The sequence below is a fragment of the Eptesicus fuscus genome, chromosome 12 (genome assembly GCF_027574615.1).
Source record: "Eptesicus fuscus isolate TK198812 chromosome 12, DD_ASM_mEF_20220401, whole genome shotgun sequence".
Lineage (NCBI taxonomy): Eukaryota > Metazoa > Chordata > Mammalia > Chiroptera > Vespertilionidae > Eptesicus > Eptesicus fuscus.
The window spans coordinates 10695662-10823859 of record NC_072484.1 but is presented as its reverse complement, the minus strand read 5'-3'; the positions used below and the strand labels follow the sequence as shown (position 1 = coordinate 10823859).

Below are 128198 nucleotides of genomic sequence, written 5' to 3'. Positions count from 1 at the left end.
AGGTACATGCCCTTGACCGGAATAGAACCTGGGACCCTTCAGTCCGCAGGCCGATGCTCTATCCACTGAGCCAAACCTGTTAGGGCAGTACAAGGCTTCTTTTAAGGATGATAAAAATGTTCTACAATTGATGGTGGAGATGGCTGCACGACTGTGAACATATATGAAAAGCCACTGAACTGAATATTTTAAATGGGTGAATTATATGGTATATGAATTTTATATCTCAATAAAGCTGTTAAAGAAAGTAAAAAGAAAAGAAAGAGAAAAACAAAGGGGGGGAAAAGAAAAGTAAGGAGATGGGCTATGACCGTGACCTAAACTATAACCAATGTTTGAACATCTATTGCTAGTATGTGCCTAACTAGTCTGAGCCAAAAAAGGGCAGGTGGTTGCGGGGAGAGAGAGAATATATTAGTTCATGTAGTGGAAAAGTCTATGGGTGTTTCAGGAATGGCTGGATCCAGGAGCTCGGTCGTACTCGGTCTCTTAGCTCAAATTTACCTCTATTGCCTTCCTTCTCAAGTAAATGACAAAGAAGGACTTGGCAGTTCTTACCATCCCAGTCATCCTAAGGAGTACTTTCTTCTGCATGATTTTTTAAAAATATATATATTTTTATTGATTTCAGAGAGGAAGGGAGAGGGGAGAGAGAGAGAGAAGCATCAATGATGAAAGAGAATCATTGATTGGCTGTCTCCTGCGTGCCCCCTACTGGGGATCGAGCCCACAACCTGGGCATGTGCCCTTGAACGGAATCGAACCCGGGACCCTTCAGTCTGCACGCCGACACTCTATCCACTGAGCCAAACTGGCTAGAGCGCTTCTGCATGAATTAAGTAAAGGATTGAGGGAGGTTTCTCACTCATCTGGCCGAGGTCACTATTGAATTAATCACTATGGCCAGCACAATTTGTGGCTCTGGTGGGCCAAGACTGGGTGACATGATTCACCTGGGAGTGTGGTCAGCTCTACCCAAATCATATGATCTGTTGGGGGGCAAGTGCATCCCCAAAGGAAAACTGGGTTCTGGGTAGATGTGAGCCACAGAGGCCCATAGTATTGGGGGATCGTGGACCCACTGCCCAGGTTTGACTCCTGCTTCCTCCACCGCCAGTTCTGTGACCTTGGCAAAGTACTGAATCTTTCCATGCCTCAGTGCCTTCGTCTGTAAAATGGAGAGAGTGATAGTATGTCCCTTACAGGGTTGCTCTGTCTAGGACTTACATGAGATGCCTTCAGTAAAGGACTTAGGAGGGTGTCCAGCACATATTTATTACCTAGTATTACCACACACGTGCTATAGAGCCATTGGCAGTTACCCAGGCCACCTTTAGGACAGCAGGAAAGCAGGCAATGAAAATATCAACGGTAGGTCAAAAAGGAGTTTTGGGGGCAACTGTTAGGAAAGGGGAAGAGGAGCCCTGGGACTTCTTGAGTGACTGGATCAGGCTGTCCACGGTGCCTCTACTTCCCCAGCACAGCATCCGTACTGTGTTGTGACTGCTCAGCCCCATCAGACTTGGAGCTTCCTCTTGACTCTTAGTGGTTATGGACTCGGAAGTTCATGCAATTTTAGGAGAAGAATACATAACTCCAAACATGAAATAGGAAGAAAGTGGGTATTTACTGACAATGCAAACAGTAACTCATCTCAAATTTTTGGACACTTGGAGCATCGGGACCATTTCTTTTGAGATTTCTTTGGGCCATTTACGCAGTGATGCTTCCTGTTTGTATCTTGGCTGCCCCTCAGTCACCCCGGAACACTCTAGAACTCCTAACACCTCCCAGTACTGGTAAATCTGCCTTTGGGTCCAATAAAGATTTTCAATAAATGTCTGTTGGATGACTAATTGGTCAAGTAGCTACACCCCAGATTAATGTTCACAATGGACAACCCACACCTACATAGTTAAGAGCGTACTGCTTTTTTTCCCTTTAAATAATGAAGACGGTTTTGAGAAATCTCCTCTACTTAAAGGCAAAGATCCTGCCCAACTGATTCTGGGTTAGTTTTTGAGACTGACCTGGGTTAGTTTTTGGTTCTGGGCTCTGCCCTTCTCTGAGCCTCGGTTTCCCCCTCCATGCAATGGGAATACTTGAGCGAAATACATGAGAATCATCTCAAACACGTAAGTGGGTTCACACAATGCCTAGAATGTGTGTCTAAAACACGAAATTCTGTTATTTTTCACTTTTACTTACCCCAGAAGCAGCCACAATCAAAGGTTGTGAAATAGTTTAAAATTTATAGAAATGTTGCAAGAATAATCCAGAGAATTCCAGTATGCCCTTTACCCAGATTCACCAATTTTTAATATTTTACTATGTATTATCATCCTCTCTTTATGTGAATATATATTCATTATTATTATTATTATTTATTTTTCTGAACAGCAGAATTAGGGAATTGTGATTGCACACACCATGCCCCATTTGTCCCTTAATATTTCAGCATATATTTCCTAAGAACAGGATATTATTTTATGTAACTACACCACAGTTGCCAAATACAGGAAATTTGCCTTGATACAACGCTTTAATCTACCATCCACATTCTAATTTTGTCAATTGTTGCAACAATATCCTTTAGAGCACTTTTCCCTTCTAGTACAGGATCCAGTTCAAGGTCATGTTTTGCATCTAGTTACTATGTCTCTTTAGTTTTCTTTCATCTGGAATGATTCCTCGCTTTTCTTTGTTTTTATGACATTAACATTGCAGGGATCTATTCCCTGCAACTTCTCCAACAACTCAATTCCCTACTCTCCTCTGGCTGGAATGTTCTTTCCTCACATCCTCACGTGGCCCACTCCCTCTTCTTCTTCAAGTCTTTACTTAAAAGTCACCTTCTCAGGGAGGCGTTCCCTGAACACGCTGCTAAAATGTGCAAACTCCTAACATGTCTTACACTCCATATCCCCATCTCTGCTTAATTTTTTTCCATGGCATTCATCACCATCTAATACTAGTATGCTGTATATTTACTTGTGTATTTATTGTCCATCTCTCTTCACTAAGAAGTCAGCTCTAGGAGACCTGCCTATTTTCTGCACAGAGGCATCTCCAGTACCATGCCTGGTAGGTGCTCAATTATTTATTGAATGAATGAATGAATGAATGAATGAAGTATCTTTGAACCAACCATGACCCTCACCTAGAGCTACATACATAGTGAGTGCCCAAGAGTGTTTGACTTAATGAAATAAAGATAAACAACACCACCCCCACTTGTGTTGATCAAGAATATGAGTCTACTGTTCATGGTGAGTTATTGGCATTTCCTGTCCAGGAACTGGTTACGTGGTCAGTCAGGCTGATTGCGCCAGACTGGGCCCAGATGTGGTTATCAGTCCATATCACAGGGGGCAGGGAGCTCTGTGGACACAAGACTGAAACCGGATGTGGTGATCAGGCTGCATCACAGGGGGAAGGGGAGGGGAATTTTGTGGGTGCCAATTTGGAGCAGAAGCTGATGCCTGTACCTTGAGAGGAAACAGAAACTGTGGTGGCTGGCAAGGGAAGAGGCCCATTTGTACCCCTCAGCCCTTCAGCCGCTGCTGGCTGCCAATAGACCACAGATACTTTTGGAGGAAACTTTCTATTGAAGTGTAACATACATACAGAGAAGTACACCGCTCAATAAATGACAGCTCAATAAATTTTCACAAAGGCTGCACACCAGGGTAACCAGCCCCCAGACCAAAGAACAGAATGATACCAGTCACCTAGCAGCCCCCTTCCAGTCTCTACCACCACCCTCCATGGTCACCGTTACCCTGACTCCCAGCACCAAAGGTTATTTTCCTGTTTGTGAACTTCGTGTACTCACACGGCACTAATTCTTTCATGTATGACTTCTCTGCACAACATTGTTTGCGGCAACAGCCTTTTGACCCTGCCTCTTCCTCCACAAGCTCAAAGTGGGAACAGGAACCTAACAATAACTCACTTTGCTTGGCTGGTTTCCATGTGCCAGCCATTCTTTAGAGCCTCAAAACCACCTTGTGGGCTGGGCCTGTTATTGCTCCCATTTCACAGATGCGGGGACTGAGGTGCAGAGAGGTTAAACAATTTGCCCCGCTAGGAAGCAGAAGATTGTATATTTGACCCCAAATCTGTCTGATCTCTGAGCTCATTTTCTTACCCACCATACACATTTCTTAATAATACAATAACCATTTATTGGTTATCCATTTGGGCTGGACATTACGCTTGAGCTTTATGTTCATTGTCTTATTTGATTTTCCCAGTCCTTGTATGAGCAATATACCTTTATCCATGCTTGACAGATGACTCAGAGAGGTTAAGTAATTTATCCAAGGTCACACAACCTAGGAGGCATGAAAATAAAGATTTAAACTGTACTACATTGACTCCAAAGTCCAATGTAGGGTGGAATCAGCATTTAAGTGCATCTTTCAAATATACCTACAGGGCTTTTCAAAGAAGAGGTGACAACAATAGCAGGTATCTTTTATAGAGCTACTTTGAGTCAGAAGCTTTGGCCAAAGATTACAAATGATTCCCCCCCAATATCTGTCCCTGCCTCCTCTCTCCTAGTAAGAGAACACCTGAGTTTTATTTTATTTTTTTAAATATATTTTATTAATTTTTACAGAGAAGAAGGGAGAGGGATAGAGTTAGAAACATTGATGAGAGAGAAACATTGATCAGCTGCCTCCTGTACATCCCCTACTGGGGATGTGCCACAACCAAGGTACATGCCCTTGACCGGAATTGAACCCGGGACCCTTGAGTCCGAAGGCCGACGCTCTATCCACTGAGCCAAACCGGGCGAGAACACCTGAGCTTTAGCTGGACAGATGGCTTCCCACAGCTTTACCACATTTCCCAGTCTTCTTTGCAACCAGCTGGAGTCACGTGACTATTATAGCTCTTCCCCCACATATCCACAGGCCTGCCCTTCACAAGGAATGGGCTCTGCTCTTCCTTTCACTGTTCCCTTCCTGTGGCTGAAATAACAGACACGGTATTGGGGAGCCATCCTGGACCATGTGGACAGGGATGTCTCTGTAGCGATGGAGAAGCCAGGATGGCATGGCTCCATAGGGTGAGGTCCCAGGCTCCTTCCATATAATTACTCCTCCTACTCTAGAGAATGCTGAGGAAGGAGGGTTCGCCTTCCCCTGTGAAGAGTCCTTAACCAATGACTGACAGGAGTTGGTAGATAAATACCCCTACTCCTTTGCTTCGGGTGGACAATTCTGAGGTATGTTTTATTTTGTGTCCTGGAGCTCCAGGGTGGGGTTGAGCTTCAGTTGCCCAGAGTGATAACCTACTCAGTAACTCACCTTATATTGGCTTCTTTCCCTTCCCTGTCTCACTTCCAGATCCTCCCACCAGTACTTCCCGGCAAGCATTCTTTGAAAATATTTGCTTCATAATTATATTTTCCTTAACCTACTTTCAGCTGGTAAACAGGGCAAGCGGTGACCTACTGGTATGCACAACAAAAAGGGTCCCAATGAGAGAAACCCCGTTGGCTGGCCCTGGAACAGCTCAGGGATCCACCCTGCCTGCCCAATTTTCATCAATTTTCCCCTGAACCCATTCATTCCAAAGCTCCAGCCAGCTCCCCTGCCCACGGCAGGAGTTAGTCCTGTTCCTTCCTCGGGGTGTGTTTCATCTGTAAGGCCTCCAATTCTGTCCTGCCAGTGATAAGATATTCCACGTCATCTTTCTGTCCCTGACCTTTATAAGAACAGTACTTATCCAGGGCCTCTGACGTTGCTCCTTGGAGATAAAAGCAGTGGGAACAGGAAGATAGAGAAATGAAAGGAAAAAAAAGAGAGAGAGAGAGATGGAGGCACAGAGAGGTGAAGTAACTAGCCTCTTGTCACTCGGGAGTGGCAGAGCGCAGTAGGAACTCAGAAAGCCTGCTTCCAGAGCCTGAGCTATGAACCACTCCTCCACTCTTTAATATTTTCTGATTTTCAAACTGTTGTCAGTCCATGGTTGTGAAACATCTCTAAGTGTTCAAACTTGAATTGCCTGCTTTGGAGGGGCCTTGAGGATGTTTGCGTCCATTTGTTGGCCAGTCATGTGTCCTCTTTGGAAAAATGCCTCTTTACAGCCTTGGCTACCCCTGAGTTTCTGATCTTCAAAGCAAACAATCTGGAGGCCAGAACTCCGGTCAGCACCTGGCACGGAGTGAGTGCTTGGTGAAAATATACCAGACTAAACAGGCAGTGTCTCTCACCTTGTCTTCCTTCCAGAAGCCTGATGCTGATTAATAAACCTGCTTGTATTACTGGCCCATCACCTGTGGGCCGGGCACATGAGTAGCTCCCTGGCCTTGATCCCATTTCCCGCTCTGTGATTGGACTCAAGTCTGTCTCCCGGACCTCATCTCCTTCAACTCCCCACTCTTTTGTTTCTCATGAACCCCACTGGCCATTCTCCTGTCCCTTTACTCTGCCAACTTCACTTCCACCTCAGGGTCTTTGCATGTGCTGTTCCCTCTGCCTGGAACTCTCTTCCCACGACAGCTCCATCTCAGCTCAAACGCCACTTCCTCAGAGAGGCTTCCCTGACCACCTTATTTAGAGGAAGCGGCAGCACAAAAACATTGAGCATAATTGCTAACAATTACACAGCTGTAGTACTGGTGAGATTGCTGAATTATGTTACCTTATTACATGCCTATATTTCCAACCTTTTTCTACAATGGTGATGAATTCCCCCCATGAATTTTTTTCCTTACTCGAATTTAAAATTAATTAAGAGTAAATCCTTAGAGAGGACAAATCAGTGTCTGGGGCTCTATTTGCCAATCTTCCTGGCTCAACACTTCAACAGGATTGAAACAGGATCCTGGCCTTTTGTAACCTCCAGGAATTCCTTTCTCCCCACCCCCTTGTCTGCCCTTGGCAATGTTTGAATCATAAATCTGTAAGCAATCCTCAGATCCCAAAGCCTCTCTGCTAAACAGCTTCCCCTCCCCTGTGGATGTCTGTGGTCTACAAACCAGGGACAGGAAAAGCACTTGCTTCGCAGGGTAGTTATAAGGATCTAACTTCATGGTGCTTAAAAAGCATCTAGCAGAAGGAAGGTTACTACTGTGTGGGAACTGTACTGCGTGACGAGTTTGGAATCAGACAAACCCTGGATCAAAGCTTTGCTCACTATGTGACCTTAGGCAACTCGCTTGATCTCTCTGAGCCTCAGTTTCCCCACCTGTGCATGAAGATTTAAAAAATCCATACTGAGTTCATCAAATGCCTTTCGCTAGAAAGAAGAAGCTAATAAAACCCAAACTGGCTTAACTGGAATAGGCAATCCTGCCTCCCCTCTGGACAGTGGTAGATCTACCAGCCTTATGACATCAAGGCCCCAGGTTCTTTCCATCTCTGTTCTGCTGTCCACTGTGTTGGTTTCATCCTGAGGCTGGTTCTCCTCGTGATCATAGGATGACTGCCAAGAGCTATCAGGGCTACAGGCATCCTCTTTCATGTCCAGTAGGCAAATAAAATCACTTCCAGACTCCCTCCTGGAAGAATGAGGAAGAACTTTCCTGGTAACTATTTATGGTACTCACTTCTCATTGGCTAGATTTGGGTCACCTGCCCATTCCTGAACCAATCTCTGGCAAGAGGATACAATTCCTATGATTGGCTTAGACCAGTGGTCGGCAAACTGCGGCTCGCGAGCCACATGCGGCTCGCGAGCCGTGGTTTGCCGCTCTGTTGACTAATGAGTTTGCCAACCACTGGCTTGGGTCCCAGGCCTGTGGCTGGGCTGGAATGGATATCAAGGAGTCAACTACACTGTCCACTGCACCTGCCTCAAGGGTTGCAGGGAGAATGAAATGAGGTCGTGCTTACAAAGCTTAGCACACAGTAGGTGCTCAACAAATAGTAGTTCTTATTATAATTGTCAACATTATCATCATCATCATCATTTGGGAGTTTTGGCATCAGACAGACTTCCATTAACAGTTTCTCCACTTAGCTGTCTGGCCTTACAAAAGCTGCTGACCTTCACTTCTACTCTGTAACATGGAAATAAGTGTTCCCATCCCGTGTCATTATTGTGTGACAAATCATTAATGTTAAATCTGTGCTGATCATGCTCTTTTCTTTGGCCTTCCTGTAGGATTGATGGCCTCTCCCCCGCCTCAGTAGACGTGGTTCAAGTGAGGGGGACTCCCTTCCGGCACCAGGAGCAGGTGCCTTATCTTCCCCTGAAGTCCCCCATCCCTCAGGCCAATGTGATTGGTTCAGGGAAAGCATGTGATCCAAACTGGCCCGAGGACTGGCAGCTCTAGCGCTGTGCTGGTCTTCCCAGGGAAAGGGGTGCTCTCTTCTCTCTAGGATTGCTGAGCTGGAAGGTCAGAAGCTGGGAGCTGCTAGAGACCATCTTGGTGACCACATGGAAAGAGCCTGCCTGAGAGTGAAGCCAACAGAAGGGAGAAGTGGGAGATGAAGAGGGGCAGAGGCCTGTTGACACTGTTGAGCTCCTGGATCCAGCCATACCTGAATGAGTTGTACCACTGCACTTTTCCTCACGTGACCCGATTTTCCTTTAGACTACTTTGAGTTTCTGTTACTTGCAATGAGGAGTCCAGAGTCCCACCTAGTCTGACAGAGAAGGAGGTAGTCCTCTGAGGGTAGGACCATGCCTACCCAAATCTGCTTGGTATCCTAAAATTTTGCCCAGGCCAATGCATGAACTAGAATTCCAGAAGTATTGAGTTAAAAGCGAAGTCTGGTGAGGATACCTTTTCTCTAGTTTATAATAAACAGACATACACACACAGAGAAAACTGGAATCACACTCTACACCTTCCAACGCCACCTCCTCGAGAGGCCTTCTATAACCACCCAACTATGTAGCTCTGCCTCCATCCCCTCTCTTGCACCATAGCATTTTTCTTTTCTTTTTTTAAAAATATATTTTATTGATTTTTTACAGAGAGGAAGAGAGAGGGATAAAGAGTTAGAAACATCGATGAGAGAGAATCATCGATCAGCTGCCTCTTGCACAACCCCTACTGGGGATGTGCCCGCAACCAAGGTACATGCCCTTGACCGGAATCGAACCTGGGACCCTTGAATCTGCAGGCCGACACTCTATCCGCTGAGCCAAACCGGCCTCGGCGCATTTTTCATTATCTAAATTAACTTATTTTGTTTTCTTGTGCACTGTCTCTACGTAAGCTCTACGAGAGCAGGGGTTTTTCTCTGCTTATATTGCCGTGTCCCCAAGGCCTTGAACAGAATGGTTAAAGTACTCAATACCTATTTTTTTAAAATAAATATCGTTATGTATGTAGTTTGTTTTAACTGAGTGTTGTGATCAAAAACATCTTTCCAGGGTCATGGATATGAATCTGCCTCTACCTTTGAGATGAATGCACGGATTTCTACTGGCTGGATGGGTTGTTTGTTTCCCAAACCTTGCTGAATGACTGTGTGTGAAATAAACAGCCAGATGAACCAGGGTATGGGTGGGTCAGTACCTCCTTTCATGCAACAGAGTAGAGCAGGGAGAAGGAGAACCCACCCGGCCTTTGACAGGCTCGCCCTGATTCACAGGGAGAGGACTTGAGCAAACACAGACGACTTCATGCTCCAGCAAGAATTTCCCAGGCAAAAACAGTCCTCAAACAACAAAGGTGAGGACAGGAAACAATTCATTGAGGATGGAGTTGCTTATTAAGCTCCTACCCACAAATGGAATTAACTTAATTTTTCTTTCTAATTACAAAAGTAGTATCAGCTTACTATTATAAAAAAAATTCTCAGACAATACAGAAAATCATGAAGAGCGAAAAGCAGTCATAGTTTTAGAGCATTTTATAAACTATCTCATAGATTTTTTTCATTGCATAAACATATATTTAAACCCTAAAGCATATTTGTGCTATTTTTTAATGCAACAGTAATAGCTAAGGTTTATTAAGTACTTGAATGATATGCTAGGTGCTCTCCAGTTATTAATTTTATCCTAACAATAGTTCTGTGTGATAAGTTATATTATTAACCCCATTTTACATATAGGGAAACTGAGACACAGAGAGGTTAAGTGATTTAGCCCAGGTCACACCACTATAGGTAGCTAAGCTGGGATTCAGACACAGGTAGTCTGGCTTCAAAGCCCATGACCTTAACCACAGCCCATTGCCAAGGCAGAGCATAGGCCCTTTCCTAAGACAATATCCAGAGATAAGCTATCATTGTTAGGGCCTGTGTTTATTCTTCTACTAACGAATAACTGGGAATGTTGTAATTTTCCCCTATTTGGAAACAGAAGTGAATTTCCCTTTTGGTCTTTAAATGAGGTAAGAAAACTGGTTAGAGGCCACCCCAGCCAGTATTTCTAACCCAGGAGAATCATTAAAGGGGCTCAGCACCACTTGGAACCAACCAGTCAATCCATTATGCACACATACATTGTCCGGGGGAGTTACTTTTAATTTGAGAAACAGCCATAAAGTATTTATGTGCCTGTCATGCTTCTAAGACTTTGTGAATATTAGTTCACTCAATACAAAAATAATATTCTGAAATACTTACTGGGGAATGAGGCATGGGAGGATAACTTGCTCAAGGTGACAGAGGTAGTAAGTGGCAGTGCTGGCATTCAAACCCTGGCTAATTTGGCTGCAGTGCCTGATTTCTTAACTCTTATTCCGTCTGCCCCTTGGCCCAATTAAGCCAGACAGCGCTCCAGACCTCAAAGCAAGCCTGCTTTCAGCTGAGAACGGAAAGCAGCAAACTGAATATATTATCCTTCTTCTTCTTCCTCCTCTTCCTCTTCTTCTCTTCCTTCTCCTTCTTCTCCTTCTCCTCCTTCTCCTTCTCCTTCTCCTTCTCCTTCTCCTTCTTCTTCTTCCTCCTCTTCCTCTTCCTCCTCTTCTTTTAAACTACTTCCAGCTCAGAGTTCGTAGGTTCTAAGTCCATGCAGGCTCTGCCGTGGTCTATGCTCAGGGTCTCCCAGGCTGAAGATGCAGCCTGTCTGAGTCCTCCTCTGGAGGCAGAGGGAAGAGTCCACTTCCAGGCTCATTCAGGCTGTCGGCAACATTCAGTTGCCTGCAGTGGTAGAACTGAGACCCCAATCTCCTTGCTTGGTGGTGGTAGAGGCTATTCTCTCTGTCACTAGAGGCCTCCTATATTCCTTGACCCGTGGCCCCTTCCACTTTTTATTTAAGGCAATTATTTGAATTGTCCCACAAATTTGTCTCGGATAAGAACCAAAGGAAATGGGAAGCCCCTTAGAAACAGGTGCTCATCAGGACTTTTCTTTTATTTCCGTTTGTTTGGGGGCCCTGTGCTGGTGTGAGGTGTCCCTTTGTAGAAAGAGCTGGATCATGTCTGCTGGGCCAGGAAAGGGGAGACTCCCCCAACCAGACCACTAACCCTTAGCCCATCACCACCTTAGGGGTGTACAAGGGGAGCCTTGGAGATCACTGAGGAGAAAATGGAGGTTAGAGTTTCTTTGGAGGGGAGGGTTTTTGTGTTACTGCGTACATAGTACATAATAAGTGTTTAATCCATATTTCATGACTTACGGTGGATACTATTATAGGTATTAGAGCCCCTGAGAGTATAAAAGGGATGACAGATAATAAGGAGGTAAATTTTAAAAAGAAACAGAATATTCTGCTACATAAAAGAAGCCAGACACAAAATGCCACATATATGATTCCGTTTATATGAAATGTTCAGAATTGGCAAATCCATTGAGACAGAAAGTAGATTAGTGATTGACAGGAGATGGGTGAGGAGAGATTGACTGCTAACAGGTACAGAGTCTTATTGAGGTGATGGAAATGTTTGGAACTCAGATAGTGGTGATGGTTAGACAACATAATAAAAGCCATTGAATTGGACACTTTTAAATGGTTAAGTTTGTGTTACATGAATTACATCTCCATAATAATTTTTATTTTATTTTATTTTTGTTAGAACAACTGAGCAAAAAAAAAATTCCAGCTTATTGTGGACAATATTGTTTCATACATACATCAAACAGACCAAAAAAAATAAAATAAAATAAATAGCAATTTCATAGACAAAAAAAGGGGAAAAAGAAATTTTTATCTTTGGCCTTTTTAACCATCTCATACAAACCAACTACTTATAGTGCAGCTAAGTAGATACACAAAAAGTTACTGGAATGCTCAGAATAAGATTTTTTGTTTTTGTTTTTGCTTCTTAAAAAATATATATCTTTATTGATTTCAGAGAGGAAGGGAGAGGGAGAGAGAGAGAGAAACATCAATGATGAGAGAGAATCATTGATCGGCTGCCTCCTGCACGTCCCCTATTGGGGATTGAGCCCACAACCCAGGCATGTGCCCTTGGCGGGAATCGAACCTGTGACCCTTCAGTCTGCAGGCTGACGCTCTATCCACTGAGCCAAACCGGCTAGGGCTGTTTTTGCTTTTTTTACAAGGTTTGTTTGTTTTTCTCCTTTGAGATTATAATGACCATGGTCACACCATAAGTAAAGTCAGAAGTAGGACAGAGAATACGCCAAAAGCTGGTTTGGTCATCCCAAGATCTTGAAAAATGGCTGACCCCTAACGATATATACAAAAACAAAAATGTAAATAAAAAATACAAACAAATTTTCCTTTCTAAAGTACTTTTAAGAAAAAAAGCAGGGCCTTGGAAGTTTTGGTTCTTTTTTTTCTCCCCCGTGGCAAATTCAGGCTGTGGTTTTGGTTGGGTGGTAAAGAGTGCGTGTCATCTGCAGGTGGCGCTGCCCGGGGTGGGGGGTGGGCAGGCGGGCGGGAGTCTCTACTCGAAGGTGACCACGTTTAGATTCTGAGACGGGAAGTGGAGGGTGAATAGGCCACGGATGCCTTTAACTTTTCCTTTTTTTTGCTGTCTAGTCATCCTCATCCTCATCAGTCTTCTGCTTCTTGGTATCAACATTGTCATCCTTGGTGGTGATCTCGGAGCTGGTGTCCACGGCCGTGTCTGACATGGTGGGGTACGCCGCTGATCCTATGCAGTGGGGTTTTTTTAAAATATATTTTATTGATTATAGAGAGGAAGGAAGAGGAAGAGAGATAGAAACATCAATAATGAGAATCATTGATTGGCTGCCTCCTGCACACCCCCTACTGAGGATCAAGCCCACAACCCGGGCATGTGCCCTTGGCCGAAATCGAACCTGGGACCCCTCAGTCCGCAGGCTGACGCTCTATCCATTGAGCTAGGGCACAGTGGATTTATTTTTTTTAAGCGAGAGTTGGAGGACTCTGGGGAAGAAGCTGCCGGAGTCCGCAGCGGTGGAGGTGGTTGCAGCCAGCGGAGAGGGAGCCACAGGAACAATGCAAACATGGCTTTTCAGAGCAGCCAGTCACCATAATAATTTTTAAAACATCTTAAAAAAGAGAAAGAAATGGGATAATTTCACTTGATGGTATGTGTAGCAAGGATAAGAAAGGGAAATGTTGGACGAGTTAGTAGCTCTTGGGGCAAGTGAACCGGATAGTTCCTTCAGGCCCCACTGAGGAAGTGACTTTTGTAATGAGGCAGCTATGTAAATATCTAGAAGGCAGATGAAAGATCAGTATGTGCAAAGGTCCTGAGGTGAGGCCTTTTTTGGAGAGCTTCCACAATGGGGAGCCAGAATGCTTCTATGTGTCCACCATGCTGCAACCCAAGCTCCATGAGGACAGAGCTCCTTTGTTTGGGACTTCGCCCTTAGGTATCTCTTCATTGGGCTGTTGATTCGAAAGAGTGATAATGCTAGTAATTCAGATATACCAGAGAGAAGCCATAAAGTACTTCCTTTAAATGAAAAGAGAATTGAAATTACACCTGTGGCTTACTTTGTATTTTTTTTTCCAAAACATTACCACTTTATTCCCCATTTTACTGAGTTTCCAGAGCAGACACACTTATTCTTGGTTGCAAATACATCACCTTCAGCACATGCAATAGTTACGCCTCCTGACGACGAGCTGCCACACGCCTCGCCCTCAGTGCTTACTTTGTATTTTTATAGGACAGCCCTGCTAGGGCCTCTGAAGGCTTGTGTCCAGGAAGAACTTATTTATGAAAAACAAAAGACACGCCCAAATACCGATGTCAGTGTGCTTTAGCCGGTTCCTCGTGCAGCCTGGTGCATGGTGCTTCCCTGGACACCTGACATGCGATGTGATGTCTATTTACTGTCCAAGGGACAGTGCTGGGAGGTCAAGGGTGCAATGCACATACCTGCCTATGACTTTTAAGCACCCACAGATCCAGGTAAGGATCTGTTCAGTGAAATTATTGATTAAAATGTGAAAACAACAACAACAAAAGCACAAAGGTCCCGAGGTAAAGACAAGCTTGGCATGTTCAAGGAGCAGATAAGGGAGCAGAGCCTGGGGTCCAGTGAGTTGGGGTACAGTGAAAAAGGTGCACGAGTAGGTCAGAGACCTGCAGGGCAGAAAGCAGACCAAAGAGGGCCTTCAGGGTACTCAGAGGAGTTTGGTTTTTGTTCCCAATAAGATGAGGGTGTCCTAGCCGACTTGGCTCAGTGGATAGAGCGTCAACCTGCGGACTGAAGGGTAGCAGGTTCGATTCCAGTCAAGGGCATACGCCTGGATTGCGGGCTCAATCCCCAGTAGGGGGCATGCAGGAGGCAGCCGATCAATGATTCTCTGTCATCATTGATGTTTCTATCTCTCTCTCCCTCTCCCTTCCTCTCTGAAATCAATAAAAATATAAATAAAAAAAAGATGGGGAGCCATGGGATGCTTCTGAGCAAGAGAATAACATGATGAATGCTTAAAAGACAAGGAAGGATAGAAGAAGCAGACAATGTAAATAAAGCCCATTGATACTCTGCCTGCCATGAGGAACAGTCCTAACTGCCAGTCATCTGTCATAAACAAGAAATATGCCACCTTATCATACAGGGCGTCAAGGCCATGGCTATTTGTTACTTTCATCTTTGACACGGCCTCACCTTCCTATCCCATGAGTCACCAAGCTCTGTCAGTTCTTCCGCCCCCGACCCACACCCCTTCACCTTTGTATCGTTCCCACTGTCCCATCTTGAGGCCTGGTGACAGACGGAAGCACTAGTTTCCAGGCTGCCCCTAGGCTTATCTTTCTCCTTTCTCCCCTTAAAAATACCGTATTTTTTCTCATTTCTTGCTGCATATCACTTACAGGAAAAAATTTAAATAACACTAAAAAGAAAAAGAATACCCATGACCCACAATTCAGAGACAACCATTATCAAAACAACATTTTCACATATGTTATTCATGTCCTTTTTTATTTTCTTTAGGTTGTATTTGTTATGCATACACAGAAATTGAAGAGTCCAATTTCCTAAAACCAGAAATGTCTACTTCATTCCCTCCTCCCATTCCCCCTTCCCAAAGAAAACCACTTTTGCCCTCTTTTAACGGATTTTTGTCATTTAATCCCATGTCTCTAAATAACACGCTTCTATTTCTGTCTCTAAATTTTTCAGTTTTCAGTATAATCTTCTTTCCTGCTATAGGATATGAGGGTTCTGCTCTCTTTCCTTCCCTATATTTGACCCCAGCACATATACACACCCTCCCCCATTCCTCTCAAGATAGTTATATTTTAGTGAATCAATATTTAATATTTACATAATTGTGACTATGTAAATGCCATTCTCCATGGTAAACTATGGTGTCCTTTGCTTTCCTGCACAGCTTTATAGTTTTCCTTAAGTTAATAATTGTCTGGCTCCCTTCCCCCACCCCAAGGAGACCTAATTTTCTCAGTACATGTTTTCAGTTCAACTTCAAAGTTTTGCCAGTGGTCCAAGTAACCTCTCAGCATCTTCCAATGCATCAGAAATGGGATTCATCCACCTTTTTGAAGGGATCTCCCTGGAGCCTTCAGACCCGCTAGAATCTTGACTGGTTACCCCCTCTGGTCCACAGCTGTCAAAGATCCCCCTGGGATCTTCCTTCACCATCATCTGGGATTTCCATTTGCTTCCATCTTGTGTTGGGTTTCTGTTTCCTATATGTGCTGTCAAGTGGGTCACCACTGGAACTCTGGGAAACTGTTTGGAACATGCACCTCAGAGTTGTCCCACCCAAGTGGAGGTACTTGTCCTTCAACTCCTGTCCGTCGTTGGTTGAGGGCTGTTCTGGGAGCATCAACTCCCTAGCACAGCTGGCTTGTCCTGTGCTGAGAGGAAGCACTTAGGCAGCAGTAGGACCCTCCAAGGGGTTATGAGCAGTCACCAGCAGAGTTTGCCATGGGAGTGGAGAGCCCAAAAGAAATTCAGATTCCCAGGTCCCGTGCTGGAGATGCAGTAGATCTGTGATAGTGCGGAGGATGGGCCAGGTACCAGGTCACCAGGGCTGAAAACCCCAGGTGTCTAATAATGAACAATCAAACGTAGGGTGGGACCTCACCCCCAAGGTGACCTTTCCTCCCCTAGCATATTGGCTGGTCATGCAGTTTGGACCCCCAGACCTTTCCTCCCTAGAGATAACATCTAGGCCTGTTGTGTTTCAGCTCCAGGTCTAGGAAAACAGCAAAACCAGAGGAGCGACCCCACGGCTGCATTGAATAATGACTCCTGTCCTCGTGCAGACCAACCCGTCAGTGGAGATCACAATCCTGAAAGGACACTCCTGGAAAACTGCTGAATAGTCTATTGAGATTTTCCCCTGGGACCTCCCCTAAAATCTCCACCCTTAACCTTTTGCACTCGGATGTCGAGTGTGACTCAACACGGTTAGCATCGGTAGCAGCTCGATGAAAAAAGCAAGCGAGTGCAAAGGGTTAAAACCCTTAGGATGGAAGACCCAGTGGCTCTCCGTTCCTGGAGTCCCCCCTGGCCTTCCCCTTTTCCTTCCCCCTCTCTCTCCCTGCCCCAGGCACTTTACCATTAGCTTCCTCCTCCCAAGCTTCAAGAGCCCTTATTTTACCACTATGACTTGTTTCCTAAGCCCATTTCTTCTAGGAATTACTTCTTCTACCTCTGTGATTGACCCAATAAATGTTCTCCTTCAGTTTGGGTCTTGGCTCTGAATTCTTTCCTAGCCAGAACCCAAGTACCAAGGTTGCTGAACCAGGTTTGGAATGACCCCACCGGTCAGACACCTGGTACCATTCCAGCCACCTTCAACAATAGGATTGGAGTCTGTATTTTTTAACAAACTCTCTCAGGTGTATCTTTGCACCTGACTCCACTGAATTTTACAAGTCCAGATTTTCCATTTCTGCCCAGTAATTTTAATGCCTGTTACCTGCCAAATGGCCAGTACCATATTAAAACATTAAAGTCCACAGGCATTTAAAAAATTATGCCAAACTCTCCCCAATATGTAAATCCATATGAAACAGTACTAAATGGTAAAAATAAATGAAGGGAAGGCCAACACAGAACTTATTTTTCCCATGGTATGGTAGGCAGAGAAATGGCCCCTCAAAGACGTGCACGTGGCCCTGGCCAGTGTTGCTAAACAGAGCACCAGCCCATGCACCAAAGGGTCTTGGGTTCAATTCCTAATTCCCAGTCAAGGGCATGTACCTAGGTTGTAGGTTCTCTTCCCATTCCTGGTCAGGGCTCATGCTGGAGGCAACCAGTTGATGTGTCTCACATCAATGTTTCTCTCTTTTTCTCCCCTTTTCTTCCCCCCTCACTCCCTCCATCCACTCTATCTGAATAGAAATAGAGAAAATATACTCTGGTGAGGATTATTAAAAATAAAGGGATCACATGCTAATCCCTAAACCCTGGTACATGACAAGGGGAAATTAAGGTTGCTAATCAGTTGACCTTGAGATGGGGAGATCCTTCAAAAACATGAGATGGGCTCAATGTAATCACAAGGCTCCTTATAAAGGAAAAAGAAGGCAGGAAAGTCAGAGTCAGAGAAGATGTGATGACCAAAGCAGAAGTTGAAGTAATGCCATTGCTGGCTTTGAAGAGAGGAGATAGGGCCAACGAGCCATGAAATGTGGGCACCTCTAGAAGTTGGAAAAGGCAAGAAAAGATTCTTCCCTAGAGCTTCCAGGATAAACACGTGCAGCCCTACTGACACCTTGATTTTAACTCCATGACTCTTCTAACCTCTAAAACTGTAAGGTAATAATTTGCATTGTTTTAGGCCAGTTCCTTGCAATTAATCTCTTTTTTTTTTTTTTTTAAATTTCTTTATTGATTAAGGTGTCACATATTTGTCCTCATCCCCCCATTCCCATCCCACCCCACTCCCCACGCATGCCCCAATCCACTGTTGAACTTAACCGTTGGATAGGCTTATATGCATGCATACAGGTCCTTTGGTTGAACTCTCCCCCTCCCCCCACCCTCCCCCTACCCTCCCCTATCCTCCCTCTGAGGCCCGATAGTCCGATCGATGCCTCCTTGCTTCTGGTTCTGTTCTTGTTCCTCAGTCTATGTTGTTCATCATTTCCTCTAGATGAACGAGATCAAATGTCACTAGATATATACTAATAAGAACTGAATGTGAGACGAGCAATAATATTTATGCTGACAGGCAAATGAATCAATCTGTAGCGAGCTTCCCCCTGGACCAACAGTTCTTTTGAGACCCAATTTCGATGTCCAGTAGTTCCTTATGTGTACATGTCAGCACTGACCCCTCAGCTCTGGATGGTGGACAAATGGTGGTAATGGAGGTCCGACTCCCTCTGGTTTGGTCTCGGCCGAACCCAGGGGCACGGCGTCACCTGGACTAAGGGGCACGTGGCCTCACCCATACCCAAGGGGCGCGTGGTCTCACCCGGGCCTGGGACCCAGCCTCACCCGGATGGATCCAGGGGCGCACAGCCTCACCCGGACCCAGGATCTGGCTTCACCCGTACCCAGGGACGCTTGGCCTCTCCCAGACCCAGGGGCACGTGGCCTCACCCGGGCTTAGTTGCACAAGGCCTCACCTGGATCCAGGGACATATGGTCTCTCCCGGATCCAGGGATGCTTGGCCTCTCCCAGCCCCAGGGCCACTTGGGCTCACCCAGGCCTAGGTGCACGAGGCCTCATCCGGATCCAGGGACGCATGGTCTCACCCGGACCCAGGGACGCTTGGCCTCTCCCAGACCCAGGGGCACGTGGCCTCACCCGGGCCTAGGTGCACGAGGCCTCACCCGGATCCAGGGACACATGGTCTCACCCAGACCCAGGAACGTTTGGCCACTCCCAGACCCAGGGCCACTTGGGCTCACCCGGGCCTAGGTGCACGAGGCCTCATCCGGATCCTGGGACACATAGTCTCACCCGGACCCAGGGACGCTTGGCCTCTCCCAGACCCAGGGCCACTTGGGCTCACCCGGGCCTAGGTGCACGAGGCCTCACCCGGATCCTGGGACACATGGTCTCACCCGGACCCAGGAACGTTTGGCCACTCCCAGACCCAGGGCCACTTGGGCTCACCCGGGCCTAGGTGCACGAGGCCTCACCCAGATCCAGGGACACATGGTCTCACCCGGACCCAGGGACGCTTGGCCTCTCCCAGACCCAGGTCCACTTGGGCTCACCCGGGCCTAGGTGCACGAGGCCTCACCCGGATCCTGGGACACATGGTCTCACCCGGACCCAGGAACGTTTGGCCACTCCCAGACCCAGGGCCACTTGGGCTCACCCGGGCCTAGGTGCACGAGGCCTCACCCAGATCCAGGGACACATGGTCTCACCCGGACCCAGGGACGCTTGGCCTCTCCCAGACCCAGGGCCACTTGGGCTCACCCGGGCCTAGGTGCACGAGGCCTCACCCGGATCCTGGGACACATGGTCTCACCCGGACCCAGGGACGCTTGGCCTCTCCCAGACCCAGGGCCACTTGGGCTCACCCGGGCCTAGGTGCACGAGGCCTCACCCGGATCCAGGGACACATGGTCTCACCCAGACCCAGGGACGCTTGGCCTCTCCCAGACCCAGGGCCACTTGGGCTCACCCGGGCCTAGGTGCACGAGGCCTCACCCGGATCCTGGGACACATGGTCTCACCCGGACCCAGGGATGCTTGGCCTCTCCCAGACCCAGGGCCACTTGGGCTCACCTGGGCCTAGGTGCACGAGGCCTCATCCGGATCCAGGGACGCATGGTCTCACCCGGACCCAGGGACGCTTGGCCTCTCCCAGACCCAGTGGCACGTGGCCTCACCCGGGCCTAGGTTCACGAGGCCTCACCCGGATCCAGGGACACATGGTCTCACCAAGACCCAGGAACGTTTGGCCACTCCCAGACCCAGGGCCACTTGGGCTCACCCGGGCCTAGGTGCACGAGGCCTCACCCGGATCCTGGGACATATGGTCTCACCCGGACCCAGGGACGCTTGGCCTCTCCCAGACCCAGGGCCACTTGGGCTCACCCGGGCCTAGGTGCACGAGGCCTCATCCGGATCCAGGGACGCATGGTCTCACCCGGACCCAGGGACGCTTGGCCTCTCCCCGACCCAGGGCCACTTGGGCTCACCCGGGCCTAGGTGCACGAGGCCTCACCCGGATCCTGGGACACATGGTCTCACCCGGACCCAGGGAGGCTTGGCCTCTCCCAGACCCAGGGCCACTTGGGCTCACCCGGGCCTAGGTGCACGAGGCCTCACCCGGATCCAGGGACACATGGTCTCACCCGGACCCAGGGACGCTTGGCCTCTCCCAGACCCAGGGCCACTTGGGCTCACCCGGGCCTAGGTGCACGAGGCCTCACCCGGATCCAGGGACACATGGTCTCACCCGGACCCAGGGACGCTTGGCCTCTCCCAGACCCAGGGCCACTTGGGCTCACCCGGGCCTAGGTGCTCGAGGCCTCACCCGGATCCAGGGACACATGGTCTCACCCAGACCCAGGAACGTTTGGCCACTCCCAGACCCAGGGCCACTTGGGCTCACCCGGGCCTAGGTGCACGAGGCCTCACCCAGATCCAGGGACACATGGTCTCACCCGGACCCAGGGACGCTTGGCCTCTCCCAGACCCAGGTCCACTTGGGCTCACCCGGGCCTAGGTGCACGAGGCCTCACCCGGATCCTGGGACACATGGTCTCACCTGGACCCAGGGATGTTTGGTCTCTCCCAGACCCAGGGCCACTTGGGCTCACCCAGGCCTAGGTGCACGAGGCCTCACCCGGATCCAGGGACACATGGTCTCACCCGGACCCAGGGACGCTTGGCCTCTCCCCGACCCAGGGCCACTTGGGCTCACCCGGGCCTAGGTGCACGAGGCCTCACCCGGATCCAGGGACACATGGTCTCACCCGGACCCAGGGATGCTTGGCCTCTCCCAGACCCAGGGCCACTTGGGCTCACCCGGGCCTAGGTGCACGAGGCCTCACCCGGATCCTGGGACACATGGTCTCACCCGGACCCAGGGATGCTTGGCCTCTCCCAGACCCAGGGCCACTTGGGCTCACCCGGGCCTAGGTGCATGAGGCCTCACCTGGATCCAGGGACACATGGTCTCCCCCGGACCCAGGGACGCTTGGCCTCTCCCCGACCCTGGGCCACTTGGGCTCACCCGGGCCTAGGTGCACGAGGCCTCACCCAGACCCAGGGACACATGGTCTCCCCCGGACCCAGGGACGCTTGGCCTCTCCCCGACCCTGGGCCACTTGGGCTCACCCGGGCCTAGGTGCACGAGGCCTCACCCAGACCCAGGGACACATGGTCTCACCCGGACCCAGGGACGCTTGGCCTCTCCCAGACCCAGGGCCACTTGGGCTCACACGGGCCTAGGTGCACGCGGCCTCACCCGGATCCAGGGACACATGGTCTCGCCTGGACCCAGGGGTCTGTGGGCTCTCCCAGACCCAGTGGCGCTTGGCCTCGCCCGGGCACGGGATCCAGCGTCATCCGGGTCCAGGGGCACTTGGCCTCACCCGGACCCGGAGTCCGGCCTCACCTGGACCCAGGGGCATGTGGCCTCACCTAGACCCAGGGACGTGAGGCCTCACTTATACCCAGAGGCGTGTGACCACACCCGAGCCCAGAGGCGCGCAACCCCGCCCGCACCCGGGTCTCAGCGGGGCCCCGTCTTCCCGATCCCAATTCCTGCCGGTCAATCCCCCCTCAGCAATTCCCCTGGCCATCATCCAGAGCTCCAGTATGGCTGCTGCAGAACTCGTCGGGCGGCGGCTCGGCGAAGCTCCGGTGCACCCGGTGCATGGCGGTGGGCCAGTCTGGCGTCGCTGCGTCGGCCCTTGGGTCTGCATCGGTGGCCGGTCGCCGAGCATGCGCACCTGGCCGCTTCCGGGGCGTTGAGATTCTTGACGGACTCAGAGGTCAGCAAGCGCGGAGTCTCCCACCCCATGTCTCATAGGGGCTCGTCTGTCCGTGCTTGGCTGCCAGTGGAGCCGTCCCCTCAGCCGGAGACCGCCGGGGGAACTGCGCCGAGCACGTTCCAGGCCGCTGTTGTATCGCCTGAGCCTTAGTTCTTTTGTGTCGCCTGAGCTGTAGTTCTTAAAGTGTGGTCTTTGGGTCACCGGCATCAGCATCATCCCACATACCCCTCTTTTATTCTAGTTGTAGAGCATCTACTCAGCCAGCCCTATGGTGGTCTTGGATGGTGTCTGCTCTGCTCTCTTGTCGAAGTCTCAAAGTTGTTGTGGTAGGCAACAATCAGGCTTCCGCCCTATGCCTCCATCTTGGTCCTCCTTTGTATAGTTAAGTCTTGATTGTTGTTGGTGTCACTGGGGGGGCTCTCTTTGTCTATAAAGGAAGAGTTGCTGTGCAGGAGACACGTTTATGGGCCGGGTCTTGGTGCAGCAAAGCTTTGGCGCTCACTGAATATTCCCGTTGAATGTGTCCCTTATGCACGTGGTTGAAATCTGGTGTCATCTCCCACAGACCACTAGATGCCCTCGTTTCTGGGTCTCCAATGGGGTGTAGATCAGCTACTGCCTTAGGCATTCAGCAAGGATTACAGCAAAAACTGTAGTTTCTTCCTCCTGTCTGAGTGGCCCTGGAGCAGTCCGACTAGAACAGCAGATCATCTGGTCCGCTGCCAGAGGGCAGGCCACCCACATGCATAAGCCGTTGCTTGGGGCGCAGGTGTGCCTGCAAGACTTGCGGGGCAGGTCTTCAAAATGTGCGGGGCGGGTCCCTGGGCGGGGCGGGGTCTCAGGGCGCCAACAGGCCATGGTGCGGCGAGCCTCGATGGCTGTGAGTCTGGTCCTTCTGCCTTCCATGTATCTAAGTCCCCTCGTTCCGCACTCCAGCGCAGCAAACACTGATTGTTGGGCGCACCTCTGCAAGAGTCCCGCCTCTCCCCGCAGGCATCTGGGTCTCCCGGGGTTCGCCAGAAGATGGGTTTCAGGGTGATGGAGAGCTAATCTCCCTTAGGTTTGGAACAAAAGCCCCTTTCCCCCGCCACCAGCCAGACCCACGCACCTCCACACCTCATCCCCTCCGATTTCGCTGGGTGCGAGGCAACAGAACAGCCTTTAACCTCCGCCGCCATCTTTTTCAAACTTCTCAATTTGTACTTCTTAATCCCTTCATTTCAGTCAACTCTACTGAAGTCTAGCGCCGCCGGGAGGTGCATGGAAAGGGCGCCCGGGCCTCCGTCCGGTGCGCGGTGCGCGCGTCCCGCGGAACCAGGCGCGCGAGGGCCGCGCGGCTGGGACGGGCGCTGGGCGGCCGCCGAGCTCCAGGCACCGCCATCGCCGTGTTCCGGACGTCGCCGCCGCAGCGTCCCCCCAATTTATACTTCTTAATCCCTTGAATTCAGTCAACTCTACTGAAGTCTAGCGCCGCCGGGAGGTGCACGGAGAGGGCGCCCGGGCCTCCGTCCAGTGTGCGGGGCGCGCGGCCCGCGGCACCAGGCGCGCGGGGGGCTGCGCGGCGGGGACGGGTGCTGGGAGGCCGCCGGGCTCCGGGCGCCGCCGCTGCGGCGGCGTCCCCAGCGTCCCGGGCCGGGCGGCCTGCGGGGGCGGCGGAGTTGCGAAAGTGAGTTAGTTTCCCAGGGTTTCGCCCGGAATGGTGTTCAGTGCAATCGGAGCCGGCGCTCAGCGCACTCCGGAGCCTTTATCTCCTTCCTGCCAGTGAACTCCGGCCAGGTCATCAGCCGCCCCCTCCTCTCCGGCTCCATCCTCCCCGCAGGCGCGTGTGCTCGTGTCTCCGCCCGTTTCTCCATACCTCAGGCTTTTACGGCTTCCCCGACTGTCCCCGTGGCCTTCTCCTTCCCCCCAGCTGTGGGCATTTCAGTCCACCAACTTTCCTGTGGTTCTGGACGATGTCCGTTCTGACCTCTAGTTGTATTTTTGAAATTGTTGTGCCCGGCTGCAGGTTAGGTGTTTAACCTATGCCGCCATCTTGGTTCTCCTGCAATTAATCTCTTAATATATTTCTCCTACTGGCTCTGCTTCTCTGATAGAACCCTGACCGGTACACATGATAACTACTTTGATTCCCTTTCAAAACATATTTGAAATATCAAATTATTAAAAAGTTTTTGTTGGTGCCCCTATTTTGCTGACAGCTTCAGCATTTTCTTTAATAAAAATTAAATAAATTACTGAGCATCATGTGCTTGGAGTAATGTCTGGTACAGAGTAAGTGTTCAAGAAATGTTAAAAAAAAAAAAAAAAAAAGAACAAAATAAAGACAGGAGTGTGATAAGCCCTCTGCTTTCAGGAACTTACATCCTAGCGGGGAAAATGGATGATAAACTTAGGGAATAAGGAAAGGCGAGAACCAGAGGGATGGGGGAGTCTGATAATGATAAGTATATCAGAAACACTTATTTTAATATGTTTTTACTGATTTTTAGAGAGAGGGGAAGGGCGAGGGATAGAGAGATAGAAATATCAATGAGAAACAGCATTATTGATCAGCTGCCTCTGCACGCCCCCTCCCGGGGATCAGGTCTGCAACCTGGCCATGGGCCCTGAACAGGAATCGAACCAGCGAGCTCTTGGTTCAATGCTCAACCACTGAACCACACTGACCAGGCAGAAACACTTCTTTTAAGACTAGACTAAGGGTCAGCTGCCCATGGTGGGCCAATCCAGCCGGCCATCTGCTTTCATATGGACCCTAGCTAAGAATGGTTTCCATATTTTTAAATAGTTGGGGAAAAATCAAAAGAGTATTTCATGCTTGGCTGGTGTGGCTTTGTGGTTGAGTCTCAACCTATGAAACAGGAGGTCATGGTTGATTCCTGGTCTGGGCACATGCCCGAGTTACCAGCTTGATCCTCAGTGGGGGGCATGCAGGAGGCAGCTGATCAATGATTCTCTATCATCATTGATGTTTCTATCTCTCTCTCCCTCTCCGTTCCTCTCTGAAATAAGTAAAAATATATTTTTAAAAAAGAATATTTCATAACATGTCAAAATGATAAATTCAAATTTTAATACCCATAAAGTTTTATTGGAACACAGTCATGCCTATTTAAATCATCTATGATGTCATTCCCACTGTAACAGCAGAGTGGATTTGTTGTAACAGAGATCACACTAAAATACTTCCTGTCTGGCTTTTTATAGAAAAATTCTGCCAATCCCTCCTTTAGACTGAATGGTCAGGGAGGGTCTCCTGAGGAGGTGACATTTAAGCTGAGATCTGAATGACAAGATTGGAGGTAGAGGGCAGAGAGAACAGAAAACAAAGGTAGAGCTTTCTCTCTAATCCTGTAACAGCCTTCTAAAGGCTTCTGGCACAGTAATGGGGCCTTGAGGTTCTGCAGGTGCTGAGGGGGTCCCAGGGTCACAGAGCCCACAGGTACCGAGTTCGGGTAAAGAGGCAGAACTGCCTGGCACCAAAGCCTGCCATGTCCTCTGCCACCCCCTTTTTAGCCTGACAGGGCACAAGAGCCCAGGAACTGCATGTCAAATGGCTTTATTTGCCTTCCTGGGGACTTTAGATTCCTTCTCAGGAATAGGTGACAAGAGTCTGGGATTTTCCCATAGGCCTGAGAGCAGGTGTTCTTCCGCCTCCTGGTTGGCAGCAGGTACATGATTGCCACAAAGCCCGGAACTAGACCTGATAGCAGGATCTGTGGCAAGGGCAGTGGGTGGCATAGCAGATAAAAAGGGGCATCCATCAATGAATTCGGGGCCCTGCTTTCATCCTGACTGACCCACAGCCTTCAGTCTGATGCAAGGGGCCTACCCCCGCCCATGGGGGGGGGGGGAGCTCAACTTCAGCTGGGTTTTTCTGGGGCTGGAAGGAAAGTGACAACCTCAAGCTCTCAGTCAGTAAGTGTGGCTCAGAGAGAACCTGGCTCTCAATCCCTAAGGGCCAGTTCATTTTTGCCAGCTCTGTCTGTGATAAGGGAGGAGAAGAGCCCCATGTTAGAACCAGAGAAATTAAGGTAGTGGAGAGCACCAAGGAGTACCAGTTATAAGCACAGACTCTGCCAGAATCACAGCCTCAGCATTTGCCAGCTAGCTGCGTGACTTCGGGCAAATGGTTGACTTCTTTAGTTTGTGGATTATGATAGTATCTGCCTCAAAGAAGTATAAGGAATTAAGGAAACAATAGCTCAGCACCACACCCACAGGAAGGACTCAATAAACCTTGGCTGATCCTAAGCACATTCTCTGTTAGCTTTAATAACAGTCCTAAAAGGTCTTTGAGAGGCAGCAGGCTCTGGGTTTGGACCCCTGCCCAGGGCCAAAAGTTTTGTCATCCTTGACTTCTTTCTTTTACATGCCACAGTTCATCAGCAAATCTTGCCTTCAGTATGCACCCGGAGTCCAATCATTCCTACTATCTCCACGGTATCACCTCAATCCAAACTACGACCAGCTCTTGCCCAGATTATTGCAAAGGCCTCCCAGCAGATCTGAGGGCTTTCATCCTTACCCCCCACACACTCCTCACCCTACCCAACTCTCTATAGTCAAAGGGGTCCTAATAAAAGTCAGGTTGTAGCACTCCTCTTTTTGAAACCCTTCTGTTTCCTAACACATGTAGAGTTAACTAATGTCTTTATTTATTCAGTGATCATTTATTATTGAGTACCTACTATGTGCCAGGTACTGTTTTAGGCACTGGAGATAAAGCAGAGAACAAAACAGATAAAAACCTGAATTCTGGAAGTTTACATGCTCATAGAGGAAGGACAATCCAATATAATAAAGAGGTAATATGCAAATTGACCCTCATGCCCTCACACAAGATGGCCGCCCCCATGTAGTCAAAAATGGCTGCCACAAGATGGCCAACAGGGGAGGGCAGTTGGGGGTGAGCAGGCCTGCAGGGGAGGGCAGTTAGGGGCGACCAGGCCTGCAGGGGAGAGCAGTTGGGGGTGATCGGGCTGGCAGAGGAGAGCAATTGGGGGGACCAGGCCTGCAGGGGAGGGCAGTTGGGGGCAATTGGGCCGGCAGGGGAGCAGTTAGGTGTCGATCAGTCTGACAGGGGAGTGGTTAGGGGCAATCAGGCAGGCAGACAGGCGAGTGGTTGGGAGCCAGCAGTCCCGGATAGTGAGAGGGATGTCCAACTGCCAGTTTAGGCCCGATCCCACAGGGTCATCCCTCGAGGGGTCCCAGATTGGAGAGGGTGCAGGCTGGGCTCAGGGACACCCTCCCCCTCCCCCCCCCCCAGTGCATGAATTTCGTGCACCAGGCCTCTAGTAAACAAATAAAACAATATGTTTTGGTGTTCTGGAGAAAAATAACTCAGGGAAGGGGAGGGGCCTTGGATTTTAAACAGGATGGTCAGGGAAGAGAGAATGGACAAAGTACAAATTAAACAAAAAGCCCAAAATTGAAAAAGGTGGGAACCAAGGGGCAAAGGAGTACAGCCATGCGCCCCTTAACAACAGCGATGCGTTCTAAGAAATGCATCTTTAGGCAATTTCATCATTGTACAAACATCACAGAGTACACTTACACAAACCTAGATGCTATAGCCTACTGCACACCTAGCCGACCACCCTCACATGTGAGGTCTGTTGTTGGCCAAAATGTCATTATGCAGCCCATGATTGCATTCTAGACAAAAAGATCAGCCAGTGCAGAGGTGCAGTGTTCCCTGTATATTCCAGGCACACTGGGAAAGCCACTGTGACCATAGTGGAAAGTGTGCTTAAGGGGGAGAGGGACCCACCTCAGAGGGGGGAAAGGGGCAAGGTTGAGTGAGTCCTGTAAGTATGCCAAGTTTTTTTTTTTTTCTCTGATCAAAATTGGAAGCCAGTGGAGGTTTTGAGCAGAGGAGTGACCAGAGTTTTAAAAGGTCACTGGGGCCACTGTGTGGAAGACCCTGGGAACAAAGGCAGGGTCAGGGAGAAGGTTTAGGCAGCTTTGCAGATGTTGAGATAAGATGGCTTGGACCAGGAAGGAGGTAGCAGCAGAGGTGGTGTCAAATCCAAAAGCCTTACAAGCCCTAGCTGGTTTGTCTCTGTGGATAGAGCATCAGTCTGTGGACTGACGGGTCTGGGTTTGATTCCAATCAAGGGCACATGCCTGGGTTGCAGGCTCCATCCCCTGGGGCGTGTAGGAGGAAGCCAATCAATGATTCTCTCTCATCATTGTTTTTCTCTCTCCCTTCCTCTCTGAAATCAATAAAAATATACTTTAAAAAAAAAAAAGCCTTACAATATAGTGTAGCCCTCCTGATAGGGTCCCTCTTATTCCTCCAAGCTCACCTTGTTCCTTCCTGTATCCCCAACCTCACAGACCACTGCTAGGCACATATAGGCGTCAGTGATCAAATTAATCAATGATTCATCCTTAGATCATCATCACCTATTTTAATGATAGGCATATAGTCAGAACTCAAATGTTTACAGATAAAATGCTGCACAGTTCTGCAAAGCCAGGTGGCTAGTCCTCTTTGCAGCTGAGGAAAACTGAGGCTCAGACTGGGGAAGTGTGCCCCTGGGGTCCCTCCGCCCAGCCGAGGCTAGAAGCTTCCTTCCCAACACTCAGCTAGGGTAACTGACAGTGACCTCACAGGAGCTTCCCTCAAAACGTCCCCGCCCAGTGGTGGGGAAAAGCCAAAACCACGCCGGGCCAGAAGGTCACGAAGTCCGGGAAGCCCCGGGGACTGTCCTCTCATAGGCCACCTCCCACCCCCGGGCTATAGAGACAGAGGGACAGAAGGGCCGCCCTTGCGCTGCCGAGGCCCCGCCCCCGGCACTTCGCCGGCCCGCGCCTGCAGCGGAAGCCGGAAGCAGAGGCGGGCCCTGCTAGCCCCGCGGCTCCGAACTCGGTGGTCTTGGAGGCTCCGCAGGATGGGGCAGAAGATGGCGGAAGAGGAGTGAGTGGGCTTTTCCGGGGCGGCGGAGGCGATGGGGCTGGGCCCCAGCGGGTGACAGCTAGCGCCTCAGGCCGCCCCCCGTCCCCAGAAGGAGGAGCTCCTTGTGCTGGTTGGCCAGGACTGATCTTGCCGGCCCCTGCGAGGAGGGCGGGAGGGACGGGCCTGGGCCCGACACGGCCTCCTTGAGGTCGGAACCTCAGGCTGGGGATCGGCCGCCCAGTGCAGGCCTCGAAAGCCGTCTAGCGGCACCCGCAACCCAAACTTCCCTTTCCCAGTTTTCCGGTCTTCTGATGGTTACGGAGCGCTCCGCCTGCTCCAGGAAGTCCCCCTTTTACCCCCTAGTTAGCCAGTCGCCTCTTCCACCGTAGAGATCATTTTCTGCATCTGTCTCCATTGAGTTTCATTCATTCATTCATTCATTCATTCATTCATTAACTGTCGGCCATCTATATGTTTCAGGCCCTGGGCACATAGTAGTGAAGGAGGCAAACCAGGAGCCTCCCTCTGGGAACTTCCTTTCTTGTAGCAAAAGACCATAAATAGACAAGACGATTTCAGTGCTCTGAAGGAAGTGGAATAGTGTTAGGGTGGGGGAGTCTACTCAGGAAGGAGTGCCAGTGCCAGGAGGAGGGATAGGAGAGGGTACAGCGAGTGCAAGAGACCAGAGGAGAGACAGGCTTTAGTGCCTTTGAGGGACAGAAAGGCAGGCTGGGTGCCTGGAGAGTAGAGAGCAAGGGGGCTGCCATACAAGATGAAATGGGGGCGGCAGGGGTTCCTGTCCTCCAGGTGTTTCTGGGGAGGGACCACTCTTAGTCCATCTCCATGCCTGCTGGGCACAGTGTATTGCATGTTATAGATGCCTTATCTATGTGTGTGGAATGAGTATGTAAAAATTCACAGGGAACCCCGTGAATTTGAAATTTGGCTCCCTCACCTGTCAACTTTTCCCATATGTCTCTTGGCTGATGGTCATTTCATTTAGTCACCTTATTTGTTAAGCATCCGCTCTGTCCCAGACACTAAACTGTGCCTCAGCAGCACAAAGCAAAAGAGGTGGCATGAACCAGTGATTTCATGTTTGTCGCAAAGCTTAGTTCTGCCACTGACCAACTGAGGCATTGTCCAAATTATGCAGCCTCTCTGAGTCTCTGTTGTTCATGGGTATAAAAGGGAAAGTAAGAGGATCCACCTCAGACATGTTATGCCTATTAAACGAGAGTTTGTATGTTACCTAGCCCCTGGAATGAAGCGAGCCTCAATACACATTAGCTGTTATAATCACAATTGCAATGACTATAGTATCAATAGTGCGCTAGTGGACAATCCCCACACGTGAGGAGAGAGCTGTGGGGGACATAAGCGGTGGCACGGAGCGGGGTATTACAGAGGGGGTTACACTGAGCCTTTTGAAATCTGAGAAGGATCTTATAAAGTAGGGTAGGGCATTCCAACCAGATCACCAATTGCGCAAATTCAGGTGGCTTCTTCAACTTGTGGATATAATCCAAGGAAAAGAATGTAACGAGAAATAAAGGCACCAAGTAAATAATGTTGGACCTTGGAAGTGATGAGATTCCAGTTTGCCTCTGATTAAATCCCCCATTATGGCCAAAGAGCAGGTGGCATGTGGTGTCTACGCAGGCCCCGAACGCCCCTTGTTCCTGTCCTCTAAATGGCTGCGTTCAGAAGCACCTGAGGGCACCGGTACCATCCTGTGGCAGCAGGCAGGACATTTTGTAATCAGTTTCTCTCTTAAGGCCTGCCTGTTGGCTGCAAGACTTATGACTCCTATGAAGCTCTGTGCCAAGTTTTATCTGGCTTTGTGTGTGGATACTTTGGAGCCCTTTTTCCTTGATCTAATTCTGCTTTTTGTGTCCTCCAACAGGTTCCCCAACACAACTCACGAAGCTTTCAATGTCACCCTTCACACTAGCCTGCTTGTCACTACAAAACTGGTGCTCCCGACCCCTGCCAAGCCCATCCTCCCTGTGCAGACCGGGGAGCAGGCTCAGCAGGAGGAACAGTCAAGTGGCATGACTATTTTCTTCAGCCTCCTTGTCCTAGGTGAATGCAGTCGCCATCATCTACCACCTTGCGTGTCTGTGTGTGTTGTGTGGTTAACCCCCTTTAAGCCACTGCTTACTTTGGCAAATCCTCCATTTGGTTTTCACTTCAGACTGAGGGACTATGATAGTGCATAACATTGTAGCAGAGTACTTCTTTTTCTTTATAAAAACATAGAGCTTAACAATTCTGAAGAGCCCTTTTTTTAAATACCTTAGATGTCCTTTGGAAGAGGGAATTAAAGATTTTTGACCTAGAAAGAACCTTGAACATCTAGTGTAGTGGATTTCAAACTCTGCTCATGGAAGTCTGTGTGTGTATGGTAGCAGGAAGTAGAGGCAGTCAAATGGGAGGGCATCTGACTTTGACCAGAGCAGCATTTTGTCTCACCTCTATTAAGCTTCTGTGTAAAATTTTATGTAAAGGTTTTGCTGCTGAGGAAAAGATCAGGTGCCCTTGCCCTAGCACACTGCTATCCTTAATCTCTGTCATTTCATTAACCAGAGTCATGGTTTTCACCATATCTGTATAGCACTTATGCTGTTATTTACTTATGTAATATTTTTCTTTCAACTTTTTCACTGTGTCAAACTTAAAATCTCATTTTGTTCAACCTCCTCCTCTAACGGGTGAGGAAATTTAGGCCCAGAGAGTTTAAGCAGTCGACATACCTAAGATCTGGGAACTAGAAGCTAGTAGCCAGATTACCAAACTTCAGTCAAGAACTTTAGATAAAAGGCATTAACTTCAGTGCCTTCCAGACACTATAGAGAGTAGACAACTGTGTTAAACAAACCTAAAAATATCCAAATGAAACTGCACAACCACTTTGGATTAGCTGACTACAGAAGAAATAGCTTAGAACTTGACCTAAGTCCAAACTCTCATTTGAAAAGTGAAGCTGGCATGTTTACATTTCCCACTCTTCTTTAATGATAGTTAGTCATATTTCCAATTAGATCTTTTTAGAAAAGTGAAAGGCGCAACGGGATTTAAAGGTGCAGAGTATTTCTCTGATGTCCATTAGTGTTTTTTGAGGGAAAGTGTCACTTCTTTCACACTTTAGTCAGATTCTTTTAAAGTCAATTTTAATAATACAGTAATTTTTTCTTGTTGTTAATCCTCACCCGAGTATATTTTTTTCCATTGATTTTTTTTTTTTTTTTTTTTTTTTAGAGAGAATGGAAGGAAGTGGGAGAGATCGAGAGAAACATCAATGTGAGAGAGACATCAATTGGCTGCCTCCATGGGGCCGGGGATCAAGCCTACAACCAAGGTATGTCCTCTTGACTGGAATTGAACCTGAGACCCTTCAGTCCGTTTTTTTAAAAAATATGTTTTTATTGCCTGGCTGATGTTCTCAGTGGTTAGAGCATCAGCTGCCCATGGGGGGCTCTTGGGTTTGATTCCCGGTCAAGGGCATGTACCTCAGTTGCAGGTTCGCCCCTCTCCCCAGTCAAGGCGCATGTGGAAGGCAACCAGCCAATGTGTCTCTCTCACATCGGTGTTTCTCTCTCTCTCTCTCTCTTTCTCTCTCCTCTTCTCCTCTCTCCCTCCATCCCTCCCTGCTACTCACTCTGAAAAGCAATGGAAAAAACATCCTCAAGTGAGGATTTCAACTTATATATATATATATATATATATACTAGAGGCCTGGTGCGTGATATTTGTGCATGGGTAGGGTCCCTAGGCCTGGCCAGTGATCAGGGCTGATCTGCGGGGAGATGGGGCGGGGAGCGCTGGCACCTACCTTGGCTGGCCTGGGTCCTGTGGGCTGGGGGCAACTCCTGCATTGAGTATCTGCCCCCTGGTGGTCAGTGAGCATCATAGCGACTGGTTGTTCCACTGTTCAGTTGATTTGCATATTAGGTTTTTATTATATAGGAGATATATATGTGTATATATATGTTTTATTGATTTTAAAGAGAGACAGAGAGAGAGAGAAGCATTGATGATAGAGAAACATCAAGAATTGAACCAGCAACTTTTTGGTGCAATAATACAGTAATTTTATTTAAAGTCCTAGGGTTCATCCTTGTCTCTCATCAATTAAAAACAAAACAAAACACAGAAAGAACTATTATATCTGGCTTCTTTCACTTAGCGTCATGTCTTCAAGATTCACCCAAGTTGGAGCTTATGTTAGAATTGTATTCCTTTGTATGGCTGAATAATATTTCATTGTAAGGGCATCACATTATGTTTACCCATTCATCAATTGATGGGCATTTGTGTTGTTTCCACCTGTTTTTTTTTTTTTTTTTAAGTATATTTTATTGATTTTTTACAGAGAGGAAGAGAGAGGGATAGAGAGTTAGAAACATTGATGAGAGAGAAACATCAATCAGCTGCCTCCTGCACACCTCCTACTGGGGATGTGCCCGCAACCAAGGTACACGCCCTTGACAAGAATCGAACCTGGGACCTTTCAGTCCGCAGGCCGACGCTCTATCCACTGAGCCAAACCGGTTTCGGCTCCACCTGTTGATTATTGTAAATAGTTCTGCATTGAACATTTGTGTACACATTTTTTTTGTTTTGTTTTGTTAAATATATTTTTATTGACTTCAGAGAAGAAGGGAGGGGGAAAGAGAGAGAGAAACATCAATGATGAGAGAGGCTCATTGATTGGCTGCCTCCTGCACACCCCCCACTGGGGATTGAGCCCGCAACCCCAGGCATGTGCCCTTGACCGAAATCAAACCCGGGACCCTTCAGTCTATAGGCCAATGCTCTATCCACTGAGCCAAACCGGCTAGGGCTGTGTACACATTTTTGTGTGTGCATATATTTTTCTTTCTCTTGGATAAACAGTATAAACCTAGGAGTGGAATTGCTGGGTGAATGGTTACTCGGAATAACTTTCTCAGGAACTGCCAAACTTTTCCACAGAGGCTGCACCATTTTACATTCCCACCAACAATGCTCAAGTGTACAATGTCTCATATAGATTTTCTATCCTAGGTAATCTTTTATCCTGTAAATGTAATTAAATTCTGTTTCTAGGGGATTACTTCAACAATCAAGGATTCTTGTTTAGTTTTCTTTTTCTTTTAATATAGTAGCTGAATACAAAGAAGAAAAGCAGTTCTTTTCTTGATCAAGAAATCTTTAGTTCTTTAAATCCTGAAGTATTATTAATCTACTTACATTGTTGTCAGCTTGATATATTAGAGAATATAAAAGGATTGCCTGGAAAAAAAAAAAAGCTTTTGTTTTGTAATCACTTTTTTTCACAGGAGGGTGAAAAGCATAAGTAAGATTTTCAAAGTAATTTTCAGGATGTGTAGCATTTAAGATTATTTTGTGCCAAAGACCACAAAACAGGTTTTTTAATGTGCTTTTTCATCCAGGCAAAATTCTGCCCAGTGTTAATGCATGTTTGGGGCCAGAAAGGACTGAACTATATTTAAAGTGCTGTATATTTATCTTGGATTATCTTCTCTTCAAACAGTTCATAAACCTAGACTCTAGAGTCCCACTAATGTCACGCAGGTTCCATTTTCACCTAATCAGATTCTTGGCAGTTTATGAGTTGGAATCTCTACTTTTTATGTGCAGGTCAACATTTCTTTAGCAGAAAGGAATGCTTTTTAAGTAATTTTGAAGACATTTTTCCTCTGCTCTTGTATATTATCAAGATAACACAATTATTGTATATTCCTGATTAAATATGTCTGATAGAGTACAAAAAAAAATACTGTTAATAGATAACTTGCTAACTCACTACGTGAACTCTGGTGAGTTGAGGGAAATCATCAGTCCATAGTTCATTCTTCAGGAACTACTAACCTGGAACACATTTGCCACTTTGTTTACAATGTTAGTCATTCAAATGAAATTGTAACATTTGTGTCCCAAAAGGGTGGGAAAGGATTATTACATTGTTTTCCTCTTTGTTGAGAAGGGATGCCAAAACTCTTGACTTTTAGAAGCTTGGAATCTGTTGACTTATATATCCTTAACCCTTGCTGAACTTTGACTCTGCAGAAACAATGGTGAGTCACTGTTCTTGACTTGCACTAGAGTTAGCAATTAGCATCATTTGACACATCCATTTTATGAGCCATTAAATTTATTAGCGTTATTAAAATGGGCACGTCTGTGTTTTAATATAGCTTACATAATTATTGCTTCAAGCATGAAAAGTTGGAAGCACTTTAACTTGTGGTATGCATACTCTTCATGCCACATAGAAGTTTTTGTTCCTATTGCTTTTTCAGCCCCCCAAGCGAACTTGGAAACATGTATTGTGTATATACTTTTGTGTATTCAGAAGCACATATACACATACAGGCACATGTAGTTTGGAGTTTGTTTATTTTAATATAAATGGGGTCCTATAGCTTGCTTTTTCATCTCACAGGATGTCTTGGAGATCTTTCCAAGTTAGTGTTTTTTATATACCTCATCCTCTTTTTTCTTTTTAAAGGATATATATGTGCTAAAAATAAACATAACATAAAATTTACCACTTTAAAGTGTACAATTCAGTGGCATTTACTACATCACCACCATTTAGTTCATTTTTATCACCCCAAAAGGAAACCCGATACCCATTAAAAGCATTCACTCCCCATTTACCCTTCCCCCCAGTCTCTGGTAAACATAAAATTCTGCTTTCAATCTCTAAGAATTTACATACTCAAAATATTTTATACAAATAGAATCATATAATATATGATCTTTTATGTTTGTCTTCTTTCTCTTAGCGTCATGTCTTCAAGGTCCACCCATGTTATATCAAGTGTTACACTTGTATTCCTTTGTATGGCTGAATAGTAGTCCATTATAAGGATACATTATGTTTATCCATTCCTCAGTTGATGGGCATTTGTGTTGTTTCCTCCTGTTGACTATTGTAAATAGTTCTGCTATGAACATTTGTGTACATGTTTTTGTATGGACATAAGTTTTTGTTTCTCTTGGATATATACAGTACTTAGGAGTGGAATCGCTAGGTTAAATGGTTATTCTCTATGTAACTTTCTCAGGAATTGCCAGACTTTTCCACAGAGGCTAGCTGGCTGCACCGTTTTACATTCCTACAAGCAAGACCCAAGGGTTCCAATTTCCTTACATCCTAACACTTATTTTCCAGTTTGTTTTGTTTTTTTAATTATAGCCATCCGAGTGGGTATGAAGTTGTATCTCACTGTGGCTTTGATTCGCATTTTGCTAATGACTAATGATGTTAAGCATCTTTTCATGTGTTTATTGGTCGTTTATATATCTTTGGAGAAATGTCTATTCGGGTCCTTTGTTCATTTTTAAATAGTGTTGTTTTCATTTTGTTGTAAGAGCTCTTTATATATTATGGATACTAGACCCTTATCAGATATCTGATTTATAAATATTTTCTCCCATCCTGTGGGTTGTTTTTCAGACCTCATTCTCTTTAATGGCTGATGACCTTCCTTGAGCCCTATATTTAGCTCTTTCTGTTAATAGTTTCCCCCTTTGCTCTGAAAGATGCAGATGGTTTGATTTATGGGAATACATGTTTTAAATTATTTTTTTCATCCAGCTTGGTGCAAAAAAGGATCAGAAACTGATTCAGCTCCCTAATTTATTATCTATCTACTTATGTGCTCACACGCCTGTCTTTTTAGACAACAGGCATCCTTTGGTCACATGTTATGATTATGCACTGGAACTTTTTTCTTGCTCTTAGTATTTAATGTAGGATTTTTCTAAATAGGTTAAATATTTATAATAACACCACAGATTGATAGTGTAGAGTATCGGTCGCCAACCTTTCGGACCTCACGGACCACCAGTGGTCCGCGGACCACCAGTTGGCGACTGCTGGTTTAGAGCACAGAATGAAAAGAGGACAAAATTTCTATATTTACAACTATTTCCTTTCTCTGGCCACCTGGTGCTTTTGGTGGAACTAAAGATATCTAATTTGTCAATGTGGCTCTGAGGGTGGCCATGCAGATTGTTTAAAGACTTCTTTTTACACACACACACACAAAAAAAATTTTTAGTATTACTAAGATGATACTTTGATTGAGGAGGTAGTATACCACCTAGATGCCTAACAAAAAGAGACATGCACATTAACACTTGGACCATGAAATTACATTTAGGAATTATTTATGTAAAAGTATACTTTGGCGGGGGGGAATCCAGAAATACTTATTCCTTTTAAATAGTTTTATATTCTTTTCTTTCATGACAACACCTCCGTGAGGAAAGTCAGACATTATTTGTATTTTGGTAACTGAGGCATGAAGGCAGCCAGGAGGAAGGTGGGGGTGCCCGAAGTTAAGGGCACAAGTTTGGAATCTGGCTCCACCCTGCAGCACCTCCCAGTGAAGTGACCTCTGAGCCCCAGTTTTCTAATCTAGAGTCAAAGGAGAGAATGGTAATAATAGTTAAGAGGGGTGTTGGGGGTCAAATGAGACAGCGTTTGGAAGTGCTCAGAACAGTGCCTGGCAAATGGGAAGCCCTCAACCAGTGGGAGCCCCAGTACCCAGCTGGAGAGCAAGTACCCCATCTTTAGGTTTCTGGCATTCTTATCACCAAACCAAAGCATTTACTTCGTTCTGTTTATAAAACACCCTCACTTTCCTCTGTGTTAGAGAACCAATCACCAGGTGGTAAAATACTTCATGTCAGCATATTATAGTCACATAAAAGTGATTGATCTCATTGACTTGGTCTTCACTATTTGGAGTTTTCAGTTGATGACTACTTCAATAAAGTTGAGGACCATTTCTTAGAATCTGGGAAGTTTGAATAATTTTAATTGCTTAGAAAAATATTAGAGGTCGGATGCTCTTAGATGTAAGGAAGTATAGAGAAAATGTTACAAACACTGTGAATTTCCAGTTAAAGAAATAAGAGATTGCAAATGCCACTGAGGTTTACAGTCTCACTGACAGTTGTCCATTTCCCTGGCAGTCCTCCAGAAGTAATTATTGCCTTGAACTTGGTATTTATCATTCCAAAATGTGCTGTTTTAACAATGTTTTATTTTTCCTACAGCTATCTGCATCATATTGGTGCATTTACTGATTCGATACAGATTGCATTTCTTGCCAGAGAGTGTTGCTGTTGTTTCTTTAGGTAAGTGCTTATTGGTGAGTCTAATAAAAGCAGTAGCAATAACTGTGATTTTTTTTAGTGCCTCCTACTGCCAGGAACCACAAAAGATGTGGTACATTCCTGATCTCATTTAATCCTCACTGCAACCTGCCATGAGGGTGTTATGATCCCGTTTTACAGGTGAGGACATTGTGGCTCAGAGAGGGGTGATGACCTCATGAAGGTCACATAGTACAGCTCGAAGGCCTTTTCTACTTCTAGACACATTGGGGCACATTGACCTCTGCTACTAGGCTATGCTGACATTCTGCTGAACTAAGACAAGTAATTGGCACTTTAATTCATAGTGGCACTGAATTTTACAGCCAATGGGGGCTCTCACTTTACAGTTTAGGAAAGAGAAATGGCTCACTTTAATGTCAGAGTCAGATCTAAAGTCTTCAGAGAGCATTCCATTCTACCTCGAATTTCTCTCTTTTGTTTCCTGTGGCATTTAACTCTTAAGATAATTAGCCTCTATTTAAAGGGAATAACAGGTGTGAGCTCACATGCACGTTCATCGAAGTGGTTAGTGGAGGAGGAAGCAGAGACCTTATTTTTAGTGAGTATTAAGATCAAGAGGAAAATGTTGGTGGGGATGCTTAAGACATAGTAAATAAGGTTTTACTAAGTTCAGCTAAAACACTTACCAGATTATAATAATGTAGTGACTTACAGGCCTACTGATGACATTTAGTTTTTTCGTATCACTGCTGATGCTTTAAGTTAATTTTCTTTGCCTTGTACATTTTGTTTAGTATATTTAGTAATTCTTTCACAATCTAGTTGTGGTTTAGGTTAACTTTGGAAATGAACTCTCAAACTCTGTTCATTCTCCTTCCCCCTGTCACCACCTGTGCTCCTACAACTCTGGTTCAGCCCCCTATATTTCCCCTGGACTTCACAGTACTGCTCTGTGCCAGGTTCTGGCCTAGGAGTGTTCACATTGCCATCTCATCTAAGCCTCATGACCCCCCGGAATGCCATATTTTAAGGAAGAGGCACCACTGTATAGCATTGACCTGAAGTAGAGTTGAAAACCAGTTTTGCTCAAACGAGTTCCTGTTCTCTATTTAGCGGGCTCTTCAGCTGTACCCCATGGCAAATTTTAACAGCCTTAGCTAACAAGATAACCTTAGAGCTCTAAGAATGGGAGGATCATTCATTAACATTCCTTTTCCTATAGTAGGCATGTTGAAAATAACCTACATAGCTAATACCTATTATTCTGGGGCATTTCAGTAAAGACTTTAAAAAGCCATTCCAAGGAATTTAGAGTTTTGCTGTCAGTTTTCATAGTTTTTTAAAAATAATAAATATAGTTGGTGCATATTTAGGTGTGTGCACATGAAAATTAAAATGATGGTATTATCATTTGGTTTGGAATGTCAAATTTTTCACTATCTCTTGCATGTGCTTGTATTAGGACTTACAGCATACATTATTGGTTGCCTACCCAAGAGCCATTTTTTCCCTTCTTCCTTGAAAAGAGAACCCTTATTTTGATTAAGTGTCTTGCCACAATGTACTTACAGAAGATGGGCCCCTCCAAGTCAAGATTGGTCTTTGCCGTCATAATAATTTTACTCTCCTTTGCCAAAGAGAGATAGAGGTAGCAAGGCAGTGTAAAATCCAGTTCTGGCCAGTGAGACCAAGGGAATGGGTGCTCAGTGGTGGCTCTAGGAAAAATCTTTTCCTCTCTGATAAAAAGAGAAATTTTCTCTTTCTTTCTTTCTTTTTTTTTTTTTTTAAGATATTTTTATTGATTTCAGAGAGGCAGGGCGAGGGAGGGAGATAGAAACATCAATGATGAGAGAGAATCATTGATTGGCTGCCTCCTACATGCCCCCCACTGGGGATCAAGCCAGCAACCCAGGCATGTGCCCTTGACTGGAATCGAACCCAGGATCCTTCAGCCCGCAGGCCAATGCTCTATCCACTGAGCCAAACCAGCCAGGGCAATTTTCTCTTTCTTTGATGCTATTGTATGAGGATGTGATGCCCGGAGCACTGGCAGCCATCTTGCTGCCACTGACAAAAGACAAAAGCCAGAATGCTAAGGATTGCCAGAGGGACAGATGAGAAGCCTAGATTCTTTTTATTTTTTAATATATTTTTATTGATTTCAGAAAGGAAGGGAGAGGGAGAAAGAGATAGAAATATCAATGATGAGAGAGAATCTGATTGGCTGCCTCCTGCATGCCCCACACTGGGGAGTAAGCCCGCAACCCAGGTATGTGCCCTTGGCCGGAATCAAACCTGGGACCTTCAGTCTGCAGGCCAACACTGTATCCACTGAGCCAAACTGGCTAGGGCATTGACTGCATTTTTGTTTGTTGAATCGATAGCTACCTATCTCAGAGCTGCCTTTTATATGAGACTAGAGGCCCAGTGAATGAAATTTGTGCTCTGGGGACTGGGGTCCCTCAGTCTGACCTATGCCCCCTCGCAGTCTGGAACTGCTCGAGGGATGTCTACCTGGGATCAGGCCTAAGCCGGCAGTCAGACATCCCTCTCGCAGTCCCGGACCCCTCACTCCTTACTGCCTGCCTGCAGCGGAGGCAGGAGAGCCTCCCGCCACCACCCCTGCGCTTGCCAGCTGTGAGCCCAGCTTCTGGCTGAGCAGCACTCCCCCTATGGGAGCACACTGACCACCAGGGGGTAGATGCTTAACGTAGGAGCTGCCCCCTGGTGGTCAGTGCGCAACGTAGTGACCAGTAGTTCCTCCGGTCGTTTCGCTGTTCAGTTAATTTGCATATTAGGATTTTATTATATAGTATGATAAACATCTATTGTTTAAATCATTTTTACTTGCAGCTAAAAACATCTTAATTAATATGAGATAGGACTCTTTCCATTCAAAGGACAAAATCAATTCAGACAGACTCAAAGGAAATAAATTGGTGGGGGTTGAGTTACACACCCATTGGTTCATAGAACAACAACAACAAAAACACACACAGGTGGTACTAGCTTCATATTTAGCTGGGTCAAGTTTCCTGGACTCAGTTTTTCTCCATTTTTCAACAGTGCTTCCCTTTGTTTTGGCTTCCCTCTTGGGCAGGCCCTTCCATGTGGTAAGTCTTCATAGCTTCAGGCTTACTGTCTTTACAGTAGCAAACAGAGCCTGTCCAGTGTGGCTCAATGGTTGAGCGTTGACCCATGAACTAGGAGGTCATGGTTCGATTCCCCATCAGGGCACATGCCTGGGTTATGGACTCAATATTTAGTGTGGGGCGTGCAGGAGGCAGTCAATCAGTGATTCTCTGTCATCATTGATGTTTCTCTCCCTCTCCCTTCTTCTCTCTAAAATCAATTAAACAAACAAACAATCATATTTCTAGTAGCAAGCAGAGTGGGCAAGGTGACCTCCTCTTCTCCCTGGTTCCACCAGAAGTTGTAGATGACTTCTGACCACATGGCCACCCCAGAACTGGGCATGGGGGGCAGGCAGGGGAGGAATGGTGTTGGGGGTCAGCCAATGCTCTCCATCCACAAGACTCATATGTTTACTGATATTACAGAAATAACTGTAGACTGTACAGGCAGGTCTTGGGAGGGATAATGGAAAATAATTAATTAATTTAAATAATTATTTGCTAACTCAGGTGATTGGAACACTAAGAGAACTACCAGGGAGAGTGCTGGGGTCAGAAAGTAGTTTTTATTCTATTAAGGGACATTTGGTTTGAATTTAGAAAAGCTGACAAAACTATCAAAATAGTTCTGCATTTCATAAAGCTGTGTAAATTGAAGGAGAACTTTTGTAGTACTGGAGCAAAATGTAACAAAATATTGAGATTTTCACCATGTCAAGAATTTCCAACTTTTGTGCCAAAAAATACCCAAGATGAAGCTGCCAGAGAAAATGGGGTCTTCATTCTTTCAGGATAAACTTCACAGCCTTCCTCTTCTAGCCAGAAGTACAGAAGTCCAAGTCACTTAGAGACATTATTGGCCTTTTATGTGATGACTAAGCCTTCAAAGTTCCTAAGAAAGTGTTGTTATAGAAAAGGACCTAACTATACTGTAAAGACACATTTCTCCCTTATATTTTATTGTATTTTTAAATGAATCTTGAGACTTTTTTTATTTTTTATAAAAAATATCAACATGATATTCTAAAGATACTTCCTTGGCCCTTGTTCAAAGCTTTCAGATACTTTATATACTTCATGAAATTCTGTAAGTTGGGCCTCTTTTAAAAAAATAAATTTTTGGCATGGTTAAACAGTTATACAATTTTCATTGACAATTTCACCTGTTTTTATCATGCTTCGTTCTCTTCCAAACCATTTATAGACATATATATCAATTATATTACTTTATTTGGTTTAAGTTTATATCATTTTTGCGTGTTCTTTCCTTTTTACTATTCTTTCCATAATTACTTAAGCTCATATACTTATTTTCATTGGCCATATAGGGCTGATTCACTGTTTACAGATTTAGGGATGAAATTTATAAGGAAAGAAAAAGAATAATTGTATTGTCCAATGTCCTCTGTCATATGTAGCAAAAACAGGTGTAGACTTTTTTCACAATCATACTTTATTTTAGAGCATGGAAAGGCCAGAATGGGGTTAAATAAGGCCTGGAAATTTGACTTTCCAATGCCAAGGTTTAGCCTGAATACCGCTGATAGGTAGAAAACCTGGTTTTAACTTATAACTGGATTTGATTGGATCATTGAGTGAACAGAATACACAAAAGTGCTCCCTGTCATAACCTTCTTAAATATATTTGTGTTTTTAATTATAGTAATTCCTTCTTATTTTTTAAAAATATATTCTTATTGATTTTAGAGAGAGAACGGGAGGGGAAGATAGAAACATCAATGGGAGAATCATTGATTGGCTGCCTCCTACACACCCCACAATGGGGATCAACCCAGGCATGTGCTCCAACTGGGAATCGAACCTTTATCTCCTGGTTCATAGGTTGATACTCAACCACTGAGCCACATCGACTGGACAATTCCTTCTTGTTTTGACTAAAGGATTTATTTATTTATTTGTTTGTTTGTTTATTTATTTATTATTTATTATTTAGTTTATTTTTATTGATTTTTTACAGAGAGGAAGGGAGAGGGATAGAGAGCTAGAAACATCAATGAGAGAGAAACATCGACCAGCTGCCTCCTGCACACCCCCTACCGGGGATATGCCCGCAACCAATGTACATGCCCTTGACCGGAATCGAACCTGGGACCTTTCAGTCCACAGGCCGAGGCTCTATCCACTGAGCCAAACCGGTTTCGGCTGGATTTTTTTTTTTTTAAAGAGTGGTGCTCTTTTTGTCGATGAGGGTTTTGAGTGGAAGATGAGGAAAAATCATTCAGTTCCTGAATTATTGACTAAAAGTAATTCTGGAAAAAAAGCAAATACAGCAATTATATTCCAATTGTACTTAGGTTATTAAAAATGTTTTTAAAGGAAGCTTAAAGGGAGGCTCCTAACTGTAATAGCTTTCATTACTTTTTAGACTCAGAGTCTAATGTTGATGCAACTTAAGATGTTCCACAGGTAACTCTCCCTGAGTCTTAGGTGTTTGATTTATTAGAGAAGAAACAGATATTCATGTGTTGGTATTAGAGTAGCTATCTTAGAGGCCAAAACTGGTTGTCAGATTGACGAAATGATTGCATTAGACAGAGGATTCTCCAGGCTGTCACATTCTAAGGAAGAGTGCTAACACAGACTTTTCGCCTCCATGTTTCTGGAAACACAGATCGGAGGTGATAATTTATTCTTGGAAGTTCGTGTTGCTGTTTTGCTGCCATTAGCTAAATGTGTGCTCTTGTGTAATAGCTTCCTGCTTTGGCCTGGAGCCTTGCTTTGACTTCCTTACTTTTATGGTCATCTTCTCTTGTCTCAGCATTTTATCATCTTTAAGCTGTATTTTATATTTAAATCTTCCAGATATGCCAGAATAGTGAGGTAGTCTAAATTTTTTTTATTATTTCCAAAAGGATAGGAGAGGGGGAGATAGAAACTCAATGATAAGAGAGAATCATTGATTGACTACCTCCTGCACACCCCACACAGGGGATCGACCCTGCAACCTGGGCATGTGCCCTGACCAGGAATCAAACCATGACCTCCTGGTTCATAGGTCGACACGCAACTACTGAGCCATGCCAGCCAGGTGAGGTAGTCTAAATTTTAAAAGTAAAAAGTAGTTAAAGAATTGCATTCTGAAACTGGCTATATTGGTGCTGATTTCTATAAATTTCCTCTTTCACCATATCAATGTTCTCTTCATATTAGTAAGCAATACCATTCCTTTGAAGAAGTAAGCTACTTTAAAAACAAAACGTTTAAAAAGCCTTTCCCCCAGAAAATAGAGACAGACAACCCTGAGGTACTGATTCCCATCCTACTGGCAGGTCTTCTGTCTTTTAGAGTATCTTTGGAGTAGTATCTACTTTAGTATAAGTAGTAGAATCAAGGACTGGATTTTCAAAATTATCTGCACTGTGTGTCTGGGTGTTTATTTTTAACACAGTGCAAATAAATATGTGTGTGCATATACTAATATATTCTTTAAGGGAACTAGGATCATGTTCAACGTACTGTTTTGTAACCTGTTATTACAATTAATGCATTTTAAGCATTTTTCCTGTAATGTTAGTTATCAAGAACACTGGTATTTTACTGTGGTCATGGTAGACCAGTATCATGAGGTGGTAGAATGTACCCAGGAGCCAGTAGTGAGTCCAGTGTCACTTGCTGGCCCTGAACTGTCAGACAAACTTCTTAAACTCTTTGAGCCTTCCTACCTGCAACATTCTCTTGAGGATTAGAAATAAGTTGAAATGACAAACCCTGGGAGAAGAGTCTCAACAAATCATTATTAATTGTTTCCGATGTTTTGATTTAATTCAGTAGTGTCCATAATGAAGTGTGTGCATGAAGATCCATTAGGGGCAAAAGAAAATAGTAGGATTTATGTTTCTATTTTATTTTAATCTCACTTTTTTACAATTTCTATTTTTTTGTGTATATTTTAAAATATAGTAATATAGTAGCAATGTTTTATAATAATACACATTTGTAACTTGAAAGTGCATGCTCAAATTCCTTTTACTGATAGGAATATACAAAATTGTGTCTAGGGTATTATTTCTACCTGGTGGCCAGTTGTGTGGTAAAAATTAATTTCTCCTAACATTGGACCTGAATTTCAAAAGGTAAAGGAACAGTTTTCCAGTTTAATGCTGTGCCATAGTTTAGTCCTAGGACTTCTCAAAAGGATTACTCAAGCAATCTACCTAATAAAAGAGTAACTTGCTAATTGACCGTACCTTTGTGATGCCCACCAGCCAATCAGGAGTGAGTATGCAAATTAACCCAACAAAGATGGTGGGTTAATTTGCATACACAGGCGCCAGGGGCGGGGCGGGACGCAGGCGTTCCGCACCCCCCCAGCTGCTCTGGGCCTCTGGGCAGCGTGGGAAGGCAGAAAGGCGGCTCTGCGCCAGAGCAAAGGCAGTGCCGGCAGCCAGAGGAAGGAAGGCCCATTCTGCACGAATCTTTGTGCATCAGGTTTCTAGTAATAATAATAGTACTAGTAGTAATAATAATATCATATTTTACAAAGATTTCCAGTGCCTGATAAATCCTATATAATAAAAGCCCAGCGACCAAAACAGTGAAACAACCAGAATGACCAGAGACCAGAACAACTGCCACCCCTCACTCCGTCCGGCCTCACCCCCCCCAGTGGGGACCCCAACCCTGATTGGAGGTGTGGCCAGCCTGCAAACCCCCACAGCCCCTCACCCCAGCTGGTCCCGCCCCCCAGCAAGGACCTCCCCCCCACCCCAATCAGGGGCCCCCATCAGGGCAGGCAGGCCAGCTCCCACCCGTGCACCAGGCCTCTCTCCTATATAATAAAAGCCTATGTGGTCATGACACCCTCACGCCGTGATGCCCTCACGCCATAAACCCATCACCAGGAGGCTGCGTGCATAGCAGGCGTGCGCGGGTGGGTGGGGCTGCGTGAGCAGCTCCGCACAGCATGGAGATGTGTCCCGAGGCTCCACACATCGAGGCCTGGGATCCCACAGACGCTGGCGGGGGATTGACGTTGTGAGACACCCCCCCCCCCCGAGTGCACAAATTTTGTGCACTGGGCCTCTAGTCTATTATAATAAAAGGGTAATATGCAAATTGACCCTAATGACAGAACAACCAGAACGACCGCTCGACCAGTCATTATGAGGTGCACTGACCACCTCTAGGTCCCTTTCCCTGGCTGGCAGGCTCCGATCACCCAGGGGCGAACGGAGAACCAGTGGTGGGTGGTGGGGGACACGAGTGGCACCAGGCCAAGGCCCCCACCCCACCAGTCGCCCCACACACACAGGCAACCTGTGGCAGGGGTGGAGATGGGGCCGGTGAGCGGGTGGAACAGCTGACCTCTCGGTTCCTCCCCCCGGCCAGCAGGCTCTGATCACCCAATGGCGAACGGGGAGCTGGGGGTGGGTGTTGGTGGGGGCAGGGCTGGCTGCGGGCAGCTGGAGAAGATGGCCCTAATTGCAGGCCAGGCCTAGGGACTGTACCCATGCACGAATTTCGTGCACAGGGCCTCTAGTAAGAGTATAAAAACAAGCTTAGGCAATAGAATAATTTTTTATTTTTAAATGTTACTGTTTCATATGTAATTACAAGTGTTAGTCATGGTATTAAAGTTTTGAGTACATTTACAAAGGAAAACGAAAGTTGAGGTGTTAGTAGAGCAAAAAAACACTAGCTTTAAAAGTGAAATCTGAAACCGTGAAAAGAGGTTCAGCTTTCCTGGTATTCAAGAATGATTACTAAAGGCAGGTTGACTGCAAATGCAAACTGAAACCTTAAAGTACAGTGTCTTGCCTCTATATTGGCAGAAATGTTTAAAGTCTGATGATTTTCCAGGGTTGGTGAGGATGTGGGGATTTCTCTGGTGAAAAGCCGTACTGCCACTTTGGAGGACAATTTGGCAACATTTTCAGATATAAAAAAGCTCATGCCATTCATTGTCTCTGGATCCGCCTTAGGGCAACACTGTTACACAAGAGGCATGCACAAGTATGTTCATTGCAGCACCACTGTTAATAGCAAACAGTTGGAGACAGTCATCATTGGGGGACTAGTTTTTAAAATGTGACTTTAAAAAAATTAAAATATAATTCACATACCATAAACTTCACAGTTTCCAAGTGTACAATTCACAGGGTTGTTGCAACCACCACCACCACAAAGTCCAGAACAGTTTTGTCATTTCAAAAAGAAACCCTTTATCCATTTGCAGTCACTCCCCATTTCCCTTTCCCCTATAACAATTTTATTGAGATATAATTCATATACCATACAAGTTACCCATTTTAACTGTACAATTCAGTGTTTTTTAGTATAGGCACAGGATTGTGCAACCATTCTAAAAATTGACTTTAGAACATTTTCATCATCCCAAAAAGAAACCTCATGCCTTTTAGCTATTGTCCCCAAAGCCCTACTCCTCAATCCTAGGCAATCATTTCTGACTCTATAGATTTTCCTATTCTGGATATTTCATTTAAATGCATCATAAAATACACCTTTTGTGTCTGGCTTCTTGCACTTAGCATGTTTTCAAGATTCATCCACATTGCACCATGAATTACTACTTCATTCCTTTTTATTGCCAGATATTACATTGTGTGGATATACCACATTTTTTAATCCATTAATCACTTGATAGACATTTGGGTTGTATCCACCTTTGAGCTATTTTGAATAATGCTGTCAATGAACATCCATATACAAGTTTCTGTAGGAAAGTATGCTTTCAGTTGTCTTGGTGGAATTCCTGCATCCTGTGGTAACTCAGTTTAACTTTTCGAGGAACTGCCAAACTGGTTTCCCACAGCAATTGCACCATTTTACATTCCCACCATCAATGTATGAGGGTTCTGGTTTCTCTGTGTTTCTGAAAATTATAACTATCCTAGTGGGTATGAAGAGGTGTATCATTGTGGTTTTGATTTGCATTTCCCTGATGACTAATGTTGTTAAGCATCTTTTCATGTACTTGTTGGCCATTTGTAAATCTCCTTTGCAGAAATATCTATTCAACCTGTGGCATTTTTATGCTAAGCTGTAGAACTGTTAAAAGGAATGAGGCAGATTTGCATGTAATAATCCCTGGTCTATTTTTACATATAGATTAAGACTTAACACTGAGCAAAATAGCAAATAGTAGAAAGATACATTACAGCACCATAAATTTTATATGAATACACATAGGTGTGCCTTGTGTATACACACATACACACACACACACACACACACACACACACCAGGACTATATGTTTAAATATAAATATGTAAGGGGATAGAGAAGGGTCTGATAGAACATTCATCAAACCTGTCAAGATGGTTGGTTACCTTGGGGCAGGAAGAGAGAGAGTTAAGTTGAGAGTGGGAGTGGGATTTCATCAAAAGGGACTTTTGGTTTTTTTATAATATTTTAAGAGTATTAATGAACTAGTTAACTTGATAAAAATTTGTATAAAACTCCTTAAAATGTATACACAATTTGAAGAGATAAGGAAAAAGAAGCAACTGGGGAACTCTAGCTGGAGAGGGCTCCTGTTCTGCAAATATGGTCATCGATGCCCTTTATTGCTCAGATTTCTTTTGTCTTGGTCTCTCTTTGAAAGTAACTTTATTACTCTTTTAATAATATATAACAATTCAAATACTATAGAGGTTTATAAAGTTAAGATTGCTCATCTCTCTTCACCTCAAGTCCCTCCTCTCCATGACATTTTGTGTTAGTACAGCTTCTTTTCTCAATAAACTTTTATGTCCTCGTATTGTCTCCTCACCCCTCCCAGGAAGGTCTGTTTCTTCAGTTTTCTGTATTTGATGGGGAAAGCTCCTTCCTCTGTACGGGAAAGGGGAGTCTGTCACTAAGTGTCTATGACAGTGGTCTTCAGACTTGCTTTGTGTCACCCCCTACCAGAGATTGTGATTCAGTGGGTCTGGAGTTCTGCTCTGGTGTCTCGATTTTATAAAAAGCTCCCATGGTGATTCTGATGAGCCAACAGGGTTGAGAATCATTTACCTCGTGAATAACACAGCAGTCATAAATTGTACCCGTGATGTTTGTTTGAGAATTATTTTATGAGAGAGTAATGAAACTGTCAGCTTTATGGAAACATGCCTTTACTTAAATGGTCTGTTTTGTTCCAGGAATTTCAGATAATTTTTACTTATTTCAGCATTTGGTTTTATCTCTGACTAAATACTCTACATTGGGCTGCCATCTGAGTCTGAGAAAGTGATCTTGGGTTCAGTTTTGAAATTGTAGGACTAAGGGGCAAACTTAGCTTGTAAGATTTCTCCCATTTCACATTGAAAATGGGTGGATGTAGAAAAATGAAAGGTGTTAAATCTTCTGTGTCAGGCAGACTGTTCTTGGGTCCTATTTTGTAAAGCTGTTTCTCCCCCGAGATTTCTGTAGACTTCATGATAGTATGTTTGCCTGAGATGCAAGTGAGAAACTCATGTAACTCATAAAACTTCACACTAATTTCCATTCTTGTGTTTTCAGACATGGAACTTGCAGAAATTCGTAAAAGCCATTTAGAGACATAATAATACTCACTTTCTCTAGAATAATAAACCTGACTAATCTTTCTCATACCTTAAATTTATATTAAACTTACATTTTCTCTTCTAGGTATTCTCATGGGAGCAGTTATAAAAATTATAGAGTTTAAAAAACTGGCAAATTGGAAGGTAGGTTAATTTTTAACATAATTATGTTTTTTTTGGTTGTTCTTAATTTTAGCAACACTGATAGTTATGGTGGCTTTCTTATCAATGGAGTTTATATTACCACATTAATTTATTTAACATTCTATTAGATTAGGGTTGATACCTTTACAACTTAGCTTTTTTAAAGCATATATCTGTTTCAAGTTAACATGAAGCACTCAATGTTATGTTATTTATGCACATTTTTATAATCTTAAGGGAAGGCTCTAATTAGCATTATTTTATTTATTTATTTAACCTTAGAGAGAGAAACACCGATCAGTTGCCTCCCTCACATGCCCCGACCAGGGATCGAACTCAAAACCTGAGTATGTGCTCTGACTGAGAATCGAACCTGCCACCTTTTGGTGTACACTCCAACCAACTGAACCACACTAGACAGGGCTCTAACTAGTGGTAATATTAGACAATGTTGATAGCTCCCAATTTATTCTATTCTCACAGCTGAGAATAATAAAACATATTTGTCCAGCACTGTAGAGCTTACAGAATGCTTTACAAACTATAGCTCATGCTGTCCCCATGATATCCATGGGAGGTAGATTGAGTATTATCATCACCCCATTTTTACAGTTGAGGGAAGTAATGCCCAGAGAAGTCGGGATATGTCCAGTGTCACAGAACTAGGAAGTGGCTGAGTTGAGTCATGTGTCCACACCCTCTGGCCCTGTATATTCTATATTTTCTCCATGGCACCATGCTGGCCTCAGTTTGTGGATGTCCATGCCTTTGTGTTTGCACAGTGGTCATTAGAGAGTGAGCATCATCTTGTGGCATAAGGACTAATTGAAACTTGAATTTAAACTTAAACTTGAGCATTCATATTGAGTAGAGAAATTAACAAGTGTGTTACAACATTGAATTTCTGAATGGAAATAAGGTCCATTTCAAAATATTAAAGAATCGGATAGTTAAAATTTATCACATTTGAGCTTCCTCTGGGGTTAATCTACCTGCTAAGCTATAGAGCAGTGGTCGCCAACCTTTCGGACCTCTCGGACCACCAGTGGTCTGCAGACCACTGGTTGGAGACCGCTGCTGTAGTGTATAAACTTTCTAAAACCAGCCATGTGACCATTGTGTGAAGCACAATTTGAAATTGTTATACATAATATTCAGGAAATATTATATGTTTAAATGAATTCTCAAGTGTATATTCAGCTTCTAATAGTATAGAACCCTCCTCAGCTGAGCTGAGGCTGGGCAGGCCCCACTGGAGCACATTGTGAATAGTAACTCTGCCTCCTGCAACTTGTTAAATTTAACCATCCTTGCTGGGGCTCGTCCTAGGCCATGGGGTACAGACTGGAACCCTTTCTCTTCTCCTAGGCTTGTCAGAGCCTGAACTGTACCTAACACATTTTGTTTCATTTGATTTAAAAGCAGTTAATCAAAATTTAAATTGATTTAAAAACAATTTAAAGTTGTTATATATTTTTTTTTTTTTGGTTCTTCTTTTTTTTTTTTTTTTTTTAATATATTTTATTGATTTTTTACAGAGAGGAAGAGAGAGGGAGAGAGAGTTAGAAACATCGATGAAAGAGAAACATCGATGAGCTGCCTCTTGCACACCCCCTACTGGGGATGTGCCTGCAACCAAGGTACATGCCCCTGACCGGATTCAAACCTGGGACCCTTTAGTCCGCAGGCCGACGCTCTATCCACTGAGCCAAACCGGTTTCGGCTAAAGTTGTTATATATTTAAATATTATTAATTCATATAAAATTCTGGAATTTTCACATAAAAATCTGAACTCCTAGCTTCTCTCGAAAAAGCAGTTCTCTTAACAGCAGCCTGCATTCTGCTCAGCAGAGGTACAAGGCACTGAGGGGCAGCTGCTCCCCTGGTAACACCATGTGGCCCCTGGAAACCTTTGAGTTGTGACCCCTGCTCTGAGTAGTGAGAAGAGAGGAGGGCAGGTTATCTCGCACTTTTAGTTTTATATGCTTCAGTGTTAGTGAATTTATTTTTACAGGTGTGTCAAGTTAAAATAATAGAATACACTTAATAGTACAGACAAGTGAAGCCAAAGCTGGGTGATGAATTAAGTGCCTGCAGAGCCATCCAGGCAACCAATGCTTGACCTCAGAAAAAGGCAAGTTTTCTAGCGGGGGTGCTAGAGGCAGGCTTCCTGGAAGACCAGTGTTTGTGTAACGCCGAAGCAGGAAGCAGGACCCCTGTTTGGAACCTGGGTGCTGCAGGGAGCAATCGGAGATAAGAAAAGCAAGGAGCTTGGTGTTTTTTTCTCCAAGAAGTTCTATTTTCAGGCTGTCTCCCTGGGCCTGCATTCTACCTGTATTGTCGTATGTTCAATATATTTCTCTAAATCAATTGCTTTTTTATTTATATACATTTTTGTAGCAGTTTTTTTAAAAGCTTTATTGTGGTAAAATATACAGAACATAAAATTTACCATTTTAGCAATTTTTAATTGTACAATTCAGTAGCATTAAATACAGCCACAATGTTGTATAATCATCACCACTATTTTCAGAACTTTTTCATCATTCTAGTGAAAACTCAATCCATTAAACAATTCCCCATTCCCTCCTCCCTATTTTTTTCATATCAATATATATGTGTGTGTGTATATATATAATTTTTTAAAATTGATTTCACAGGGGAAGGGAGGGAGAGAGATAGAAATATCAATGATGAGAAAGAATCATTGCCTCCTGCATGCCCCCTACTAGGGACTGAGCCCACAACCTGGCATGTGCCCTGACCCGAAATTGAATTGTGACCTCCTGGTTCATAGATTGATGCTCAACCACTAAACCACACCAGCTGGGCCCTCCCTACTTTCTATTATTTTTTTTTTTTTTTAGTAGCCCTATTCTACTTTCTGTCCTTATGAACTTACTTATTCTAGTTGCCAAACGTAAGTGAAATCATATAATATTTAGCCCTTTGTGTCTGACTAATTTTACTTAGCATGTTGTTTTTAAGGTTCATCCATGTTGTAGCATATATCAGAATTGCCTTTCTTTTTATGGCTGAATGATGTTTCATGTAGGTTTATACCATAGTTTATCTATTCATCCATTGATGGACCCTTGGTTTGTTTCCACCCTTTGGCTGTTGTACATAATGCTGCAATGAACTTTATTTTAAAGGAAACATCATAGTACTGTTTTAAGTGGAAAACCAATATCATTTTTATGAATAAACATGATTTTTTTAAAAAAAGGAATACTGAAGTCTCTAAGGTCAAGACTGTCAAAGAGAAAGGTCAGCACTCTGGAGAGAGGCTGTACTCACTGTTGCACCAGACTGAGGTGGCTTTGACATAACTGGGATTGAAAAAGAATCCAAAAGGACTGACTTTCTCAGTCTGCAGGGTCAGCGGTATTTGACACACACTTCTCAAGTGCCACCGAAAATCATCTCAGACTATTTTGGAGGAGATGTTGCCAAAAGGAAACAGGGACCTTTCTGAAACACTATTCACCGTAAAGTGGTGGATGCATTTCCTGTGGCTGCTGTAACAAATTGCCACAAACTGGATGACTTAAAACAACTGAGATTATTCTCTTGTCGTTCTGGAGGCTAGAAATCTGAAATGAAGGTGTTGGCAGAGGCTTTGGGGAGCAAATCCAGGCTCCCAGGGAGAATCCTTCATTGTCTCTTCCAGCTTCTGGTGGCCCAGGCATTCCTTGGCTGTGTCTCTGCCTTAGTCGATCTTAACACGGCCTTCTCTGTGTCTGAGTGTCCTTTTCTATCCCTAATGAGAACACTGTCATTGGGTTTGGAACTCATCCTAATCCAGGATGACCTCATCAGGATCCTTCCCTTAATTCCATCTGCAAAGACCTGATTTCCAAATGAGGTCAGATTCTGAGGTTCCAGGTGAACATGAATTGGGGCTGGAGGACACTACGAAATCCATTGTAGGTGGGTTCTCCTTTTCCCCAGGGAAGGTTTAGTTTCTGAAACTCCAAAAGAATCTGTACGGTGGCTCCACTGCACAGATCCCGAGAATCAGTTGCCCCACAAACCCAGAGATCAGCCCGTTTCTTTTCACGTGGTCCCAGCCTGAGTCATGAGCTTGTTGTACAGGGAGTTATTTTAGACTTAATCAGAAGTCATCATTTGCTTCTATTTTGAGCCTTTCTTAAATGCTATTTTAGTCTTTATGGTAACAGCTGTACATTTGTAAGAATACATTTAATTATTCTTTTGAATAGAGAATTTTGACAAGAAACCAGACTGTCAAGATTGTGGCATAGAAATTTTCATATGAAAAATGGCCTAATTTTGCAGTATTTTATGACTGTGTAGTCATTTTGGGCTTGAAGACCATTATGTGCTTTCCCCCAATCCACCAACAATTAGAGAAATATGTTAATATAGAAAATCCAACTATTATTTCATTCCACCAAAGATGGCAATATCTAGAAATACCTTTTGTAATTGCACTTAATATTTGAATCTGGAAGCATGGTGAGGGAGGGACTGGCTTGATAGCCGTGTCCCAAGTTGTGAGGGCATCAGGAGGGGACTCTTATCTCAGTCAGATTTAGGGAAATGGCAGAGTTGTCTGTGACAGACAGAGAAAAGGCGGAGCTGTCATAGACACGTGGAGGGTTTACTCTTCCTCTCAGTGGATTGTTTTAGGGCTTACCATTGCCTTTATCCTGGAGGGTTCCCATTTGTGGACTTGTTTTTGAAAGTGTTCTGCTTGAATTGAAAAGTTTTCTACATTAAAATTAATTTTCTTTCCTTAGTAAAGGATAAAAAGCATATGACAGTGTGTTTGGAAGAAATTCATTCTGCTTTTTCTTTTGCTGGTCACCTTTTAAACTCACTTACCCTACTTTTTAAAAATATATTTTTTTGTATTGATTTCAGAGAGAAAGGGGGAGTGAGAGAGAGATAGAAACATCAATGATGAGAGGGAATCGTTGATCAGCTGCTTCCTGCACAACCCCTACTGGGGATCGAGCCCACACCTCAGGCATGTGCCTTGACTGGAATCGAACCCTGGACCCTTCAGTCCACAGGCTCTATCCACTGAGCCAAACAGGCTAGGGCTGTCCTACATTATTAAATACACTTTTTTTTTTTTTTTGGTGGTGAGGGCGTTATTTTTTGTTTTCTTGTCTGTCCTCCTGCTTGGTTGTTTTTATCAGGTAGTTATTTAAGCATGGTATGTTTTCACTGGGCCAGGCCTGAGAGAAGAATAACTTTGGCTCTTCATTGATGGGTTTAGCTCTTAATTACACAAAGTCCATGCCTCTAAAAATACCCATTTTATGTTTACAGGAAGAAGAAATGTTTCGTCCAAATATGTTTTTCCTTCTATTGCTTCCACCTATTATATTTGAGTCAGGATATTCACTACACAAGGTAAGACTCAGACACATATTAGTGTTTTTGGTCTGGATGGCTTCCTGTGTTGGTAAGGCAAGTTCCTTAGAAGCTTGGGTGTTGATTTAGCAGTGGTGTCTCCATTACACATCCTGGGTATGCAGGGTAGAAGCTGGACTGGACTGCCTGACTTGTGGACAGGAGCAGACACGGTCAATGGGCTGCTTTCATGGTTTCAGGCAGTGTGGCTTTTTAAACTAGTATATTCCATAGAAGGGAGATTTGCCTAGGAAGATGGCCAAAGTGATATTAAGTGGTACACGGATGACACAATGACTCTTCTTGTTGGACACAGACTAGCACATGTTAAAAGGATGGAGTGTGTCCTGGGTGAACAGGGACATGTACCCTGGGCCTTTTGATTCTCTTAGCTCATCATGTGAGGCCTTTCTCCCTCCTTAGGCCCCTTCATCCTTCAGTATCTCCCCTCTCAGTACCCTACCCTGGGCCTCAACTCCCAGCTCATATTCCCCATCTCCGCCTGCTCCCCAGTCCAGCTACTCTTCACAGGCTGGAGCCCCATCATTCTGCCTCATCTTCCTACTCCTTCAGGCACATTCCCCCACTCCCACAGTTGTTCTGCTCATCCTTGGCTTCTGGGCTCCACCCTTAAGAGTGGCCCCGCTGGCACCTGCACAGTTCCCTGCTTGGCCTTGTAATCTCTGGTCTGTCCTCCAACTTCCAGTGGGACTCTTTCTGCCGGGCGGGAGTTTCTCACTTTTAAGCTAGTTTTGTGTGTGTGCATGTTTGTTTGTTTTTCTTTGCCTATAAGTTTTCTTTAAATGTAAATATATTTAAGTTTTAAAATACATGGTTCAACTTAAAGTGTTAGTAATAAAAAGGTTATTTTGTGAGTATGGTAAAAAATTATGAAGGTTGAAAGGACTAAGATTTGGCTAACCATTGGAAAGAGGAAAGAGCCTGGGCTTTGGAGCCAGAGACCTAGATCTAGATCTAATCATGTGCTGCCCCCTATGGATTGCTTTTGGGTACAGCAGAAATTCAAAACAAAAAACAAAAACAAAACCCTACCTCTCAGGTTGCTTTGAAATTTACACTAGCCCTAGCTGGTTTGGCTCAGTGGATAGAGCATCAGTCTGCAGACTGAAGGGTCCCGGGTTCGATTTTAGTCAAGGGCACATGCCCAGGTTGCAGTCTCAATCCCCAGTAGGGGGTGTGCAGGAGGCAGCCGGTTAATGATGCTCTCTCATCATTGATGTTTCTATCTCTCTCTCCCTCTCCTGTCCTCTCTGAAATCAGTAAAAATATTTAAAAAAAAAAGAAATTTACACTAGATGAAAGAATATGTGCAAAGCCACCCATTACATTAAATAAATGGTAGTGCTTCTTATTATTAATAATACTTATTATTACTAAATTAATATTACTAGTAGTAGTATAAACAATAACATAATAAAGAGTTAAATTTGTCAAGAAACTTTGGGTTAAAACATACAAATTAATCTCTAATTTTTCACCTGAGTACCAAAGCAAAAATATTCTAAGATGTTCAGTTCAGAATTTTTTAATTGTTATTTTATTTATTATTATTATTACTTAATCCTTACCAGAGGATTTTTTTATATTAATTTTCAGAGCGAGTGGAAGGGAGGGAGGTAGGGAGAGAGAGAGAGAGAAACATCAATGTCAGAGACCCATTGATTGGTTACCTCCTGCACGCACCCCAACCAGAATTGGAGATCTAAACTGCAACTGAGATATGTGTCCTTGATCAGGAATTGAATCCAAGACCCTTTGATTCATGGGCTGATGCTCTAACCACCGGGAAAAACCAGCCAGGACTATTTTATTGTACATCTATCCACCTAAAATGTGAAAAGGAAGTTTAATGTAAAAAAAAAAAATTCCCAAGTCTTATAAACTATTACTGACATCAGGTAATTGTTAAAAAGAAAACAAGCAAAGAAAAATTGAAGGTCAATATTTTTATTCTTAATTTCTTTCATTTCATAAATCTTAAAAGAACTATCAGCAGATTATGAAAATGTTTCAAAACAAATTTGAGGGAATAGATTTGATTTTTGACTTAAAAACATAATACTGAGTACTATGTTAGAGCTTGAAAAGTTTTATTTTCTAATTTTTTGAGGGAAGGAAAATAAACTTGTTAAAAATTTGAGGAAAATAATAGTTTTTTAAAAAATCATTTCTTGACTTGGGATAGTGAACACATAATACAGTATACAGATGATATATTAGAGAATTGTATACCTGAAACCTATATAATTTTATTAACCAATGTCACCACCCCCCCCCCAATAAATTCAATTGAGAAAAAAATAACAATTTCTTTGAAGATGGCTTTCTAGCAGAGAATGTGATAATTTATGTGAAAGGGACTAATGTGATTTGGAAATGTGAATTCAGAAACTGTCTACTTCTGACCTTCCACCAAAGAAGATAGGAAGTTAACTCTGAATGTTTTAATTTAATATTGCTATATTTGCTAATGTAAATTTGGACTTGGAATTAAAAATTCAGTAAGATTATTCTAAGTTGATATGCATTATGTAGGCAGGTATTAGCTCTTTAAATTATTAATATCATACAAAGTATAGAACAATAAGTATGTCAGAAACAGATAAATTCACTTTGTATAACAAAGGGAAGTTCTTCTAGTGTGGTAACTTGTATTTGGGCAAATTTTCAATATCCAGATTAATATTAACCAACCACATATATTTATCAGAATTAGCTCGCTATTAACAGACCAAGATTTAATTTAATCTATCCTATATAATAAAAGCCTAATATGCAAATCAACCGAACAGTGGAACGACCAGTCGCTATGACAAGCACTGACCACCAGTGGGCAGGCGCTCAATGCAGGAGCTGCCCCCAGCCCACAGGCTCCAGGCCAGCCAAGGCAGGTGCCAGTGGGCTCCCTCCCCCCCATTGCCCTGCCGGTCACCCCACAGATCAGCCCTGATCGCCAGCCAGGCCTAGGGACCCTACCTGTGCACGAATTTCATGCACTGGGCCTCTAGTTTTAAAATAAGGTAAAGCAGCTTTTTGCAAAGAAAAACTCATAGATGAAAGCCTTTTGTTTAGAAAAAAACAAATCATTGTGTTTGACTTGAGTTATTTGAAAGTTCCTGTGTGCTAAGGATTGATATGCCAAGCAAAGTAATTGAATGCCAGATTATGGGCAGCCGAATCAAAATCGCAATGAATAAAGCAAAGAAACTTCCTGAAGGAGACAGGATTAGTGAGTTGTCAGGGTTAAGCTGAGCACACCCTTTTGAAGTGAGCTTTAAAATGTCAGTCCCTGTTGTCTATGGCTTGACAGCTCCTGAGCGAAAAGATGGGATCCCTTGTCCACGCTCACAGTCAAGGGGTCATCAGTGTTCCCTGGTGTTGCTCCTGAGTGGGTCCACAGGATTCTAATAAACAGCTAATTTTCTTAATTTTATGGAAATGTAAAAGATGCTACTATGCTCTTGGACTCAAATATTTTCTCTTAAATGCCATAGAGTATAGATGGGAATATATTTTACCTGTCATATTTACATTTGATGTTGATAGAGTGAAATAGAATTGTTTAAAAGACCTAGAAAGCAAAAAGGAGTTTCTGATAGTATAATCTACTGTCTTAACATTCTTTATAGTAATGCACCTTTTCTTAATTAAACAAAAAATTATGATTGTATAAACTTTGGACTTTGATCAGACATGAAACACAATTGATTCCTCTGGTACCTACTCAACTGGGCATCTTGCATCTGACAACCATTATTTCAGTGACGTGTACAAAAGCAGATGTGGTCATTGCCCCTATTGAGTCTGCAGCCTAGTGGGAAAGACAGACATCTGAGAAGGCTTCCCTCAGGAAGAGAGGCCTGAGAACTTAGGGTGATTAGAGTTCACCAAGCAAAGAGGAAGGAAGAGTGGTTCAAACCCAGGAAGCACAGTACGTTTGAAGAACAAAAAAACACTAGTGTGACTGGCATCCAGAAAATAAAGGGGAGAGAGTTAGAGGCCTTCACAGGGGGTCAAACCATCCAGGCTTGGGTTGGGTTTTAGCTGCGTTTCGAGTGGAAGTGAGGGTCAGAGTGAAGGTAGCACAATCAGATTGGTCTTTTGCAATGATCATTCTGGAAGTCCTTGGAAGGCAAGGAGCCAGGAATGGTTGAGAGTTGCTAGAAGCTATTACAGTGGTCCTGGGGAGAGATGATGGCGGCTTGGGCAAGGGCGCTGGAGATGACGATGGAGAGAAGCAGGGAGATTGGATGTCATGGGGAAGATAAAAGCCACAGGCTCTGTATTAGATGTAGGCATGAGAGAAGACTCCCAGGTTCCCAGCTTGCCAAATAGGGTGGGCGATGGTGCCCTTCACAGAGAATGAAGCATGTCAGGAGGGCCAGGTGTGGGGGCCATGCCTTCATTGACTGGACCAGTTTTTCTAACCATTTCTCTCATTTCTGCTCTTTCAAACAGGGTAACTTCTTTCAAAATATTGGTTCCATCACCTTGTTTTCTGTTTTTGGTACAGCAATTTCTGCTTTTGTAGTAGGTGGAGGAATTTATTTTCTGGGTCAGGTAAGAAAAACATCTGAAAAAATTTTTAAATCTTACATTCTTAGAGCTAGTGCAGGGAGGTGGGGTAGAGACACCTCATGGGGCCTGGGGTTCACATTCAAGATAAATGCTCCACTGGAGGGAAATCCAGACTTATATGAGGCACAGTAAAGTCATGCTAAACTTGTGTTTCAACTTGTGTTTCAACTCAGTGTCCTCGAAGAGCTTTGATGTTTGAAGTTGAGTGAATTTTTCTCATAATCCTCAAAAGTGTTTGTTCTTACTAGCAAACCAATATTGTCTTACGTTGGAATGCCTAAAAATAAAGCAGACTAGATACCACCAAGATCTTCAGATTATAACAATATCAGTTGTGTTATTAGGTATATTTGTGTTTCAAAAATTACAGATGATTCTGAATATGTTCACTCAATTCTAACTCATCCATCTGTAGAGTTATACACTCTGGATTTTCCACTATTACTAAACCAGTTCCCAGTATCATCAATTGGGTGTTTGGGGTTCAAATTATTTTAATTCATTCAAATCAGACCCACCTAGAAAGGTAGTATCTGTGGTTTTGCATTATGCACATTTGTGCAGGTCAGTTCTTTTCCTTTATGGTCAGTAGCAGGAAGTTTACCTGCCCCGGTTCTGTAAAGTTCGAGGTTCAGACAGCTGGGCGACAGGCAGATTTCTCCTATTTGTATCAGATGTGCTTGCTTCCTTTGATGGCTGTAGGCTAAAGCCCATTCCATCTGATTTCACCTTCACTGCTGCCTCAGTGGCACCAGAATAAATGTCTGTCCTGCAACCTTCTTCATTGCCCAGCTTCTAGTACCAAATGGTAATAAACTTTAGAGAAGAAAACTGTACTGAATTTGGCTTGAAAAATGTAGCATTCTTTGCCATACTTCTGTTGTATGATAATCGGATGCATGTCTAAACTAAAAAAAAAAACTTGGGACTTTTTAAAAATGTTCAAGTGGTTTGAGGACTGAAGATGAATGTCCTTATCCATTTGTGATAAAGCACTAATGGACATTTTAATCTTCTTGGCTGTTCTCCAGGGGATTTTTTTGTGTCTGTGTGTTTGTGTGTTTTATTTTACAGGCTGATGTAATCTCTAAACTCAACATGACAGACAGGTAAATCTTTCATACTCTAACACTATGTGACTACTTTTGAAAAGTGTTCTCCACATTACTTCCTGGGTGTGGTACCTCTCTGTTCTTTTTCTCTCTTTGTTTTGCTGATGATTTCTCTATAGAATCTATTCTGAATTAATTCAGGTCCCTGGAATTAATCAAAACTAATCGAGGAAATTTTGAAGATCCCTAGTCAGAACATTGCTGATTGAAACGATTAATTTAGTTTGAGCTCTGGAAGGAATAACTCATGAGTTAACTGCCCCCCAAACACACACACACCACATGCTGCACCATTGTTTTATTGTTAAGAATGCTCTTCAACTGGATTTATATCTTTTCAATGGCCACAATGGAAGTTGTCTTTTCTTTGATTTATTAGGGATGAAGTTGGGAGTGAGGTGTGAATCATTTTGCTCTGAATTTCCATTAAATTGGGTGGGGGTCATTTGGGGGAGCAGACGGGGCCAAGGGCTCTATTGCGCATGTCCTCCTCATTCTGAAATTACTCCAGTGAGCTCTCAGAGCTGCTGCCTCGGAGCCCAGTCCAAGAACTTCCATTATTAGCTTAGCAAAAGGCCACCTAGGCAGCTGTCTCTCAGATGGTGCCAGATCTAGTGCTGAAAAAGTGCATAAGCAGAGTTCAGCTTGGTTTCCCCACTCTGAAAGTCCAGTGAGGATGCAGCCCTGCTCTGTGTTTCTGCATCCACAGCACTTGGTTCTGTCCGGTGGCACAGCTGGGGAGCTAGGACGCGGGAGCACTCAGCCCGAGCCCCTCCCATCCGGTCAGCCAGAGCTTTCAGCCTTTAGCAGCACCTTGGGGACTAGAATCTTGGAGCCCTTTTCATGGGCAATGTGCCTCTGATAACATTAAGTCCAATCTCTTTTCTCCCAGGGACATAAATTTCAGAGCTTTGGTTGTAGGATAGTTTTGGTATATAAACAAGTAGCAAAAGTCACATTCCTATTAAAAAAGAACTGGAAATAAAACAGAACTGGTGCCCTGCATTTTGTAGGTATGTTGCCAGTGAAAAGAAATGCCCCAAGCCCAATCCAAGTAAAGGAAGAGGTCCCAGTGTTCAGTCCTTCAACCTGTTTGGGGGCAGCTGGTTAGAGACAGAGAATTATTGATAAATTCTTATAAAATTGAATTGGGCGGATGCTTGGGATGTTCAGGGGAGAGGAGTAAGAGAATTGTTCCTTAGACAAGCAGAGTAACAGCCAGGTAGAGTTTCTTCCTCTGGGTGCAGATACTTCGTTTCCTGTGGAAAGTGACTGTCTCACAGCTGGGGAGTGTTCTGGAAAAGTTAGCCGCAGTTGCAGACCCACATGGCTGCAGGGCCTGGCAGAGCATGCCACAGGGGAAGCTGACCAGGTGGCGACAGGGAACCAGAGAGCACGCCCTGTCTGAAAGGAACGGCCACTTCTCAGCTCCACCTAGTAATCACCATTATGGGCCCAGAATTGTTAAATATTAAAAAATTGTTTTCGCCGCACTGGCGTGGCTCTCGTTGGGCGTCGACCTATGAACCAGGAGGTCACGGTTCAATTCCCAGATAGGGCATATGCCGGGGTTGCAGGTTCAATCCCCAGTGTTGGGCATGCAGGAGGCAGCCAATCAATGATTCTCTCTCATCATTGATCTTTCTACCTCTCTCTCCCTCTCCCTTCCTCTCTGAAATCAATAAAAATATATTTTTGAATGTTTTTTTTTTCCAAAAGAGGCCAGGTTTTTAGATATTAATAGGGAATTTTCTGCTTTTCAAATGTTGACAATTTATTCATTTCTTTAAAACACCATGCAAGTCAAACATAGGATCCACAGACCTCTGCACTAGAGAAAACATTAAACCTAAAACTTTGTTACACTCTATTTTAGTGATATTTCTCCTGGAGAGATATTTTACTCTTCAATGCACCCTGAATTATTTCACCATCCTAGACTATTTCCTTTTTGGTTTTTTGATGTTGCTATCCTTTGAGATGATGGAATCAAGAAAACACACTTTTAAGTTGAACTTCTAGCTTCTGATCTTTTTAAAAAACTGGGTCATGAAGGTGTGAAATGGAGCAACTGATGGCAAGGTCATATGACCCCTTAGATTCAGGCCTCTTGATGACTCAGGCAGTTCATAGTTCAGACTTTTCATAGTCACTGTCGGAAATGCCCTGCCCCAATTTAGATTCCCAACCAAAGCTAAATGTGTTATATAATTTATTCAAAGCATTTCCCCCAACCCTTTATTATGAACATACAGCAAAGGTGGACATTGTACAGTGGACACCCACATGACCATCACAATGTCAGGAATCTCTTCTCTGCTGTCTCAGCTCAGCTAGTCCCTGATTGACCTTATCCTTGGGCACATTCACTCCATGTGGCCACACTGATGGCTCTGGGCTCACGTCACCCTTCAACCATCCCTGCCAAAGGGCCAACCTAATTCCCCATGACGTGGTAAAATGCCTGGTGATGGCCCTTGTTCACCAAGCCTGGGTCGCCTACCCATTCCTAGATGCCCAACGCAACTATATGAAGGGAGAGTAGGGGAGTTGGCGTCCCAAAGGAAAATTGGGGTGCTATTACCAAAACCAGGGTGCATGGGTGTTCAGAAGGGAGAACCATGCCTGTCTGCTCTGCTGCACGACACTAAAGAGTGGAGGGAGGGGCCAGCTGAGCCGAGCAAAGTCAGCACACGGCACACAACCCACCAGAGGCTCCCAAAACTCTCCCCACCTCCACACTCCGCGCCCCCCCCCCTCCGCCCCCGCCACTTCAGAATACCCTTTTTAGACATTCTTCTTCCTTCAAGGCCCCTGCGATGTCAGCATGGGTGATGAGAGTGGGGATAAAAGAAGAGAGATGAGAAGGTCTGAGCCTGGGTTGCAGCACAAGGGCTTCAAGGCCAGCTGCCAACCAGACAGGGCAGTTGTTTGGTGGCACTACCTGTCCTTCCCTCCCACCCGCTCTCCACAAACCTCTCTGGGCCGTGCTCAGTACCACTCCTGGGAATATACCCATGACTAAACACAGTACCCTCACCCTGGCACTCACTGAAGGCGAGAGGCAGGTAAGGTCACAGCTCTAAGACATGTGACAGCTTCTGTGAGGACAGAAAGTCTGGGAACGGGCTCTGAGCTGAACCCATCTTTTGGGTCTGGCCCTCAGCTTGGGATCCAGAGGCTCTCCTTGAGATGAGCAGGCTCTCCTGATAGAATTCACCTGAGTCAAACTCACAGGGAGCACCCAGGAAATCAGAACTGTAACTGGGAAGGCAGCTGAGCATCTCCCCCCGCCAGCACCCCTCTCCTTAAGCCCGAGTCCAGTGACCAATCAGCGTTGCTGCTGATGGTGGAGTGGACAGAGCCGTGTGGCTACCTCTTCCCTCACAGACTGCAGGCTGGTGAGCGGGGGGAAGGAGAGGTGGGCAGTCTCTGGCTTACATCCCCCATGCAGTGCTGTCACGTTGGGGCTGCGTGTTTTGCCTGTGTTATAGAAGGAGCAGGCTGACCATTCTGCTGGAGTAGAAAGAAGGCAGTGCCAGGCATAGCAGTGTGAGGGAATAGGAGGCTTCAGGAACACTGAGGTAGAAAACAGACAAACTGCTGAGAGAACGAATCATCCAGACTCCTCAGGTGGCCCACAAGGCCCCATGGGGTGATCTCCCTGGCCACCCTCTACCATCTCCTGCCACTCACCCTCACCCTCACCCTCACCCTCACTGTACAGCTGCCACACTTGCCTTTTTGTTTCTCAGGCAACCAAGCTGAGTCCCACTTCAGAGGTAGCTTACTGTTGCCACTGCCCCCAGATCTTGGCCTGGCCATCTACTTCTTGGTCAGGTCCTTGTTCAGATAAGTCATTTCTTTCAGAGGCCTTTCCTGACCACCCAGTCTTACTGTCCCCCCACCCCTAGCCCCTGCCAGGTTACTCTTCTCTCATTACCCAGATTTCCTGTGTAAAGCATGCCATTTCTGAATTGGTCTGTCTCTAGATATTGCTATATCTAGTGGTGTGGTTAGCGGCAGCGACTCTGAGCCAGATGCCCTGTGTTTGAATCCTTGTTCGCTGTCTCACCTTGGACAGGTTCCTTAACATCATTGTCCCTCAGTTTTCTCCTATGTAATTGGGGCAGTAATAGAGCCATCTCATATGGTGAATTACTGAGTTACTATATGTAAAGTGCTTAAGTGCCTGGGACATGGTAAGTGCCACAGAAAGGTTTGCTGCTATTATTACTTCAGTGCCTGAAACACATTTGGCCATTCATACATATTTGTTGGAGGAAATGAGACCTTCATTGGTACTGTCGACGAGAGCCGCTGGCCTGGTGGGAGGCAGCACTGGGGCTGGTGCCTGCCAGCCAAGCCGCCCCTCCTCTGGAGCACCTAGAGTTGCTGCTGGCTCTTGGCATTTTTTTAGATGTTACAAATATGAGTGGAGGCTGGGGTCGGTCACAGATGGTGGCAAGGGGCAAGCAGAGGTCAGACCCAGGAGCCCATGGGTCATTTGGGGGAGGCCCCTGAGCTATCATGGTTCCAACTGCTCTGACCAAAAAGTCTGGGAACTTTAATGCATTTAAGCAAAAGTCTTCCATCCATCACTGGTCAAAGTGTTAATACTTATAGTGGGAAACCAGGCCATTCCTAACAACTCTTAGAGTGGGCACTTCACTGCTCCACCCACAATGTCAATTCACAGATAGCCCAGGGAAAAATAGTGCATCTTCTGTCATTACTTCAGCTATAGGGTGTGTATTTGTTATATCAAATATACTCCCCGGCTTTAATGCTTTAACATGTGGACCAAGTGATGAGTGTTTCAGAGTTTGCCCTTTCTGTTCCCTTCTTTACAGTTTTGCATTTGGCTCCCTAATTTCTGCTGTCGATCCAGTGGCTACTATTGCCATTTTCAATGCACTCCACATAGACCCAGTGCTCAACATGCTGGTTTTTGGAGAGAGTATTCTCAACGATGCAGTCTCCATCGTCTTGACCAAGTAAGTGTGCTCTCTTCAAGGGACAGAACTAAAGGTCCCAGTAACAAAGGGACAGATATTTCCATGCAGCTGTGTGTGCAGTTGCTTGTCCTCTGGGTGATCAGTTCACCCGCTTCTCCATCTTTCTGTCCTGACAAGCCCTGATGTGCCCCAGGGATGCTGTCAAGGTCTAGAGTGATCCCCCTTTTATGACCTACCTCTTAGCAGTAGTTTTGAGTGCAGCTTCTCATCTGCACCACTGGGGATGCTTATTAAATGTAGCATTCCCAGGCCCCACCCTCAGAGCTTCTAAGTTGGTGATTGGTCTGGGGTGAGTCCCAAGAACTTGGGTTTAGCGATGATGGAGCAGCCGGTTGAGGGATGAGAGTTGGGACTGCATTGTTGCAGACAACATAGACAGACCTTACTCTTCCGCTTCGGCGTTGTTGCGGGTCACCTTCCTTTTCACAGCCATCACAGAAGGTAGTGATACTAATAGGCCTTCGGAAGATGCTGTTGAGTGAAAGCCACTTTGGAAACTGCAGATCTTTTTCAAATGTTCATTGGTATTATTGCCCTTGTTGATAGTATCTGAGACATTAAAGGGGAGTCATCAAATGTCATTGGGGAAAGGAAATGAATGCAAGGTCATTTCAAATGTGTTTCTTTGATGTAGGGCTATTTCCTTGACCTCTGCATTTTGTGGCATTCATTAGCATGCGTGAGCTGGAGACCCAAACAGTTTTGGCAAAAAAGAGAAAAGGCACCAACAGTCAAAGCAGCTGAAGAAAAGAGCCCTGTGCAGTGTGTCAGAGACGAGCCATGAGAATTTTAGGAGCCAGCCAGTGTTCTGTTAGAGAATAGAATTTCCACGACCTGAATTCTGTCTTATTTCCTTTGTCACAAGGTTCCTTACTAAGCCTAACACTCTGTGGTAGTTAGCATTTTCTTAAAGCTTTATTATAGAATACATTAGAAATTCTGACTTTGGACTAAAGGATGTTTTATAATGGAAAGAGTCCCAATTTTGGAGTCAGGCTGACCTGGGCTCAAGTCCTAGAGGTGCCACTGATAGCTGTGTGGTCCTGGGTGGGCTCTTTCACCTCTCTGAGCCACAGGTTTCTCCATACTCAAGTGAGGGATAAAGCCTCCACCTAGGATTGGATTTGAGGATTGAATAGTTAAGTATGGTGCTATGTGAAAAGCATCTGACGTCAATTAATGTGAGACCCTTTCCTCTTCTACTCCTGCCCCTATTATTGTTTCATTGTTTGCCCTGTTTTTAGCCTACTTTGTAGGAAGAACTTACCAAAGGTTGCCTATATTTTATTTTTTTAATATATTTTTATTTACTTCAGAGAGGAAGGGAGAGGGAGAGAGAGAGAGATAGAAATATCAATGATGAGAATCACTGATCGATTGCCTCCTGCACACCCCATACTGAGGATCGAGCCCACAACCTGGGCATGTGCCCTGACCAGGAATCAAATGTGATCTCCTGGTTCGTAGGTTGACGCTCAATCACTGAGCCACGCCGGCCAGGCTACATGTATTTTATTTTGATGAACATATATCTTATATACTGTACTGCAGGTTTTCCATTGAACAGAGTTGATAAAATAATCTTCTACAACATCATTTTACTGGTTACAGAATATTCCTTTCTATGGATTTACTATGACCTATTTGACCAATTCCCTGTTATTGCCTTTTTTACATTTCTCTTGGTAAAAATTTCTATAGCTTCATTAGGAAATTCTCATACATCATGCTATAAGACCTTTAAGAAATCTGATGGTAATATATTTTTCTTATTTAAGATCTACCCTGAAAGCTTCTTAGCTTTGGGTTTTCACTTTTATCTCATACTAGTAACCCGGCGCGTGAAATCGAGTGGCCCCGCCCACCCGCATGCGCCCCGCCCACCCGCCCACCACCCCACCTTGACACTCTAACCCAGTGATGGGCAACCTTTTGAGCTTGGTGTGAAAAACTTCGCCAAAAAACTGAGCATAACTCGGGTAGTGTGTCACTTTGAGGAAAAAACATTATTTCGCAAATGTTTCATCCTCAGGAGCAGCAAATGTTTCATCCTCGGCATGTGGCCGCCTCAGCGGCTGCGTGTCATCAGAAATGGCTACGCATGTTAATGCTGACACGCGTGTCATAGGTTCGCCATCACTGCTCTAACCTCTCCACCCAGAGCTCAAGTGCACCTGGCCCTGCCCCCAACCCTTCCAGCCTTCTCCGGCCGCTTCAAGCCCCACCCTTGGTCCCCGCAAGTCACTTTGGGCTGGTCCCGCCTCCTCCAGGCGCCTCCCCACTTCCATCTCCAGAGCAACACGGTGGCTCCGCCCCGTCATGGCGCCGGAGGAGAGCGTGGAAGCCTCCTGCCTGCTGCAGAGTTTTGAGCGCCGCTCTCCTTCCCCTGGCAGGTGGGCAGCAGGCACGCTGAGTGCGAGTGGTGGGTGGCGAAGGACTGGAGAGGGGGGCGCTAGGGGCTCTCACCCCCGCCCTCCCCACCACGGGATGGTCCCGCCTCCTCCAGGTACCTCCCCACTTCCACCCCATCTCCGGAGCAACACAGCAGCTCCGCCCCACCGTGCACACAGCCTCTTGCTGAATGGTTGTTACGGGCGTCACAACCATTAGCATATTAGCTCTTTATTATATAGGATTCTGGCTGCACATATTAAATATTTGTGATAAAGAATTTTGCCCAAATTGGAAATGACATCATGAGTTATTTTTATACGTTAGGAGCTAAACTCAATGGCTTTGTTTCTTTTTTTTTTTTTTTAAGAATCTGTCAAAAGTAGGACCTTTTCTGAGCTTTTCCATGTTTCTTTGCCACAAAAAGGCCAAAGATTAGGAGATAACTTTCTTTTTAAAATGAGAAATGCTGGAGTCATTCATTATAAGTAGCCAAAGGTTCTTCCTGGAAAAAGTGCTTTTGAAGGTCAAGATCACCTATGATGACAGTTCCCCAAACTGCATCTGTGGACCACACGCATATATAGTTTCCAGCCTCCACCTCCACCACTACTGGGACACAGGCTCGGGGAGGAGTCACTGACTAAGCCATGTCCAGCCTCGCTGATTCTCCACACATGCTACAGGCTGGTCATCCACCCTCAGCATTTGGTGATGGTCCTCTGTGTTCCAAACACTGTCCAGAGACCAGTGGGACTTGACAAATTCAATCCAAGGTGAGAGAAAGATGCTCACAAGGAAGTGAACACAATGGTGCAAGGGGGAAATAGTCACTCTGAAGGATTCGAGTGAGGTTTCTCAGGTGAGCTGTCTTGTGAGCCATTTTCAATTATAAGAGGGAGATCGGGGAGAAAGGAGCATGGTGGGTGTGCCCTTTTTTGCATTACAGGAGGGAGCTATTGTCAGCATTCCTTGGTTTATAAGGTAGAATCGGGTCTTGTTTTGAAGGGTATATTTAATAAATGATCATTTTCAAAGTGATCTGACACGTTTGTCTTTGCAACTGAATATAGGAATGAATTACCCCTTTTTTAAAATATATTTTCATTGATTTCAGAGAGAGGAAGAAAGAGGGGGAGAGACAGAAACATCAGTGATGAGAGAATCATCGATAGGCTGCCTCCTGCATGCCCCCTACTGGGGATCGAGCTAGGAATCAAACCAGGACCTCCTGGTTCATGGGTGGACGCTCAACCACTGAGACACACTGGCCCAGCATACCCCCTTCTTTAATTTTTTCACTTTCATAAGTGCCAGAAAGTTAAGAAGTATCTTCTGTTTCTTCATTAACTTTAATTAGCTTTGATTTGTTACTATGACAATTTATTCTCAAAATAATTGCTGTAGAGGAAACCTTTTGTTCTCTCCAGCTACAGCTTAAGCTCATGAAATGGAACCCGAAGCAGCATTGTCTTATATTCTTAAGGTGAGAGAAACATGACCTGAAAAAATAAAATGTAGACAATTACCAGGCCAGAAAGAGTCCAATTCTACTTTCATTTATCTTGAGTTCAGGAACCATTGGCCTAAGCCTTCTCTCCATAAAAAGAAAGCAGTGACACTAGCTGGTATACCATCTGAGGGAGTCATCTGGGGTGGGGGCTAGATACTTACTGTATGCATGTGGCCCACAGATCATTTGGGAACTGGGTGATCTTACCCTTCAAGAGCACTTTCCCAGTAAGAACCCTTGTTGGATCCCAGCATTCCCCAAGGTGGGATGTTAACCTGCGATCTACTACTAGGAAAGAAAGGGAATTGGCGGTGGCGGGGGGGGGGGGGGGGGGGGGGAGGGGGGCGGGGGAGGGGTAATTGTACATTTAGTGAGTTTGGAAAACATTTGTGTGAAAAAAAGTTAGATTAAAAAAAATATTTTTTTGCAGGACTTCTCAGAACCTTTATTATGTTACATTGTACAGTGAATTGCCATGAAAGGCTTCCTGAGGTTATTTGATCAAGCTATCAGATTATCAGAGATTATCTTGCTTTAAAATTATACCAATTCATGAAATGTTGAATAATGAAACTGAATATTACTATTGACAATTCTTCGCTTTGTGTACTGATTCAGCAAAAATTTATTTATTGAGTGTCTTTTGTGTGCTAGGCTCTGCCTTAGGCCCTGGACATATGACATTTAAACAGGATTGGTCCTCATGGAACGATTAGTTTCCACATGCTGTGGAGAAGGCGAGCCACAGGAGAGCCTGTAAATGGCTGGCCTGAGAAAGTAACACTGACCTGGGTTCTGAGAAACAAACCGGGAAGTTAGGGAGGCCAAGGAGATGAAAGGTGACTATAAGGAAGTGCCAGTCACAGTGGGACCTACCCTGAAGGAGGAGAAAATGGGATCGAGAGGTATGGCAGGGAGAGGAATCAGGTGGAAACAACATAGGGATTGGGCCAGCGAATAGAAAATAATGGTGGCCAGGAAACCAAGTTAAGGAATGCAAAAATGTCACCACCCCTCCACTCTCTACTCTAAAACACAGAGGTAGCTGATTGTATCTCCCTTCTGACTGCCTGCTTAAACTACTGACCCCCATGCACAGTTGATCAAGGTTTGACTGCTATATGACCTTCCCAGGGTGGTGGTAACAGGCAGTCCACCATCTTGCCCCAATAGCGCAGGTGTGGATGTAGTTACCAAGCAACGCAGCAGGAAAAGGAAGTCACCCACCCCACCCTGAAATGGAAAATTCTGCAAGCCTGACTTTTTAAAAAAGCCTGCCTTAGGGCGCAAGCCTGCTTTGTCCCCAGCTTATAAAAGCAGCCAAGCAGAGCCAGCCCCAGAGCCAGTTTAGAGGACCATCCTTTCCGCTGTGCTGCCTCCCTTGTGCTCGAGCATAAGCTTAATAAAATCTGTCTGGAAATTTCTCCAGGGGGCAGGGGGCGGGAGGGTTCTTGTTGATTTCTATCCTGGGTAACTCAAGAACCCCAACTCTGTTAACAAGGTTATGCTAAGAAGACTAGGCTTCCTCCTACAAAGCAGCAGGGAACTGTTGATGGGTTGTGAATGGCCAATAACCTGATCAGATGTGAATTTTATGGGGATCATTCAGGCCATTGAATGGAGAATGGGTTGGTCCAGGGGTCCTCAAACTTTTTAAACAGGGGGCCAGTTCACTGTCCCTCAGACCGTTGGAGGGCCGGACTATAGTTTAAAAAAAACTATGAACAAATTCCTATGCACACTGCACATATCTTATTTTGAAGTAAAAAAACAAAATGGCAAAAACACCCACATGTGGCCCTCGGGCCGTAGTTTGAGGACGCCTGGGTTGGTCCCTAGGGAGACGAGGTATAGAGAGAGCAATGGGACAGCAGATAGGGCAGAAAGGGAGAGAAGTGGATGGATTTAAGAGACAATCTGAAGGTAGGACCAGACGGCAAGCGTAGGATATTTAATGAGAATAACTCAATTTTAGTGGCATAACCGTTTTCCCTTTGAGGGTAAAACCAACAATTGAATTTAATGGCTTCTGACAGTTTTAATTTGTTCTTTTACAATGAAAGAAAAGTTCTTTCAATTCTTCCTCCTAAATCCATCCTCTCTGTACCCAACACTTGCACTCAGTGATGGTTCTTCTTTAGGTGGCTCCATTCTAACCTGACTTCATGACACAGCCTTAATTTCCAGTTTTACCACAGGATCCCCCCATAATAGAAATACTTCCCAGCGCCTTCAGGATGAAATACCAAATCCTTCACCTGGTTCATCAAAAGCCTTTCACAGGTCCTGTGCTGCCTGCTGCTCTGGCCTTACCTCTTGCCACTGTCCGCCCCACCGCACAAACAGCCCCATTCTTTTTCTGTATTTTATCCATACTAACCTCTGTCATTGAATGCGCCCAGAATGGGCTTGTATTCTCAGGCTCTCTGCCTCTGCACATGTTGTTCCCTCTGCCTGGGGTGCTTCCCTCCTTGTTCTGCATCCCAAATCTAAACCCAGCCCATATGTTATGAAGCACCTCCTTGAGGTTAGATGCCCACTTTGTGTTTCTACAGCCCTTTGCCCTTACCCCAGATTGTCATTAGTTCCCATCTCATTAGACTGGGGGCACTCCTTAAGGGCAGTCATCTCTGAACCCCCAGAAATTGGCCTAGTACCTGGAACAAAGCAGGTAAACAAGCAAATGTGTGACTCACTAAATGATGGACCGAATGAATGACAGAATAATCAAGGAATAAATTTTGAGTTCTAAGTTAATTTCTAATAACTTTGTCTATAACATTTTAACTTCTTTCTGTTTTTCTTCTATTTCCTAGCACTGCTGAAGGTTTAACAAGAAAAAATATGTCAGATGTCAGTGGGTGGCAAACATTTTTACAAGCCCTTGGCTACTTCCTCAAAATGTTCTTTGGCTCAGCAGCGCTCGGCACGCTCACTGGCTTAATCTCTGCATTAATATCCTTTTACTATGATGAACATGTGTGGCTGAGAAGATTATTCCTAATTATATCCATGGTTAGCCATTTTCTCCTATTCCTTAAGGGGAGCAATTTTAGTCTAAGGTTGTGTTTGATGGAGGATTTTTATGCTTAGTTGTGGTTTGAGGAGCACTTTCATTTAAACTCAAGGACTTTTAAATTTAATATGTGAAATTTAGGGTGTCACTTTTTAAAGCTTAAAAAACATGTACACTGTTGGATATCGGATCTGATTTGGGAGACTTCTTAGTTCCTAGAGAATGATAACCACATTCATATAATTTTCATTTTCTGCTGTCTCTCTTTTCACATTCCAAAAATTGGAAATTAATTTCCTTTGAAAATGTCTGGAAGTGTTTTCTGAAAGAACCAGAAAAGAGACTTTCAAAGTGAGCTCATCTAAGTTATTTGCACTGATTTTCTTGCTTAACTACCCATAAGCTTTTCCAGCCAGAGAAGAGGCTTGTGAAGCCCAGTGACACCTTTATTGCTGTAGAAAATTCGTCATGTTCTAACAGGAATAGGCTCCAGACCACTTCTGTGCTAGCCTAAGCCTGCGTCTCAGGGAGGTGCCACCTGGCCCTCCTCCACGAGCAGTGTGTCTCACAGATGGCCGGAAAAGCCTCCTTTGCCTGTGACAGGCATGTTTGTCTGCCATCCTGTTGAATTTTCCCTTCGACTCCTGTGTCCAGAAGTCTAAAGGCTCTAGTGAGTTGGTTGACAGCTTCTCATATTGTACCAACAAACAGAATAGGAAATAAACTTTATCCAGCTCAGTACTTTCCTCCATATTTATCTTTTTCTTAAAAAGAGTCGGGGGAGCATCTACTGTAATGAAGCTAGGTGAATGGTGCTGTGAGTTCCAGCAAGGGCATATGAACAATATTTGGAATATGTAAAAGGCTCTCCTTTGACAGATGAGTTTGAAAATCTCCAGGAATAGGAAAAAGGGCCCTTTTATGGGGTATTGAACCCCAAAGTTCTGGAAAACCCTATTAGTTCATCTCATCTGATGCAGGAAGAGGAGGTGAAAGAATAACAAGGCCCAGAAGGGACCTGGCAGTGTGGGCTATCCTCAGTCCGTCTGCAGCCCCAGCTTTGCCCCCCACAGGCCTGGCACATTCCCAGTCTTCCAGGTCAGCATTTTTTAGAAGATATTTTAAATTGATTTTTAGAAAGAGAGGAAAGGAGAGGGAGATAGAAAGAAACATCAATGTGAGAGTGAGACATTGATCAGCTGCTTCCTGCACACCTCCTACTGGGATCAAGCCCGCAACCCAGGTATGTGCTCTGACTGAGAATCAAACTGGTGACCTTTCAGTGCATAGGATGATGCCCAACCAACAGAGCCACACTGGCCAGGGCCCAAGTCAGCATTTTTAACTGAGTTAACTTAGGTTGGTTTTAATCCCACCCCCTCTTACCATTTGTCTCAGGAATTTACATTTCTTATTTTATCAGATTCCCTTTCTTAAAACAACTGTCTCCCTGCAAAGAAAAACAATCCATGATGACAGGTTTTCAATTGTTGCCTTAGAATGTTGCAAAATCTTGTATCTATTGTTCAATTTATACTTGGAAGGCAGCAGTTTTGTGACTTCACTAGATCTCCCACCAACTGTCCCTCAATTCTCTTTCCTTGACAACTCATTTACGTGCTAAAGCATATTGACTTGAGGAAAACGCCTTCCTTGGAGTTCGGCATGATGATCATTTTTGCGTATCTTCCTTATGGGCTTGCGGAAGGAATCTCACTCTCGGGTAAGTGAACGAGAGCATTGAAATGCTGGGTGATGGCGTGTTGTCCTGCCTGGTGAGAGAGGTTATGTCAGTTGGGTCACTTTCAATCACAAGAGACAGTCACAACTCAGAAGAACTTGCAACAAAGGGAATCTACTGGTCCTGTAGGGACAGATTTGGATTTAGACCTGGCTGGATCCAGGGCCTCAGTGTTGTCACAGTCACATTTCTCTTTACCGACCATCCCGTAGCAAAGATCAAAATATCACCTCCAATTCTGCCTCTTTCCCAGAGCAAGGGCTCTGAAGGGCTTCCCTCCAAGGATGGGGTCCGACTGCCAAGAACAGTCATTTCCCAGCCCATTCCTAGGTCCTGGCACCCACTGAACTGCATTCTGTCACTATAGTTTTCTTTTTCCAGAATGTCGTAAAAGTGAAGTCATATAGTATGCAGGCTTTTGTGTCTTATTTTTTCAGTTATTATAACGTTCTTAAGCAACATGTTTTTGCATGTATGCCATTCATTATTTCTCTACATTCTTGAACTCATGGAACATATTTATTTATTTATTTATTTATTTATTTTAACCTAAAATTTTTTTTTAATTTAATAAATCTTTATTGTTCAGATTATTACAATTGTTCCTCTTTTTTCCCCCATAGCTCCCCTCTACCCGGTTCCCACCCCACCCTCTGCCCTTACCCCCCCACACTGCCCTCATCCATAGGTATATGATTTTTGTCCAGTCTCTTCCCGCACCCCCCACACCCCTTTACCCCCAAGAATTGTCAGTCCACTCCCTTTCTATGCCCCTGATTCTATTTATTCACCAGTTTATTCTGTTCATCAGATTTTTTATTCGCTTGATTTTTAGATTCACTTGTTGATAGATATATATTTGTTGTTCATAATTTTTATCTTTACCGTTTTCTTCTTCTTCCTCTTCTTAAAGAATACCTTTCAGCATTTCATTTAATATTGGTTTGGTGGTGATGAACTCCTTTAGCTTTTTTCTTATCTGTGAAGCTCTTTGTCTGGCCTTCAATTTGAATGATAGCTTTGCTGGATAGAGTAATCTTGGTTGTAGGTTCTTGCTTTCATCACTTTGAATATTTCTTGCCATTCCCGTCTGGCTTGCATAGTTTCTGTTGAGAAATCAGCTGACAGTTGTATGGGTGCTCCCTTGTAGGTAACTAACTGTTTTTCTCTTGCTGCTTTTAATATTCTCTCTTTGTTTTTTGTTTTTTTTTTGTTTTTTTGTTTTTTTTAAATATATTTTATTGATTTTTTACAGAGAGGAAGAGAGAGGGATAGTTAGAAACATCGATCAGCTGCCTCCTGCACACCCCCTACTGGGGACGTGCCCGCAACCAAGGTACATGCCCTTGACCGGAATCGAACCTGGGACCCTTGAGTCCGCAGGCCGACGCTCTATCCACTGAGCCAAACCGGTTTCGGCCTAATATTCTCTCTTTGTCTTTTGCTCTTGGCATTTTAATTATGATGTGTCTTGGTGTGGTCCTCTTTGGATTCCTTTTGTTTGGGGTTCTGTGCGCTTCCTGGACTTGTAAGTCTATTTCTTTCACCAGGTGGGGGAAGTTTTCTGTCATTATTTCTTCAAATAGGTTTTCAGTATCTTGCTCTCTCTTTTCTTCTGGCACCCCCATAATTCGGATGTTGGTACACTTAAAGTTGTCCCAGAGGCTCCTTACACTATCTTCATATTTTTGGATTCTTTTTTCTTTTTTCTTTTCCAGTTGGGTGTTTTTTGCTTATTTGTATTTCAAATCTTTTACTTGATTCTTGCAATCCTATCGTCTGCTGTTAGATCTCTGTATAATATTTTTTATTTCAGTCAGTGTATGCTTAATTTCTAGTTGGTCCTTTTTCATATCCTTGAGGGTCTCGCTAAATTTATCGGCCTTTTCTAGAAAATTCTTGAAAAACCTTATAACCGTGGTTTTGAACTCTATATCCAGTCATTTGCTTTCCTCCATTTCTTTCATTTGTGATCTGTTTCTTTGTCTCCGCATTTTGGCTGCTTCCCTGAGTTGATAGAGTGGCTTTGTGTGCTAGGTGTCCTCAGTGTTGTCACAGTCACATTTCTCTTTACCGATCATCCCGTAGCAAAGATCAAATTTTCTTCTGTTTATAAGTTATATATTGCTGCTTTTTGCTTGCCTATTATTTTTTTATTGGACACCAGTCATTGTAAAGTTGATTATGTTGTTAATTATTAGATTTTCATATATTCTTCATAGAGTTTTGGATTTTCATCTGCCATATATCTAAGTTTCCTGCAATCAGTGGCTCAGCCTCCCCAGTTGCCTGAGGTGGACACTCTTGGTGCACCCCTTTTTGGGCTGTGTGCACAGTCTTGTTGTAATTAAGCCTTGATTGTTATTGGTATCACTGGGAGGTATTGGCCTCCAGGTCAATTGGCTGTGAGGATCAGCTGTGTCTACACTGGGAGAACTTCTGTGCTGGAGACACCCTTATGAGACCAGACTTGCACAAGCCTCTGTGCTCAGCTTGGATGGGGCGGAGTCTCAGGGTGGAGCAGACAGCATTGGTTTCCCCGTCAGCCCTGCCCTAAGAGGCCCCTGGGTCTTAGTGTCCCGTGGTAATTGCTGCAAGCACCTCTGAGAGAAAGCCGCCCTCGAGTTTCACCTGCTCCCAGACAGTCCAGTTTCTCCCCGAATGAGTCTAGGTCCCCAGAGTCTCGCCCGGAACTGGAGTTCAATGCAGTCGGGAGCTTTTGTCTCCCTCCCTAGTGAGAAAGCCAGCCACGCACTCAGTTGCCCGCCCTTTCTGCACGCGCGCGTATCAGTACCTCTGCCTTCTGCAGCTCCTCTGAGTCTCAGTGTACTTTTCTCTTTCCTTCTAGTTGTAGAATTTCCATTCAGCCAGCTTTCCTGTGGTTCTGGATGTCCGTTTTGTCTTTTAGTTGTAGTTTTGAAATTGTTGTGCGAGGCAGTAGTTTACGTGTTTATCTATGCCGCCATCTTGGTTTCTCCTCATGGAACATATTTATAACAGCTATTTTTTTTAAAATATATTTTATTGATTTTTTACAGAGAGGAAGAGAGAGGGATAGAGAGTTAGAAACATCGATGAGAGAGAAACATTGATCAGCTGCCTTCTGCACACTCCCCACTGGGGATGTGCCCGCAACCAAGGTACATGCCCTTGACTTGAATTGAACCTGGGACCCTTCAGTCCGCAGGCCGACGCTCTATCTACTGAGCTAAACCAGCTAGGGCTATAACAGCTATTTTAATGTGCTTGTTTGTTAATTCTATCATTTCTGTTAATTCTAGGTTGGTTTCTGTTGATAAATTTTATTCTGTTTATAAGTTATATATTGCTGCTCTTTGCTTGCCTATTAATTTTTTATTGGACACCAGTCATTGTAAAGTTGATTATGTTGTTAATTATTAGATTTTCATATATTCTTCATAGAGTTTTGGATTTTCATCTGCCATATATCTAAGTTTCCTGCAATCAGCAGAATCTGTTTGAGGTTTACTTTTAAATTGTCAGGGCAGGTCCAGAGTAGCACTAGGAACTAATGCACTTCTGAGGACTCTAGATCATGTCCCATTATGAGGTCACTCCACTCCGGCCTGTGGGAACACACACTATTCCCAGCCTTGTGTGTGCTTAGGGAACTGCTCAGCCTATTCCTTTTTAGTGATTCTCTTCCAGCCTCTTGGAATCTCACCGCTTGCATATACAGATCAGTTCAGTCCAAGATTCAAGGGGACTCCATTATAGCTCTCAGGAGCTCTCTCCTACTGTGTGGCTTCTCCTCTCTGGTATTCTAGCTGCTTTGGCCTCCCCCAATTCTCCTCTGTCTTCTCTTCTCAGAGCTCAGTTTGGGGTTCCCCTTCCTGAGCCTCAGCCTGGAAACTAAGGCCGGCAGTAGGCTGGGCCGGGCCTGGAGTAGGAAGGGCCACCGTATTGGTTTCCCTTCTATCAGGAATCACAGTCCTACCCTGACCCGTATTCAATGTCAGAAGACCGTTTTATTCCATATCTTTCATCAAGTTTTCTAGTTGTTTATGGCAGGACAGCAATTTGCGTAGCAATTATTTCTTCCTGGGCAATGTGGAAGTCCCCGGTGGTTTTTAATGACTCCGTTGAACAGAATTCTTCCCACAATCACTTTCTGGAATCACAGTGGGTACTCTGTGAGCAGATCTTGCCAAGGAGGAAGCAGAGAGGACTCTGTTAATTTTTTCTGGAGAACTTGTAAACATCAGGGGTTTGGTGTTTTTTTGTGTGTGTTTTTTTATCCCAAGCCAGTTCTCCTGGATAATTTCATCCTGGCATCTGCCATCAAGTGTCCTCTCTTACCTTTCCTGAATTTGGCACTTAATAAACATTACCTATGAAACATTTGGCTCTAGCCTAGCTATTTAACCTCTGTTTTTCTAAATGTTTCCCACCCGTTGAGATGAACACTAAGTACCTGATGGCAGATATATTTCATACATCCATTTGGAATTTGTGATTAAAACAAGGGAGTATTTTTCTTTTCTTCAGAGAGGCAGTGTTTTCTGTTTGTAGGCTCTCGTTTCCTTAGGGATTTTTGTTGTTCACACAAGTGGGGCCAAAGACAGCACATGCCAGCCAAGAACACATGGTCTGCCTCTGGGCCTTTGGGATCTCTATCCCACAGGGTTTCAGAGAAAGGGAGGACGGCCTGGTGTGTTGTGAGGACCCTCCACGTCCCACTGTAAGAGCATAAATGGGAAAAGTGATATTTTTGCTCTCTCCTCCTTCCCTTTTGTACTCTGCTTTCCCTGACCATCATAAAGGACTGATAGTGAGTGGTTCCCATGACCACCAAGCAGGACATTCTCTTCCTATAAATCATTTACTCAAATCATGTGTTTGGAACACACTGGTTAAGGATACCGGACTAACCTGGGTTTGAATCCAAGCTCCGCCTCTCATCATTAGCTATGTAACCTCAGTCAGCAGACTTAACCTCTCTGAGCATTCACTTCCTCATGTAATAAAAGTGCCACCCTCAAGCTTGAGGTGAGAATTAAAGGGAACGATGCAAGTGAGAGTCCTGACAGAGGCATCAGTGTGTGTTATTACTAGGAAGTATCCTGGTTTCAACAGTAAATTAAATAGTCTCCCTAATTATTACTCGGAAGCATTAGCTATTCTCAGAATCTTTGTTCTAATTCTATCTATACCTAACTATTTCTATTTTTCACTCAAGCCAGTTTTGAGGGCTGCTTTGCCCTCTGGCTCTAGAAAGCCAAAGATGAATAGCCCCCATCCCTGGCCCTGAGCCAACTCTGGGCTTGGGGAGGGGGATTGGGGCAGAGCCACATTCTGTTGAGGTGAGTCACGAGGATGGAACTTTCAGGGTTGAAGGGTGAGTTTGCAAAATTGATAAGGACTTAACACTTCCTGTTAAATGCTGGGAACATGTTGGCCAAAGATGGAATGTACTGTACAGCACTCACGTGCACAGGTGTATATCCAAGGAATTCCTTTGCAGCACTGCCTGTGAGAGGAAAACTGGAAGTAGCTAAATGTTCATCGGTAATGGGAACAATTAAGTGAGTCTGGGTCCACTGTCACTACGGCATACTATGCAGACACTTAAAAAATGAATTTGATCTATTTGTACTGCCACTCTAAGATATATTATTAAATTTTAAGAAAGTTAAAAACTACTCATTCATCTATTCAGTGAATATTAAATACGCACCCTGTGCTGAGAACTGCCCTTGTATCGGGGCTATAGCAGTAAACAAGGTAAGATTAAAGTACTACCTGCAAAAGAAAGACAATAGTCAAATGAGCAAACACATAGCATGATCTCAGGCAGTGAGAAATGATATGAAGAAATCAGAATAATGTGATAGACAGTAGGGGGGGGCGGGGGGGGGCAGAAGCATCATGGCATAGAGTCAGAAGGTCGCAAAGGGGGGACCCTAGGGCTAAGACCTGTGTGTAAGAGGGAGCCAGCCCTGGGAGGGTCTGGGGAAGGGTGTTCGGCACTGGGAACAGTAGGTGCTAAGGGTCCCAGGTAGGTGTGAAGGAGCGAGGCATGCTCCAGAAGAGCAGGAAGACTACGCAGTTGGGATGGAGGGGCCAGGAGCCCATCCCGCAGGTTCTATAGGCCTGGGACTCTGCTAATCATGCAAAGGCAAATGTTGGAGGCTTTTGAAGAAAATCCACTGTGCTAGCAATACATGACATATATCTAACAGGATCCTGTTTATTACTTTTTAAAGATAAACTTCCTAATGGCTTAGTGAGAGAACTGGCAATCTGCATACCAAACGGTTAATAGTAGTTAACCTCTGGAAAGGGGCTGTGAGTGGAGACTCTTGTTTTACTCTATACCTCTGAGTCTGGATGTCTTATAGTGAAATATGTTTATTATTGGGTAATTAACAAAGAAAACTGATTATGGTTTGATTCAGCCTTCAAGAAGTACGTTGTAGCCCGGCCTGCGTGACTCAGTTGTTGAGCCTCGACCTGTAAACCAAGAGGTCATGGTTCAATTTCTTGTCAGAGCACATGCCAGGTTGGTGGGCTTGATCCCTAGTGTGGGGCCTACAGGAGGCAGCCAATCAATGATTCTCTCTCATCATTGATGTTTCTCTCTCTCTCTCCCTCTCCCTTCCTCTCTGAAATCAATAAAAATATATTTAAATGAGCTGGTGAAACAATGTCTTTTGAAAGCCCAGAAGCCAGCAACTTTCTGCGTTGGCCTGCAGTGCTAAAGCCCGTTCCATAAAAACAGAACTGTGTCATACCCTGTTCTCCTTTGATCTCCAGAGTTCCAAACCCAGGTTCTGGGCTCTCTTCTGCCATCTCCCTTCGCTTTGCCTTCTGATAGCTCTATTGCAAGGTCAGGCAGGGTCAGCTCTCCAGGTGATCATCTGCAGGAAGATACTGAGAGAACCACCAGGTTTGCTGTCTTCTGCTTTTTGTTTTGTTTTAAATATTTTTATTGATTTCAGAGAGGAAGGGAGAAGGGGAGAGAGGGAGAAATATCAATGATGAGAGAGAATCATTGATCAGCTGCCTCCTGCACACCCCACACTGGGGATCAAGCCCACAACTCGGGCATGTGCCCTGTCCGGGAATCAAACCATGACCTCCTGGTTCATAGGTCGATGTTCAACCACTGAGCCACTCCAACGAGGCTGTTGTCCTCTGGTGTTTTTTTTTATCTCCACATCAATCATTCAGAATGACTCTTAAGCTGCAGTCTTCACAATGGTCTGCAGTAACAAGTACAGAAGTCTCTGGTCCACTCCTTCCCTTCTCCCAAATCTTGTCTGGTGCAGCTTGTAGGCAGCATTGCTGGAAAGTCCCCATCTAGCCTCGTTTGTACAGGAAGATGAAAGAGCAAAGAATTTGCTATTTGCTAAGAGGAAAGGAGCAGGCCAGGTTGAGGGACCCCACCGGTGCACAATCCAGGCTGGGGAGGGACAGGGCTGGGGAGGGACTGGCCCATCTCACTCAGTCCCGATGGGCCAGACCCCAGCAGCAAGCTAACCTACCTGTTGGAGCTTTTGCCCCCTGGTGGTCAGTGCACGTCATAGCACCTGGTCAACTGTTCAACCATCTGCCCCCTGGTGGTCAGTGCATGTCATAGCGAGCGGTTGAGAGGCCTTAACATATCATTAGCATATTACGCCTTGATTGGTTGAACGGACAACTGAACACTTAGCATATTAGGCTTTTATTATATAGGATGTTCATCAGTAATCCCTGTTTCTACAAAGTGGCAGAAGGAGTTAATATTTTGCTTATAAAGTCTGACTTGCAGTTCATATATTTTGGCTTATTTAATGACTGTATTTACATGAACTAGAGACCCTAGACCCGGACACTCTGAGAGGAAACCCTCGTAAAGTGCTGCAGGAGTGATTACGGGCAGTGGCCAAATGGTGAGACTCAAACCCTTAGTCAACAACAAAAGTTGTAGACTCTCATGGAGTGTCATAAAGAAAAGACATTATGTGTTATATCTCTCTTTCTATATAAGAAGAGTATTTCATGGTGATTACAGGGAAAGTATAAAAAGTAAATCAAAATCTACCCCGATTCTTTTTTGTTGTTGTTTGTTAATCCTCATCCAAGGATATTTTTCCATTGATTTTTAGAGAGAGTAGAAGGGAGGGGGAGAGACAGCGAGAGAGAAACATCAGTGTGAGAGAGACACATCGATTGGTTGCCTTCCACACATGCCCCGACCAGGCCAGGATTGAGCCTGCAACCAAGGTACATGCCCTTGACCAGAATGGAACCCAAGACCCTTTAGTCCTCAGGCTGATGCTCTGTCCACTGAGCCAAACCGACTAGGGCTACCCAGATTCTTATGCTCTCTAAGTGACTCATCTGTCCTCCTTCTATCTGTGGATGACAGTGACAGCACACACCTGTCCTGTGATGGGCACTTTGCATAGCTATTCTTCATTACCCTCCTAATAGGGTAATGAAGATTAGAAACAGAAACAGTTAATAAGCATCGACAAAGGATTCATTAAATTAGCCATGACATATCAATACAGGGTTGGGCAAAGTAGATTTACAGTTGTTCATATGGAAAATAATACAATTCATGAGTGGGTACTCTGAGTTCCACTATACAGATGAGAAAAATGAGGCTTGGATGGGGGTGTGGGAATTTGGCCCAAGCTACCAGAGAGAAGGGCCCCTTAGCATTTCTCTGCAGTCTCTGGTAGGCCTCAGGTATTATTTCCTTATCCTTTTTTTTTTTTTAAATATGTTTTTATTGGTTTTAGAGAGGAAGGGAAAGGGAGAGAGAGAAAGAAACATCAATGATGAGAGAGAATGACCGATCAGCTGCCTCCTGCATGCCCCACACTGGGGATCAAGCCCACAACCTGGGCATGTGCCCCGACCGGGAATTGAACCGTGACTTCCTGGTTCATAGGTCGATGCTCAACCACTGAGCCTCACTGGCCAGGCTCCTTTTTCTTAAAACAACTAACATGATAGGCTCCAGGGACTTGTGGGAAGTGTGACATATTTGTGGATCACATGGTAGGTGCTTTTCTGCTCTGCTCATGTCTGGGCACTGTGCCCCATTGTCCCTCTCCAGGCATCATGGCCATCCTGTTCTCAGGCATCGTGATGTCCCACTATACGCACCATAACCTGTCCCCGGTCACCCAGATCCTCATGCAGCAGACCCTCCGGACCGTGGCCTTCTTGTGCGGTGAGTTCTTCTCGGTGGTCTGGCGTGGGCCTTCCCTGAGCTGATGGTTCTTCTTACCCTGTTTGAGGAGTCCAGTTGTTCCCTGGCAGAAGAGGCAGCAGGATCCTCAGAGCCAGACTTGAACTCGCTTATCTTTTGTTACTCTGGCTTTCAAATTCCATAAAGTAAACCTAATACTTAATAAATGGAATATTTGCTGCCTACAATTTTAAAACCAAAAATAATGAAAGCTACTGATTATGAACATTTGAGCCTCATGCATATTAATGTATTAAAGTCACATTTCCAAAAATGTTTTCCTCGGAACAGATATTGATGAGGGTTAAGTGAATAAAGAGTGGGAAATCCTGAGATAAAATTTAACAAGTTTCTGAACTGCAGGACTTTTCAGCAGCGTGCATTGTGAACTTCTGAGAGAGGAATATAGTAACAGCATTTCCCAAACTTGTCCATAGGAGCATCTTGAAAGACCTAACTCGGCGAGGTATCATTGTTGGGCTGGGGTACACCAGGATGACTGGTTCCCCCATGCGCCCCCTCCCTAGTTTATGCCTGGCCATGAAGGAACCACTCTCACACTGTCCCTTTGCACTGGTGCCCAAGTGGCTGTGCCCTAGCTGTCACCATCAGCATCTCCCCTGACATTTCAGTGGGGCTTGTCTCATTTGAAGTGTGAGTTCCACACTGTCACATGCTAGGTAGGAGTCAGGGACAGGCTGTGCAGATTTCAGTCCATGGATAAGGAGGCTCAGGTGTCAAATGACTTGTCCACAGTCGCATGGTTCAGAAGTGACTCTGAAGCCAGGTCTGTCTCTTCGGGCCCAGCAGGTATTTTTCCATAGCACCCCTCTCAGAAAGTCATGGCTAAAGACTTTGACCCTGACTCACCATTAAAGGAGTGTAAAGCAAAACATCCATCAAATTCTGTTTTGTACCCATCAGATTAGTAAATGTTAAATTTGATAATACCCACTTCTGGCACAGGTGTATGTAGGACAGGCCATTGATGTGCATGTATATTGATGCCATTTCTTCGGAGAGTCATTTGCAGCATGTCTGAATTTAAAAGGCATGAGCTCTTGGACCCAGAATTCTACCAGGGATTTTGCCTGTGCACAGGGATGCTTGTTGTAGTTTGTAATATAAGAAATATAAACAGTCAATAAGCATTGACAATGGATTCATTAACCCTTTTCACTCGCTTGCTTTGTTCTCGATTCCTTTATTCTACTCGGGATTTAAGTTTTTAAATACCCCAGATTTTACAAAGCGCGGCAGTAGAATAAAAAACTGGAGTTTCTTTTCATACAAACTTATTTATTTGGATTTTTTTATATTTCAAATTATTGATACATTCAAAGAGTATAAAAAGAGCTGCTACCAATGCTAACCATGTCGAGTCGACATCCGAGTGCAAAAGGTTAAATTAGCCATGACATACCGATACAGGATTAGACAAAAGTAGGTTTACAGTTGTTCATATGGAAAATAATACAATCCTATATAATAAAAGCCTAATATGCTAAATGTCCAGTCATCTGTTCAACCAATCAAAGCGTAATATGCTAATCATATGCTAAGGCTGCTCAATCACTCGCTATGACGTGCACTGACCACCAGGGGGAAGATGCTTCAACCAGTAGCATATGGGGTTCGGCCGATCAGGACTGAGCAATATGGGTTGGACATGCCCAGGAGCTCTCCTGTGGTCTCTCCCTGGCTGGCCAACCTCCCTTGTCCCTGGCCTGCACCCTCTAACAATCCAGGATTCCTAAGGGGATGTGGGAGAGCCGCTTTTGGTCTGATCCTGCTCAACCCAGGAGCTTCCTCCTGGTGGTCAGTGCACTCCCACAAGTGGAGCAACACTCAGCCAGAAGTCGGGCTCACAGTTGGGGAGCGCAGTGGTGGTGGCGGGAGCCTCTCCTGCCTCCATGGCAGCACTAAGAATGCCTGACTGCAAGAGGACACAAGGCTGGGCTGAGAGTCCCCCCACCCCAAGTGCACAAATTTTGTGCACTGGGTCTCTAGTCCTATATTATAAAAAAGCCTAATATGCAAATCAACTGAATGGCGGAATGACCAGTGGAATGACTGGTTGCTATGATGTGCACTGACCACAAGAGGGCAGACGCTCAACGCAGGAGCTGCCCCAGCCTGCAAGGCCCCAGGCCAGCCAAGGTGGGTGCCAGTAGGGTTCCCCCGATCACCCCACCGGTCACCCCACAGATCGGCCCTGATTACTGGCCAGGCCTAGGGACCCTAACCATGCACAAATTTCGTGAACTGGGCCTCTAGTAATCCTATTTAATAAAAGAGTAATATGCAAATTGACCATCATTCCAAGACACAGATGGTCAACCCCATGTGGTCAAAGATGGTTGCCCCCATGTGGACACAAGATGGCCGCCACAAGATGGCTGGCAGGGGAGGGCAGTTGGGGGGACCAGGCCTGCAGGGGAGGGCAGTTGTGGGGGGACCAGGCCTGCAGTGGAGGACAGTTGGGGGGGGGGGGGGACCCAGGCCTGCAGGGGTGGGCAGTTAGGGGCAATCGGCCTGGCCGGGGAGCAGTTAGGCATCGATCAGGCTGGCAGTGGAGTGGTTAGGGGGTGATCAGGCTGGCAGGCAGAAGCAGTTAGGGGCAATCAGGCAGAGGCAGGCGAGCGGTTGGGAGCCAGCCCTCCTGGATTGTGAGAGGGATGTCCAACTGCCCATTTAGGCCTGATCCCACCAGGTGGTCGGACATCCCTCAAGGGGTCCCAGATTGGAGAGGGTGCAGGCTGGGCTGAGGGACACCCACTGCCCCCTCCCCCGTGCACAAATTTCGTGCACCGGGCCTCTAGTTAATAAATATAATACAAGAATAAATTCTGTGTTTCATGTTACTCACAACTGTAAATGTACTTTTGCCCAATCCTGTACAGTAGAATTTATGCTGCCAGAGAAAAGCATAATGTAGACATCAAAGCGACCTAAATGAGCATTTGGAAAGATCACAAAAAATATTAATGGCTCAAGGAAAAATTCAAGGAGGAGAGGGGTGAATCTACTGTCCAGCTTGTGACTTATTTTAAAAGGATACACATTTGAAGGAAAAAAATGTGGGCAAAGTGTTTTAAAACAGCCTTGCTATAATATAATATTCAACTATTTTACAATACAGTCTTTTCTCCCTGGTTATGAGGCTGTTCTGGGCCATCACAATAAAAGCAGGGAGCCTAGCCCTAGTTGGTTTGGCTCAGTGGATAGAGCATTGGCCTGTGGACTGAAGGGTTCCGGGTTTGATTTCAGTCAAGGGCACATGCCCTGGTTGCAGGCTCTATCCCCAGTGGGGGGCATGCAGGAGGCAGCCAATCAATGATTCTATCTCATCATTGATGTTTCTCTCTCTCTCCTTCCTCTCTGAAATCAATAAATATATATATATTTTTAAAAAATAAAGCAGGGAGCCTAGTGGTGGAAATGTACAAGGTCCTTTTCTTTGGGACACATAGCAACGGCTTGTGCAATGAGCATAAATGTCGGACTCTTGTGGGGTGGATCCCAGAGCTGGAAATGTACTTCTTCCTGCAAATGCTGCAGGGTGTGAGCTGTCTTCTAAACCTGGGGTGGCATTAAATGTATGAGGTCAGTCATTTGGCTTTGTCCGCTCTGGCAAGGAAGATAACAAAGGGCCCTTTCACACTAGTCAGGTGGTGTCTGCAGCCGCTGGCTCTGAATTGTGTCACTTTACCGGCAGTCGGGATCCTTGCTAATCACAGTGTTCAGCAAGTGGACTGAGTACTTATTTACACGAGTATTTGACAGTTGCCTCATTAAATTAGGAGATTCAGAATAGCAAGTACATGTTGCTTGTGTGATAGAGAAAAATGAGATAATCACAGTACTAGTTTCACCAGATATTGGTTGCAGATGTTTCAGAAAATATGCAAAGTGTTTCTGACTTACTTGTGAATGTTTGCTTGCTTAACAATTTAGTACTGTATTGGAAAAAATAGTCTGGGCTAAATAATCCATTCTTTGGTTTGTTTCAGAAACATGTGTGTTTGCATTTCTTGGCCTGTCCATTTTTAGTTTCCCTCACAAGTTTGAAATTTCCTTTGTCGTCTGGTGCATAGTAAGTATTTTCCTTGTTTTTTATTTAATTACTTATTCATAGCTCAATGACCACATGTTCTGAACTCATTTATGTAACTGTTAACTGTTCAAAGTCAACAGCTACATAGACACTCTTATGTTTAAGTTTTTTTGTTGTTGTTACAAAAATCACAAACATACAATAAAGGGGTTTAATTAAGTGAATGCATATCCCCGGAAAAGGATTTTTGCTTCTTTTTAAATTTTAAATGGCCTTAAATGATATAGTCTTATTTAAAAGCACATTGTATGTGTTTTTATGTTCGGTGGTAAAAGCAGATTTCAAAATTGAATATGTAATTGAGCATAACCATGTAAAAACATTATGCATAGAAAAAGAAAATTTCACCAAATGTTCCCAGTGCTTGTAGATCTGAGGATGATTTTCTTTTCTTTTCTATGCTTTCTGGATAATTTATAATGTGTATATTTCTTACTGTAGTTTTCTTCAGATGTCCATTCATAAGCTTGACCTTTTGCATTGTGTAAAGATTACTAGGCCCTTAGTTCCCCTGAAGATTCATCCAGGGTACTCATCCCAGGTGATTCTTACTATCAAGAAGGTTTGGGAAATTGTTATAGTTGGACTGGGGGGTGGCAGTAGGAGACACATTAAAATACATCTCTAAAAAAGGAAAGTAGAAGATTAATCATTTGTAGAAGAATCAAGTCCTTGTGGGAAAAATAAAAGTTTCGCATTTAAAAGAACGGTCCAGCTCTGGCCAGTATGGCTTAGTTGGTTGAGCATCATCCCATACACCAAGAAGTCATTGGTTTGATTCCTGGTCAGGGCACATGCCCCTATTGGAGGCTCAATCCCCAGTAGGGAAAATGCAGGAAGCAGCCGATTGATGTTTCTCTCTCATCTCCCTCTCCCTTTCTTTCTCTTTCTAAAATCAGTAAAAACATTTAGAAAATAAAAGAAAGGTCCAACTCTCTCAGGCATCTGATCAAAGTGACATGAGTGGCTTCTAACAGTCCGGGCATTTAGCCTGGTGTCCCCAGGTTGCTTGTCTGTGTTCCTCTTTGTGTCTCTTCCCTCAGAGTGAGCTCATCTCCCAGAGGCCCTCCAGCTGATTCAGACTCCAATCCCTAATTTGATCTTTGTGTCCCTTTAGATCCTATGTTACTTTAAGGCACTTAAGAAGTATACCTTATTATTGTTGAATTATTATAATTCATCTTCAGTTAACTATTATTACCAGCTCCACTTAATAAAGCATAGCTATTGAGAGTCAAAGTTTTTATTTTGCACAGTCATCTACCATGTGCAAACCAGGGAGGTCTACCTGTTTGGCCTGTGGGGAAACTGAGACACAGAGAAGATAAGGAGCCCTCAGAAAAAAGATGTTTCTCCTTGAGACCTGGGTGCTTTCACCTCCGTCGGCAAGAGCGTGTGGCTTTTGTCCCTGTTATCTGTCCTCCAAACTCCAGTTTCAGGACAAGAGGACAGAAGCAAGTCTTTTCAGAAAGTATAATAGTCTTTAGTGTGGTCTCTGGGTAAACGGGGCCACCTTTGGTGAAACCTGAAATGCAAGTGCCAGATTGGGAGGTTGGATTCCAGTGGGTGACACAGGGAGGTGACTGTGTCAGCCATGGGCTGGGAGGAAAAGGAGAATGAGAAGATGCCCTGGGGTGGTGACTTGGTTTTCTCTGAGCACACAGGCTGACCCTGCCCCTCTTGGGGGCAGCCTATGCTTTTCGAATGGATTACTTTACACTGGCTCAGTGGTCAAGGGCATGGGTTTTGGGGACAGAACCAGATTTGAGACTTGGCTCCACCACTTCCTGCCGGGGTCAGCTTGGGCCAGTTACTTAACCTCTCTTTGTCTCTGTTCCCTTGTCTCCAAAATGGAGACAGAAATACCTACTTTATAAGACCATTGCAGGGATCTAAATTTAACAAGATAATGCATATAAAATGCTTAGCACATTGTCTGACATATAAATGTTAGATGATTGGGAGCCATTATTAACTTGACCATCCAAGGCATGCACACTCCAAAGCACACTCAATCTGTGCTGGTTAAAAGGATAAACTTAGAGCCTACAGAATGTGCGTGTGTATATTATCCTTTTCAAGATTAAAAAATGGAGGTAAGTTAATAAGTAGCTCTAAGTATCCACTTAGATAAGATTTAAACTTCACATAAAGCTGTATTTTGTTAAGACCAACATGCCTTTGGAAATGGTTAGGAACCCAAAGCCATGGCAAGTAGCTGGGTTGTGTGATCTTTTAAAATCTACCTGTGTGTTCCTTTTGCTCAGGGAATAACGTTTATGTGTATAGGTTGGCCCTTCTCAGTCTTTCCTCCTTTCTCTGAGGAGTAGGGCCCCCATGGGAGAGGCAGGAACACCTGTTCGTGCCTCCAGAGCTAGCCCACTGGGAGTGATTAGCACAGCCCTGTCCCATGGTGGAGCAACCTTTGGAGGAGTTAGATTGCCCTTAAATTAAATAATTTCTGGATACTTCTGCATGGCCTCTTGGTATTCGGTCCTGTTCTTCTGTCATTACTAAAGCCATCGCTGATGTCCTCTCTTTCTGACTACTGAGATGTGACGTAAAAAGCATTTCCCAGACACAGAAACCAGGCAACCCCAGCCGGGTTTCTGACTAGCACTGTGTTATTCACGCCTTTTGTAACTGAGGGGAATGCCCTATTTATAGTGGGTGTGCTACAAGGCCTGTGTCAGCCTCAACAAGCTTCAGCTTAAAGAACCAGAGGTTTCCATCTAAGACTTGGTTTGTTGCTATTAACAGGTGCTTGTACTGTTTGGCAGAGCAGTGAATATTTTCCCTCTTTCCTACCTTCTGAATTTCTTCCGTGATCATAAAATCACACCGAAGATGATGTTCATCATGTGGTTTAGTGGTAAGTCTAATCTTGAATGAACAGTGGAGGGAAGGTACCTCTTACAAAGGCACACACCATGCAGAGGGCACACGGGCTTGAGCCCTTTGAAAACAAGTGTGTTTCACAAGCCAAAAATAATATAGGTTCCCAGGCTATCAGTGCTGCCAGGAGCTACTTGGGAGGCACCGGACAAATTGCATGTGCTGTTGCCTGTCAAGCTGTGTGACCCTGGGAGGACACTGTTCTCTCAGTCTCGGTTCCTCATCTGTAGAATAATAGGACCTGCTTTACAGGGTTTCCTGGGAACAGCAAATGAGATCATGCAGGCAGAGCACTTAGCACAGGCCTGGCTCACACACAGGGAGGGTTTGGTCTACACTACCTGGTGTATTTATAAAATGTGAGTGTTGGGCTTCACACACACACACACACACACACACACACACACACACACACACACACACGGTGCTTCATAGCCTGGACAGGGCACCTCATTTGATCTGCTCAGGCCCCCTGTGAAGTGGGCCCCCTTCTCTGTGGCCTGCTCTCTCACACCCCAGAGCCTCACAGGATGAGTTGTTGCTCTCCAGGGCATCTGTTAGGATGTGTGACTGCCCATGACCCTGGGCTGTCCCAGGTCCTCTGAGAACGGGGTCAGGATGCCGCTGCCTCTCCTCCTCCTTCCATCTGTCCTCTTACTCCCTTCACTGCCCCCCTAGGCTTGCGGGGTGCCATCCCCTATGCCCTGAGCCTGCACCTGGACCTGGAGCCCATGGAGAAGCGGCAGCTCATTGGCACCACCACCATCATCATCGTGCTCTTCACCATCCTGCTGCTGGGCGGCAGCACCATGCCCCTCATCCGCCTCATGGACATCGAGGACGCCAAGGCGCGTCGCCGGAGCAAGAAGGATGTCAACCTCAGCAAGACAGAGAAGATGGTTAGTGCTTGGTGGGCCCAGAGCAGGGCAGAGGGTTGGTCCCCACTGACTGCCAGGAAATGGGGAAATGAGAACAATTTGAGAATGCTCGGCACCTACACACACACACCCCATGTACATGCAGTTGCCCAACCTGACAAGGGGGTGAACTAAGGTTCTGAAGCGTGGCTCTTGGTGGTAGTTTATCTGCCAGCCTCGTGGCCTGGTACAGTCATGGAGGTCAGGGGGGTGGACCTGTATCAGACTCTCCCAGCAACACTCCTCCCCTGCCAGCAACCGCCCACCCCATCAGGGCCCAGGACTGGAAGGTTTCAAAATCCTATCATTCCCCAATGTCTACTGAATGCCTCCTGTTGGGGCCTGAGTGGAGGAAGGTGCTTACAGTGGCTTTGAGGGTCATGAGAGAGGTGTCCTCCTCTGAGGCCAGACAAGGGCCTGATTGGGGCTGAGGTGCCCAGGGCCCAGCTGCAGTGAACCTGAGGCCCCCATACCACTGCCCACCTCTGTTCCTCCAAGCCACCTTCCTGCCTGGCAGCTGCTCCTGCCTGTAGGCCGCCCCTCCCAAGTCAGCTGTGGTCATGCCTTCCCTGCCCTGTGTCCCCCTCAGGCCCCATGTGCTGAGCCAGACTCTGACAGAAGCAAAGGCCGCCCTAGTCTCTCCTCTCACCTCTGTGCACCCACCATTCCCCCAAAGGAATTTCCAGAAATGCATCTTTTTCTAGTTGCCTTATTCGAGGCCATCAGTCACTTGAATTAGTCTTGGATGGCACAGCAATCCTCAACCAGGAGACAGGGAAAGGGGATGTGCCCACTTCTCCCTCTGAAAGTCCAGGTCTGGGCAGATCTTGGCCTCTAGTCTCTGCGCTGCTGGAAAGGAACTTTCAGATGACCTCACGCTGGGCTGCTCAACCTTCCTCCTCTCAGTGGTCTTTCTCCCCCACCCCGACTCACCAACTTCGTTGTTGTTTTTTAATCCTCACCCGAGGATATGTTTATTGATTTTAGGGAGGAAGGAAGAGAGGGGGTGGAAGGGATAGAGGGGGCGGGGGGAGAGAGAGAGAGAGAGAGAGAGAGAGAGAGACATCAATGTGAGAGAGAAACATCAATCGGTTGCCTCCCATACTTAACCTAACCTGGGATCAAACCCGCAACCTTTTTTGGTATATGGGACGATGCTCCAACCAACTGAGCCATCCAGCCAGGGCCAAACTTTGCTTTTAATAAAAGTTTTAGTGTAGGTTCTGAGACCTTTCAGTGGGGTCAGACTTGGTGAAGGGCTCCAGGGTCCAACAGGTCTGGGTGGGGCTAGAAAGAATTTGCCTTTCTAACAGGTTGCCAGGTGCTGATCCTACAGCCACACTTGGTGAATCTACCACCCTGGGCTCTAGTAGAAGCAGGATGTTTGCTCAGAGGAAGCACATGCTGTTCAAGGAATGTCCTGTGGCACTGGCACTGTGCATGAGGCTCCTTAACCGTCTCAGGTCACCCAGACCAGCAGGAAGCAGAGGCTCTCATTATGCCCATTTTGCAGATGAGAGCACTGAGGCACACAGAGGCCAAATCACACAGCCAAGGTCACACAGACTCCAGAGCCTGCACTCTTAACTACCAGTCTCCACCAATGGCCCCCAAGGTGGGGCTCCTGGACCAGCAGCATCACTGGGGGCTTGTTAGGAATACAGATTCTTGGGCCCCACCCCAGACCTCCTAAATCAGCTCTGCAAGTGGGCCCAGCATTTTGTGGATTCTCAAGCCCTTCAAACCTGCACCAGATGCCAGGGCTCCCCAGTGGAGGCCCAGTTAGCTGACTGTGGCTGGAAAGTAGCTCCTCTAGCAAAGTAGCAAACACTGTTCACAACCCGTATGGTCGGCTCTGCAGAGGCCTGGAGCAGGGCTGAGTAGAGATCAGTGAACCTGAGACCTACTTGCCTTCCAGACCTGCTCTGCGCCATGTGTAGTCATTCTCTTCATTCCTCTCTGGTTCCCGCTGGGATTGTGTCTGTATGTCTCCTGTCTTCCCACTACCCTGCCCTTCCCTCCCTGGCACTGATCTGCACATTAAAATCCAGAAGCTCACAAACCAAGCCCAGCCCCAGCCCAGAACTTCTGATGTATTCACAATTCTGATTTATTCCTGGGTATCCATCATGTTTTTACAAACCTCCCTACCTCCCTACAGGCTCCCAGGAAGCCCTTTGCTACCCACAGACACACTGCATTGATTAGAAAGTGCAGTTAGGGTTGGGGACACTGGTGGCCAGGGGTGAAGGGGTGCTAGGCAGGCTGGGTGGTGTGGGGGCTTCCAGGAAGATGTCAGCCCACCCACTGACCCTCAGCTGCCTTCCTTCCCCCGCAGGGCAACACAGTGGAGTCGGAGCACTTGTCGGAGCTCACCGAGGAGGAGTACGAAGCCCACTACATCCGGCGGCAGGACCTCAAAGGCTTCCTGTGGTTGGATGTCAAGTACCTGAACCCCTTCTTCACACGGCGGCTGACCCAGGAGGTGGGACACAGGCCAGGGCCACATGGCCAGGGGTCCCTTGCCTTCCTCCCTCAGAGGCCAAGAGTGGGGGACAGGGCAGGCCCACATGCTGTGTTGGGGACAGGCAGCCAGGCTGCCTCCTCCCACTTGGCTCTCCTTCCCAGGATCCCATCTGCTGTTTTTCCTTTGCTACCGGATTTAGTGCTCGTTTAATAATAGACTTGCTAACACAGTTTGCTTTTCCTGGATGATAAGACTCGGGACATTGATCAGCTACTGAATCTGAGCTGAGGAATTTCAGACGTGCCAGGGCCGCAGGCAATGTCCCAAGGCTCAAGCTCTTGTTCCATCCTTGCAGCACTGCCAGTCTCTGGGTGACAGGCAGTCTAATGGGGACCAGCTTGAACCTACTTTGCTGAATCAGTCATCCAGCCCCATGCAGGCCTTTGGGGTGTGGTTCTCCTGGCTGTAGCCCCCCTTTGTCTCCGAGCCCCATTTCCCTCCTCTGACAGTCACGATGCTATACGTAAGCTCTTACTACCAGCCAGGTGCCACACCAAATGGTGTTCACGATTGCTTCGGTTCATTCTCCCAACAACCCATGCAGCAGATGCAGCTGTTATCTCACTTGACAGCTGGGGAAGCTGAGGCCCAGAGAGGTAAGGTAGCCCCCTGAGGTCACGCAACCAGTGCAAGGCAAAGCTGGGAGTAGAGCCCGAGTGTGTCTGATTCCAGAGCCACTGTTTTTTAACATCATGCCATCCTGCCTCCTACTCCTCCTGTTTCTGAGTGACACCTCCTGTTATCTCCACCCCCACAAAGAAGAACCCCAGCTCAGTTACTTAACACTTTGAAATTGCTTATGGCTCTGTACCCTGCCTCCTATCCCCTCCTCCCTTACACACACACACACACACACACACACACACACACACACACACACACGAGGTACAAAGCAGCTCCTCTCCTTTCCTTGACCCTGACCCACTGGGTTGCTTGTATTCTGCCTCAGGACCTCCACCACGGGCGCATCCAGATGAAAACCCTCACCAACAAGTGGTACGAGGAGGTGCGCCAGGGCCCCTCTGGCTCTGAGGACGAGGAGCAGGAGCTGCTGTGACCGAGCAGGGCCTCCCCACGTCTCCGGGATGGACACCCAGCAAGGGCCCCTGAGGTGCGTGCATTTGGCAGCCTCTTCAGGAAGATGAAAGCAGGGTGAAGCCAAGGTGCTGCCTTCTTTACCCGGACCATCCAAGCCAGCTGGCTTCTGAAACGTGTCATCTCCCACTCCTCACCCAGCCAGCTCTGCTCACAGCGTCACTCCCAGCCTGCAGATTAGATGGAAACCTGTGCAGGTAAATGTTTTCTTTTGCTTCTGCAGCCAAGGCAAACAGTCATCTGTCCAGCCCAGGTGCCTGGGAGGAGAAATCCTGTTGTGGAAGCTGCTGTGACTGGGTGTCCTCGGGGGAACGCTGGTTGGCCATTCCCAGCTAACGCCATCATCATGACCCTAGGGACGGGCAGGGTGAGGAGCCAGCTGCCAGTTTCCTTATCATCATCAAGGTGTCTTGGGCCTCAGCATCAGCAGTTCTGACCTACGTGCCAGGCCCAGAAACCTTGGAAACCTCACACTCCCCTTTGTGATGTTGCTTGCACACCCTGAGAAAGAAAAACTGACCTTTTTCTTCTTTACCTCTGACTGGCACCTCGAAGGCTGTCTCCCTGGGTGACAGGCAGCCACTGCCTTCTCTGGAAATACTGTGAATGTTTACACTGGTAACCAGCACGTAGGCACAGGCCTTTCTTTGGAGCCCCTTTGGAAACTGCATCCCTGGTTTTGGGGTGAGTGAGCCTATTTTCTGGTGTCAGAGCGCCCTCTACAGGACAAATCTAGCGGTACAGTGCTTAATCAGGCCAGCAACTTCTGAATTGAAATTCTTGCACTTGAACAAAGTGGTGAGAGCCTAGCAGTCACCTCCCTCACCTTGATTCCCTACTCAGTGTCCTTGTGTGTCCAGAGGCCCCTTTTCTTGGGCTCCATGGGGTCTGCCCACTGTTTACTTGCTGCCACCTTCACAGCTAATCAGCATTTCCTCTTCCCAAGTCTCTACTGTTTGGGGTCCCACTTGACCTCCATGCCAGGGTCCCAGTTCGCCCAAGCATGGAGACAGGCCAGAGCCTGCCACCCCCTCCCCAGTGGCCTGCATTCACATGCATCCGATCCCCACCTAAAATCCCTAGCAGCCACTGGGACCCCAGGACCTGTTCCTCCCATTCTGTCACAGAGTGCTTACACTCTCTCTCATACACACCCCGCCCTGACTTCATGGGCCTGGCCCCGGGCCTCTGAGGGCAAGCAGCTGCCAATCATGTCCAGATGATGTGGAGTTAGTGACTCTCACATCCGCGCCTCACCTGCCCTGATTTAACAAGCCTCGTACCTGCTTGCCATTGCCCATCTATGGGCTGTTTTGGCATTCCCACGTGTGGCTCAGGGTCCCAGCTGGAGCTAGGACTTAGCACCCTCTGGTTGATTTAATGCATCATGTGCATGTGCTTGGTTCTCGGTGGGGACCCAGTGGGCCAGCATGGGCCCTGGCTGGCAGCAAATATGTGTCCATCTCTTCTGCCTCAGGCAGCATGACTCTGGGTCAGGAAGGACTGACCTTGGGACCCTTCAGGACTCATGTCCCGTCCACAAGGCCAGGCCCCTTTCCTAATGCCTTCCCTTTCCCCAGAAGTGTAAGTTGTAAGGCCAGTCAGGCAGGAAGCACGCGGTGTCTTTTTATGCATGAAAAGTAAATTTGTACTTTATAGAGCTAAAATATGATCATCTTTGTTTTTGTAATTTCCCCCTTTAACCCAATAATTTGAGCCAAACAGGATTCTTTTACTCCACCTGATACTCCCACTGGAGGAGTAATATGTGCATAATTTTCTTATTTCCTTTTAGTGGAAAAGAAAGAGAAGAGGTCAAAGAGGGAGAGACCTTAGTCCACATGAGGTGGGGGGATAGGCAGGGATCATACTGTTCTCTCATTTCCCAACTCACAAGTAATTTACTTCCTGCCCTAAAACTCAGGGTCTGATCTCAGAGGTGAAGTTGCATTGCAAACTCAATATCTTGCCAGGAACATAACATTTTTTTATAGAGTAAGCAATGAAAACAGGTTCTTTTTGATTCAGACTGCTTCTTGCCACCGGGTCCTGCCTGGCTCCCACTTTTAGCTGAGACCTGAAAATGACACTGTGGTAGAGAAGTGCGTGGGGGACTTGGTGGAAGGTCCCCAAGGCTGGGCTATGGGGTATGGGGCACCTTTCCTGGCAGGTGCAGCGCTGGTCTGGATCTCCTGTGGGCCTCCTCTGTTCCTCAGCAGTCTGGCTGGCTGGCTGGTCATCTTTGGAACAGGCAGGCGCCCATAGAGAGGCATTTTTCTGGTGGGTTTTTCTAATGTATTTGCCTGAGAATAAAAAATTGCTTTTGTCTACTACCTTTAGCGTATCTAATAATTATATTATTTGGTGTAATAAATGCCTAGATTTTAAAAATCCAGCATAACTTTGACTTCTTGCATATTTATTTTCTTTTAGGTCTAGGCCATGGACAGGAGAGCTATATATAGCATGTAGAGAAGGTAAACTTTAGAGTGAGGTGAAGGCTGTGAAGTCAGTGAGTGCCTTTGGGAAAGCTGGCCGTTTAGCCAGAAAATACAGAAGACATGCCTGTCCTGTGGAGCTGGGGAAAGGAACTGGCTTTTCCTAGGTCTCCAGAGATCAAGCTTGGGCTGGCAGAAGGTGGCTCAGTTCCATAGTCTGATGCTCAGACCCTCGGCCTAGAGGCAAAACTGAGACCTCCCACCCCCAGGCCAGCCACCTCTTTTCACAGTGGGAATGTTGACCAAGCCCTGGTTGTTGTGAGGCCAAGGGGCAAGGCCTGGCCCAGAATGTTGGCAGCCCGACTCCCCCAAGTCAGCCCAGACAGGCCGTGATTTGCCTGCAGATTCCTTTGTGTGAGTGGAATGCAGAAAGATTGGTGAGTGGGAATCCTTCTCTCCTTAAAACCCACATCAGATATGCCATCAGCAAGACTTGGCCTATAAGGTCTCAGTTCCACATTCCCACAAGTGCCCACACATTTGGCAAAGTCCTCAGTGGGGTAGCCACGGACAGGATCCCACTTCTGCTTTGGTGGGAGAGTCAGGGTGGGCAGGGTGGTGGCCAGCTTCTCCTCAGCCAAGTCATGGCCATCAAGCTGCAGGCCTGGCTTGGGGTGGATCTGTTCTTAGAACTGATCCCTGATTCAAGTGTGAGAAGGAATCTCTCAGCAGCAATGCTCTGCCATTGACTAGAACTTTAAATGAAAAAATAAAAAAAGAGATCCTTCCCCCATTCCCTTTAGAATGCAGGCATCTGTTTCTCCTGCTGGTTGTTAAGTAGAAAATCAAATCTGAAATGTTCCTGATATAGCAGCCAGAATCATTAAGAAGTTGTTCAAACAGGAGCCCAGTTCCCGAGGCCCCAGGCCGTATGTTTTCAATGAAAACACCACCGTCAGAGTAAAGGCCTAAAGGGGAAAAGTAGCCACTCCCCCTTCCATTTAGGCTCCTGCCATTTCTCACACAAATGGAGTTAAGATTTTTTTTTTAAATCCTCACCCAAATATATGTTTTTCCTTAATCCTAGAGAAAGAGGAAGCGAGAGGGAGAGGGAGAGAATCAAACCCGAGACCTTTGGTGCACGGGACAACATTCCAACCAATGGAGCCGCACTGGCTAGGGCTGGAGTTGGATATTCAGGGACTTCACTGGCCATGTGTCAAAAGAAGAAAGACTTTCTAATTTCCTCTGATCCAGTTATCTCACTGGCCCATCCTGTTTTTCATCCTTTCCCACCCCAGCCAGCATTATCCCAGACGGAAAAAAACAACTTAGCCTTTCTTAACGGGAGTTGGTGTTCTCCCAGGTCACTCTGCAGGACCTGCCTGAAGTCAGGGTGAGAGCGAGCTGAGTGCTTGAGGGCGGTTGTGGGGATGATGGGGATATGCAGGTCACCTGTGGGCCTTCAGCCACATGGAAGAGCCTGTTAGCATATTCCTGGTGCTCACTTCCCACAGTCCCAGCCCTGCTCTAAGGAACGGGGCACAGCCAGAGAAGTCTCCTTACTTGCTGGACAGCTGTGAGGTTTCTGGTTTAACAAAGGCTTTAACGTTTTCTCCAAATACAGCTCCTGCAAAGCTTGATTTGTCCTCAAGGTGAATCAGAAGCATGTGGGGTTTTTGTTTTTATTTTGAAAGAAAGACTGATCTGTTGTTCCACCCATTCATGTATTCATTTGTTGACTCCTGTACGTGCCCTGACCAGGGATCAAATCCGCAACCTGGGACGATGCTCCAACCAACTGAGCCACCCAGCCAGGGCAGAATCTTGTAATTTTTTTAAAGCAATTTTCTTTGTCAAAATGAAGGATTTATTTATTTTAAGGACAACTTGGAAGGTCAGGCTTATTCTTTTGCCGTCCCCCATGTAAGCTGTGAGGGGCATTTGTTAGGACCTGGTTCCTGAGAAATGATTTGCTGCTCTTCTTGATGGGCTTCAGATTGTGGAGAGGAAGATGGGTCAGTGATGGGGGACCTGGGGACTTTAGCATCAGCCTGGTCCTGGGGACAGACGGGACCAGCAGCCCTCTGCACACAGGCAGTTTTCAGATGATGCCCTGATGCAAATGGGGAAGAAAATAGGGCTTTGCTTACCAAAAAAAAAAAAAAAAAGAGGGCCACAAAAATGTGGTTGGTTTACATTGTGGCAAAGTGAACTCTTACTTGCTGGTGGGAGGGCCAGCTGGTTCAATCTTTTTGGAGGACGATGTGGGGACACCTATCAAAAGCCTTTAAGTATCCCGTGCTTTGAAGCAGCAGTTTCAAATGGTTTGAAAATTTTTTTCAAAAAAAAGGATAACATTTCATGACATGAAATTTATATGAAATTCAAATTTCAATGTCCATAAATAAAGTTTTGGATTTTTTAAAACTTGTTTTCTCTAATTATTTAAGTACCTACTTTTTTTTTTCTCTCTCTTAGCTCACAAAGCTGAAAATATTCACTATCTGGTCATTTACAAAACAAGTTTACCTACCCCTGGCCTACCCTAGAGAAATTCTTTTTCTCTTTCTTTATTTTTTGTTGTTGCTAATTCTCACCCTAGGATATTTTTCCTTTGATTCTTAGAGTGGAAGGGAGGGTGAGACAAAGCGAGAGAAGCATAGATGTGAGAGAGACACACTGATTGGTTGCCTCCAATATGCGCCCTGACCGGGGCAGGGATCAAGCCTGCAACCAAGGTACATGCCCTTGACTGGAATCAAACCCAGGACACTTAAGTCTGTAGGACAACACTCTATCCACTGAGCCAAACCAGCCAGCACTTTTTTTTTTATTATTGACTACAGGCCTGGTGCATGGATTCGTGCACCGGTGGGGTCCCTAGGCCTGGTCTGCACCCTCTCGCAATCTGGGACCCCTCGGGGAATGTCAGATAGCCAGTTTTGGCCCCATCCCCGCAGGCCCAATCCAGACAGGAGGGAGCCCAATCCTGTGTGTTGAGCGTCTGTCCCCTGGTGGTCAGTGCACGTCACAGCAACTGGTTGACGGGTCGTTCGGTCACCAAGGCTTTTATATAGAGAGATTTTAGAGAAAGAGGAAGGGAGAGGGAGACAGAGGAAGGGAGATGTGAGAGAGAAGCATCGATTGGTTGACTCCCATATGCACCCCGATCAGGGAATGAACCCACAACCTGGGTATGTGCCCTGACTAGAGATTGAACCTGCAGCCTTTTCATGTACAGGATGATGCTCCAATCAGCTGATCCACACTGGCCAGGCCTCTTACCTATTCATGCATTAGGAGACACCTACAAGAATATCTGTAATAGCAAGATGTTGTACACAAGCTAAATGATTGTTACTAGGAGAATGGATAAACTGTGACACAGTAATGTAGTGGGATACTATACAGCAGTTAAGAATGGATGGACAAATGTACAAAACCAGAATTAACATATTAACAGATAAATCTCAGACTCAATCTGCAGCTCAAAGCAAGTTGCGGAAGAATGCAGGATAGGAAGTACATACAAAACCATGCAGAACAACGCTGTGGAACAGTGGTGCTCAGGGATGCGGACAACTTAGCAGAAGTGTGAAGAAAGGCTGGAAAGGTCAACACCAGGACCCTGGGCCCTCTAGGGTGCGGGGGGAGGGGGCAGGCGGGGAGTGAGGAACTGCATTTAAAACACATTTCACCCACCCTGGCTTCACCTGTGTCCCTGATTTTTCATTTCCTAATAGAGCAGTGAGCAACCAATTCAGCATATGTGCAAACTTGCAAATGCTCTCATGCTCTCTGACTTCAGTACTTTGCCCCAGCTCTGGGAATAACAGACACTCCAAGGGCCATCCCAGGCCCATGATGCCCTCACATCAATCAAGATTAGCTTTAATCCTTGGTGACAAAATCAAAATTAGTAGTGGCTTCCCTGGAGTCTTTGAGAACCAGGATTCTTAGCGTGGGGAGAAAAAGACATATGAGGTTAAGTGAAAACTCTGTGGTCCTGAATTCTAATTTAAAGTATAAATGTGGTCTTGTATGTTGTTGTTTTTAAATTGTCAACCTATTCCTACCTCTGCCCATTGAAAACACCTAGAAACAGTGACCAACCCAGTGGCATTCAGCCCCGAGTGCTCAGAATATGGTCTCCAAATGTCATCGCACAGTGAAAGGACTCGTGGCTCTTTGGAGAAACATCTGATTCCAGGACTTGGGCAGGACATGTACAAGATGGACCTGAAGCACCCTCTCATACCAGATAGGAAGCAATCAGAGATTTCAGGGTCATGTCAGGATGCAGGAGCCAGCTTGAGGAGGTTCCTACTGGCTAAAGATGGGAATTTGAGCCCTAGCCAGTTTGGCTCAGTGGACTAAAGAGTCACGCGTTTGTTTCCATTCAAGGGCACATACCAATCAATGTGTCTCACATTGAAGTTCCTCTCTGTCTCTCCCCCTCCCTTCCATTCTTTCTAAAAACCAATGGAAAAATATCCCCAGGTAAGAATTAACAAAAAAAAGGGGGGGGGTGGAAATTTGAGTATCAATAACAATAATAATGTACTGAAACACAAAATATCCTGAAATCAACGAGTTCGTAATAATTAAAAATTAGTCACTCCTGGTGGATTCAAAGGCATCAACTCATTATTCTAAGTAAAACTAAAAAAGAAAGAATTAAGCATTTGTCCTGCCTTTTCTATACCACGGGTAGTCAAACAGTAAATGAGGGAAGATTCTTTAACTTAAATAAATTTCAAAAAATAGTACAGAAAGGTCCCATGACCCCTGCACTCAGTTTCCCCCAGTACAATATCACAATCAGGAACTTGCCATTGGTGCAATCCATAGACCTTGTTCAAACTACACCAGTTTTACATGTACTCCTGTGTGTATGTGTGTTTAGTTCTATGCAATTTTATCACATGTGTAGATTCACATCAACACAGGGAAGTTTCTTTTTATAGTATTCTAGTTGCCAAAGAAGGAACACCAGAAATGGAATATCTCCATTTTGCAACGTCCAATAAAATCATGGATCTAAGCTGTTAATATCCCAAAGGGAGAGAATGGGGCAACATGTGCCTCCTGATGAAATAAACAGCATCTATGAAGTATTCTTACCAAACGGTTCAAACCCAAATCTGAGCATGCTCAAAGTCAACTACCATGTGATAAACCACATTAACAGAATAAAGAACAAAGTGATGCAGAAAAACATCTGACAAAATTTAATACATTTTCATGATAAAAATACTCAACAAACTAGAAATAGAAATTACCTCAACATAATAAAGGCTATATGTGAAAATGTATGTGCCACAGCTAACATCATACTCAATGATGAAAGACTGAAAGCTTTTTTTAAAATATATATATATTTATTGATTTTTTACAGAGAGGAAGGGAGAGGGATAGAGAGTAAGAAACATCGATCAGCTGCCTCTTGCACACCCCCTACTGGGGTTGTGCCCGAAACAAAGGTACATGCCCTTGACCGGAATCGAACCTGGGACCTTTGAGTCTGCAGGCCGACGCTCTATCTACTGAGCCAAACTGGTTTCGGCAAAGACTGAAAGCATTTAAGATCAGGAACAAGGTGAGATGCCACAGAGCAATTAGGCAAGAAAGAGAAATAAAAGTCATCCAAATTGGAAAGAAGTAAAATTATATCTATTCTCAGATGACATTATTTTATATGTAGAAAATCCTAAAGATTCTACAAAAAAATAAAATAAATGAATTCAGCCAAGTTGCAGGATTAAAAATCAACACACAAATATCAGTTGCTTTCTACACACGAACAATTGGGTAATCTGAAAAAAAATTACAAAAACAATTCTCTGCTGCGCAGGCAGCCTCACCCAGATATCCCAGTTCCTGCCCCACTATGAGAGTCCTCCAGTTTCCTATCCCGCCACCTGCCTCAGCCTCAATCAGGGGCTTTCTAAAGTCAGCTAGCTGAAGGCCACAGTCCTAAACTGGAGATTCTCCAGAAACGGGCTTCTCAGAAACCAGGCTATCCCCTGTGATTAAATTTTCGTTTCTCTTCCATTCTTGGCACAGGTCCAGGCTCACCTGGCCCCACTCATTCATGACTTCTCAGTTAAACTAGAGATGCCAATTTCCACTTGCTTTTTCTTAAAAAAAAAAAAAAAAAAAAAAAGTTTTATTTCTTTTAGAGAGAGAGGGAGGGGGAAATATAGAAACACTGATGAGAATCATGGATTGGGTGCCTTCTACACGCCCCCTACTGGGGATCAAGCCCACAACCCAGGCACGTGCCCTGACGGGGATCAAACCAGCAACCTCTTAGTTTATGGGTTGATGCTCAACCATTGACCCACACTGGCCGGGCCATTTACTTTTTTACTTACATCAGTTGGGACTGCCCAATGAGCCTGGCTAAAAGCAGAGCCATGTGGCTGGGGAAGCACTTGAGATTTAGCTATGGCTACCAGCTTGGGTCCTGGTGCTGGGCTTGGCCAGAGCAGGCCCTGTCCCTACTTCCTAGCTCACCATAACCAGGAGGGGTTTCAATCTGTGTTACCGTGGGAACTGGAAGCCTTCAAGAAAGCCAATGAAAGCTTGGAAGATTTGTTCTTATTGAATGACTGGAGCTGCATCTCTCGCCTCTTCCCCAGAACCAAAGTCCTGAGGCAGCTGCAGATGTGGGAACACCCTCTGGCCCTGGGGGCTAAACTTACTGTGGAAGGTCCTTGGGCTGACTTGTCCCTGGGGGGGGTGTCCTGGATCAACCTCTTCACAGGCTATGCCACAGCCACTCTTGAGCTCCAGGTTTGTTTCTCGGCTCAGCCTACAGCAGGACCCAACCCCTGGGACGACCTCTGCCACTGACTTTGTCGCCAGAAGGCCCCGAAGAAGGAGTCCCAAGACTGCCTTGAGGCCTCTGTCACCTTCAACCTCTTCTGCCTCCTCACATGGCACCTGAAATGTGTTGCCAGTGAAGACCTGCCCCTCTGAGAACCTGGACCCACCCCCAGCCCGTCCAGGGCCCAGACCTTATTTATGCAGTAAGTCCCACCAGGCCTTAAGTTGTTTCCTCTCACCCCTTATTTATGAAGCATCAGCCCTGACTCATAAGAAATGTTTATTTTTCTACTGTTGTAATCAGTAAGGGATTGGAAAGAAAGAAGAGCCAACTACCAATTTTTAGGAAATTGAGAGAACATAGGAACAGCAGGGGCTACAATAAGCAAAATGAAGACTCTGGCAAACTCTAAAGGACATTCTGGTTTTTTCAACAAATACATTTCAAGGCAAAGAGAAAGATGGGGCCCCTATACACTATAGGGACATTTTATAGAGTAAATGTGATTTAAAGAGCGATCCACCAGCCCTAGCTGGTTTGGCTCAGTGGATAGAGCTGCAGACTGAAAGGTCCCGGGTTCAATTCTGGTCAAGGGCACATGCCCGGCTTGTGGGCTCGATCCCCAGTGGGGGGCATGCAGGAGGCAGCCAATCAATGATTCTCATCATTGATGTTTCTACCTCTCTCCCTCTCCCTTCCAATCTGAAATCAACAACAAAAAAATTTAAATAAAGAGCTATCCACCAATTGCAATGTAGAGACCTTATTTGGACCTGATACAAACTTTTTTTTTTAAGAGGCCTGATGCACAAAATTCGTGCCCTCGGAGGAGGGTCCCTCAGCTTGGCCTGTGCCCTCTTGCAGTCTGGGAGCCCTTGGGGATATCCGCCTGCCGGCTTAGGCCCGCTCCCCACAGGGAGCGGGCCTAAGCCAGCAGGTGGACATCCTCTCGCAGTCCAGGATCCCTCGCTCCTTACCACCCGCCTGCTTGTTGCTCACCACTCAGCTCACTGCTCCTTAGCGCTGCCTTGGAGGCGGGAGAGGCTCCCTCCACTGCCACTGCGCTCGCCAGCCATGAGCCTGGCTTCTAGCTGAGCGGCGCTCCCTCTGTGGGAGCACACTGACCACCAGGGGTAGCTCCTGCATTGAGCATCTGCCCTCTGGTGGTCAATGTGCATCATAGTGACTGGTCGTTCTTGTCATTCCGCCATAATGGTCGCTTAGGTTTTTATTATATAGATATATTTTTATTAATTTTAGAGAGGAAGGGAGAGGGAGAGACAGATAGGAAACATCAGTGAAGAGAATCATTGATCAGCTGCCTCCTGGATGTCCCATACTGGGGACCGAGCCTGCAACCTGGTCAAATGCCCTGACAACTAGGAATCGAATGGTAACCTCCTGGTTCATAGTGGATGCTCAACCACTAAGCCATGCCGGCAGGGCCAAACTGTTTTTAAAGTATCTATACTAATAAAAGAGTAATATGCAAATTGGTCAGGATGCCCTCACAGTAATGACTGAAAAGCAAGCTGCATGGGGCTACCAGGCCAGCAGGGGGGTTAGTGAGGGATGACCAAATGACTGAAGAGCAGGCTGTGTGGGGCAACCAGGCCAGCAGGGGGGGGCAGTGAGGGGCAACCAGGCTGGCGGGGATGGGGGGGCAGTGAGGGGCGACCAGGCCGGCGGGGGCAGGGGGGGTAAGGGGTGACCAGGCCAGCAGGGGGCGACCAGGCCGGCAGGGGGGGCAACCAGGCTGGCGGGGGGGGGGTAGTTAGGGGCGACCAGGCCGGCAGGGAGGCAGGGCGATCAGGCCGGCAGGCAGAGGCAGTTGGGGTGATCAGACTGGCAGGGGGGGCAATTAGGGGTGGTCAGGCAGGCAGGCAGGTGAGCAGTTAGGAGCCAGCAGTCCTGGATTGTGAGAGGGATCCCAGATTGGAAAGGGTGCAGGCTGGGCTGAGGGGACACCCTGCCCCATGCACTAATTTCATGCACCAGGCCTGTAGTGGATTTATAAGACAACTAGACATGGGGACAGTGACTGGATATTCGTCACTATAAAGGAATTGCTATAAAATTTTAGATATAATGGTACTACATTTTAAAAGTCCTTATCTTTTAGATACACATACTGGAATAGTCACAAGTGAAATAGATGTCTGGAATTTGCTTCAAAGGAATTCAGGGGTGGGGATGTGGATGGACAGGTAGAGAGGAAACCAGGTTGGCCACAACTTGGAAACTGTTGAACCACTAAAGCTGAGTTCAATGCACATGGAGGTTCATTATACTTCTTTGGTAAATTAAAAGGTTTTTTAAAAGAGCAAGTGGAAAAAATGTGGTTTAAAAAAGATAATAGCATCCGGGACCCAACCCTTCCAGCTACTGTCCCACCCTCTTCTTCATTTGGCTTCCACCTGAGTTTCATGCAGCTGCTCCATTCCAGCCAGCATGGCCTCTCCAGCCAGGGAGGAGGAGCAGGGTAGGAAGGACATCTTAGAAGCCACACAAAGCACTTTTGTATCCCAGGGACCAGTTATATGGCCATGCCTGGCTGCAGGGGAGGCTGGAAAAGGCCGTTTTTATTCTGGATGGCCATTTCTGAAAATCAGGGCTTCCATTATCAAGGGAGAAGGGGTGAATGGAGATCAGGGTTCAATTTGCTGCAGATCTCATCCCTCTGACACTGGTACAGGCATGTGGGTGCCACAGATGGGTGCTCGGAGCTGGCAGCAGAGCTAATGTACATCTGGTGGGCCTGATGATGTTTAAATATGCTTGTCATTTACATATACAAATTAAGCAATCTGCTGGAAGCCTCTACTCCACTTTGGATGCAGAAGCAAGTGTCTGGCTTCCTTTGCTCTCCCAGGCTGGGTGTTCACCTCTAGGAAGCTGCTGCTCCTGGCAGCCAGGATGGTGGGCGCCAGTTCCTATGCTATAGCTAAAACCACACCCAGCACCTGGGCCTTGATATGGCCCAAGGCCTGGATATTGGTTCAGCCGGTGCCTGAAATGGAGAAACCCGTTCAGTCTCTTCCCCTGCAACTGAGCCACCGTGTGGGGCCAACCCAGCAGTGGATTCAGCATCGTGGGCACAGGTCACCCCAAATAGCCGCTCATATACCATCCTTAAGATTTTTGCCATATATTTTGCTTTTGAGTCAACCGTCATTTTTTTAAAAAACACAAATTTATTTTTAAAGGAATCTCCTATCATTGCTGTAGATGGAAAACCAGTACACCTATACTAAAAAGATAACTGAAAACCTAGCTAAGATTTTGCCAAAGGCTATGAGCCTGACGCCTGTTTCCTCTTTGTTAAAGACAAGCCAGCATTAAACTGACTTCCTCCTTGAGGCATTTAAATGGATCGAAAGAATTAAAAATTGAATTAGTTTTTTTCATTACATCCTTCAAGTATTATTTAATGCCTGTCAGTCACCAACAGTAATTGCTCCTGGGCAACATGGCTGAACTCTGTACACCTGTTTCCCCATCTGTAATCTTATAGGAGTGTTGAGACTATTATATATGATCTAGCATGTAAAGTCTCGGCATATAGAGTGCCTAGCTCACAGTATAAGCACTCAAATGCTGGCTCTTATTATTTGTCAGTTTCATGGAGAAGAAAATGTTATTAAAGAACTAAATATAGCTTGAGGGGGGGAAATTGAGCACTCAAACTTCAAAGCAGCAGGGAAGGGCGACATAAAACCACAAAGACTTTATTTAATAATGGAAGACACTTTATTTTCTTTAAATCATCTCTCAACATTTCAACCCTTGGTAGAAATCAAATGCAAAACATCTGCATTTTTAAATTAGCATATAATTAACTTTCTCACTCACAGCAACTTCATACAGTAAGACACACACCAAGGAGGAGCATGGTCAGAGCAGTTCCTGTTCCAGTCCACAAACACGGTATTTCCGTGATGATACAAATACTGGACTTTCTCTCTGAGAACAAGTTAGCCATTCCTGCTTTTGTCCACTGCATAAGTTACGTGGCATCATGGCTGGTTAAGAGTTACTGTAGTGCTGGAGTGATCTGGAAATGGAAAACTAGAAAACTAGAGCTCTCAGGAGTGGGACAGGCATTAACACTTCTGAAATGTGGAAAGGAAGAACATCAAAGATGAATGCTCCAGAAAGGGGCGGTCTTAGTAATAAAGTTAGTTGAAATTCAGCTTTACATACACATTGAATATCTACATCTGATCTACTAGATATATAAAAAAGCCATAGAAGATTTGAAAAACCTTAAAATCACTCAACTGAGTTGGAAGAACACCAGCAAATTCACAGTGGCCTCAGGATTCAGCCAGATTTAAATTTGTTCAAGAGCTGAATACCTCCTTCCACCAGAAAACCCACTGAATGTAAATTCCTATAACATTCTGTACATCACAAACATTTATGGCTAGAATATATTATTATTTCACAAGGAACCAGTTTTATTTTCAAACTCTTGCCCCACTCCTGCTCTGCACCCCAAAAGGAAAATCCAGGGGTGAGTCATTCACATGAGGAGTTTAAAGGGCCTTCGGGTTTGGAAGTGCTTAGGCTCAGCCGAGAATCTCCAGACACACCTATTGGTGGGTGCACGCCAACTCCTGCCCACTTTTAGTGCAAAGATCGCAAATGTTGCAGAGTCCTGGAAACAGGTGAAGAGAAGAGGACTGAGATGGAGGGGTGACGGAAATCCCAAATGAGTTTCCTTCTGAAGCAAGACTGAAGAAGTCTGGAGTGCAAGGTTCACACTCGGCAAGTGGCAAAGACCAGGCTGTAGATCCGCAGGTGAGGGTCCTGACTCGTCACTAGGTTATCACAGTCTGCAGGTGCACCGGCCTCCTGGCCCGCACTAACCCCGAAGTGCACACTGGAGGTAGGTGTATAGAGATTTATTGTAGGGAAGACAGTGGTTCTCCACCGACTCAGGGATACTGTCTCTGTGCCTCCTCTGCCCCCACACTCTCTGCTCTACCTTCACTGCAGTGAGTGGAGGACACATCACAGAAGGGCATGAGATACTCCCTTGGAAGACTAAAGAACCCGGGCATTTTTATAAATAGCTACATAATGTTTTAACCACTTTGAAACGCACAGCAAGTTGAATATTTATTTAAAAATAAACTTCAAAAATTACCTATTTACAGTACAGTAAGAGGGGCATGTGCAAACAACAGAAAGGGGGAGTCCTGCTGTTGAAGGTCCACACTTCAATGTGTTGGAGCAAAGTTCACAAACGCCATGGGCTGAACTGAGCTGTGGTGGCCACAGGATGACATTCAGCTAATACTGTATTTGGGGAGGGGGTGGCAAAGGGGATGAGCCATTGGAAGAGGCCCAGTGTGGCAGGAGGGCTCATTTCACAAGCCAACAGGCCTCTAGCTCACCGATCCAGGAAGTGACCTGGAGGGCCCTTCCCAGTCCAAGTTGGCTTTGTGGTGGGAACGGTAGATGTGGCAAGAATCCCAGAGATAGAAATCCTCTTTTTTATAAAAAAAAAAAAAGGGGGAGGGGGGATGGAGAGATTAGCAAAAATGAATCTGAATGGAAGTGCCACCCTCTCCCTTGTCAGGCGACAAAGCAGCCATCAGCTGAAATATGTTAGTTACTAAGTGAACTCCCACATGGTGCAGCTGACCCAGATCCCTGGCACCTACATGGTCAAGTGCAGTCCTCTGCTTCCCAGATCAATGCATTAACACTTCTTCCCCATGAAACCAGAAAGATCAGTGATGTAGCCCTTGTAGCAGGGAGGTGCAAGGCCCAGTTTATCTATACACGAGATGGGAGAACTGGGTGGACTTGTAGTTCAGCTGGTTGTTGGGCATGAACTTGTGCAGCTCACTTTTTTTGCAGCAGGGGTCATAATGGTAGGCGTTGAGGCAGGCATCACAGGAAACTTTCGAACATTGGGTGCAGGTGTTGGTGGCACCTGGGCGATTACAGAAGCCACAGCGGGAGGTGGCTGTGGTGGAGGACTTGGATTTTGAGTGGAGGTGCACCAGCTGATTCTGGCCCGCATACTTCTCCCTCAGAGATGACCCATGGGCCAGGCTGTCATGGGTGGAGGACTTGCTGGGGAAGGTGCCGGGCTTGGAGGCTGGGGGACAGGGGAGCAGGCTGCCACAGCGCTGGCAGAGGGAGGAGCTACAGGACAGGCCGCAGTTTTGGCACTTGGATAGGGTGGACTCTTTGGTGGGGGGGGAGTGCTTGTGGTAGAGAGGGTGGGCATCGTTTCTGACCAGCCACACATCCGGTCGCAGGGCATCCTGCCTCCGGTATGCAGCCCTAGGTTCTGAGTCGGTGTAGAGATCCACGTCATCCTGAGCAGAGAAGTACGTGCCACGCAGCAGGCCAAGGCCATTGCTGGGGGAGGAGGATGGAAGGTCATCAGGGCTGCCATGGGGGGAGCTGGACATGGTCAGGAGCGAGGGGGACGGGCGGATGATCTCATCCTTGAGGTCATCCCCTACCTCTGCCGCCACAGGCTCCTTCCGCAGGCTCAGTGAGGTCTTCAGGGGTGGCTTCCGGCTCTGACTCTCCCAGTAGCTGTCGTAGGCATCCACTGACCTCGAGAGTTTGGTCACACGCGGCTTGTAGTAGTCCTTGGCCCCCCGCTCGCTGGCCGACTTCTGGAGTGCCACTCGAGCCATTGAAGCAGGTAGGTGCTCCCGGGCCTCAGCCCGCCGCCGCAGGGCGCTGGAGCAGCCCCGCACATCCTCTGCGCTGCTCTTGCGCTCGTTTACCACGTCCAGCTCGGAGTAGCCTTTGTCCTTGACTTGGGAGTGGATTTCCAGCATCTGCTCACACTCCACCTTGGCCAGAAAGAGTTCAAAGGAGACCATCTTCACCTGCAGGGTCTCCACCAATTCTGTGAGCTTGTACACAGTCCCCAACTCAGGCACGTAGCCCATGTAATTCAGGATGGTTCGGATGTCATCTTCCAGTAACGTGGACTTGACATAATAAACGAAGGGGCCCGTGTAGGTCTAGAAGGAAGGGGGACAAAGAGGCAAGACTTTCTCTCTGACACACAAGGGAGACTGCCTCAAAGCGCAGCACATCCAAGTCTGAACTGGAAGCAGGAAACCACAGGAAGGGAAGGGAGTGATCCCAATAGCTTCTCACTACAGGAGGCAGAGGCTAATGCTGACCAACAACTCAGCGCCCTGGTGTGAGGGAAATGGCGCACCACTCCTATGTTAAGCATAGGGGGCAAAGCCTTCAATTAGCTTTCTACTCAGGGCACCACAGCACTACTCCCTGAGAGGAGCAGGGCAAACTCAGTGAGGAACGAGGATCAGAAGCAGGGCCAGATGAGCAATGAGAATAGTCCTTGCTGGCATTTATAAAAGGTCTGAAGAATATAGGTGGGGCAAAAGTAGGTTTTAAATTGTTCATGTGGAAAATAATAATAAATAATAATACCAGAATAAACTCTTGTGTTTCACATCCTCACAAACCTACTCTTGCCCCCCCCTCTATGTCAGACTTAAGACCCTGACTTAGTGAAAACCCTTCTGAGCCATCACACCTTCAGAATGATTCAGAATTCTCTCCCTGATTCATCCTCCTCACTCCTCTGTTACTACTGGACCTCTACAGCAGCCTCCGAAATGGTCTCCCTGCCCCACTCTTGCCCATACAGTCTACTGCCCATACACCAGCCAGAGGATTCTCTTCAAATGTAAACTGATCCTGGCACCGCCTTGCTTTTCAATCCACTTAGGATAAATCCAGGCCCTCTGCCCTGGGCCTCAAGGTTCCACACAGCCTGGGTGCTGCCTGCCTTTCTAACCTCCCAGCAGCAGATGTGAGCTGCCAGGGGTGGGACCCAGTTAAGATGACGTTAAGCAGACAGGCAAGGTGAGAAGTCCTGGGGGTCATTCTGGTTGTTATCTCAAAGGCGGTGGGAAACGGGAGTCTGCAAGCAGAGGAGGGATGTGATCAAACTGGCACAAGCCCTCGCAGGACGGACTGGAAGGGACAAGAAAGCAGAAGGGAGACCAGTGTGGAGGGCCCTACCTTAGACCTTACCTTAATGCTTCTGAATTCCTTCTTCCATGGGTAGAGAAAGAGGTTGACACCCACCGTTTCCAGCACACTGAAGGCGCAGTGCAGAGCCCGCAGGCTGGAGGAGCTCAGCGCGCGCAAGGAGCTCTCCACCACCTCATAGAATTGGATCAGCCGGAACCGATAAAAGGGATCCACCTTGTGCAGGCTGAGCAAGGTCGAGGCTGCCACCCGCAGGTACTCATCATTGCCAGGCCGCTGCTTGCTGGGGGTGGCGTCCACTTTGCCCTCATGGAACTGCACATACTTCCGAAATAAGTCATCCTTATATTTTGTATCCATTGAACTGGGCTTCCCCATCAGATCCAGGGATGAGGGGCTACCTTATCTCCTCCATGGCCTCTGGGTTAGAGGCAGGGACATGGCTAGAAGCACTAACATGTTGCCCGCCTGGACCAGCGGAGTGTTCTGGAAGGGGAAGAACGAGAAGCAGGTCATCCCTTGCAATGGTCCACATATCAGCTGTGGCTGCTGTGGCAAAACAAAACACAGAACTGGCCCAAAGTACAGTGGGCACCACCAGCCCTGGGCCCCATTTTGCTCCTTCGTTCAGCACATTTACTGAACATGTTCTACATGCTCACAGGTGAGCTCACAAATGAAAAATATTAGGGGCACATAACCTGGTTTTGTGGGGAGGAGTCATGTTAAAAAATCCTCCTGAGGCAGTGACAGACCCAAAAGATGAGGAGTGTGCCAGGCAAAGAGGTGGACGAAGGGTGTCACAGCAGAGGTGTCAGAAGGGAGAAAGGCCCTGAGCTAACACTATCAGTGCTTACTGCGTGCCAGGTACCTACCCGTACTAACACATTCTGTCTTCTCAAACAACCCTCGGAGAGAGATACTACTGTTATCCCCATCTTACAGATGTAAAAACCGAGACTTAGAGACACTAAGAAACTTGTTGAAAGTTACAAAACTATTCAGAAACAGATCTGAGATGAGAGACCTGGCAATCTGGTTCCAAAGTCCATGCCTGTAACCACCACACCCTGCTTTCCTGAGGCAGGAAGGAAAGAGCTTGGCTATGAACAGAAGCACGCCTACAGTGCGGCTGCAGCAGTAGCAGTGAGAGGAGGGGAGATGAAGCTGCAGCAAATGCAGCATCCCATTCCCCAAGGCCTCAAAAAGCACGTTAAGAATTTTGTATTTATTCCAAGAGCCCTGTGAAGCACCTGCCTAAAGAGTTCAAAGCAAGGGGAAGTAGGACATGATCCTGTTTGCAATTTTAAAAAGAGACCACGCTGGCTGCTGGCCGCTGGCCGCTGAGAGTGCTTCTATCTGCCTGTGATGGCCTGCATTCCCCTTTACCTTACGAGCAGTTACAGTTCCGCTGGGAGAGGAGAGAATGTTCTGAGCTGGGACACACACCATTTATACGCTCTTGCTGTCTGGTTGGCCACCCGTTAGTAGCACATTTACAGATCCAGCAATATTCTTGATGCCACAATGCTGGGAGCAAATTGGATTTATTGAGAGATATTGCCAGGGCCAGGGGTGGGCAATATGGCACGGGGAGACAAACAGATTCCAAAGCAAGGCTTCCTGGGAGTGAATCCTGGGTCTGCTTTTCTAGGTTACTTTGGCAAATTATTCAACCTCTCTGGGCTTCAGTTTTCTCATGTGAAAAATATAGTATCCAGAGTCCAGAGTTGGTGGGAGGATTGTATGCAATCAGTATGCTGGCTAAAAAGAAGACCTTGATAGACAAGCAGCCATTCCTGTGTCTGAAGGTACTATACCCCCCAAGATGCCAAGCTTTCTCAGGAAGTTAAGATGAGAGTGAGACAAATCTGACAGGGTAGATGTGCATTTTCACACTCACCTGCCCTGCCTGTCCTGACCACAGCTCCATGGGTGCAGGGAGCAGGGCATGTGCTTTAGAAATACCTGCTATCTGAGTGAAGGAGGCTCCTAGCGGTGGAAATGGCATTCGACCCCGACCAAGGTCAAAAGCTCTACATGGTCAGACCCCTGCTCACCTCTCATAGCAGTCTCTCCCTTCCCTCAAGTTCCACCCACATGACCTGTCTGCTCCTCAAATACAGCAAGCTCCTTTCTACCTCAGGACCTTGGCACATGTTCCTTTTGCATCTTCTTCCTCTGACTCTTCCCATAGCCGGCTCTCTCATTCAGGCTTCAGCTCAAATAGCAGCCGTCCCTGACAACCCCAGCTCAGTAACTCCCACCTTCCTAGTCCTTCTTTACCCACTCATCCTGGGATAGTCACCATCTGAAATTATCACCCTTATTTATTCATTTACTAACTTCCTCTCTTTGTCTCCCCCCATTACCCAGTAAACTCCACAAAGGCAATACATCTGTTTTGTTCACCATGTTGCCTACCACAGAGCCTGGCACTTAGTAAATGTTTGATAAAACAGGTTAAATGAACGATGCAGAGGATGTAAGCAATCATGATGCCTTTAGTTTCTTTAGCTCTCCCAAGAATCCTGGCGATCAACTGGAGAGAGAAGGAGCAGAGCTCCGTGACAGGATGTGCTCTAAGTAGCTCAGGGTTAGAAAAAGGTGGACTCAAGAATCCAAGCCTGACCTTCTGACTTGGAGCCTGAGGTGCTCCCACCACCCCATGATTCCTGAGTTCATCAAGACTTTACGAAGCACCTACCTCGTGCCAGGCCCTGGGCTGGAGGCAGTGTGGGCGGATACCAGGTGGTAGGAACAGCAGTTGAGAAGACATAGTCCTGCCCTCAATTCTAGTTGAAAGACTTTACTGTCTAGTATCAAACTATGTATGTTCTCTTGGAAAACAAAATTGTATTGCAACCTGAGAGAAGACATCACTGTCCTTGCTAACAGAAACCCACATGCATTTGTCACTTTTTATTTATCTAAGGAAAGCTTCCATCCTGCCTCTGGTCCCAAGGACTGCTTGTTGGTACCTGAGAACAATTTAAACAGAGGGACATCTAGCCTCCTAAACACTGCTGTGAGTTTTCATCCAAGAAAGTCAGCCTTGAGCCCTTAGAAGATGATTTCTTATTTTTATTTATTTTTAAAAATATTTTGATTGATTTCAGAGAGGAAGGAAGAGGGGAGAGAGATAGAAACATCAATGATGAGAGAGAATCATTGATCAGCTGCCTCCTGCACGCCCCCCACTGGGGATCTAGCCCGCAACCCAGGCATATGCCCTTGACCAGAACTGAACCCGGGACCCTTCAGTCCGCAGGCCGACGCTCTATCCACTGAGCCAAACCAGCTAGGGCTCTTATTTTTATTTTTTTTACAAAGTCAGCCACCCTCAAGCTCTGCATCTGCTGCTCTGTAATCACACCACATCCACACCCTTGTTTGTTGCTAGCAAACAATAAACAAGGGGAAGGGATCCAAATAGCCTAGTTGGTGTTCAAAATCCTAAAGTCAAGGATGAAAACCCATCTAAGAAGAATCTTGAACCAACCTAGGTAGTGAGAAAAAAGGTGAAAGACAATGACTGCTAAATGATAATTAAGGAAAGGAGAGAAGAAAACAAACAATTATTGAGGTCCTATGTGCTAAGCATTGGGCTTTCTGCTTCAACTGCATCATCACGTCTAAACCAAGTAATAATGCTATGAGGAAACCAAGACATTAAACAATCTGCCCAACAGAGCTTCAAATCAAAGCTGCATTTTATTTGAATTTGAGTTGGCCAATCCTGACGCCTGTGCTTTTTCCCATTTATCTCATTTATTGTTAAAATTAATACCATTCACCAAGCGATTAGTATATAAGGGCCCTGAAGCTCAATGTAATTCAATGAAATCCACAGGACAGCCCCAAGGTTAAAGAGGAAACTGAGGCTCAGAGAAGCCAAGTCACTTGTCCTAAGTCACAAGGCTAGCTAAGAAGTGGATCTGAGATCTGAACCTTCGTCTGATGCCAAAATCCTGGCTCAAGCTCTCAGCTGCACTGCTTTTAAGCAAAGCTGTCAGCTGGGTCTGCTGGACAGCTCTACTTGAAAGGGCTCAGCTAAGCTAGAAGGCCCTATGGCAGGGAGAGCAGAGTTGAGTTCCAAAATTCCTGTAGTAGCAAAATTCACATCTTCCCACACAGAATGTGGCTGGAAGCTCTATGATGTAAGCTCAAGGGCCAAGGGAAGAGGCTGGCCAGAGACTGGCCAGTGGTGAAGCAGCTGACATCATCCGTCCTGATTACATTTTCTGAGAATACAGGCTGCATTATAGCTGGTCATGGCAGGTGTCTTTTCCGAGCATAGAACCAGCAATTTATTTCCAACACTCTGCAAGAACCGAAAACATGCTCACTGCAAAAACAGTGTGGTTACAGACCAGACAGCACAGTGACAGAAGCTGTTAATTTCTCCAGGCAACCCAAGGACTGGAAAGCCAAGACGTGCCAGTCTGGCGGAAAAAAAAAAAAAACAGGCAATGAACATCCCTAACAAAGTCAGGCAGGTGCTCAGAGCCAAAAGGCTTGGTCAGCACTTCACTGATTTGCTTTTCAAAAGGGGCACAACCTAGGCCTCTTGTGAAAAGCAAATCAGTGAAGAGATAGATATTGCAGTCAGGGAGGCGGCGGCTTTTTAATTATTATTTTTTAAACATCACAAAGGAAAAGTTAAGCTGTTTAAAGCCCCACTGAAGGGAACCGAAATGATTCTGGGAAGCAAAGCAATAGCTTGGCTTTACCTCAGCTGGCCCATTCAAGCAGAAACATTCCCCAAGCTGCATAGGAAGGCGCCCCCTCCCTGCACAGCAGGAGCTATTTTGGTCCCAGCATTGCCCCGGTCCACAGGTTTACAGGTCTCTGGTCTAGCTTCAGCGGGCTCAGACTTCCCTCAGCCTCTAGCAGCAGCGAGGCCAGAGCAGTTCAACCCTTTCACCTCCTCACCCCACTCCTCTGCACTCGTTTCCAAGCCCGAGGCTCTGGGGACATATCCTACACAGCTTCCACTGGCTGTTAAAGACCAGAGGGTCCCCACACCCCAACCAGATTCCAGAGAAAATCAGAGACAGAGGCCTTCCCAACCTCTGAAAATAACCCCGGCGGTGCTGAAATCGGACTTCCCTGGCGGCAGCTGCCTCTCCGAGGGGCTCTGGAGGAAGCAGTGTCCCCTCCCTGCAGGGGACAGAAGCTGGCGGCGGCTATTCCCAGCCTGGTAACCTTGGAAGGCCACACCAGTGGTATAAAAAAAAAAAAAAAACCTAGACCCAAACTCGGGGCCTCCCCACGGGCCTGTGAATGAATTGACAGCAGCTATCATTTATGCGACGCCTGCTGTATGCCAGAGATGGTGCTTCACAAGCATTAGCTCATTTCATCCCTAGTACAGTCCTAACAGGCAAGCTCACTCCCAGTTAACTAATTAATTGGGCAACTGGGGCTCAGAAGATTCAGTGACTTGTCCAAGGTCACACAGTGAGTACAAACCCAAGTCAGCCGCCAAAAATTGGGCTGAGGACCACTGCGCCGTCACTGCCTCGCGGTGGAACTGGGATGTCCTCCTCCTCGGTTAGATGCCAACGAGGGGTCCTCCTGACTGCCCTGAGCCACCCATGTCTGGTCCTAGGTGTCTGCCGAGCAGTCCTTGGGGGAGCCGGGATCCAGAAGACAAGCTGGGCCCCGGGGTGCCGAAAAGGCGGGCCCGCCCGGCATTCCCGCCGTGCGTGTGGGGACCCCGCTCCCTGGACGCCGAGACGAACGCTCCCCTCCGCCTGGGAAAACCCCAGAGGCTGTTTCCGTCGCGGCCCCCGCACTTACCCCGCCACTGCCCCGAAGACGCCCGGCCGAGGGAAGCGAGAAAGAGCCACGGGCGCCGCCGGACCGGGCCGGGTGGGCTCTGGCCGCTCCAGGCGGCTGCAGGGGCTCGAGACCAGTACCCGGGGCAAGCGGCGACCCGGAAACAATCGGCCAGGAAATGACGTTCCTCGGAGGCGGGTCCGAAGGGAGGCCGGGCCGCGGCTGCGCGCTGGGCCGGGAAAGGCCGATGCCCACGGGCAACGGAGGAAGGAGCGGAAGGCAGAAGAGCGAGCACAGAAACGGCGGAATTTCACTTTAGCGACCGAAAGGCACTACCCCGGCTGGGGCCAGGACCCGGAAATAAACGGATCGGGAAGTGACGCACGCCGTCCGCCCCTGGATGGCAGCTAGCCGAGTTGTCATGGGAACCGGTGCGGAGCGGGGCGGTGGAGTCCGAGCTGCTAGCGCAGACTGAGCGACCCTCGGCCTCCGCCTCCCGGACTTGCCCCCCATGGAGATGACCCCGGCGCTGTGCTCTCGCCTGCGCCTGAGCAGAGGCTGACAGTTGGAGCCCTCGCCTCCCTCTTACAGGCGGAGATGCCCAGGCTTAAGGAAGCAAGAAGCCGGGATCGCGCGAGACTGAATCCAGCCTAGAGAGGACTGTTGATGTTACAGGCTGTCCTTGAGAGTGGGGTCCCAGCTTTGCCTTTGCCACTTACTAGCTGCCTGACCTTGGGAAAGTTACTTAACCTCCCCGCGCCTCAGTTTTTTCACCTGTAAAATGGAATTGTAATAGTACCGTCTCCTGGAATTCATGTGAGAATTGAGTTCATATATGGAAACCGCTTATTACAATAGTTGGCATAAAGATCTAAATATATTTTCTTTTTAAACCTGGTTAAGTTAAAAGAAATTACCTCTCTCTGCCCTCAGTTTCCTTAAATGGAAGTCAGCATTGGGGAAAACCAAGATATTGCTTCATTGCTTTTTGACTTTTCACCAGGCACCTGTGGTAGCGGCTTGGCCTACCTTGGCATCGATATTGGTGGCTTGTTACTTCACGGGTTTGTCTTTGCTCCCACCCACCACCTTGCGCATAAGCTCCCCGAGGACTCGGTTTTTGTGGCTCACCACTCACTGAATCCCTAGTGCTTGCAAAGTGCCTAGTACATACTCAAGACTGTTGAACATATTTGCAACTGAACCATTCATTCTATCTCTCTAACTTATCCCAGACATTTATTGAAGACTAGAGCCCACTCCATGCCAAGTTCTCTTCCTCCAACATGCTCTTGGCTCCCGCACTTCTCATGCTCTTCTACTCTCCTGGCCTCTGTGCCTCTATATGCTGTTCCCACCGTGTAAATGTCCTTCCCCTCACCTCATCCCTTCCTAGTTTTTCTGGCTTCCAGCCCCAGCTCAGTCCTCACAGCCTTTTGGAAGCTTTCCATGATTTTTCCAGGCAAAGACCAGCCTTCCTCTGGTTCCCCACAACACTGTCATCATTTTTTAAAAATATTCTTTATTGATATCAGAGAGGAAGGAGAGGGAGTGAGAGATAGAAACATCAATGATGAGAGAGAATCATTGATGAGCTGCCTCCCGCACACCCCCAACTGGGAATGGAGCCTAAAATGCTGGCATGTGACCTTACTGGGAATCAAACTGTGACTTCCTGGTTCATAGGTCCACTCTCATAGGGTGTGGTGTTTTTTAATCACTCGGGCTGGGCGGTCTTTCATCATTGATCCGTTTATTTCATCATCATTTTATCTCAGCTCTTAACCACAGTGGATTACATTTTTAAACCTGACTCCCCCACAAGATCTGTTTTCCCTGAGCTCTGAACAAGCCTGATCATGAGGTGCCCAATAGTTATTCCTTAATTGTAGGATTCTCTCTCTCTCTCTCTCTCAGCCTTGGTGTCCCCAGCTAAAGCCAGTGGGCTTGTCTCAGGAGTCAATGAAATAATACATGGGGAAGCATTTGGAGAACCAACAACCTGCTTGCTTTTCAAACAACAGGGATTACTATATCTGTTGCTGTCTGAGCATCACCCAAGGACTTTATGTACTGTACTTCAGCCTTTATCAGCTAATGTTTAAGCTCCTCTCTTAATCACCTGCAAGGTGATAGTGTTTGCAGGAATCCTAGCCTCATCCAAACTCTCTGACTTTGCAACAACTCTAAACTGTCCTTTGGAAGCTGTTGCAAGACTGCATGAGCCTGCTAATAAGTCCCTTCCAGCTCTGTGGTTCTGTGACAGTCAAAAGGGACACAGATTTTTAAGAAGGTTTTACCAGTAGGAAACCTTGGTCATTGAGACTTGGTGACATTTCACATCAGAAAAGACCCAAAGTCACTGAAGAGAGCCATGTTTCTCATATTTTAGATGGGGTTGAAGACCCGAGATTTCTTCGCTTGGTGATGTGGAATCACAGAAGTATCTTTTACAGATTTTATTACATAATGATTAGCAGATTATATAACAGTCATATGACAATGATTAAGCACCTCTGCTTCGTAAGAGCCAAAAAGAGGAATAATCTACCTACTTCTATTTTATAGGGGTGTAGTGTTTTTGAATCACAAAAGTAACACATGAATTCCAGCAATACAGGCATGTATAGGACAAAAAAGGAAAGCAATCCAATAACCAAACAATTGGTTTCCTGGAACCTACCAGAAAAACAAGTGTAAATACACAAGAGACCTGTCACTTCATTGTCTGTAATGCAAAAACATTCTAGCCCGACCAGTGTGGCTCAGTGGTAGAGTATCGACCTATGAACCAGGAGGTCAGAGTTCGATTCCCTATCAGAGCATGTGCCCAGGTTGGGAGCTCAATCCCCAGTAGGGGGTGTGCAGGAGGCAGCCGATCAATGATTCTCTGTCATCATTGATGTTTCTCTCTCTCTCCCCCGCACTTCCTCTCTGAAATCAATAAAAATATATTTTTAAACATTCCAAAAATAAAAATAAGAAAACATTCTAAATGTCCATCAGTAGGGGAATGGTGTATCTGTACTAATGATTACTATGGATCACTTTTAAAGAATTATATAACTCTGCAAGACATGCAGTGGAATGAAAAAGACATACCCTGGAATGGAAAACAAAACATCAACCAATACTAGGTATTTTTTAAGAATGTGTACATATTGGGACAATAATACAAATGTAGATCATTTGTTTTTTAAGTCCACAAATTCATATTAAGTGATTTTAATTTCTTTCTCCCGCAGTAGTCAGTTATCTCCATGAGGACATAGCTACACCTGTTTTGCTCACAATTTTATTATTACTATCTGCCCCACATGCAATAAGAGGTTCAACAGTATTTATTTCTGATGGAATTTTTCATTGATGTTAGATTTAAAGAGCATATAACTGAGCAAAACAGACACAGCCCTTGCCCTCAAGGAGAGCCAACAATAGGAACAGTCTTCTTATCAGAAAGACAATATTAATAAACTAGGAGTAGGATGAACTAAAAACCTATAATTCAAAATCAAAGGTGGTAAATGTTAGGAGAGGGGTATAGAGCTTATAGAATGGAGAGGGGACACTGGACAGGGCAAACTGGGGACAGCCACAAGGAGGAGGTAGCATTTGAGCTGGGCTTTGAGTGAGTTGGACTTGTGAAGCTCTCCAGCCTTCCTCCCAGCTGGAGGGAAGAAAGCAATCGAAACAAAGTACTGGAAATTGAAACTCAACTGTCTCCAAGCATATAAGGTAGGCATTACTAGATACTAGAGAAGGATAGTCTGATACTATATATAGAGTATCAGACATTAGTATTAACATAGTCTAACATAATATCTGGCTTACAGGGAGTCTCCAATAAATATTTTAGTGAGAAAATATGTATTACTGAACCCCTACCGTGCTCCAGCTGATTGTTGCCAATTTTCCTACTAATTGTGATCAGATATTTAGGTTTCTGAAGAGGAGCAGTACATATTTTTAAGTGAAACTTCTCAATTACAAACCCCCTGTGTAAATACACTTCCTAGTTCCACCTGCTGAGAGAGCCCACAAGAAGCGACACCCCTATAGCAACAATCACCCAGATCTTGCTTTCTAAATACTGTTCTCCACTAAAAGGAACCAAGGCTCCATGGAGAAATGACATTCTCAGGGTTCAGGCAGGAAATTGCAATGTGTACCTGGAACATCTTATTGAGACAGAAAGTAAGGATATGCTAAAAGAGTAATGGGACATGTTAAAAGGACACAAAAGCCAGGTTGGAGGAGTTCCTTTTGGTCAAATCTGGGACAATTGGAACATCAAAATAAATAATGACAGTAACAGACTGTAAGGCTTTAGTGGGAGGGGAAAAGAAACCATGATCCCATACTGATACCAAACATAAAATACTGTGTTTGCCCCAGGGCTATGTGGCCCTGGGTGCCAGGTCTGACCCCCGCACTCTAGTAAGGATGGATAAGGAACAAGTCGTTCATCTGGTTAGAAAAATGAGTGCACAGGGCGAGCTGGGAAATTGGAGTGATGGGATATCAGCCTAGTCTCTGAGGATCTCAAATGTCAGGTAGAGTTGCTTTGTCTCTGTGGGCACCTGGGAGCCACTGAAGGTCTATGAGCAAGAAAGATGGTGATCACAGCCCTTGCTCTCTAGACCAGGTGTTTGGTGCTGGGAGGCAACAGAGTATGGTGAATAAGAAATCAGCATTTAAGGTCCCCAGCAACATGGCACAGAAATGACCCTACAACCAGTAGACCGCCGAGACCGGTTTGGCTCAGTGGATAGAGCGTCGGCCTGCGGACTGAATGGTCCCAGGTTCGATTCCGGTCATGGGCATGTACCTTGGTTGCGGCCACATCCCCGGTGGGGGGTGTGCAGGAGGCAGCTGGTCGATGTTTCTCTCTCATCGATGTTTCTAGCTCTCTGTCCCTCTCCCTTCCTCTCTGTAAAGAATCAATAAAATATATTTTAAATAAATAAATAAATAAATAAATAAATAAATAAATAAAACCAGTAGACCTGGGTTCAAGTATAGCATTTAGTAGCCCTATTGAGATAGGCTCGTAAGCCAGGACAAGTGGAATAGGGAAATGGAGACAGATAGTTCAACAAGAAGTTTGCAGCCATCTAGTAAATGCTATCTTCCCTAAACCAAGGACACTGATTTAGTCCAGCCAGTGTAGCTCAGTGGTTGAGCACCGACCTATGAACCAGGAGGTCATGGTTTGATTCCTGGTCAGGGCATATGCCCAGGGTGTAGGCTCAATCCCCAGCAGAGGCATGCAGGAGGCAGCCAATCAATGATTCTCTTTAATCTCTGATGTTTCTATCTTTCTCTTCCTTCCCCTTCCTCTCTCTGGAATCAATTTTTAAAAATATATTTAAGAATTACCATATGACCTAGCAATTCTACTCCTAGGTATCTACCCAAAATAATTAAAATTGGGGGCTTGAACAGAACATTGTGCACCAACATTCATAGCAGCATTATTCACAATAGCCAAAAGGTGGAAACAATGTAAGTATCCATAAACAGATGAATGGATACACAAAATGTGGTATACCCATACACTGGAAGACTATTCATCCATTAAAAGGAATGAAGTTCTGATATATGTTACCACATGCATAAACATTGAAAAACATTATGCTATGTGAAAGAAGACAGTCATGAAAGTACAAATATTGTATCATTCTACTTACATGAAATGTCTATAATTGGAAAATTTAAAGAGACACAAAGTAAATTGGAAGTTACCAGGGACTAGGGAGAGGGGAGAATGAAGACATTACTTAATGGGTATAGAGTTTCTGTTTGGGGTGATGAAAAAATTTTGGAAACAGATAGTGATGCCAAAACCGGTTTGGCTCAGTGGATAGAGCGTCGGCCTGCGGACTCAAAGGTCCCGGGTTCGATTCCGGTCAAGGGAATGTACTTTGGTTGCGGGCACATCCCCAGTAGGGGGTGTGCAAGAGGCAGTTGATGGATGTTTCTCTCTCATTGATGTTTCTAACTCTCTATCCCTCTCTCTTCCTCTCTGTAAAAAATCAATAAAATATATTATTAAAAAAAAACAGATAGTGATGATGATTGCCTGATATTGTCAATGTAATCAACACTACTGACTTATACACTTTTAAATGGTCAAAATGGCAAATCACATATATCCATATAGATATATCTATATGAATATGTATATATCCACAATAAAAAACTTTTTGATCTTTGTACTATAGTTTTGTATGAGAATTTCTCTCCTTTTAGGAAATATACACTGAAATATTTATAAGTAAAGGTGCATCATGTCTACAAACGTTTTATGAAAAAGAGCATATCTATATATATATAAAAGGCTAAGTGACCATCCAACCGGGAGCCATGACATGCAATGGCCACCAGGGGGCAGATGCTCAACACTGGAGCTGCTGATCTGCAGTGACTTGGCAGCGGCAGTTCTCAGGTGACGCACCCCAGAACCAAAGAGGAGGGAGCCCGTTTCCTGGGTGTGTCACCTGAGAACCACCCTCTCACAATCTGGGACCCCTCGGGGCATGTCGGAGAGCTGGTTTCAGCCCAATCCCCACAGGCCAGGCCGAGGGACCCCACCTGCTGGCAAGACCCTGCTCACTCTGCAGATGCCCTTGGAGTCACAGCACTGGCCTGTCTCGCCCAATCCTGCCCCGCCAGCCACCTTCTAATTAATTTCCTTTCAATGTGCATAAATCCGTACACACATACATACCAAAGGCCCAGTGCATGAAATTTCTGCACTCGGGGTGGTCCTTCAGCCTGGCCTGTGCCCTCTTGCAATCTGGGAGCCCTCAGGGGATGTCTGACTGACAGATCCTGTGGGGAGTGGGCCTAAGCCGTCAGTCGGACATCCTTAGCACTGCCGCGGAGGCGGGAGAGGTTCCTGCCACCACCACTGCACTTGCCAGCCTGAGCCCTGCTCAGGGCTTCTGGCTGAGCAGGGCTTCTCCTGTGGGAGCGCACTGACCACCAGGGGGCAGCTCCTGCATTGAGCGTCTGCCCCCCCAGTGGTCAGTGCATGTTATAGCGAGTGGTTAAGCGGCCTTAGCATATCATTAGCATATTATGCTTTGATTGGTTGAACGGCCGACTGGACAACCAGACGCTTAGTATACGAGGCTTTTATTATATAGGATAGAGAGAGAGAGAAAAAGTTGGGGAATCTGGTTGAAGGGGTTTCTGGGAGTTCTTTAAAACATTTTTTCAACTTTTCTGTAAGTCTAAAATTATTTCAAAATAAAAACTTACAAAAATAATGGCCTAAATACAAAATAATATTTTATCTCCTACAACTAAAGAATAAAAAAGACAATCCAATAAAAAATTAGCAAAAGACTTGAACAGACATTTTCCAAAGGAAGACATACAAATGGCCAGTAAACAAACAAACAAGTGCTCAACATCATCCATCATTATAAAAATTAAAACCACGTGGGGTGTGCAGGAGGCAGCTGATCAATTATTCTCCTTCATCATTGATGTTTCTATCTCTCTCTCCCTCTCCCTTCCTCTCTGAAATCAATAAAAATATATTTAAAAAAATTAAAACTGCAAGATTCTACTAGAATGGCTAAAAGCAAAATGTAGACAACCAAATGTTGGTGAGGATGTGGAGCAATTCATACATCATTAGAGGTTTTGGGAAATGGTTTGGTTTGGCAGTTTCTAATAAATTTAAATGACCCAGCAATTCCACTTATATATGAATACTTCATTTTTCAATGTCTTACTAATTGTGATGACTTCATTCTATTGTTAGCCAATGTCTCAAGTCACAATATATGCAGTTGCTGCTGATGGTGGTGGATTTAAATCTCTATTTCAATCAGTCTTGATTCATTATTCAGTTCTAATTCTTGTCACATCTTACTGGATCATAATTTTTGCATATATTATTGATATAATATAAACTGAAAATGCTGTGTGACCTGCTGGAGTAATTGATAAACTGGTATTTTTATGTGGTCATCCCCCTACATCTTTCCCATTTGTCCAAATCATTCACAGCCATATCCCAAACATCCATTAGGATGCCTGGCACATAGAAGATATTGGTTGAATGAATATTTGCATGAGTGTTACTCATGTTAAAACTCTTTGCAATCCAAGACTATGTCCCCCTTTTTATTTTTTATTTTTATTTTATTTTATTTTATTTATTTTTTCTTTATTGATTAAGGTGTCACATATTTGTCCTCATCCCCCCATTCCCATCCCACACCCCTCCAAACGGATGCCCCCACCCCCCTGTTGTCCTTAACCATTGGTTAGGCTCCTATGCATGCACACAAGTCCTTTTGTTGATCTCTCCCCCCTACCTCCACCCTCCCCTACCCTCCCTCTGAGGCCCGACAGTCCGATCGATGCCTCCTTGTTTCTGGGTCTGTTCTTGTTCATCAGTCTATGTTGTTCATCATTTCCCCTAGATGAGTGAGATCATGTGTTACTAGAGATATACTTATAAGAACCGAATGTGAGACGAGCAATAATAGTTATGCTGACAGGCAAATGAATCAGTCTATAGTGAGTTTCTTTCTGGACCAACAGTTCTTTTGAGACCCAATTTCAATGTCCACCAGTTCCTTATGTGTACATGTCGGCACTGATTTTTCAGCTCTGGATGGTGGACAAATGGTGGTAATGCAGGTCCGACTCCCTCTGGTTTGGTCTCGCCCGGACCCAGGGGCGCGGCTTCACCTGGACTCAGGGGTGCGCGGCCTCACCCCGACCTAGGAGCCCAGCATCACCCGGGCCCCGGGGCGCATGGCCTCACCTGGACCCAGGGGCGCGCAGCCTCACCCAGACCCAGGGGCGCGCAGCCTCACCCAGACCCGGGGGCGTGCGGCCTCACCCGGGCCGGGATCCAGCCTCACCCGGACCCAGGGGCGCGCGGCCTCACCTGGACCCGGGACCCAGCCTCACCCGGACCCAGGGGTGCGCCGCCTCGCCCTATGTCCCCCTTTTTAAAAAAATATTATTTTACAGATTTCAGAGAGAGGAAGGGAGAGAGAGAGAAATAGAAACAGCAATGATGAGAGAGAATCATCAACCTGCTGCCTCCTGCACGACCCCTACTGGGGATCGAGCTGAAAACCAGGCATGTCCCTCACTGGAATGGAACCGTGACCTTCTGGTTCATGGGTCACGCTCAACCACTGAGCCACACTGGTGGGCCCCTTATTGATTTTTACTTTCAGGCTAAGTACAGTAAGCATAATGGGCAGGGACAGTAAACCCTTAAGGAACTGAAGAGAAAAAGGAGGCAGTGTTCACCTAGTTCAGTGGTCGGCAAACTCATTAGTCAACAGAGCCAAATATCAACAGTACAACGATTGAAATTTTTTTTGAGAGCCAAAAACCCACTTCTGTGCATGGGCCACGAAGTTTCAATCACACTGTACATGCACGCCTGCACGTGGTATTTTGTGGAAGAGCCATACTCAAGGGGCCAAAGAGCCGCATGTGGCTCGCGAGCCGCCGTTTGCCGACCACTGATCTA

At 45.8% G+C, this 128198-nt stretch overlaps 2 protein-coding genes across 2 annotated transcripts; one reads left to right on the top strand and one right to left on the bottom strand.

The window, feature by feature from the left end:
- Nucleotides 1-29091: 29091 nt before the first annotated feature.
- Nucleotides 29092-98009, top strand: SLC9A8 (solute carrier family 9 member A8). Its single transcript, XM_008141166.3, has 16 exons — nucleotides 29092-29146; nucleotides 31032-31210; nucleotides 38207-38287; nucleotides 50015-50073; nucleotides 55379-55462; nucleotides 59942-60043; nucleotides 61136-61170; nucleotides 66027-66170; nucleotides 72912-73050; nucleotides 74729-74834; nucleotides 83929-84045; nucleotides 88077-88159; nucleotides 90941-91052; nucleotides 91754-91974; nucleotides 94331-94477; nucleotides 95469-98009. The coding sequence occupies exons 1-16, from the start codon at nucleotides 29121-29123 to the stop codon at nucleotides 95574-95576; spliced, it is 1743 nt and encodes a 580-aa protein (XP_008139388.1). The 5' UTR covers nucleotides 29092-29120; the 3' UTR covers nucleotides 95577-98009.
- An 11989-nt stretch (nucleotides 98010-109998) lies between these two features.
- Nucleotides 109999-118831, bottom strand: SPATA2 (spermatogenesis associated 2). The gene is made up of 3 exons (XM_008141167.3): nucleotides 118703-118831; nucleotides 112940-113383; nucleotides 109999-111891 (listed from the first exon to the last, which is right to left on the bottom strand). The coding sequence occupies exons 2-3, from the start codon at nucleotides 113273-113275 to the stop codon at nucleotides 110671-110673; spliced, it is 1557 nt and encodes a 518-aa protein (XP_008139389.1). The 5' UTR covers nucleotides 113276-113383; nucleotides 118703-118831; the 3' UTR covers nucleotides 109999-110670.
- Nucleotides 118832-128198: the final 9367 nt, after the last annotated feature.

Bases quoted from the DNA above. Each gene is read 5' to 3' on its own strand.
- SPATA2 (XM_008141167.3), bottom strand. From the start codon at position 113,275: ATGGGGAAGCCCAGTTCAATGGATACAAAATATAAGGATGACTTATTT. The intron at 111,892-112,939 runs GTAAGGTCTAAG...CCTTCCTTCTAG, and splicing joins AGGAATTCAGAAGCATTAAG to ACCTACACGGGCCCCTTCGT.
- SLC9A8 (XM_008141166.3), top strand. From the start codon at position 29,121: ATGGGGCAGAAGATGGCGGAAGAGGA. The intron at 66,171-72,911 runs GTAAGTGTGCTC...TCTATTTCCTAG, and splicing joins GTCTCCATCGTCTTGACCAA to CACTGCTGAAGGTTTAACAA. The intron at 91,975-94,330 runs GTTAGTGCTTGG...CTTCCCCCGCAG, and splicing joins TCAGCAAGACAGAGAAGATG to GGCAACACAGTGGAGTCGGA.